Raw genomic sequence first — 144,179 nt, 5'->3', positions numbered from 1 at the left:
GTTCAACAGTAACAACATAATAATAATAAAAATTATAGTAATGATTGAATCAGTCGCCTTTTAACCTCCCGACCTGAGCATCTGACTCCGATGTCTCCACTTCCTGCTTGTGTCTGTACATGTGCGTATACATGTGCGTGTACGTGTGTGTGTGTGTGTGTGTGTGTGTGTGTGTGTGTGTGTGTGTGTGTGTGTGAGAGAGAGAGAGAGAGAGAGTGTGTCTGTATCTTGTCCTCATTCTGTCACTGTCTGTGCACACTCAAGTTCATGGACTGAATGTGTATGATGTACTGTCTGTTACTTGTCCATGCAGGGTAAAGGAGGTGGAGAAGTATAAGATAATTACAGTATATTTACTGTATTATCCAGTCTGTTTTTACAGAAAATCATACCAAACTGTCATTTTAACAACTATTGGTTTCATTGAGCCGAACTGTCGATTCCATGACTATTAAAATATGTTTTTGTTCCCTTTACGTTCATTGTCGTCTTGTTTATTTGCGGTGAAAAGTCAAAAATCTTGAATTAAAAAAGACAGCGGAGTTGGTACATGCATAGACACTGACTGCATTCTGAAAATTGGGCATCTTTCTCACGTCACCCCGCACATCATTGTTACCAGACTCTTCGAGGCTGAATTTCCCAAAGTGAAAGACCTCGTGTTCAAATTTACAAATCATTGGCTCATCATCCTATCATGTTTGGTTTGTTGCTTTAATTTTATTTTCGCTTGCTTTGTCACAATTCCTTTCAATCCAGTTAAACAATAGTTTATCTTGAAATCAAACCCGCTGATTCAACACATTTGTCTTTGTCTCTGTTGTATCTATTTTCCAATTGCTTACTTTTAACCTTCCTCCTGTGTTAGTTTTCTACATCGGTTTCGACCCGTGTCTTAAATCAGCTTTAAAATACACTAAAAATAAAAACTTAAATTCCAATTCTTTTTCTCATCTCTTGGTTACCTTGTTAGGCTTCCTTATCCATGAAAATATTGGATTTAAAATTTTTTGTTGTGGTTCTCTGGGCCTTTTTATTGTTAGTAGTAGACTTCTTGATTTCTATAAAAAACAGAAAAATTAACCTCAAGAGAATAATATAAATAAATTAAAGGATGTTGTGTTACCAGAATATTGGTAAGGGGTATAGAACATATCTCTGAAATGAATTTGCTGATTTATTTTTTTCATTTTAAAATTTTTAACTATAGTAACATCTATGGTGCTATGGGTCATTTTCGACCCATATATATTTTCTTCAAGAAAATGGAAAGAAACAAAAAAATGTCAGCAATAGGACTTTAAAATGAACACACTGAAACACAGGACAGGTCATAACACAAAATATCATTGGCCATCTTCTGGTCATTCGCTGGCAAGTGAAGGTGGCCGTCAGCTTGTCCAGGTTGTCCACTCCTCCTTTGTTTTTATTATAGTCAAGGATAATTGTGGGCTTTTTGTCACTTGCTGATGACACAGCTGCAGCTTTGTGAGGAGTAGACAGACGTATCACATTCTGTCTTCTTTTTGGACAATATGAGACAACAGTGGTGGTGTCTGTAAAAGCAAACTTGGAGGAAAGCGGAGCCCTGTCTTTCACCTGCACGATTTCAGCAGGCAACTCAGGTTTATTTTTCTTCACTGTGCCCACCATGGTAAGTTCTCTCTTGAGGAGTTCTTGTCCAAAGTCATAGGTTGTAAAAAAATTGTCACAAGTGATATTGTGACCCTGCAGTCCAGTGGTCATGTCAAGGACGTAACTGGACATGCTCATCTTTGTTTGTTTTGTTTTTTTGGAGCAATACTGGACAAATGAGCATCCCCAGAAGCTCACATGATTGAGGGAGGAGGTGGCTGTCATCGTGTTGGCTGACAATGCATTCATGATTTAAATTTTGGCTATAATTATTGCTTTGTAATCTTATTTTTATACCCGGGTCAAAACCGACCCTAACACTACAAAGAACATAATTTTAACTAGAGCATTTTATAATGCAGTGAAAAAAAATGTTTTTGTTGAATTTTGTTGAAATCAAGGTTCCTGACAAAGTCAAGAAGCCTTGATGCAATAAAAAAATTTGAAGTGATTATTTTATGCATTTAAAAACGAAAACGGGTCGCTGGCGACCCAAACACAAGAGGAGGGTTAAGGCAATTTTGTCAATACATTATCTATACCAATGGAGACCATCCCAGCTGTCGTGAAGTGGGGTTCACCCTAGACCGGTTGCCAGTTGATCCCATTCATGGCCAGTGCCTGCCCCCCTTTTTCTGTGTTTCCCAAATTGACATGCAGGGCGTTTTGTGTTGCCAATCAGAACACTTGAAGCCGATCAATTGTGGCCGATCAACGTGTGCTGACTTCTTTAAATAAGGTCACAACCATTCAAGTTTTCGGCCGACGTGCCAAGGGGGACCGCTGTGTCCTAATTGTGTGGTTTGTGAGTTCAACGACTGTGTCGGTGTTTGGGCTGATGACTGATTTGTTTGTTTTTCCACCAGTTTCAGGAAGTGTGGGTTTTGTTTATGTTTGTGGTTGTGAATGTTGTGGATCGTCCTCCTCGTGAGGACTTTTGATTTATTTCTTTTATTGTTTTGAGCTGCAGCCATTCCACCCCCCTTTTCCTTATAATTGTAACTCTGCACCTTCTTTTCCAGACTTCCGAAATAGTTTAATTAAATATCAATTACATCTGGTTTTATGCTGCTTTCCCTCCGAGTAGGGACGGAACAATCCCAGTGCAACATATAGAGACATACAACCATCGCCCTCTCATTCACGTCACAGAGAAAAATAACCATTCACTCTCACATTTGCATGTTTCGACAACTGAAGGTCTCCAATGAATTTATTGCTTGGAAACCTAATAGACATTGGGAGAACATGGAGACTCCACATAGAAAGGCCCCATGCAGGAATCGAATGTGAGGCAGAAGTGTGCATACAGTGCGTGTGCTGCACTATAAGGACATTTATTTATTTACATTTTACATTTTTTATTTGACCGACTTTCTTTTTATATTACTTTATTTATTTTTGTAAGAAATCAATTTGGGAAAAGGATTGAGAAACCCCAGCTGTGTTTTCTCTATGCAAATTCAAATTCTGCAAATTCAGACAGCCACTGTCAGCGGTGAGGGAACTCATTTTGAGTCTAATTATGATCAGTTAATCAATTATCTCCCCCTCCTCCACTGGGATACCACATTGACTTAACTCAAGTATAATGATTAACTTCTACTTCAGCAATTCGGCAACATTAGATTTATGTCTCTTTGTCGCCTCCTAGAGGACAAGCTCTGACTGACTTTTATTAGTATCATTCAAACAGACAGCTAGTCCACAAATACAATGTTATAAAACTATTTGAATTGGCCTCGTAAACACAACTATCAGTGCGTGTGTGCACGACCTGTAGCTACACATCAGTACTATTTCTCTCCACTGTGCATCCGGCCTCCCACTGGTTGCGTGAACACAGGTTCCTCTCTGGGGCCCTGACCTGACCCATGGGGATGCGGTACGCTGCTAAGCTACCGCTCAGTAGCAGCATCAGCGTGGCCGTAAACGTAGCTGCCAAGCTGCATGCTGGGAGGCCAACCTGTACGGAAAGCGAGAGGCAGTAATTTGAATTTGATATTAGATTGAGAGTGAATGAGAGCAAATTCATTCTGGCTGTTGTTGACGCATTATTAGTATGTCATAAATACTTCACAGTGCCCAAAACAAAATGAAACACTTTATTTTCGCTTTATCTTTTTGTCTTATACATCTAAATGCATATGCTTAACTTCTGACTAAAGCATATACACATCTTTCACTTTCATCTTATTCGTTTATTCATTATTTCATTTTTTCATTTTTATTTTTTTCTCAAGATTAATGTTTTCATCCTTTGGGGTTATATTCATGTCAGTGTAAATCGGCGGAAATAAATGAAGGAAAGAACACGATTTTTTTCAACTGGAGAAAAATCCACGTCTTTCTGTAGAAAACAAACCCTGTGTGTCATAGTTTCAATTTCAAAAACCGTGACAGATATGATATCATAACAGATGCAGTTCAGATCAATAAAACCGATAAAAAAAACTAACGCTAATTTTAACTTTCAATATTCAGAGTAAATGTTAACTATATAAATATGTGCCAAACACTGTTTGGATCTTTTCACTTTCTGATATGGAGGAAACAGCTATCATCAAACTGACTGGAGTTGTAATGTAAGTGAAATTACACATATTTTCTAAAACATCAGCTGTTCCCCCTCCATATCTAGACTTGGAGAAGTGCCGTACCGGTGGCTGGGTGAAGAAACCGTTTGCGTTTTTAAAACAAAAGAGACACCACAGCCACTTGGTACACCTGGATTTGTGAATGTGTGAGATGTGTGAATGTGAATGTGTGAGAGTGTGTGTGTGTGTGTGCCTGCGTGTACTCACAGTTCCCAGCAGGTTGCTCAGAGCGATGTCACTGTATGCAGATAGGAAAGCTGCAGATACAGGAGAGGAGATTAAGGCTAAATATATCCCCCAACACACTCATGCCGTCTCGCTCCATCACTACTGACGTACACAGTAGCAGGGATGGAGGTGAACCACTAGAAGGAGATTGGCTGTGGGGAACAGAGGATCAATCTCTGATTAAAAAAAAAGGGTCACTGCTCATGTTTAAAAGCTAGAGGATGAAGGGAGATACAGGAAAGACCACCAAGAAGTTTACGTCAAACCTGAGGTGGAATCTGAAATTGTGGCTCACGGATCGAAGTTCGTAAAATATATGAGAGGAGGATGAAAAAATTAATTAGGGTCGAGAAGCGACACACATTAGCTGCTGTCAATCAACAAGATCTAGTGGATCCGGTTTTAATATAAATGAGACGCACAACCTTGCTTGTGGTTCTAAACACCTGTAAGTAAAGTAATTGCTAACATGGTGAAAATGAAGTCAAAGAAAAAAATCTGAAAAAATACAGACTTTCACAAGATGATCTACCACTTGCATTGGAATTTTTTTAATTTTTTTATTTTATCTTAATGCGAGTTTAAATAAATGAGTCAAGACTGCTTTTCGTCCATCGGTGTTCATGTGACCCCGAGTCCACTTCTCCCGCACGCGCAAGAGAAGGCGTGATTCAGCAAGAGGGTGACTCGGCAAAGACAGGAGCTCAGGATTTACTGAGAGCTGCAGTGATGCAGCAAGTGACCACTGGCTCAGTGGAAAAGTAATATTCTACTTTAGCCTTCTCTCTATTTTAAAAAATATATTTACACACAGGGACAGTCCCTGTGTGTGTAGTCGACGTAACCGTTAACATCATATCAGATATTAAATTCATTGTCAATATTTTTGGCTCCATCAGCACCAGAACTACACGCTTGGTCATTTGCACGTGGCACAGTTTTCCAAAAAGTTTTCCAATAATCGGGAATATTGTTGTGCTTTTCTGTAACTATTATTCTTCAGACAAAACAGAAACTGTGTGTCTCACCGCTGGCGATTGCAAAGAGGTGTGTCTTCCAACTAAAGCTAAAGAAAAGGCCTCCCACAGCCATGCAGCCAAGAGCGCCATTAAACCCAGACAGTCCCGAGTACAGAGAGCCATGACGCACCGCCATAGAGAGACCTGCCAAAACACAAACACACACAAAGAACATATATAAAATGTGAATATAAAAAAACCTTGTGTAATAATGTATAAATACATCATCCCTTCCAGATGTAAATTGTAGTACCAGGTCAATCCACATAATGGTGCTACAAGCTCACTTTTGCATGATTTTCTCCTGAGCTAAATTTAATTACCGTGTAACCTGATAAGGTATCATTCGTCCCTCGCTACATGGAAGGAGCATAAATGAATATACAGTTTAAAATGAGGAGAGGCATGTTATTTAATAACCGGGCCGGACCGGCCTTTTAGCCGTCAGCAATACCATGTTCTTATCAGCCCCCTGTTTTTCCCTCTATTGTTTGTACTGCGCTTGAGTAATGATGGCCCTTGTGTGGTGTAATGCTGTTTGGTCAGTGGCCCCGCAATGATGTTGCGAGAAGCCGATTGTCACCAGTGAGCCGGAGTCCCGCTGAAACATAGACTCTTGAGTGTGATGAGGACACGTGAATAACAAGAAGAGGAGACATGAGAGTGAGAAGCCTCCGTTAATCTCCCCAGAGATGGGTGACTCATCCCTTTTCCCCTTGGCTTTTTACTCATTATCATAAATGCGTTGAGAGACGGTCCAGAATGTTTTCATAAGAACACTGCATTTTTTTGAGACCTAACTTAAAGAGACAACCTAATTTTCTTGGGACAAAGTTCATCAACCCATAACAACGCATCATAGCAACCCATAACAGTAGAAGGCCACAGATACACTGCTGCTATCATTGCATGCAGTCTGCAGCTGCAGACCCACTTTCCATCTGCCAAAGCATAGCACTTAAATCATTCATTTTTGAAGCCTTTAAAAAAAAAAAAAAAAAAAAAAAAATGCCAGCCATTCATTCAGTCATCCATTCATTATCTGTACCACTTTTCCTGCAGTCAGGTTTGTGGAGGGGCTGGAGCCTATCTTAGCTGTCTCAGCTTTGGCGAGTGGCAGCTGAATAAGTTTCCAGTAGATCACAAGGCAACACATGGAGACATACAACCATTCAACACACATCCGGGAAATTTACGGTCTCGTATGACCCGACTGCATGATTTTGGACGACGGACGGAAACCGGAGAACCCGGAGGACACCCTCATGGACACGGGGAGAACAATACAATATCCATCTTTGCAAAAAATAAACAAATAATTTAAAAAAAGTGCTTGTTATCTAAATTGAGTTCGGCAGATCGAATCTGGAATCAATTGATAAGACAGGCATGTAAAAACATTTGCGGCCAATATTTCTTGTTAGTGTGGGAAATAAAGGAATTTACGTCTTCCCATCTAATTGAGCTGACGAGTCGCATCAACACAAAGAAGTACAGAGGAGTTGTAGATATTTATTTGCTGAAGGGTCTCATTTCAACACATCAAGCACATGTATATCTTGTGTGGGCTTGTCTTATTCCTCATTTAGTCCAAGACGAAATGTCAATTTTGCTGCTAGATGACCAGGTTGCTGTTTTTCATCCTTACGAGATAACCATGACAATATGAAACTGGCACTACACACAGAAATAATCCCCATGTGTGTATGTGTGTGTGTGTGTGTGTGTGTGTGTGTTTGTGTCGATCCAAGCGAATCTCACAGAGGCCAAAAACATTGACCTTTTTTTTCTTGCTGGCCTTTCCAGCAGCTGCTCCCTTTTCTTTTCTGCCGACACGTGTCAGGGATTGAATAATAACAACGTCCCGGTCGGTGGTATCAGACGGAGCTCACCTGCAGAGGGCAGGTGGCTGATGCAGAGTCAGGCGACATACGGTTCTCACGGGCGGAGCACCTAAAATAAACCATTTCTTTTGTGTGATTCATAGAAAAAGAGAAGAAAGGAACCACAACCTATGGATTTCTGTGTGTAAACGGCTGCCAAATCACCCCCTTTAAAAGTGATCGATACATAATGCTCCTTTTTGATCCCACTTGGTGTGTAACATGCCTACACACATACATACGCACACACCCAGACTCAACCCAGATATTGAAATTTCTTAGATTTAAATTCCATGATGTCAAGTGACATCTGTTAGTTACTCAACTTGTTTCTCATCAAATATATAAAGAAAAGCTATTAAGTGGCTAAAAAGTGAGCACACACACACACACACACACACACACACACACACACACACACACACACACACACACAATGAACACAATAGATGCCTTTGTGATGAGGGATTTGAATTAAACAGCGTGGAAATTAAAGCTTATTTTAAGATGTGTATTTCATTTTGTGAAGAAAAAAGATAAAGAAATACACCCTGTAATCCCTGTGTGTTCGTGTGCCGCAGTCAAAAACCAGACAGCGTGCTCTGGGGGTCCAGAGTGCCACACCCCGCCCTCGGATGGAGTTAAGCCTGTTGTTACGGCGCTTGTTGTCTGAACGTTTTTTCTCGGCAGGGAAAAGGTTATAGTTCCAACCCTTTGTGAATGTCAGGGTTTGGGCTCGGGATGCTTATCAGTAAATTAATGTCAAAGACGGGTCCTTATGAGACAATGAGTGTGTGTGTCTCTGCCTCTGCACGTGTGTGTGTGTGTGTGTGTGGGTGTCTGTTACTATACCAGCCTTGCAGCCCCACCCAGTCTCCCCTTCCCTCCTTGTGAAAGGAACAAACTTTACAACACTTGCATATTCTTTATGAAGTATTCTGTTTTCATTTGTGATGGAATAAAGTCTGCGTCGGAACCTTCTGAAAGTGAGATAGAAAAGTCGTTGAATACCGCCTGACTCTGCAAAAGACCGACCTTTTCATCCTCCCAATCTAGGCTATATATTATTCACACACACTCACAGGGAGTGTTCTTTGGTGGGGCAAGAAATGAGCCTTCTTTAACCAAGAGCGTGCATCAACTGCATGGGTATGAGAAAGAAAAATAAAGATGGCTTAAATCCGACAGCAAAAAGCTATAAATGCATGATGGAACAATGGAGTAAAACAATAATCCTTGTGAAATTGTCATTGGCCGCCAAAGCCGCACCCTTCTGCACTTTTCTGTGCATATATCGGGATTTTCCGCAGAATGCATTAATGCCTCCCAGTCGATGACCCGTAGGCTGCGCTGTGATTGATTTCCTCAATACCAGACACTTTGAACTGCAGTTAAAGCGGTCTGGCCCCGGAGCTGAAGTGACCACACCCCGGGTCTGCCTCTCGCCCCCCCCTCGCCACCACCATGTCTGCTCACACTGCGTCCACCGCTCCTCCATCTGTCCGCCCTCCTGGTCTTCAATGCTCGGTCTCCCTCCCCGCTCATTTGCTTAATTCTACATTTTATTTCTCTCCATCCATCATCTTGCGTCTGTTCATTCTCCTCATGCGCCACGTGCTCCCTCATCCACGCCTCTGTCCTTCCCTGCTTCCTTAATCGCTTCCCACCCCTCTAACCCTCCCCTCGTTCCCTCCCTGCAATAAGGGTGCCATTAAAGACTAATGTGTCTGTGGTAGGAGGCTGCAGAGTATACTAAAATCTTTACTGTGTGTGTGTGTGTGTGTGTGTGTGTGTGTCTGTGAGCACACCAGGTATTCCGATTGCTGTGGGGACATGCATTTGTGTACACAGCGGTGGAAAAAGACAAGGCATCCTGTCTTCCCCTAATATAATATAAATTGCAAACTTAAAGATATGGAAATAATTTCGCTGTTTCCATAGAGACAAAAAAACTGTTAAAATGTTAAACAGACAATTTCAGAATTACTCGTAGCGTGGGACTCTCGGTTCGCATATTAACCGTTTTCCTCTACGCTCATGACCGGCTCATGAGCTGCAGGCCGCATGCAGAAATATTGATATCCATTTGAAAAATGAATGATATAATTCCAAGAGAGCGTTTTAATATTCGACACATAAAAATAAATATATGTCAGAAAACCAAACGTAAAAGCTGTAAGCGTTTTACTTTCCGAGCCACGCCCCGCTGTGCAGCGGGCGACATTCAACAGCCAATTTAGTTTGGAAATTAAAAATGAATGTATGCAACGGATAATGGTGTTGTGCCATTAAAACTTAATGAAATGTAAAAACCATCTTTGTCAAAGACTGTTCTGCTGCAGAATGAATACAATCGGAATTCATCATATGATCATTTTCTAATAAAGTTGACAACAGCAGCGTATTTTTTCGTTTTGGGCACTAGTTTCTTCGTCCGGCTGACCAAATCCTCATTCTCTCTCACAACGCCCTCGGGGAAGGGGGGTTACTAAATGGATGGTTCTGGATGTGGGCTCATTTGTCAACACAGGAGCTTCAGATTGTGTTTGATTGTGCTCGCCTGTGTGTGTATTATTCTCGTATTTTACTGCACCCTTTTATAAACAAAGATGTGCTGAACAGTCCTTGTACCGTATGTAAGATTTGAAGCAAATAGCTTGTTTTGGGTCTTAACTACATTGAAAAGCCTTCAAATCGGCAAAGGAGACCAGTGCACTCGACATGCATTCAATTGAGATTGCAAGAAGTGTAAATCCTTCACCCATTCATCCATTCATCCATTCATCGATTTATCCTTTATACTGCTTATCCTGCACTCAAGATCGCGGGGATGCTGGAGTTGTCAATGGGTGAGGTAGGGTTCAATCTGGACCAGTAGCAAGTTTATCACGGGACCACAAATAGAGACATACTATACATCTATTCAAACTGTCATTCACAATTCACGTGGAGAAAAACAACCGTTCACAGTGTCATTCACATCATATAGAACATATAACCATTCATCCTCTCACTCTCACCTCTCACTCACTCTTTCACTCACTCACTATCGCACATGTTTGAACTGTGGGAGGAAACAGGACAACCCCACCGAACCCATTCTCACTCCCGATGCGTCAACACCCTGACGAACGGGAGAGATTCCCTTAGCGTCACATACTGATGCATTACAACCCCTTCTCATCACTTTTCAATGAATATCAACATGAGCATCAATATCTAAACCTAACCTGAATCAAAGCAGAGTTTGCAGAGTTTTTATTTTGCATATCTTTCTGTGAAATGAGAAATCTGAACCCTGACAAGAGACACTTCTCCGGGTTTGTTCGTTCATCAAAAAATTACGAGAAAGGGGTTAGTAGCTGACGTAAGCTTGGGAGCGAGAACCTGTTGCCCCAGCCAGGCCGGGGCACCCAAAGGCCCTCGGTCGAAATCAAACCAGGTACCTTCTTGACGTGAAGCTGAAGCGCCAACAACTGCGCCATCCTCTATTTTTCACATACCATCGATAAAAGAGCAGTGCAACTGGAATCAAATTTTAGTTTAGCTGTGGGATACTGGAAGATGAAGATGGTAAATATGCTGTTGCTCTTCTCAAGGTCTCTTATGTAAGCGCCAGCTCTCTGACTCAATGCCTTTGTGTCAGAGTTATGAAAGCAGGCCGGCTGGCAGTTAAAATAAAAACAGCAGTAGGTGTTTCCACGCCTTCAAGCAGAAGATAGTGTAAGTAGCCCCACGCACGCGTTTCAGTTAATGGAAGAAAACAGATCCAATTATCGCAGTCCGGATCGGAATTCGGTCATAAGATGACAGGTAAAGTAAGTCTCCTTTTAAACATTCTGCATCTGCGTCATACTTCCCCATCATTTCAACGCAGCATTGATAATGTGCCGTGATCCTCACTGTCATATTTGTATGGATGCGCTTTCCCAACAAAAATAAAAATAGAAAAATATATTCAATAAATAATTAATCAATAAATGAATTAACGAACAACCCCCTGAAAATTATCAAAAGGAAAGACCATGACTCTACTGTATCTGTGAAAATGTTTTTTCCTTTATCATATCTCACTAGTTTGGATAGTCGGCTGGACTTGTGCTGTTTTAATTCATGGTAGAGGTGGAAAGAGGGAAATTAACTTTTTTAGGCTTTAAATAGGTAACACGATGTTGTATGACAAGGGCACACCTGAGTGGCTTGTCAGAAGACCTCTGGATCTGTCTTATCGTTTTTTTTCCAACTCATATACAGCAGGAGGAGGAGGCTCTGGCCTACATACAAGCCCCTGAGCTCCTGCTCCAGAAACCCCTTGTGTGAATAGTTTGCTCCCTTCCACCTTCCCCTCGTCTGAGTGACAGCCCCAAATATAGCTCGCGGTGCTGCCGCTCTTGTTGAACTTTGCATTTTGTGAGCTTGTGCTAAAAAGCAACGGGGCTAATCACGCTGGAGAACCACGCACGTCGACCCGACTCCGCCACCTGCTCGCTTACATACAGTCATCCGAGGCGTGACTCTATCCGGTTGGTGCCGAGGAGAGGCAGCTACCGCATGTGTCTTGATCATTAACGGCGTATGAAAATGATGATATTGACTATAATGAGCGTGAGGGCCGTGACGTCACTGCAGCGATGAGGACAATATTGGCACCGATCTGCAGGGCCGATGATGAATAGTGATCGTGGTAATTATGATGCTAATTCAGAAGAAATGATGATCAAGAGGCCGTTACATTGGCAGTTGGTTTATGTGATTAACTCGCATCAAGAAGCTCCCTGGTCCGATGAGGGAGTGACTAGTTTAATGTCTCGACATGAAGTGTGAATGAATGGATCTATTTCTATACATTACATGTGAATGAGGGAATGAATGGCTGAATATCTCTATTTGAAGTGTGAATGGTCGCATGTCTCTACATTACCTCTAAATGAGCAAGCAAATGGCTGTATTTCTCTATATGACGCAAATGAGGGAGTGAATAGTTGTATGTCTGCATGATGCGTGAAAGCAAATGAATGATAGTGTTTTGGTCATGGAAAACACCTGGTTGACGGTAAAATGTCCGTTTAATAAGCAATAGCTGTTGTTAGCCGCAGCCACGCCACACAAGCCTGCGATACAACGAACTGTTCCCGCTCAATTTCAGGTAAAAAAAAAAAAAACTGAATTCCTTGCACCCCAAAACCCACCCACAAAATTCCAAGCAACCCCCAAATCACACATAAAAAAAGCATCAACATGAACCCCAACATTTGTGACTCGCTACAACACTATGTCTCTATAGGACATGTGAATGAGTGGGTTAATGGTTGTATGTCTGTATATGGGGCCCTGTGATTGGATGTTACCCGGGATGAACTTCGCCTCTCGCCCAATGGCAGCTGGGATAGGCTGAATGAATGAATGAACAAATGAATGAATGAATAATGATGGTGACGATGATAGACTATCATGTTTGTTTCTTCTCATAATAATTAAATGAAAAAAAATCTGAATCTGTGTGTTGGAATCAAGGGTGGTAACACCGTCTAAGTTGTCACGGGGACACACCGGATCATTCTTTTTAGTTGAATTTTTAAAAAAAAGGAGATAAGTGACAATGACGGAGGAACTCGGGCAACTCCAACCCTTCCCAGGAAACACTAACATGTCCGAGAGATGAAATATGAGTGTGTGTGCAGCTGAGGACAGGATGCCACGCCGGATGGAAAACAATCCTCTGTTCATTTTGTAAATATGATCTCATGGTGACAACCATAAACGGCCAGACGGGGTTTGTCGGTCACCTCGTAACAGTCGGGCTGCTTCCTGTCAGATGGGATGAAGAAATACTTCATGGTTTCTGGTACATTAATGTTCTGCTTTGCACTGCAGTGATAGATTCTGAGTGCAGTGAATAGAAAGGACAGGAGAAGCTGGTGTCTCAGTTCAGGAGCATCTTTGTTTCCTTCCCTCCATCTTGAATCACCCACACACAAACACACACACATGCACACACACACACACACACCCACTCCGCTTCCTCCTCAAAGCTCTTTTTTTTTCCTATTTCAGTTCCATCCAACGTTTCTCTTTCCTCCTGTCAAGCAAGATCCATCTTTAAGTCTGACCTGGGAGCACTTATTCACAAGTTCTCACTGTGGGCCAACAGCTCATTTCACTACGTGTGTGTGTGTGTGTGTGTGTGTGTGTGTGTGTGTGTGTGTGTGTGTGTGTGTGTGTGTGTGTGTGTGTGTGCATGACCAGCTTGTCAAACAGCTGATATATTGAATAACACTGAATGCCAAATCACACCTGAGCGGGTTCATTTTGGCTTTTTATTCTATTACTCATTCCAATTCTAATGAAATCAACTTGAACATATTCTGATTATTGCATCCAATCACATGCAAGTACACTCACACAAATGCATGCACACGCACTCTTTCAACCTTTTGAAAACTAGGGATTCTAGGCATTCCCTTTCATGAATAACAATATTAGGGGAGCTCATGACAGAGAAAAGCCAAAGTCAGTTCCGGGAACTGTTTCCTGAGATTGACAAAACAAATCGGTCCCTTTTGTGGGGACGTAATGGTCTGGAACCAAGATCGCGACTCCAGATAAACTCACAGGGCGGGTCAATAATGGCTTTGTGATGAATTTGAACTGACAAGCTCTGCGACGTATAGGGATTTACCGGATACCTACAAGGAACTGGCGGCTTAATTCAATTAATTGTTTTTTTAATGGGATTCTTTGACAAAAAGCTTACTATACCGCCTGGTCTTAAGGGATTACCCCAACCTCGCAGTGTGTAATCCCCCCGCGATTATACATCCTTCCCACTTTCCGGCACCAAAGTTATTTCTGCAGGCTCCGCGAAATCTTTATCCCCTACCTTTTATTCTCAATCTTGTTTGAAAATCGGACTTTTTCTGAATCAATTCCCCAAATTTGCAGAAATGCCAAGGAGACGTGCCTGGGTCCCTGTCCCTTACAATGAGGATCGGTGGGGGCTTAAAATCGATGGCTGGCCTTTTCAAAATCGACAAAGTGTTGGCAACAACCTGGTTTCGGCTGAAGTTGGAACAAGTGACGCGCGCTGTAGAAAAGTTTTTTCTTAATTATGGAAGGTAGATGAGTAGAGGAAGGGGAGAAAAAGGAGAGAGGAAGGGAGACAATAGCTCTCACTGCCTTATTTGTTACTTTGCTCTTGCACATTTAGCCGTCGTCTCTCCAGCCGGCTGTTTCCTGTCAGCTCTGTTCCCTACACAATCTAATTACAGTCACATCTCTTTGATTACTCTCCTGTCACACTATTGTTTTCATTGCGGCGTTGTTTGTGTGTGTGTGTGTTTGTGCGTGCGTGTGTGTATGTACATGCGTTTGTACCAGCTAATTTTAAGTGCGCGTCCAAGGATTTGTGCAAGTGTATCTATGAGCAACCACCTACTCTTCCCTGTCTTGCACAGAATGACTCATAGCTTCTCACACAAACACACACACACACACACACACACACACACACACACACACACACACACACACACACACACACACACCGACTCAATTGCAAACTGCGTCGTGCATACAGCAGCAGACGGAAGCAGAGGGCAGCGTTCTTCGATTAATCCCAACGCGTCCCTCTCTCTCGGCGAGGCTGGTTGTAAAAAGGCAGATGCAGCCTGTTTGTTTATAAGCCTGTAGTTATCAAGACACTAGCTAATTGCTCTGTGTCCTTTGAAAAGGCCTGCAGGAAACTGCTTCAGCCTTTAAGATGTTCATATCTGATGCATGCCGCTGAAAATTATGAGAAAATAAACTTAATGTCTAACTTAAAATTTTCAGTGTGCATGAATTTAAGATGCCTTGCAGAATTTTATGTATCATGGTGTTTCAAAACAAGATAATGATACTGCAATATGCTATTGGCATCTGTGGGCAGACAGAGGTGTTGGACTGCAGCATTTTGTGTCACAATATCTCACAATGGTCCATTTGAACCGATGAGTCTGTTTAAAACATCCTCTTATCATTTCAACTATACTCTTCAGGGGGCCACTGCAACCCTTTAAGAGAGTCATTCCTTATCCTATCCATCCTTGTCACTTCCTGAGCCTCAACATCTTAATTTCTGCTATCTCCAGCTCTGCTTCCTGGCTTTGCTTCAATGCCACTGTCTCCAAACCACACAGAATCGCAGGTCTCAAAATTGCCTTGTGCACCTTTCCGTTCATTCTAGCTAAGACTCTTCATCCCAGACACTTTTCTTTACCCATTCCAGCCTAATTGAACCTTTTTTTTTGCCTCCCTTCCACACTCTCCATTGCTCTGGACTGTTGAACCTTAGTACTTAAAATCTTCCATCTTCTTCATCTCACCTCCCTTTAGCCTCACTGTTCCACCTGGGTTCCTCTCATTCACACAGATATATAGTCTCTCTCGCTGTGGCTAACCTTCATTCCTCTCCTTTCCAGAGCATACCTCCACCTCTTTAGACTTTCCTCCACCTGTTCCCCGCTCTCACTACAGACCACAATGTCATCTGCAAACATCATGGTCCATGGAGATTCCTGTCTAACCTCATCTACCATAAACAAGACGGGACCCAGAGCTGATCCCTGATGAAGTCCCACCTCCACCTTGAAATTCTTTGTCACACCTTCAGCACACTTCACCACTTTCTCACAGCTTCTCCTTCTTTAACCAACAGTAGCCCAATTTTCACTGGTATCCTGTAGGTTATTGGCACCAATGGCAGTCGTTGTTGACCTGGGCCTCTATTATGAGATTCGTAAGTTTCGATTTGCATAGTTTTCTTGACCCAACTCTCTGCAATTTTCCGGGTTTGGGACCAGCTAAAAGAGACACTGGCTTGAGCCCCCCTGAAGCTGCATTAGTCCAATTAAAACATGAAGATATTAAAAAAACGGGTGTATCATTTCATATATAACCCATGAGTTCTGCTTTTTACAGAGGATGAAGTAAAAGTACTCATGTTAAAGAAGGACTGTCGGAGGCCATAGTGAGACCTTGACTGCCAACTCTACCGTACAACTGATTTTATCTAGGGAAATGGTTTAAATGTTTTTCTATTGGTTTCAAATATCAGGCTCTATATTTAACCTAATGGAACCAAACTGATTTTTTTCCCCTCAATTTGCCTAAATAATGCATTTCCGGCTGCAGATACATTCCATTGCGGATGTTATAAAAATATCTGAGACATCGCCATCCAGAGCATTTGCCTCCATTTGAAAAGTTTCCTGTCCCCTCGCAGATGTCGGATGGCTGTAAACATCAGCCCTGACATTTGTTTTGCACGATTTGTTAAGGCGGCAAATTGTGACCCTAAAAACGCGTTTTCGAACAAAGGCAAAAATCTGAGACTCACCAGCCAGTGTTCCAATGGCCGAGCCTAAAAGAGCGTGTGTGGCCAGCAGAGGGGAGTAAAGTAAAACAGCTCCTAGGATGAGGAGGGAGGGTCCCAGTTCCCCACAGGCGAAGATCTGACCAACGCCGAGTGGAATACCATGTAAGACCTGGGCAGGAGAGAGGAGGTTACAGGAGGACTTTGACAGTTCTGATGTGTTACATCAAAATACCAAACCATTCCAAATTTAGAAAAAGGCTTATCAGCTTTTCCACATTTGAAATCCGCCTTATTTTCTTCACCGAAATAACGCCACGTTGGCGGGCTGTCCTCCATGTAAGATTGTTTCCATGACAATGGAAGGGATGCGCTCTTGCTCGCGGCCAATGTTGACAAGTCATAAATGGTCCTCGTTTAATTTGCCGAAGCACACATGCGATCTCGACTGTGCACACGTGGGCTGCGGGTGACCGTGCACGATAATGTGCTGAAAGTGAAGCCAGAATGCCATCCGCGGCAGAGCGCAAGGCAGGAGGCATCAAATATAAATAGGAGTGTTGTCATCGCCATCTCTGCAAACAACCAGTTGAAAGGAGGAGAGGAAATAAATAAAAGGAAATGACGGAAAAAAGAGAGTGGATCGCATTACGGCCCATAACACTGTGAAACGTGCATTTTACTGTGTTGTCCTTGAAATACCGGTTATCCATAGTTGTTTATTCTAAACTCAACTCCAGAGAGAGGAAAGGGGGGGGGGGGGGGTCAAAAAAGACCTAGGCGATTGAAAAAGTAATGGACAGCGAAATGGAGTCGGGGAGGAAGCGGGAGTCAGATGTGCACGGCAGCATGGAGGAATGGTTATTGGTTGAGAGGGGATAAAAAGGAAGATTTAGAGGCTTCAAATCTCTCAAGTAACAAACCAAAAGGGAATTCATGAAACGAGAGAGGCAGCATTTATAAGACGAGAGGCAGACAGATGGAAGGGAGAGGAAGTAAAAGTATGAGATGAATATTAAGAGGACCAAGAGCGAGACAGACACATGGGAAGAAACGGCACGAGAGGGAATGTAATCCGGGACAGGGAGTGAGCGATCAATCCTGACGGTTTTATTCACGACTCTCTACAGAACCAAGTGGACCATCGTGTGAAAATATACATGTAAGATGTCAACTCTGAACCCAGCCTCTGACTCTGAACCCGTCTCTGAAACACACGCATGTCACATGTTTAGCCTCGGACAGCAAATGGGTTTCTTTTGAAGCGGGTGAATCTGTTTTGTACGCCAGCCTTCAGACAACAACTTGTACTCTGCAAAAAGACACAATGAAAAAAAATGCAAAGTAAATATCATAAACATTACATGAATCACCTCCCAAATGGAGCCGTTAATGTCAGTGAACAGACTTAAATACATGTGACGAAGCAACAGTGTCTCATATGCAGCTCTGAAAAGACTGGAAATTCTTAACATTAACCTCATTTCATCACAATTAATAGCCATTCCGCAACTGATTAATTCTATGTACTGTTCCTTGTAAAAAACGGACAGAAAATGATAACAATATATACATTTGTGTATTGTTTGCGTACATTTGGAGTGTGAAATATCTCCCTGTGGTAGGATGTAAGGAAAAAAAACTCTAAGGACCCTTGGATTGACCCTTGAGGGATTCCACCATGTTATTGGGAAATGGTCTGATGGAAAGTAACGGGTCGAGAAAAGATATTCTTAACCTGAAAGGTCTTGGACAAGCTTATGACTCAGTAGGGGAGACAATGGGGTTAAAGGATTTCTCTGAGATTATTGTATTTTACCGTGTTAAAAGAGAAACTTTGATCCAAAAGATGAAAGAGTCTCTGCCGGGTCCTCAGACAGATGTTGCTCTAATGAAGTCTAACTCCCATCTGAAATGTACCGATAATTGATTTCTGCCAGAACTTTGGATTTGTTTAGCAATTACAAGTTTCAAGATCGGACCAGAAATGTGAAGACCAGCTTCATGGCTCCTGACCTGAAGGCTTTGGGGAAATGAGGCAGATGAGGTCTTTAAAATTAAATTATAAAAGCTTTATAAATGTTTACAACTTCCTTATTGTAAGCTTGCAAACAGCATCACATACCATCTGGTATCAACAGCGGTAAAAACAAGCCAAAACAGTCACTCGCCACAGTTAGCTTACAAGCCCTAACAATAAATCTAACTATTATTGACTAGTTACATCACAGTTTCAAGCTGCGCAGTAAACTGAGCAACTGTGTGCTTGTTATGATAATAAATGTAGTGTTAATATGTCCGCTGAATCAGAATTCATACATCAGAATGGACCACACACCAATATATAATGAAATACACATACGTGTGGATGGCTTTCTTTGATACAGATGGTAATACGTGTTTGGTTTTGCACAAGTAACAGGAAGAAAAGAAGGAATCTGCACTGGGATTCTGGTGTTCCAGTCCGAGGCAGCCCAAGGAGACTGCTTTCCATTTGAATTCACAGGTCAAAGCTAACTATATATTTTCTTTTCAAGGTAAGGCACCGGCTTGAATTCTGATCAGCTGGACTTTGAGCGGTCCGGGGTGCAGCCCACCCTCCACCCCTCTCTCCCTCCACCCCCGGCTTCCAAAAATCTAAATCTACCCATTTTCCATTGACCATGAAAAATTCTGTGTGTTCGATCAAATTCCAAAGAAACTGCAAATATCGTACCAGCTTCCCCAGTTTCTTCACTCGGTCATTAATATTTTCTAATTAAAACCACTTGGACTGATTATAATTCCCTTACTGGAGTTGCATCAGCAACTGTTGCTAAGTAACCAGTGAGTCATAGGCAGCTAATCTTATGCATATTGTGCTTCCGTCGGTTTCTTACTCGCTCCGGAGACCTTTTTGCAACACTGCAGCTTCATCTGGCACACACGTCCTTAACACAACTTGCTTCCATCGACCGATAAATTGATTGATTGTTTAGTGATTGGTTGTTCCCATAAATCTTGCTTTTTTTCTGTCACTTTTAATATTGCTCACAGTCATTCATAGAAGATTAATCCATTTATGATGACAGACATAATCAAAGAGTTGATCATAAATTCTTCCAAATCTCCATCTGAGATGCAGCTGAGTAGAAGTATAAAATCAATATAGTAAATTAACAGAAATGATTATTTTAATACATATAAAATGTAATAAAACAGAAAAATAGCTAGTTAGGAGCTAGTGTTTGCATAATCTAACACATTTCATAGTCTCAATAAAGCCATGATACTAATCATGAAAGTGTTTGAAAGCCATAAAAGTTCATACTGTGATACTTTGTTTTTAAATCTAGGTTTTACCCAAAGCCTAGATTAGGGGTGTGTATTAGATACGTAATTAGAATACAGTTTCATGAAGAGTAGTAATCAACAGCTAGTCATGAATCACATTTGAGAAAAGGTTTCAAAGGATTTGACTCTCGACTTCCTGACATTTTGATTATTACTGGCCGACAAGGGGGGGCGCCCTGAACAATGAACATGAAACATGTTTACCGACAGATTTACACCTGCTGTGGTAAAGGCTTGATCAAGATCTTAGAATAGCACTAGGTCATCTTTGTAGACCAAGGTGCCCTGTAATTTTAAAACTCTTTGCCTTTTTCCAAATTTGATTCTATTGCAAGGAGTCAGTGGACCAGGATGACACTAACCGAGATCCTGGAACGACTGAAATTTAGTAATTCAAATTATTTTACAGCTTGAAATTTCTATTGCGGTGCAGTACGTAAGTGATTCTCACATAAAATTTAAAATTCTACTGTCAATAGAATTAGAGGGGAGACAGGGAGGTCACCCTAGACTGGTGGCTAGTTTATCATAAGGCCACATATAGAGACATAAAACCAATCACTCTCTAATTCACACATTCGGATATCCAATGAACATATCGCTTATTTTGGCTAGTGAGAGGAAACGAGAGACCCAGAGGAAAACCAGACAGCCACGGGGAAAACATAGAGACTCCACACAAAAAAAGACCCTCTCCCGGACTCTAACCAGGGACCTTCTTCCTTTTAGCGGACTAATGTGAAAAAAAAAGCAGATTTGAAGAATAACCACTATCATTACTGACTGTCAGCAGGAGGCTCTGTGACGTCTCCTGACCTGCAGGCAAATTTAATAAATGATTGTTTAACCTACTGAGCTTCCGCACAGTAGCACCACAAAGCGTGATTGGCAGCTTAATACGTTAGCTGAGCTCCACTCTCAACTAACTGGTCCCTATATGATTGGTGCTATAGCAGTGGCTTTTTAAAAAGAAAAATCATCGATATAACTTTGGTGTGAGATACTTTAGATATGCTCTCGGAGTCAGATGTCTGATAAAACGTTTGGTCTACGGATAGTTTCGTCTCTGGCTTGTAAGTTGGTACTAAATATTCCAGGAACGCGTACCTTCGTTCAACTCCAAAAATTTGAGGAAGGTTAAACGAAAAAAATTAAGATATTGCCCAATGTATGAGAGAGTGAACAGTTGTTTTTCCTCAATACATGGCCATGCGATCGACTGGGTACCAGTCCAGGGTGAACACCGCCTCTCGCTCAATTGCAGTTTGGGAAGGCTCCAGCATCCCTGCAACCCTAAGTGCAGGATAAACGGTAGATAATGAATGGTCTCCACTTGTATAACCCTTTTATATCTCGCGTTTAAAAAGTGCTTTACACAAGATTGCATTCATCTATTCACACCGCTGCCAAGCAAGTTGCTAACTTGGTGTTCATTGTCTTGCCTCAGTAAACTTTGGCATGCAGGCCGTAAAAAACGGGAATCGAACTACTAACTATATTTGATGCCTGCTCTACCAACTGACCCTAAATTAACAGCAAGCTGAAAAATACTGGAATTCGGCAGTTACGTTATCGCCAAGTAATACAATCTTTTGATAGAGTAATGTAATAACATTTACGCAAACATTTTCCACTACCTGTGTTGTAATGAGATTCGTGCTATTGGGTTCCACCAATCCTGGTGGTGTAGCGATGTGATTTGGGAAGTATGGGTTGTCAGGGCCGGTACAAAGGAGGTAGAGGATAATAACTATGTTGAAGGGAAACACAGCGACCGGCAAGTCCCAGCGGTCCATCAGCGGTGAGAGGCCACTGAACAGGAAGACGCTGGAAAAGAAAAAAAAAAGAGGGATCAGGGACTGGAATGGCTCTGACTTGCTGTGGAGGGGAAATGCAAAGAAAGAGGACGGGCTTGTTGTAAAAAGAAACACTAACATAACTCAAGTTTTACATTCATTCATTCATTAGCTATACCACTTGGATATCCCTGGTGTGATTGGATGATAGGTGGGGTTCACCGATTTAACATGCGGAGACAACCAACCATTCACTCTCATTCACACGTCATATACACACATGCAACCACTCACCCTCTCATTCACATAGCCTGTAACTTACTCATGGTTTTGGACTGTTGGAGGAAACCTGAGAACATGGAGGAGACCCAAGTGGATATGGGGAGAACATGCTCCACATAGAAAGGCGCCCCAATTAAAATATGAAGGACACTTGTTTTAATTCTGAAAATCAGTTGAAGAACACCCTGATCCCGGCGTGAACAATCCTTAATTAAAAGTGTGAAATCCTCAGAATTGAAATGGCGGAGTGATGCTTCCCTTGTATTTCTAATTTATGTTCTTCTGACACTAGATTAAATTTTCTACAGCCATTTGAGTTGCTCATATGTATAAATCTTGGTGGGAAACCAATGACGACCGAGCTGAAAATCTGGTTTTGTGCCTGGATCCACTGTCATTTAAAAAAATAAACCAGATAAATGAACCGCCAAACACGACACTCTGACCTTGAACACTGCATTTAAAATACTTTGAAAGAAATTTGATCATCCTTAAACCTGCTGCACGTTGTCGATATGCACGTGTGTGTGTGTGTGTCTGCGTGCCGATTTGAGTGTCTCACCACGTGGCAGACCCGAAGCAAACAGGCAGCAGCAGCCACCAGTACCAGCCTCCGGCCGCGTTGAACACCCCCATCAGTAGAGACACCAGCATGCCGTTAAAGCCATGGAGACCTCCGAACACTTCGGCACTATCACACACACACACACATGCGCAGATGCACACACTGAGTTAATTTGCCCAGCAACACAAAAAATCAAATCAATAGCTATATCTATTCTGTTCTATTTAATTGCTTTATATATCTAAAAAGACAAAACATTAGCAGCCGATTAGCATCTGATCTGATGTGATTATTCAAAAATCCCAGACGTTCGACTTGAATTATCTATTTTATAGACTGCTTTTTTTTTCTTTTCTGGGTGAGAATAAATATCAGGGAATGTAATCCGGGTGTGGCCGTACGCGGAGCGATCAGTCACGGCGCTGAGCTCATGAATTTTAAGCAGAGCCTTCAATCAAGTTTATTCCCAGAGTGAGATAATTAAAGTCTTGTCTGTCAGCGCCACCCTTCCTGCAACAAATAGCTTCTGATTGAAGCTTTGATTATTTAAAAGGACTCATTTTGTCCACATCGAACCGCTAGAAATGCAGATAAGAAGATGCGCTTCCTCTCCAAGCAAACATCATGTTCTTCCACCTGTCTTGCCCTGTGATGACAGCTGTTAGCGTGGAAGCCAGCACGCCCACTGTTCCCAGCAGGCCCTGCCAGGGGGAAGCCCAGTATAGTGCGGCTAGGATGACAATGCCGCTCAGGGGGTTGTTGGCCAAAATCACCCTGCTCACCCCTCGGAGGCCCCACAGCGGCAGCTGCAGCATGAAGGACCTGTCTGGGGAGACAGACGGGAAAGAGTTTGTCCCATTTAAAAAAAATTTTGGGCATTAATTCCTGTTTGTCTGTCACAAATGTGGTCATTAAATTAAGACCGTTTACATTTCTTGGTCTCAGTTTCCAAATACAGATGGTGTATTGTGATTCCTGCATATTTTACTGGCAAGTTTTTCATTCTAATGTCTTGATAGCAGCATAGTTGTAATTTTCTGTATATTCTAGAAAGAAATATTTTTGTTGCCCATAATAGCAGACAACCCAGACCTGAATCATCAGATATGAAAGGTTGAAAGGTCACAACATCCTTTAGGGGAGTTTATAATTCCAGTTGGGAAAGACATCATTGAAATGTAGTTCTACCCTGCATGTACTTATCCAAGAGCACCATGTCCCCAGTGCACAACAGCAGACCCCTCCACACGCGCTGACTGAAGCTGGCGTCCTCCGCCTCAGCTTTGGTATCCATCCACATCCCCGCAGCAGCCGTGGCAAACCGCTATAACCGTGATGGATGCGTTGCTGTTAAAACCAAGAAACCCCAAAGCTCCCAAACGACCGTTTTGTTCTTATCGCCCCTCTATTCACTGTTGCTCCTCTTCCTCCCTGCTCATCCCTTGTCCTCGTTCCTCACTGGCGAGAGCTCGGAGGGGGGACTTGTAAATCTTTAGACTCGGTAACACATTTGCTCCACTGTGGACTTGCCATACTGGAGCGGAGCAAAGTCCAACCCCATGATGACCGCTGAAAAAGAGGAAGTCAGAAACCCCAGCATCCCCCCCTCTCCTACTCAGCCCTTTCCCAATCCCTGCCCTCCTCTGTCCCCTATTCGTGTGCAAGCAACGCCTGAACACCTCTTTACCTGTTGTTTGTTCATTTTAGCTACTCATCCACTCTTTTATTGCACCATGTATCAACAGTGTTTGTCTTTCCTCTGATGGTAAAACCATTAGAGCGGATTGGGCTATCTTAAGTGTATATAAACCCATTCCAGTTTGCTACTATTTCTTTGTTTGAAACAACAAATCCAAGACAAAAAGTGAATCTGCTGGAACTTTTGAGGCCAAGTAAGCTAAATGTGTTAAAGTGCCTTCCAGAGGGACACAATACAAATTAAAGTGTTTTTTTTCATCAAAGTATATATGAATTGGCCCAAGCAGACCTCGTTGTATTGCATTTCACTTTTTTAGATGCAAGCTGCAATAGCTCTGCTCTTTACTCCACTTGCCATAAATGCTGCATTTCTCTGTTGTTGTCCTTCCCGGTGACCTTGGCGACGGAGCCTCGAGGATCAGACAATCTCTCGCTGTTTATTCGGACAACCGCCGCGAGCGGAGGCAGCTGGACCCGAAGCTAAACCGAGGCCAGTTAGTCTGATATACCCTGACAGTCTGCTTTGTGGCCGAGTTGGCTTTGAGCAGTGGTGATGCATCAACTGAAGTTTGCTTAGGAGATGTTTGAATTGCAGATTTTGGGGGAAGGGTCACAGAGACCTTCAGATTTACATTCAGAATATGAAAACAGCTCTTTCAAGATAAACATCACAGAGAGGTTTGGTGTGAAAAGGCCGAGGAAAAGAGCGATTATCCTCAATCTGATCAGACCAAATCACAAAACTGTTGCATTAAAGAGGACTTGGTGTAGATCCTTCCTGACATCCTCATATGATTTTTTTTGTCGCTTTGATTCATTGATCACAAAAACACAAAATACTTATAATTTCAAGTGTCGCAATTTATTTGATTGCGTTTCTTTCTGAATGGCTGGGATATGTTGACCTTTAATGGCAAAAGGTGTCTGTATAAGGGCTGCTTGGATTCTTTATTTGGGAGACGGCTGATGCACGATTGTTATCAATGTTCAAAGTGCAGGCAATGACTGGATGCCAGATAGCATCTGTATCTTTTAGTAAATGAACACCGAACCCATTGAAAGTGTAGAAAGTTCCAGAAAAATGACCATTTGCTGTCTCTAATTTCAACAAGTCTACATTTGACTTCACCTTAAAACAGAGATGCACTTAAAGGCTATCAACCATCGTCCGATTGATTGAATGATATAATAGTGATTAGCTGTTAATGGGTCTAAATTATTATTTAACATGTATTTCCTATGACCTGTGCATATCCTGTTGCCACAGTCACTGTTTACCAGCTGGGTTAATGACGTTTTTAGGAAACATGATTTAACTACTCCAACACAATGGAGCCGAACAACTGTTCTGTATAATATCTTAATATCTGTATTTAGGGAAATGCATTGAATTGTTCTCATGCTGCGGTTCGGAATTCAATACTCGGCTTCCATTGTCATGATTTGCGGAGGGCGTGCCTGGCCCAAATGTAAAGACACTCTAAGGAGGTAATGCATTCGAGGGATTTTATTGACGAAGGAGATGAATGAGGGGTTTGCTGGGTTCGGGTTGTTTTTAGAGCTACAGGAGTCTCAAGAACTTGCGAGAAAAGATGTGGCTTCGAGTCTTAGGAACTAGGAACTTGCAAAGAGGGGCGTGGCATAGAATTCTGGAACGAGGAAGGTGGAGATGAAGATATGTGGGCTCGGGAACGAAAGGGATCACGGGAGGCTTATGAACTTGCGGCCCACGCTTACAAATTCTCTGCCCATCTTAGTATCAGCCGAACTGTTGCCCTTATAAACCGCTGCTTCGGGTGGCCGCCCATTTACAAGGACGTTAATGACTACGTCCTCGCCTGTCCTGTTTGCGCGTGCAACAATTCTCTCATCGCCCACTCACTGGACTCCTCCAACCCTTAACCATTCCAAAGAGACCCTGGTTGAATATTCCGATTGATTTAGTCATAGGACTTCCCCCTCTGAAGGTATGACCACCATTCTCACTGTTATAGACCATTTCTCCAAAGCATGTCACCTCGCTCCCCTCAGAATGCTCCCCTTAGCTTTTCAAGCAGGTCAACTGCCCGGTCTTCCGTCTCTACATCATCCTCCAGGAGATTCTGTCTGGCCGTGAACCTTAGTTCACCTCCCAGGTGTGGAAACAGTTCTACCTCACACTCAACGCCAAAGTCTCTCTCACCTCAGGTTTTCATCCCCAGGCCAACGGTCAGATGGAGTGGACGTCCATCAAACCTTCTGAATGGAGCCAATTCCTTCCCTGGGTGGAGTACGCTCACTATTCATCTCCGCCGCCACTGGTCTTCCTCCCTTCGAGGTCTCCCTGGGCTACCAGCCACCATTCTTCCCTGCGAATGAGAGAGAGAATGCCATCGGTTCAGTCCGCCATCACATCTGTCGCTACAAACACAGCTGGTCCCCTGCCCTGGCTTCGCTACAACGCACCTCCGAACAGAACCGCCGTTTTGCTGAACGGAAACAGATTCCTGCTTCCGTCCATTCGCCTGGGCAGAAGGTTTGACTCTCATCTCGCGACATCCCCTTGAAGTCCACCTCGAGGAAATTGGCATCTAGATTCATCAGCCTGTATGAAGTAAAGTCTGTAATCAGTCCCTCTGCGGTTCCCCTCTGCTTGCCTCCTAGCCTCTGCGTTCCCCCGACCTTCCATGTGTCCCAGAGCAAACCTGTTCTTGCCAGTACCTTTTATATTGAATATAGAATTTAGCTGCAGAAGTTTAATTCATTCGCAACAAAGCATTCCCTGGGTCGATTCCAATAGGGGGGTATATCTGTGTGGAGTTTGCATGTTCTCCCTGTGTCTGCATGGGCATCTCCAGTTTCCTCCAAGATTCCAATAACACATCGGAGGTTGACTCGAATGTGGATGAGAGGGTTACTGGTTGTATATGACAGCTGGGGGTGATGAATGAATTTATGCCACCTGATGAAATTAAACTTCTTGTTTTTGGTCTGTCTCATACCACTGAGAGGTCTGAACGAATACGCTGCCCTTCACCGCAAAACAGTGAGGAAGCAGTTGGTGTAAATTTTTTGTTCCATCATTAAGGTCTTGAATACACAGTGATGACTGTTAAAAATAAAATATTCAAAAGGAGCTTTATTTACAGTTACATACACATAAAGTAGTATTTAACTGGTTTATATTCTGTTAAATACGTGTAAAGGACTTTTCTTGGAGTGTAGCATCCCACAGCTCAATGTCTTATTAAATTTTAAAAATGACACAAGGCTCATGTTAATTGCGAGATTTATTCTATTAACCTCGAGTAGATTTTGATTGAAATGAAAAAGGTGCGAGTTTCAGTCTGCAAAACCCCCATTTCAAGGAAAAAAAACATCTAATTATCAAATTGGCCGAGAGAATCCAATCTCCGAGATAAACGAAGCATGAGGGCTTGGTGACATTGCAAACGGGATGAAGGATTTACAGCTCGACCGAGTTGAAGATTTGATTTTTTTTTTCATGCCGTTCTTACCCGTCCATCGACTCGGAGTGCAATATCCTGACCTTTCCTTGCCAGGAAAATACTGAGCTTGTGCAATGAGCGTGATGGGGGGGGTGATGAAATGCCAAAATGTGTGCTTTTGTTAAATGTTGAAACTCAATATTGTTCTATTCGCATGAGATTTTAACGCAGACTTGATCTTACTAATGTGATATTTCACCCCACTGACCATGCTTGAATTTTTCTGTTCTGAAGTTCTTTAGGGTAAAGGAGTGGAGAGTATAATAGGGGATGAACTTTGCCCTCAGGATAGTGAGCAGAGCTCCATCCTCCATCCATCCTGCAAATCATACATTGGCTTCCATCATCAAGTGTCTACTCAGTCATGAGGGCTTGTTTATTTTGTTTTTCTTTGTCCTCTAACAGCGTTCCTGTTGCTAAGTACCCTGCACTTGGCGTATACGACCTCAGCTTTGCTCCACTTGTTATTATAATATCCTTTTAAATCTGCAAACTGTCCCGCTCCCATAGTCCAAACTCATACAATAGGTTGGATGCTTCCAACCCCATTGAGTCTCCCCCTGAAGGATAGGCGGAATAAATGAATTGAATGTGTGTCTTATTCATTTGTGTGCTACTCATATCCCTTGTCACTGGTATATCACTAGATGAAAAGTTCTCGAAGACTATTCATTCATCCATTCTCAGTCATCAAGACACAACTATTCACCTGCAGTGTGCAGACATACAACTACTCATTTTTTCATTCATCTCATATGTAGGCATATGACTGTTCACTATCTCATTCATGTAAAAAAATGTCAAAAGTCAGTTTTGTTGTCAATTTCTCCACATGTACTCGACACACGGAGGGATCAAAAAGTTTCCCACTTTCCCATGGTGAAATGAGATTAACAGGAAAATAATAGAGTGCATATTAACAGTGAAGTGCACGATAAATAAAGTACATGCAGATACAATCTACCAGTACTGAGGTGAAAGAATGATTGTCACGGGACGCGGACGCAGGCAGGGAACCACACCTCAGAGCAGGAATCTGGGTTGAAGCGCTTTATTATGTGGAACGGCAGGTAGGGTGTCGCTGGTAAGCCCCTGGCCCCGAGACAGAGTTGCACAGGGCTGGGTCTCACCAGGACGGGTTGCAGGACGGGCGGCAGGCAGGACGGGCCCCAGGCAGGGTGAAAGCAGGACAGGCCCCCAGGCAGGCGGGTGAAGGCAAGAAGGGTCATGGCAGGATCTCAGGAAGGGTCACGGCAGGGTCAGGGTCCAATGTTACACCAGCCGGCTGGGTCCGGTTGTAACAAGGTGGGGGTCCGGTTGTAACAGGGTGGGGGGTCCGCAGTGGTCTGTGAGAGCCACAATCCCCCACGTGAGGCGGCGCGTGCCACTGCCCTTTATAGGGATCTTGATTAGCGGCATCTGCTGCAGCTGGCGCCAATTACAAATTGGACCCAGGTGTGATACCCTGACAATAATAGAGATTATACAGCATAAAAACCTAAAATGTATAAATATACTGTATGTAATTTGAATTTGAATATAAAGAGTAGCAGTGGAGTTATCTGTACAGTTTGGTGCAAAAAACAGTCATTAAGTGATACCATACAATAGCAGGTGAGAAATAAAGTAGATATAGAGACTTACAATTAAGCCTTTTCACTTGCACATTCACAAGTCAAATGAAGACATACAACCATTCACCCTCTCGTTTTCAAGTCTGGGCAATTTAGGGTTTCCAATGAACCTGCTGTGTGTTTTGGACTGCGGGAGGGAGCAAACCCACACAGACACAAGGAAAATCGGGAGAGTTCACACAGAAGGGACGCACTCAAGTGAAGCAGAGACTTTCTTGCTGTGAGGCTAAGCACTGCGCCGCCATGCTTCCCTGCTCAATAAGTGAAAACACCTCTGTCTGTACCTTATCCTTTCTCTCTCACTCTCTCTCCTTCTACGTCAAGGCAGAAGGCCGCCCCACATTGAGCTGCCGGCTCCGTAAAAAGCAAAAAAAAAAAAAGCAACTTGGTAACTGAACACTCCGGTCCCCGTTCTGCGTTTAGAAACTCCGGGGGCCACAAGTAGCCCCAGTTTTTCTAGACAAGGAGATCTGTAGCTTTGGATGCATGACATTGGGATGATTCCATCACGTTCATACCTGAGCTGGCAGCACTGGTCTACCTCCTCTCTGGTCATGAAAAAGTGCTCGTGAAGTGAGTCTTCTTGCAGAGGGGGAAAAAAATAAATAAAGAAATAAATAACCGGCAGAAAGGTCACCGCCATACATCATTTTGCTCTAAATTCAGTCCTTGCTTGTCTGTTTTCAGGACTGCCTTCGGTAAATCTCTGTTTGCCTGAACCTGGTGATATTAAATCGCCCGCTCGCGAGGGTGTCACCGCAGCTATAATTTTCAAAGTCCGCACGCGGCAGTAAATTGTGAAACAGCTTAATGGGAGAGAATGATGGGCTTCTTGCCCCATATCGCCTCAGTCAAAATAATGAGATAATCATAAAATCGTAAATTATAGATTCATCAAGAAAAAAAAAAAATATTACACTAACAACTGTGACATGCATGAAATTTTATGTACTTTTTCTTCACTCTTTCTTCAGAAAAGGAATGAGATCTTGTTTTTGAAGTGCCGAAATATTAAAGGTTTTGAGGTATTGAGGTACACACTGATGGAGAACTGCATAGGAGACGTTCAAAATATGACGGACGAACAATCATTTAGCAAATGTGTTGCTGCCTTGTCATTATGTTTTGCTGTCTCTCTCTCTCTCTCTCTCTCTCTCTCACACACACACACACACACACACACACACACACACACATACAAGCCTCACCATGTGTCATATAAAGCACACAATCCCAAACTGTGTGTACGCAAAAGCATGGAAACATGCAACCCTGTTATTTGTGTGTTTTCTTTTACCCATTTTATGTATGTGTGGAGGGGGGGGGGGGGGAGTGCAATCAACCCTAATCCAGTCCAATCAGATCATTAGTGGGAAAGAACACACAACATGAGTCACCGGCTGAAACACCAGCTGGGAGCTGCTTGTTCCTGCAAGGATTTTCTGGGCTCTGCTGGTATGGACCTGCTCAAAACCAATGATGTGATTCTTTTTGCTCTGCCATTTTGTGGAGTTGTATTTTTCTATACAGTATTTTTCTATAATAAAATAAAATAAAATTATTAACATAAAAGAAAGAAAAACAAATTTAATTTAATTTAATTTAATTTAATTTAATTTAATTTAATTTAATTTAATTTAATTTAATAAGAATTCACACTACTTTCAGGCGTTGGTTTACGCAACACCTCTTACCAAGCGTCAGGCAGAGGAGGGAACTGTTCAGTTTCACTAAGACCTCTCCGAAATTCAATTACGGCATGGTAGTGAAGGCAATCCATGTCATTAAATATAAGTAAGTAATATGCCGCAGGGATTACTTAATTGAAAAGGATGTCCAAACAAGGTTTTTATTTGCCTGCTTGCTCATAGCTGGTTTGACTGAAGCAGCTTTTACTGATATTATTAGAGGGGATTATCTTAGCGCCCAAAGAGGCAGATACATTTTTAAATATTTCAGCAGCCGGACAGACAGGAGGACTTGTGAATAATTAGATCAGTTGGCTAACCGTCCGCGTCAAAGCTCAACTCATCGATTTATAATGTTGATCATTGCTGCTGCCAGGGAGGACGCTGCATACTGATAAAGAGAAATTCAATAGGTTAGACATGGTGCTAGGTGGAGTGTAAATTTAGCTAAACAATGCTAACATTTCGAGCTGAGCAAACTGTACTCAAGTCTTTAGAAACCTAAAGAGCTGGGCTTTTGAACATAAATGGGTTAAAATGCGTTCATGAATCCGGAGACCAGATGTTTCTCAGTCTCTATAATTCTGTATGTCGTGTTAAAAATATCCCATCGTTTTCTTTGACCTACTGATGCTAAAAGCCCAGGATATTGAAATAGCACAAGTGCGTGTCAGCTGTTTAATGCCGGGCGAAAATTGTTGTTTTACGTTGACAGCTCAATGGTGATGTTTTGAGAATGCGTATCGTATCAGCGTTCTGTCGGCCGCAGGTGAAACATCGGGAAGGGCAAAAATAAATAAACATTCTGCTGCCGGGTTGAGGTGAACTAACGTTCATGAGTCTGGGTGCGAGGTTTCTCTACATTTATAAACCCAACAGATGTTCAGATAAAGCAGAGGGACCTTAAATCCTTTTATAATCCAAAAAGTCTCACTCCAAGTAGAGCTGATGTTCTCACTCATGACTTTTAGAGTTATCATCGTAATATAACACCAGAAATCCAACATTATGACATCCTGAGCGGTCCCTCTGAATCGCTTGACCTTTGACCATGTACGTCTTGTCATCACCTGCGTTTTCCTCTCCGAGCCTCTCCTTTACACCGTCCAAAGTGCTTGACCTTATGGAGCGGCACACACTGGAAGCATCACAAGCTCTTTGCAAGGATTTATTAAAAGAATGGCCACGCAGTAACATCGCTGTGACGATCGTAGACAGACAACATTGTTTGAGGCCAGTCGATACCTTTCCTCCCCCCCTCCAGCCGCTGAGCAATTTACTAGCCAGCAAGAGCGCATGGAGACAAGAGATCATTATGGAGGCTGAGCCCTAATGATCGAGCCTGCTCGTGAGCTCCTGTGTGTGTGTGTGTGTGCATGCGCATGTGTGTGTAGAATTCTGTCTTCTTTGTCCCAGTCTTCACTGACTCAGAGCTCTTCATCCTCGCCCCGCTTGTTATGCTTGATCTTGGTTGCCTTTTAATATCTTTTTTTTTTTTTTGTAAACCGTTTTCATTTTTCGTGTTTTTTTCAGTTTAATTTTCGATAATCCTTGGTGCGATTTGGGCTTTTCATGCCTGACATGCGGCGGACATTTGGTCGTAGATTAGCACGCGGCTTAAATCCCAATCTCAGCTGAACAAACTTTCCCTCATTCAGGCTGAGAGAGCAACGCAGGCATAGACCAGGCACTTTCAGGCAAATTTCTCTCTGCTGTGTGAAATAATAATATAAAAACTCTCTCTGAAATGCCTTGGATGGCAATTTTCTCTTGAATTAATTTTTGCTCCACATTTCATCTTCAACTTGCTGATAATCTGCATTAGCAACCATCTATAAGAATGTGCAACACCGTAAAATTAGATTGAGCCATCAGAAATAACATGTAACCAAGTATTTTTAGGGTTGTGTCCAAGTAATTCTTAATATCTTCGGTTTTGTAAAATACAAGTATGTAATAATATATTATCATAAAAGATATTTTAGCAAATATTATATGATTATAGATATCATTACACATATATTACAAATAAACATATAATTCAATGTAATACTAGTGCTTATTTTCCTATTTGATCTATTGTTTATAGATTTAGTTTAAAAAAATCTATTTATCTGAACTGTGTGCATATGTGTGTGTGCGTGTGTGTGAGTGTGTGTGTTTGTCCCACGCTTGGTTTGGTGAATAGAGTGCCAGAGTGCATAGCTGTCAAACCTGTTTGTCAAGTAACCAAGCTACTTTCTCTTCCACCTACATTGTGACTGACAAAAAATTATTTTTTTATTTACTTTTTTTCCTTTTTATTTTGTCACTTTTATGAGCAAAATTAACATAGCAACATAAATATCTGATCATCTGAACTGTGTGTGTATGTGTGTGGGTGTGTGACCAACACAGACTGGAGGTGCACCTTATTCTATTCTATTCTGGAGATATTGTAGTATAATTTTGTGAAGAACTGCGTTACACATACATTGTAAGAGCATGACTTGTAACAACTGCCATCACAATACATTTCAGGTGTCATTCCCCAAGGAACATTTCTTACGGTCCGTCTGCCATTTTTTGAGACGTAACCATGGAAACCACAGGTGTCAACATAACGAGAGGAAAAGGGAAGCGACAAACAAGCTAAATGTGAGATTCCACATAACAATTGTGAGAAGTTACTTCAGGCCAAGGCGACTAGGGATATTGGCGAGACGATAGCCAACAATTGCTGGAAATTGGACGTGAGAAAAGTTAATGACTGGGTGTAAATGGTGGTTGGTGTTATGAAAATAATTTCAAATCGCCACCCGCTTACTCAGCTGGGAATCCAAAGAAGCGTGTTATCAGGTTCTCAGCCTTGCAGTCAGCACATTCCCCCGTGCACACTCTGTTTGCCTCTCCTGCAAACAAGCCAGTCTGTCTAGGCAACTTCCTTGCAGTTCATTCTAAAGCAGCCTCCATTACACCCACGGCGGCGGCTCGTCTCTGGGACATCAGGACTTCTTTGAATCCGGATTGCTAGTATTAAATCTGTTGAACGGCATGTGGGGGGACGCCGGATTAGCATCCTCAAGCTGATGTACTGCGCATTCGGAAGAGATAAATTAGCAGCACCTTGAGCTTTCAGGAGACACAAGCTCAGAATGAGGGTTTTCTTTGTTTTGGTGGGATAAGGAAGAACATTAGACAGTAAAATCTGCATTAGGTTTTTCATCCACGCCTCGGTGGCTCAGGCTGAAAGCACCACATAATGTTCGTTTTAAACGTATGCAAATTAAACCGCGACAGACTCTCCCTGAAAGTAAACAGCCTCTTCAGCACTGGCAAGAAATTGGCCGCATCGGCCGCTAAATCCACCGCATCTGTGAACTACAAAGTACCTTTTTAGAGGAGAAGTCCGTTCTAATCCAATCCGACCTCCGTCACGTTCGAACCCACCCCCCACTGTCAGCGTTCGAGTACAACATGCATAATCTCGCGTGTAAACTGCATAGAGAGGAGCTTAAAGAGATAACATCTACCCTCTGCGACAGATTACATTACTTCTAAAATGCTGATCTGTAGAATGAGTCAGCAGAACTTTGTTTATCGGAAGTGCATTGGCATCTAAAGACGCAATCTGACATCCATTGGTGTTGTCAGGATTTGTTTTTATTTGCATATAAACATCCTGTCTTTGTCATAAATGGATATAGAAGCATGCTCAAGACACGTATTTTGTAGGGCTGGGGCTGTTATGTATTAATTTGGATACATTCAGGGGAAAAAATAACGCATTGAAATCCGATATGAACAAACAAGCTGCAGCTTTCTCCTGTCTGTTTACTGGCAAACAAGTCGGACAAACAGCCAGACAGGCGGAAAAAACAAAGCCGATGTTTGTGCACGATGTCGTGTCGAAGCCACCCCCGGTTTAATCGTTAAACGCTGTACGATTTCAACGCACGCTGATCTGGCTGAACAGACACTACATGGTCTCACGTGGGCTTCATCCATCATGTCATCTTCCAAGGAACATAATGGGTCTCATCTTTGAGTACTGCAATGGAACATATGTTTTTTAGGCCAGTTGATGTCTTGATTTGGTGTCACCATCACACAATATCTGGCTGGAGTTAAGTTACATAGCGCCAAATCACTTCATCTGATGACAAATTCCATGTAGAGCAGGTCTGGACCACCACTCTTTGAGATGATTTCTAGAAACCCAACATTATCAAATGAGCAAGAAATCAGCGACGGCATCAAGGAAACAGTACCTTTTACAGGAAACACCCAGAAGCCTTGGTCGGATTCCAACTCAATGTCGGGCGGCATTCCGGTAGAGGACAGACAGCTAAAAAGGGGAATGACTGGCGCTGACAGTTACGTGGTAATTGCAGATATTATACATAATAGCTTTAACATTCATAAAAATAAATGGTTACTATCATGTGCTGATGAAGAGACACAAACAGGTGCAGACAGGATAGGAAAAGGGGGAAGATTGAGAGAAATGCATCATGGGATATGCCTCACTAATCACGATAGCATAGCGCTAACTGCAAGCATTCACAGTTTTTAGCCTATTCTTAAAAAAGAAAGGGTGTCCTCCCCCTCCGATGCAGATCGGAAGATGGTGACAAGACTGACCGATGAGACGGTCGATGTCTGATGTCTTCAGCTTTTGCATGTCTTCTGGTGAAAGTTGCTGACGGAGAAAGAGAGCAGGGTCAAAGCTCAGGGGTGTGTGTATATGTATATATATATATATATATCCTGCCTGCTGCGGGGGGGGAAGGAAGTTGGGTAAGAAGAGCAGCTATTTTGCAGGGGCGACGCGGAGTGGACCATTCGCGACGAGCAAGTTGGGAGAGCGTGATCGAACAAAAGTGCTAAATAAATAAAAGCGAAGAGAGAGAGAGCGAGGTTGAATAGAAAGGTATGGAGAGAAAGCCGTGGAGACGAGGTAGAGGTGCGATGGGAGAGATCAAATAGAATTTTCTCTCCCTTCATCTGTCGCCCGAGGCTGTAAAACATCTGTTAACAACATATGAAATTCGCTCCACGTGCTTGCACAATCTCCCATGTTCAGATGCGGTCTTTTGATCTCCTCCATCCCCCGCCTTCCCCTGCTCAGGGCCATTAGCCACACCCTCCTCCTGTCTCTGGGAAGAAGCGGCGGAAATACAAGGCGGTAAAAATGATGAAGGTTCTGACAGAGGCTGGAGATTACACCCCCAGACACAGATTTGATGCTCGGTCTTATTTTCGATAAACATTTCCAGCGACTTGATATGAAAAAAAAATAGGAAAACATCTCATGCTGTGTAGGATTTATACATTTCTTAAAGGATGTGAGAAATACACCAACATCCACATCAAGCTCTGTCGTTGCACCGTCAAATCTGTATGGCGGTCGGTTGGCTAAGTTAGCTTTTCGGTTAGCGCTTCTGCCTCAAAGCAAGAAGGTCCCTGGTTCAATTTTGAGAATATGTTACGTTTCCATCTTCTTGTACGGGTTTGCTCCACAGTCAAAAAAACGGGGGTTCACTGGAGACCCTGATTTGTCGAGACATGTCAATGAGAGAGTGAATGGTTGTATGACTCTTGAATGAGGGAGTGAATTACAGTTTGTCCCTTTTTGATATGCAAATGAGAGGGTGCATTGTTATTGTCTCTATATGACATGTGAATGAGAGAGTAAATGGTCGTTTGTATCTATATGGTGTGTGACTCAATTTTTGGTCGGGGGGCCACGTATGGCCTAATTTGATGTCAACGGGGTTGGACCCATAAAATCATTACCAAGAAGTATTACAAAGTCCAAATGTTTCCTCTGTTTTAGTGTAAAGAGGGTAAACGGGTAAATTCTAAAGTCTTTATATGTAATGAACTGCTCCCCTAAAAAAATGCATAACGAATGAATGTAAAAAATTAATATTAAAAAAGAATTGATGAATTTCCCCCCTAAAATTATTGTTGAGTTAAAAGAGAAATTCTTGTCACTGTGGAAAAATTTGCCTCTAATATGTATTAGAAAATTGATTGGTAGCATGTATAAGAGGAGGCATAATTTTTACAAGGCTAATGGTGGTGATTCTGGTTATAAAAATCAATCTTTTTAATTTTGCCCATCTTTCTTCTTTTTTTGCTATTGTTTTTGCATTTTCTATAGAAATAAGAAAAAAAAGATCGTTTTAACAATGTCATTAAATGTTTTCACCAAAAAATCATTTCGTTTTCAAATTTTGAAGCAAAAGATACTTTGAAAACATTCCTTTTTCATTTTTTCCTTGCCCGTTTTTTTTTAAACCCACGGTATAAAACCCCCAGATGCATGTGAGATAAAACATGTGGGGTGCATTGACCCAAATATTAGATTTCAGGCAGGGGCCACAAAATATTGTTACAAGGGCCGCGAGTCTGAGGAAATAAATAAAACTACTTCACAGCGAAACTCGGTTTTAGGACAGGCCGTCACACGGCGGCAGCCCCAGACACCCTCAGGTAATATTTCTTCCTCCAGTGTTTTCTGAAGCTTTCCCTATGATCCGCCATACATTAGATTTCAAGGTTTTTCTGATCTGTTTCTGCTGTCTGGAAAATGCCACGCCGTGGTGCCAGTGAGCTCTTGTAGATTTCTTTTGCTTCGTCAACAGATCAGGATGGGACACTGTCTTTCATAGCTATTATCTCCTCCCTGCACTACCCTGCCAGGCAGATGGAGCAGAGCTGAAAAGCCCAACCAAGATACGTTTCAAACTTATCATCTTCATTTGTTATCCTCTCTATCTGTCCAACCCCGCTACCTTGGAAATACGGCACTCTGTTGCCATGACAGCAAGGCGCCAAATAAGGCAATCCGTTTTCAGGCCTGTGTATGTCTGCGCGTTTGCCGACATCACGCAACACGCTCGCTAGCTTTAAGGGTTTTGTCTCGTGAACCAGACAGGATTTTGCCGTTGCTCTTGGTTGCCAACACTACGTATGATGGACACCTGTGGCCTTCATGCTGCTGCCATGGCAACCCACCTGGATGTGACTTGATTGGCTGGGGTGTTGGCAGTTGCAGCTCATTAATAAATAAATGCCGTGTTCAACTGCGTACCTTTTCTAGTAAGAGAAAGATACGATCATTGATTTTGTCACCAGCTCATTTTGTTTAAGTTAAAGAAAAACATCAATTTTATAAATTTGGATATGTCCATTGTATTTCTTGACACAATTTTAGAACAAAAGATCAGACCGCATAGCAACAGAAGTGTTAGTTAAATATATGATATCATGAACTGCAATTGACTGGCGACCGGTCCAGGGTGCGTCCCGCCTCTCACCCAATGACAGCCGGGATAGGCTCCAACATCCCAACGACTCTGAGTGCAGGATAAGCATCAGAAGATGGATGGATGGATGGATGTTATCATGTGTGTACTATATTTTAGAGAAGTACAGAGAAGGTCAAAGGGAGCTGCATTGTGCCTTTGTAGACAAAGAAAAAATATACGACAGGGTGCCGAGAGAGGAACTACGATCGAAGTATGTGTCTTGCATTCATGCAAGACATGAATGCAAGATGTGAGACAGTGGTGAGGTGTGCTGTAGGTGTGATAGAGAAGTTCAAGTTGGAGGTGGGACTACATCAGGGATCAGCTCTGGGCCCCTTCTTGTTTACAGAGAGGATGTTTGCAAAATGACATTGTGACATGTTTTAAGAGCAGGTGGAGGAACATCTAGAGAGGTGGAGGTATGCCCTTAAAAAGGATACGAATGAAGGTCATCCGCAGTTAGGAAATGATATGTGCGTGTCAATTAGAGGAACCCAAGTACAATGTTGCGGTCACAGGAAGTGGAGAAAAGAAGATGGAGGATTTTAAATACTTAGGGTCAACAGTCCAGGGCAATGGAGAGTGTGAAATTTGATCAAGCAGGTTAGCATGGGTGGAGAAATGAGTAATGTGTGATAAAAGAGTTTGGTCATGTACAGAGGAGGTAAAGCAAATATGGTAGAAGGTAGAGGGGTGGTTGAAAATGCTTGGGTCGGAGAAGCCAGGCAGGAGGTCCAGAGAAGGACCAAAGAGAATATTTACAGATGCAGTGACAGAGGACATGAAGTTAGTTTGTGTGAGAGAAAAGGATGAAAAGAATATAGTTAGATGGAGGAGGCTGATTAGCTGGGGTGACCCCTGAAGGGGAGCAGCCGAAAGGTAAAAAAGAAGAAGAAGAAGTAGAGGAAGGAGAAGATGAGTGTACTGTATTTCTCAGATTAAGAGAAGATTCTTACCAAAGTCTCCCAAATTGACAGCTAGATAGGTTCCAGCAACACTTCGTGATCCCTGAGTGCAGGATAAGCGGTATTGTCAATGGATGAATAGCTGTTTTCACATCCCATAATGTTGGAAATGTTCATTTTCACATTGGCAACTTCTCATCTTGACCGTAAACAACAGCAGCACAAGTCTTAAGACAACTAGACTGCAGGGAACATGAGGCAGATTCATCTTTTAGGTTCAGCAAGTAAATAAAAAGTAAACAACAACTGATAGCTTTTCTATGCAGGACTCTACAATAAGTCCGTCCCCGAATCCAGCCCTTAATTCTATTCTCGCCATACGATGTGACGGCTGCTTCTGAAACTCCATGCGGACGGCCAACCGCCACGAAGACAGTTAATGTTCGAATTCAAAGTGAAGCCACAAAGTGAGTCGCCCCCAGATTAATGGGGCACCTCCGGTCAGGGGCCGTTACAAGACCTAATGAGATATGTCTGTGTAAAGATTACATTTCGAGTCGGAAAAATCTTAAACTGACGTGTTTTTTTCCAATCGAGGCGACGTTCCCATCAGAACGCGTTCCTTTTCTTCTGCTCCCAAAAGAGGCTTTAGCAGCGCCTCAGAATACATTTCCTCATTAACCGTTGCCGGGCGTTTCCCTCTAATGGCTTCAACTTCTAAATAATCTGTTCCTCCGTGCTCCCGCAGCCTGACGAATGGCCCGCCTTCAGTCCCCATTGAAATCAGGTAATTAGTGTGTGTGCGTGCATGTGTGTGTGTGTGTGTGTGTGTTGTGGTGGCTGCATCAGGAATGGGACAGATGGTAAATGTTGTTGTCACTTCAGAATCAATGATAAGAGATCCTTTTAACATGAACTATCCTTGAGTGTGTGTGCAGTGCACGGGCATTCAAGCGAAGGTGTCAGGAAATCTTGTTTAATTTTCTGCCGGAGTGAAGGTCATTTCCAAGCTGACTCATCGCACTCGGCTTCCAAAAAGCGTCTGGGACCGATTCCGTCTGGCGACCGGCAAGACACACGAGGATGTCGGCATGTGTGACATCTGGGGCCGGAGGAAATTCACTACAAGAAAAATAAATCAAATTCACTACGTTTCTAAAGGTCATGGGTGTTGCATGCAACTCCTGCAAACCCATAACGCACCTGCAGGAACTTATTAGGAATGTAGATATTGACATTTTGCCAGGAAATAATCCATCTCTGTGAGGCGCCTGAAGCAAACACAGTGGATCATAATAATGATAATTGTTATTGTTATTAGCAGGCCGTCGTGGTGCAGAGTTCCAGAGTCATTTATAATTCATCTGCGTTTTTCTTGTCCGCGGAGCGAAAATGGATAACATGAAAGCAACCCAGATGCAAGAAAAAGAAAAAAAAAACACACGCCTAACAACACAAAGGTAACCTTGTCCTGCAGCCTTTGTGCGTTGTGACACCCCCAAGATAGAAATCTTCTATTCACACATAATGAACACCAAAATGTTCATACCTTTCTTCTCATGTGTGTGTTGGAAATGATTAATCTAAGCGCAGCAGACAATTTCTAATGGTCTTATGTAAGAATTTTGCTTCCATTAAAAATGTATCAGCTCCTCAGAAGTTGGGTTGCCACACACGGGGTCTGTCCTCCCCCTCTATCCCTTCTTCTGTCTTTGTTCGCTCTTCATCCTCTCTCCGTGACTCAGTGTGGAGCTTCCAAGACTGTGATGATTAAAGGTTGCTAAAAGCGGCTATACCTCTATCAATCTGCTCATTATCAATATATATTTTCCAATACATATTTTTTTATATTATTTATGGCATCCATTGCATGATGTCACCGCTAATGAAAAAAGAAATCTATTTATTCACATTATCCTCCTTTTTATCCAGGTTTTTTAATTTCATATAATCGGAGCATGCCACGTGACGCAAATCGTTTTTATAATACTATATAATATACAGTAATGCTATGATCAATGCGGTGACATGGATATAGTCTGTGCCTGCTAACGCATTCAATAAGAACTTTCCACTAGGCCTGGAGCCTCAGTGCGAATGTAATATTTGCAATTTTTCTTTATTGTTAATCAACGGAGATGATTGCCACTCCTTTTTTTTGTCATAAAAATATTCAACAGTAGGAGCATAAAATAAAAAGGGTCCCTGCAGTTTTAAATTGGAGGAAAAGACTGCTCGTCCGTAGTGATGAGATGCATTAATAAAGGAAGATATTCCCAGATGTCTCCTAATGAGGACAAATTTCTCGTACGCAACCATATGCACCGACACACACAAACACACACACACACACACACACACACACACACACACAATGTCTTCCCATATAGCAGCCCCTCTGCAGCTGGGGTTTTTGCTCTCCTGTCTATTCGATGGACGCAAATTGACTCGGCCCGAGTGAGACAAATACTTAGCTCCGGACAGGATACGTACTTGTGTCCGGGAAAATTGATGCACGCATGAGCAAGGGTTTTTCGAATGTGTGTGTGTGTGTGTGTGTGTGCTTTGTTTCATGAAGGGCATTCTTTACTGACCCGTTTACAACGTTTTCTTCTGTGTGTGTGTATGCATTCGATAATGGAGGTGGACCAAGCATCGATATGGATAACAAAGACCTTCGAAACAAACCGATCAATTGATTTAGTTTGCTATTTTAACTTCAAATGCAGTTTCAAGTCCCTCACTGACTTTGCGGCAAAAATGCTTCCAGGCGATCACAAATTAAATTAGTTGTGTTTTGACGTGAATCAGATTTCCTTCCAACCGGTCGAGTTGGAGGTTCTGGAGGTCAAAACAGTGTCTAATCCCCCCCAATCCCTTTTTTTTTTAAAAAAAAGTCTAGTATTTTTATTTGAAAAAATTTGAAACCGCACAGGAGAGCACTCACTTCTAGTGTTAAACACAAATCTCCATTGGAATACAATTGATTCCGAGGACGCTGCAATGCCATAAGTTTGCTAGTATTCTGAGGAAACACTGAAGGGTTTTCTTAAGATGGCGAAAACAAGCACGCTTTGAACCTCGCTCTACTTCATCGGGACCAGACCCTCCACTCCACATGCACATGAAGGACAAGGGCCACTTCTACATAAATGGCACCTTCTAGCGAGAGGAGACAGATGAGAGAGAGGATAAAGAAGCTGTCGAGAGACCTTCTGCCCACACAGAACGTTGTGTTAACACACACACACACACAGACACACACACACACACACACACACACACACACACACACACACACCAGATCTGTCTGCACCCTGGAAACCACCTTGAAAAATCAACATTCCTTACCTCAGCCCGAGCGATCTAATGGATTTCTTTTGGTTATATGCGATTGACACATTAGCTGTACCATTACTTGCACAGATGTAAACCCAGGTGAGTCCCTGGGGACTCATACCTTGGTTCCCCTACATAAAGCATACACAAGCGTTTCCATAACGACCCCATTTAGGATGGTTTCTGCAAAACAACAAACTCATTAGATGATGAACCCTCTCAACTTGAGGACCAACACCAAACCCCAGCGGTGGTATGGTGCTCAGTGGGTTCATCTCCGTGAGCAACTCTCTTCTGCGCTACACACACCGAGCTGCTACAATCACAGGCAGCTGATTTTATCCCATCATCTCTTCATGTTCCACGCAATCGCTACTCCTTTCCCCCCCACATGTCCGCACCTCAGCAGTCTGCTCCTCTTTCCAGGGACAAGAGGCTTGCTATCATTTTACCACTTTTGGATAAGAACCCGCCATGACTTTCTCAGAAGCTAATTGCTTTTTCTCCAAGCGCTCAGTTTTCGATTTTTTTAAAACATAACCCGTTCTCGGAGAGTGACCACCGCGGGTCAACGCAGCTGAGAAATTCCGCCCCGTGACCGGACACATGATGTAACTCGGTGTAAATACGGGAGGAGGGAGTGAACGAGGAAGAGCCCGAACATGGCGAGGGAGGAATGACTCAGGTTTGTGTGAGTGTGTGTGTGTGTGTTGTATTTTATGGTGCGAGGAAGAAAAACGGAATGCTGATCCGGTCTTCTCCTCTCGCCAGAGCACTCGGCTTATATTAAATGCAGACACGGCAGAGATGACATCATCCCAGGGGCCACTAAGCCACTCAGTATTCATTACATCATCGGCATGGGCAGGGAGAGATGTGATGATGTCATTCCCGTAGGGCCGGAGGTGAAGACTCGGTGCTTTGGTCATTTGCGTCAATTAAAATGATAATCTAAAGACTAATAACAATCCTTCCGGTGGTAATTATACAAGAATAAACTGGACACATATAAAAACGACAGACTCATTTTTGTTTCCTCGTAACGTGTCGTATTTTATAGTAGAGTACATACATTTTCATTTTAGCTGTCTTTGTGCTCACAGTTAATGGGGCAAAACACCTACAGTAAACAATACAACACATTCTCTGGCGCGCGCGCGCGCGCGCGCGCGCGCACGCACACACACACACACACACACACACACACACACACACACACACACACACACACACACACACACTTGCAAGCACACTCACATTTACTCATACAGTCACCTCGATGCAAGGATTCTCCGGTCAAAACGAGCTCTCAAATCAGACACACACACACACACACACACACACACACACACACACAAACACACACACTTTCAATTTTCCCCCCCGATGCACTCTGTCTGTCGCAGTCTTTACTCAAACCACCTAATTTAGGTTTTCTTGTACTTAGGCAATGATATATGAAATACCACTCATAATTACAAAACATATCCAACAAATCAACCAGAAGAGTACAAAACAAAAATGTAAAGAAGAGCAATCTACATATTTATGAATAAAACATTCCTGTTATAAAATAAATTTCAATAATACACATTTTTACAGCGTGAACGGACGTGTTTCATTCTGAGTTTTGCACGATGGACTAGATAACTATCTATTTATCAGAGAAAGAGCTGGGGTGAGGAGGATGTGGAAGAAGAGGAAGAAGCAGAGTAACATTGGAGACATTCTGCACTGCACACGGTTGCCGTGACAATGAGCGGTTGCTATGTAAATGACGGTCCGTGGAAACCAGGTGATTTTCAGTGACAGTCTTTGGAATCGTTCAAAGCTACGGGGTTCCCTCCAACATGCCGCGCCAAACCCCGATAGCTTCAAGCTAAGTGAATGGTTGGTTTATTAAATGACATCACGCCAACTGACCTAATCCCTCCCCCTTCGTGATCCTGCCCACCTTCAGCAAAAAGTCCAATGGGTACCGGCTAGCCAGATGTGAAATCCCGCCCATCCTCGGTCCATCCCTCCCGTGTTTGAACCACCGGCATGGCGCTCCCCTCCCCCGTCCCCCCCATCTCCCAACCCCCCACAGGCAAGACGCTTCACTCCTCTGCCATTGCATGCCACTTTGCTATCTGGCGGCGCGGATGGTCACAGATCTCCCGCCAGTGCTCGCCGGCCGTGCCCGCCGCTGACGTGCCCATGATCAGTCGCCCGAGGACTTTGGTCGGACAGCGCGAGTTGCCCGTGTCCGAGTCCATCAGCAGCAGCTCCACGCTGGTGTCCCTCAGGCCCTCATCGGAGGGCAGGTCAAAGACAAAGAGCTTGTTGAAGACCGGGTTTGGAGAACACTTCTTCACGTGGGTCTTCTTCTTGCACACGCGTTTCTTCCCGTGGTACAGGTTCACTTTGACATACGGGTCTACAGGAGGGAAAGGAGGAAGTGAAAAAAAAAAAACAAAAAGAAGTAGCGTGCTAACTGCTTAAGCCTGCAGTGGTTGCAAGTTATTCCCAAGACCGATCGATACTGCGATCGATCGGGATGGACATGATGGATGTCGGCGATGAGGACAAAACATTCTGGCTGTGTAAACACTCTGTGTGTGTGTGTGTGTGTGTGTGTGTGTGTGTGTGTGTGTGTGTGTGCGTGCGTGTGTGCACGCACAAGGGTGTTTGTCTCTCTATCGCTTCCTGATCTGATTACTCCAGGGCGGTGGCAGTGCTATTATAACTCCCATCACACCATGGAAAGCACCCCCCCTAACCATCTCCCCCAACTCAGGCAGGATAAGTGACCCGACTGCCATCGGGGACATGCACGTGCGCGCAAAGCAACTGATGGAAACGGCGTACCTGTAGGGCCATTGTTGTCTGCTTTGGGCAGGTGGCGAGCCTTGAGGACGACCACGGTCAGAGTGTTGGTGGTGGACTGGTAGCACAGGGAGAGCAGCAGCTCGCCTCGGCCCGGAGTCTTCTGCAGGAAGGAAGCGTGGGAGAAGAGAGCGTGAAGATATGATGTAAAGTGACGGGAAGGGGTGGGAAGAAACAGAGGTGTGACTGACCTGCGGACATTCGGCAGACCGAGCAAGTCAGAGGGTGTTTATTTTCAACTTTTTTTAAAGGTAGGCCAGTTCCTTTGCCCCAGGCTTTATCTTGTTTATGTATTTTACCTTCCCTCCCCTCATAAATACCAACCTTGCCTGGTTTAATATTCTCTCCCTGCAACACAATAAGTTGCGACAATAAGGAAAGTATGTGGTACATTCTCCTGAGGGTGCTACCATTTCAGACAGTGTCATTGTACATGTCGGGCAATATGACTACTTCCTGTATCAATATTTATAATACAACACATCATATTAGTTTACAGTTGTTGGTTGTTTTTTCATTTTGCTGGGAAAACAGCTGGATGCTTATGTCTGATTTGAAAAACAGATTTGTCATAGTAAAATCACAGTATAGACTTTGGATGATCACTTACTCCTAAATATGGGGTGATAATAAGATCCTATTCAAAGAAATGAATGCTATTTCGAATAATTAAAGAAATGAATATCAACAAATGTAGTGAAAACCGCAACTAATTGATAACTTATTCATTGTCTATTTAAAGGGCATTGTCCTAATCCACTCAGCTTCTCCCCGTCTCCGAGTCCACACCCAATGTCTCACTCCCCTGCACATGGTTCTCATGGCAACAAGAAGTGGTAAATATATAGATGCAACACAGACCTCCCCTCTTCCCCCTGACCTAATGATCAGCCGGGTCTTTAATAATAAAAATAATTCATCCTTTATTAATCCCTGTGGGGAAATTTGTTCTCTGCAATTAACCCATCATGGATGAACCATGAGCAGTAGGCATGCCGTCCACCAGCGCCAGGGGAGCAGTTAGACGTTCAGTGTCTTGCTCAACAACACCTCGACACACTAGAAGGAGCCGGGAATTGAACCAGGAATGTTCAGTTACAAAGACTACTGCTGTACCTCCTGTGCCACGCTGCCCCTTATTATATGGGGAGCTGTGCTGTCAGTGTGATTTTATAACATTACACACACACACACACACATAGAATGTATGTATAAATGTATTCATGTGTTTATATGTAGACAGTACACAGTATATATACTCTTGGCTCATCCCTTTGTTTACTTTCAAAGAAGAAAAGGGATGAAGGACACGCAGCAAAATCCTGCACTGGTTCTTTGAACACGCCCTTACACACACACACACACACACAAACACACACACACGCAGAATAAGCAATGACCCGAATGCCGTGCAGACAAAGGGAGCCGCCCACCCTGTCGGTGAAAGGGCCACGCCTCACCAGAGAAAGGACCTCTAGCGCCGGGAGAATTCAGCAGTAATCTTAAAATAAACAGGAATATAGTTGAGGGAATATTTCTTACTGGTTGAAGAAATATTATCCTCTTGGTACTAAAAATAAAGTGGGAGCTCTACATGAAGGAGAAAAAGATACATCACAGAATGATGGTCTGGAGGGTGGTCTGTCTGATCAGAGGCTTTTTTAACATGCTGCGGCTCAGCATCCCCCCGCTCCCCCACCCCGCTAAGCTAACAGCCTGCAAAACCGTAATCGCGCTGCCAATCATCTCACATTGCGGTGTCAAACCCAAATGCGGCAGAAATCCACGCTCCCCACTCCAAGTAGGCATCACACACCACTCTGTCTTCGTCTTCAAATCGCGAGGTGTAACCCTGGCAACCGTGATATTTAGGCCCTAGATCACCTCCCACAATGTCACACAACTTGAGCCATGGGAACCCACGGATCCATAACAGCGGTGCGTTTCCTTTACTCACTCTTCGATGTATAAATGTACAAACAAGCCTTTTTCCATAATCGCATTTCAGAGTGAAGGCGAGCTTCAGCCCTTCTGTGATCACAGGACATATGACCAATCAGACAGCGGATGGGGACGTCACCTGACCCCACTCCCCAGATGTGGGGGTTCTGTGTGGCTGGATCTCAGGATAATACATCCCATGGTACGTTCAGACCCCTGCCATCCCCATCCTCCAATTTTTCAATGATTTTTAAATGAACCTAACCTTTAATCGTCCCACTCTGGGGAAATTTCAATTTCTGCATTTCCTGGCGTGCTACTTGCCTCAACCTGTCCTGCCCTCGCATTGGGATCCCTGGCTCAGCCCTGCGACAGCTGTTCACTCACCTCCCACCCCCACCTCACTGTCTTTTAATGTAGAAACAGGTTTTGGGGTGAAAAATGACCCCCCCCCCCTCCATCATTCTTTTCTAAATTCATGCATTATAATGATGGATTTATCTGAGCACAATGACATCTGAAGTGAGACACTATCTCACTTCCTCACATCTGGGAGCACATACTGATGCGTGAATAGACGCTAATGATGCAATAAATTTGGGATGAATCCAATGTGAGGAAAAAAATAATGTAAGATCGTCATTATGAGAAAATAACTAACTAAATAAAGAAGTATGTTGAAATGTAAACAGCTGTTCGGCACATGAGAACATATTAACACGGTATTTTAAAATTATTTTATATATTGGATTTGAAATGAGTAAGTTCATACCTTGGAGTTCTTCTTAATGATCTCCCGGCTCATCATCAGACGGCCCTCGGACAGGTCGATCCCGGACAGCGGGACGAACGTCTCCCCGATGCTCTCTTCTCGTGAGAACCTGTCGAAGCTGAGCACCGTGAAGTGAAGCGTCAGCTCAGAGACCCGGGCCAGCGAGATCCCATAGAAGCTGAAGGTCTCGTCGAAAGTCGGGTCCAGGGTTTTCCTCACCACCCTGGTCTTCACCCGATGCTTCTTCTCAGGCAGCAGGGTCAGCTTGATGTAGGGGTCGCAGGTCGGCGACTGCTCGTCGGTCGGGCTCAGGTCGTGGGCTTCCTGGATTTCAAAATCAATGAGTATACAAAACGCGTGTGTGTGTGTGTGTGTGTGTGTGTGTTAGATGGAGGCAATCAGAATGTGCGCACACACACACACACACACATCTAAGACATTAAATACCTTGATGTGGACAATGAATGCCTTCCTCTCTGGCTGGTATTCCAGGGCGAAGTGGAGGGTCCCCAGCCTGCTCTCCCTCTCCTCCAGCTGGGGTTTATCCACAGCTGGGGTGGGCGCCAGGCTGGAGAGGGTGCTGGACGGCGAGGGGTGGTCCCGGCGGTCGGAGGCCCCGGGCTGGGTGAACCCCGCGTGCGGTGAGGGCAGCTCCAGGTCCGGGGAGCTCCGCACCTTCTGGTGGTGGTGATGAAACGGCTTGGTGGTGAAGTTGCCGTTCAGATCCCGTTTTTCTAGATCCAGATGCAGCGAAGTTCTGGAACCGTTCGGACTCGACGCCAGTTTGCCCGGGCCGCTCGGACTGGTCGGCATGGCGGTGTGGCAGTTTCCGTTCACGTCGGTTTTACTGCTGTCGTTGGGCGATGCCGCGGCAGCGGCGAACTTCTTCTTGCCGCTGAGGCTCTCCGGGTAGATGTCGACTCCTTTGAGCATGTGCACAAACTTGTACGGCGGAGTCTTCTGAGATTTGGTGTCTTTCCGCTGGCAGCAGAGCCACGCGAAGGCCGACACGGTGAAAACAAGGCCGAAGACGCTCACGAAAGCGACCCCCGCCGGGACCACCACTGCGGAGCCAGACAGAGAAGAGGGAGGAGAGGGTTGAACTCGCGGTCTTAACACATTTCAGGTTTTCACAACAGCAACAGTTGTTTTCCTTGTTGTACTGAACCAGTTGACTGCAGTCCTGATGCACCATGTGCCAAACATGGCTCCGGCACATGGACAGGAAACAGATGGCGTGGATCGCTGAGCCACAAGGAAAAAAAAAAAAAACAAAACGTGCGCTGTCGTTTAGCGACTGGTGAACGTCTTTATTACGGCTATGGTGGAAATGGCTTAATGGCGGCAGGACATTAGGGCCTGGCCAGCAGCAGGAAAGGACTTAACATCACCGAAGCACTGATTTAAAGGGATTTGACCATGATTTATTACATTTATAATCCTCCCGCGGCAGTGGGGGCGGGCAGTTTGCTCAAACCCGGGGAAAAGTAAGGACTGATTGGGGATGATTTCATCCCTTTATCCCACTGAAAGGTTACCGTAGGCAACGGCAATGCACGGACACTTTCAACTCAAAGCTGGTCCTGATATTTTTTCCACGCCAATTTTAATGGCATCAACGACACGTCCTCATGCAAATGGGGTCAAGGGGTCTAAACACCCATATGAAGAGATGTGCGTGCGTGTGTGTGTGTGTGTGTGTGTGTGTGTGTGTGTGTGGTGGTAAGTGGGTGGGTGGAGGAACGGGCAGGTCACCAGAACCCGCTTTCGTCTTTCTTCCTCACCATTTCACTTCACACACACGCACACCAACAAACACACAAACATGCACACACAAACACACACACAAACAAATAACAGGTGATTTTATGTATTTTCTTGTGACGAAAGTTGTGTCCCTGACGAGGACCATATTCCTCTCTGTTGTACTCGAACATCAGCCGGTGTGAGAAATCTATTTTATTTTAAAATAAGGTTAAAGGTTACGGATGTTTAATTTTTGCCTTTTTTTCTTTCTTTACGGTAGGCAAATATTTGCAGTTGAATTCGAAAAATAAGCCAAAGAGAGTCTCCCCGAGTTTTTGGGTCTAAGGGATGGAAGCTTTGGAGGCGATGGCAGATGGAAGAGACGGTGGGGGAGGGCAGAAAGAGAGGAAGCCACCGATCCGAGACGTAAAAAAAGACAAAGATAACAAACAGACGGGCTCTGGCTTGGAAAGCAAAACCACGACTCTGGGTGATGGATGTAAAAAAAATGAAAAGCGGCGTTGTTTTGTGAAGGATAGGGGAGTCGGGGTGGGGTTAGGGAGGGATGGAGCAAATCCACTGCTCGTCTCTCTCTCTCTCTCTGGATCGCAGCTGTTGCTCCCTTTCTTCAAAATGGAGGAGGCTGGAACCTCAGCTCGCAACCGATTCCGGGAATGCGTAGCGGCGTGTAATAACACGCGTGTAATAACGCGTAATAACGCATTACATGTATGAATGCCATTTAAAAAAGAAAAATAACAAAGACGATAATATAAAGATCATCATTATCAAGGCGGCTGGAACCGATGTGGAAATAAAAAGAAATAAAAAAAAATAAAAATCAGTGTGTCGGTATTCCAGCAGCACTCACCAAGCTGAGATCCATCCACCAGCGTGGGAGCCATGGTCGCTGTCCGAGGTGCTGAAAGCTTCACCCACCGTGCTCCTTCTCTCTCTCTCTCTCCTTTTCTTTCTCTCTAACTCCCCTCGACTGGATGTGTGTCTCCCCGCGTCGGAGCTCGTCTCCCGGCGGTGGATGGGGATGTTCACAGTACCGGGGGCCACCGGGCTCCGCTCGTCTGGCACCAAAGGAGGACTGAAGGGATTTGGTGTGTTCTCACCCCGTTGCCGGTACTCCGTGTGCGTCTCAGGGGCGGCGAGACCCTCCCTCTCTCTCCCCCTCTTTCTCTCCCTCCCTCTCTCTCTCTCTCTCTCTTAGATTTCCCCCACCCCCGCCCGTCAACGCTGAGCTCATCGGTGCTGACGCAGTGGTGACGGAGGCTGCCTGCGACCACAGGGCCCCCGGTGGGAGATGCCAGCTTCCTTTACTGACATCTTCCCTGATTGAAGAGCCGCTGTCTTCATCTCCCCGTTTGGTTTTGTTTTAGTCGATCGCCTCCTTTGACGAGTCAATCGACTGTATCCGAGCACCCGTTGTTCATTGAGCGAATGTAGTCGACAGTAATTAAAGTAACGGGTTACTCAGATGTAATACATATGTAATAACCCCTGCCATCTACATCCAGTACTTTTATATTGAAATATCACTCGGTGACGTTTTACAATATGTTGCACATTTAAAACTAGGCTTCAGGAACAAATGTTTATTTGAATATTCGGTTTTAATACAGTGGAACCAGCTTTACTGTATGAAACAAGAACATAAGCCAATGCTATCCCCTGGTGTTCATACTATGTAATGCAGTTTTGGCACCGTAAATGACGGTTGTTGTCAAGCATGTTTGGCGACTAGACAATTTTAGAATACCATTCACAAGTTCACACGAACGCCCAATCTGATAAGGTTTTTGTTTCATTTTCTTTACTCTGAAAATTGCTTATGATATATCACTCATTAGAGATGCGAAGTATGAGTAATCCGAATAAGTATGGTGGATTCGCTGCATGTCGTGTGTGGTTTAATGGAACATAAATCAATTTAAAATGTGAAAAACACACAGCAAAGCCACAGTCCTTACACATATTACACACTACTGTATCTCCAATAACCGATACAATATCAACAATTTCAGGAAAATGTCATTTGTGTAACTATCATGGATCTGTTGCATGTTTGTTTGTGTGTGTCAATGTTTGTGTGTGTTGACCAACAAAATCAATTTTATTGGTTTATGCAATCATGCAATCATTCTTGCACCGAATAAAGGCAAAAAATCATTCGCTCTCTCATCGGTAATAATAAGAAGGAGATTATAGTGAACATGACGAAGAAGAGGAGACCTACTCAGCCGCTGCTCGGCCGAGATCTTGGATTAGAGACGGCTCAACAAAGGTTGTACTTTCTGAGGAGGCTGAGGACATTCAGCATGTCGTCTGAGATCCTCAACAACTTCTACAACTGTTTGTTTAACTCGTTTATCTAACTGTATACAGCCTGCACTTTGTGAGTCGGCGCGCTCAAAGCTGCACTCGACTTTTGTCAATCTGCATTTTCTCATCTTTCATATCCCGTGAACACGACTCTTTGCGTTTCACTTTGCACTCTTTCTTTTAACTTACATCAGCTCACATTTCTTTGCACTGTTCACCCGCATTGCAATAATATGAATATTTATTTATCTATTTTGCTTATCATCTAGCTTAGCTGTGGACGTCAAACAAAAAATTCCATCGCACACAAAAAGACATATGACAATAAACACTTTGAATCTTGAATATTGACACATAAAACCATTCACTCCCTCAATCACACGTCATAAAGAGATACAAAAGTATTCACTCTGTCATTCACACGCCTTGGCGATGTTTTTCCATTATTAGGAAACTCACGCAGACACAAACATGGAACATAGATACGGCATAGATACAGAATTCAGGAGGGAATACACATTCCAGGGTGAAAATCATGGAAAACTAAACAGATAAATCCAATTTCGTCGAAGGATTACCAGGCAACATTTTGACATATTCTTCGTTTTCGAGCAGGATTGTGTGGGGTTGCTGCTGGTGACGTCACAGATGCGGAAGAGTACATGAAGTTTTGTTTTCTGTGGGGTGAAAATATGGCCATGGCTTTCCCAACTGACAGCAAAGAAAAGGGTTTCAGAAAAGTCAAGCCAAGTCATATTTTATTTATGCGGCACCGAATCACAACACGATCGTGTCCTGACACTTTCCATGTAGAGCATATCTGGACCACCACTCTTTAAAATGATCGACAGAGCTTGCCCGCCAGGAGAGAGGAAATAACTCCCTTTTGAAACACAGGCAGAAACCTTGGATGGGGCCCACCTAAATGCCGGGCGGCCTTCTACCTCAACCGGTCAAAATAAGAGAGAGTGGACGAGGAGATTGAAAGCAAGTCCGTGGGGGTATGAGGGTTCACATCCCACACTACTTGTAATATTAATAATAATAGAAATAATCGCCTACTTCTTTACCTTGTGGTTTGTCCCTTCAGGGGTCGCCACAGCCATCAAACCCTATTCTCTGTATCCTCTTCTCTCACACCAACTACCTTCATATCCTCTCTCACTATGTCCATAAATCTTCTCTTTGGTCTTCCTCGAGACCTCCTGCCTGGCAGCTCCAATTCCAGCATCCGTCTACCAATGTATTCTCTATCCTCCTCTGTACATGACCCAACCTTCTCAGTCTGGCTTCTCTCACCTTCTCTCAAAAACGTCTAGCATGCCCCGTTTCTCTGATGGACTCCTTTCGGATCCTATCTATTCTGGTCAATTGTGCTATGACTATGGAAAAAAACAACAGGATTGAGTTTCATTTCTGCGAAAGCCAGGTGATTCTCTGAAATTGTGCAACCAACAGCTGATTGTGAAACCAAAGTGGAATGCAGGTGAGATTCTACCAAAGACATCCGTGCAGTATAAAAGGGCCTGGTAGGTTCTGTGACCTTTGCATTGATGCGCTTCCTCAATTGTCCCTGGAGGTGAGATCAGAAACCTTCCACTAACTCCAGCTAACAGCAAGTAATGATTTATTTGATCATTTCTTTTTACTTTTCACAGAAGCACAAGGCGTTATCAAGTTCTTTGGCAGAAAAATGGCAGCCGGCATCCTCCTCTTCACCTTGCTGTGTTTGGTTTCCCTCTCGAACACACTGGCAACCAGCGATATGCTGGTAAATCAAATTTTACGTTATCTATCTTTTCTTTGTATCTCAATTGAATTGTCAAGGAATGGTTTCATATCACTAAATCGGACCACAATGCAAAGACGATGCCCGCTGATGTAACTTCATATTGGTACATACAGGAACTACTGGAGGAGACCTGGGAGTTTTCAAATGAAATGACCACGAGTATGAAGGTGAGGCAGTTCTTGCCCAAATGTGTATGTTTGCGTGTGTGTGTGTGTGTGTGTGTGTGTGTGTGTCTATTATGAGTCTTGGGTTAAGCCAAATATCCAAATGACTCGTGTATTCATTCCTCCAGAAACTGGTTTCCACAACACTTTGCATGGAAATGAATTACATAGCCAATGCGCAAGCACACACACACACACACACACACACACACACACACACACACACACACAGGTTAAACTGTATGACTGTGAAAGAGAAAAGTGATTGACACTGCTGAAGATAAGCATCAAATGGGTAAAAAGACAAAATTATGAATATAGGAATATGGTAATATGGCTTCATTTCAGGAAGCCTTTTACTATGATGCGTCTCTCACTTTGACGATGATGAAACAGTGCGAGCTCATAGTGGATTCCATGGTTTTGTTGACTGAGACATTTGCATCAGACGTCCCAGTTCTGCTGAAATCAGTGAGGGACACCCAAACTTTATTCGACATGTCCAAGCATACAGTCAGAATGGAGCTGATTAAGACGATGAAGATGTTTCGTGACCATGAAAAGGAACTGCTGAACATAAAGCAGATCATAGAAAGCCTCAAGGAAACTCAAGCAGAGCTGTGACCGTGAGAAAATCTTTGGGTGTCTGTCAAGCGTCTCAGATGACAGTTAGGAATGTTATGAAGTGGATGCTTGAAATGGGGTCTTATTGTGAAAGTTAAATGAAATAAATAACTTTGACACACCTTTGGGCGTTTGAAGCATTTGTGACAACACACCCCCAATGCGCAGCGGTATCGGGATGAGGACGAGCCGCTGTCACAACCTGCTTTTTTCTTCACCTGGTCCCTTTTCTGTGTCTCAGGGAAGATTCGGTGACTCGAGCTACTTTAATTAGTCAAGTGTAATAACCACCGGATAGAGTTTATAACACCTTTGCGGCATGCAGGATAAACTTTGAAAGAGACGACCGTAAAAGAGAATGTTAAATTTTGTCATCAATATGGTAATTTTCTAATAATCTCTGAATTTAGTATAAAAGTCAAATCACACATACAAGCGCAAATCCACTACTTGCTCAGGTAATTCACAACTTACGTTCCTATTCTGTTTCATTCTGTTTTTCATTAAAATCATGGCCAAAAAAATGCCATTGAATATGGGAATATTGTTGTCATGTTATGATGGTAGAACTTCACACAAAACAAAAATACACACCCTACAGGTCCAAAACTCTGTCACCATCCTCGCTCAACACACATCCTGTTAGACCAGTTCTAGAAACCGTTTAGTGCATATGTGCGTGTGTGTGTGTGTGTGGGGGGGGGGGGGTGACAGGTGACTGTGACGGTTCAGCCAGACCGCATAACTGTCACACTCAAATCAAATGTTCAAATATTTGATAATCGCAAACTTCTTTCTCTTCCACATACTAACACGTTGTGACTGCCATTTTTTTTTTCTTTTTATTTTGTCACCTTTATGAGCAACTTATTTGCCAATAGCCATTGGGGATTTTCCCCCCCCTTAAACATGTTGATGCAACAGCTAATGAACATGTGCCACACACACCTGGCCAGTCATTTACAAGGCAACAAATCACAGTAGAGTCGTCTCATGACACTTTCCGTGTCGAGCAGGTCTCACACGCTTCAAAATTTCCAGAAACTCAACATTCCCCTGTGAGAGAGCACTTGGTAACAGTGAAGAAAACACCGCCTTTTATCGGGGCAGAAGCCTTGGAAAAGATCCCAGCTCAACATGGGACGTCCTTCTGTCTCGACCGATTTGTGTAGAAAGAGAGAGAGAGGGGACAGGACGCGGGGCAATGAGGATCGGTAGGGACAGGCACAAATGACCTTACTAACAGTGGCGCTGACAGTTACGTGGTTGTAGCTGACTTACATGCAGTAATAGCTTTCATATTCATAAAAGAAACAACAATGGTGGACACCGGGCGTGAAATTGCAGTAGATTATCCCATGTTACAACACGAGAGAGCCATGGGATTTGGGAGAAGATATGAGGCTCCTATCATGCATTGACGAAGAAACATGAGTGCAGACAGGATGGGGAGAGCGAGAGTGCATCATGGGATATCCCTCGGTAGAGAAAGCCTATGGCTGTGTAACTAGGGGCTAGCCTAGCACTAAGCTGTCTCCTCAGATTGAGGATTGGAAGATGCTTCGAGCTCTGAAACTGAATGATCCGGAACGCGTTCTGATCGCGGAGACTCCAGGGACCACAAGTAGTCCGTAGCCCTGAGAGCGTGGAGATCTGACTAGGTTGTTGGGTTCTCGGGGATATGAAGGCGCCTGGACATTTATGGCTGTGAAGGTGCGGAGAGGGGGGTTTAAATTCACAAATAATTCCGAATTTTGAGGGTTCTGGTATATTTACATGGGTTTGTGGAACCAGAGGGATCAGCACCAGACACTTCCAGCAGTGCTCAATTCTATCGACGTGCTCAGAGACGTTCAGTTGCAGCAGAGGAGGCAGCCAGGTTTTTCTTTGTTCATTTGTTTATAATAAATTCTACTTACTTCTAAAGTGCTCTTAGAGATGCTCGGTCCGCAAAATAATGAGTTTCGGTTAACAGGTGAAACCTCAACAACAAAAGCAACGGAATTCTGCAAAACAATGGATAATCCATCCTGACCCTCGTTATGGTGAAATCCTGTTTCATATTGATGATAAGGATAATTAGAAAAACAATAGAAACAAAGCAAAGGTGACACTATGGCATTGAAAAATTGGATGGCGAAAGCAAGGAGGCCGGGCAAAACTTAGCAGAGACAATATTTGGTGTGCAGCTCTGTTAAGTCCACATTAGATCTCTCCTCTGTGCGGCTGATATTCCCTCGCTCACCTTCAAGGAGTGGCCAGCGAGTCAAGTTGCCCGGCGAGGCATCTTCGCTTAAACCACAGATTTCCCCTCGGAAGCAAGGTGAGTGAACATCCCATCTGACTTCACGTAAATGTGTGATCCCGATCACGGCGCTCCCGTCGACCTCATCATTCGAGCTACCTTTATTTCAAGAGCGCTGAAGTGGACAACTCCAGCTGCTGCTTTAATTACGTTTGTTATGGCAGTCAGAAATGTACTGTACATCATACATATTGGTCATAAACTCACTAAAATCCCCGCCATCTCGGTTTCCTTGGGGAAGGTCTTCTTGTGTTTACTCTGGAAATGATGACTGTAAGCAGACACACACTGCTCTTCCTCGGATTGCTCGGACCCATGTACCTGATCACGTCGCAACTCTGCCAGCAGGGGCTGTCACCATGGAGAAGAAACAAAGGTAAACTGTCGGTGATCTATGGAAAACGGTTACTTGTTTAAAACATGCATCCGCTTTGGTCAGGATGTGATTTATTTGATTCGTTTTTTTTTCGTTTGAACTACGGCTCCGGTCCTTTTCAAGGCAGCGCTGGACTCATTTGTTGAATGTTGCGACTGAAGCCTTGCCCATGCTTGCTTTCAAAAAGATGAACTATATAAACTATAATAATAATGGATAGTGCAGTGAATGGCGCTTGAGGGGGTTGCTGGTTCAATTCTGATAGGTTGCGATTATTAGACTACGTGGGTTTCTCTAGTTTCCTCCCAAAGTTCCAGAAACGTGCAGGAGGTTCAGCCAAAAATTAATGATGTTTTAAAAACAAAATAAATGGTTGTATGACACTATATAATGATTAAATGTGAGACTGAATTATTCTTTGTCCCTGTACAAAATGTAAATAAGAGAGTGTATGGTTGTATGTCTCTGCATTATACGTGAATGACTGAGTGTATGGTCGTATGTGGTAATCGAGTGGCAACCTCTCGCCCAACAACAGCTGAGGTAGGCTCCAGAGTACCTGCTAAGGGACATGAATGAATGAACAATAAAAAAAATATATATATATACACACACACATATACTCACACATATGTGACCATTTCCGTCTGAAACACAGGTGCGTCTTCTTTATCTCTGCCGCAGAGAGGAGACTCCATCACATACAGGAAATGAGAAAGGCAAATTTAGAAGAAATGTGCAAGCTTTACAAAAAGGAAGCGTCGGAGGGAAAGCAGAGCCTGGAGAAGAAAAGTCAGAGAGAGCTGAAGAACCTTGTTGTGGACGAAAATCATGGTATCATCTACTGTTACATCCCCAAGGTGATGGACTGACACACACAGAACTCATCCTACACTGCTGATGGTCTGGAAGATCTATTCAAACGTTCAAATCCTTGCCGATATTTTACTCACTTCTGGTTTTGACAGCCTCTCTGTAAGCTGGCGTGTTCTGGTTCAGAGGTGTTTACCACCTCTCCTTTTCTTTGGTGAATTCGATCAATCGATCAACGGGGGTTGATTTTTCCCCTCAGTCACGACACTGTTCAATATTCCATTGGTCCAAGGACCTGTCAATCATAGGTTGTTGGTTGGTGAGACACAACCATTGAAAATCTTTCAGATTCAATCACCCTCTCCATGTTTTCTTTGCTGCTGTGTCCAGGTGGCGTGCACTAACTGGAAGAGGGTGATGGTTGTTCTGAACCAGAGCGAGCCCTACACCGACCCCATATCTGTACCCCCCGATTTGGTCCACACCCCCCACGCGCTCACTCTCCTGAGCAGCTTCCCCAAGAGTGAGATGAAGGTGGGGCAGGGCGCGTCACCAAGGCAACCGCATCAAAAAGCAAATATGGTTTAATTTTTGTGATACCTGCCTCCTCACCTCAGGTGAAGTTGAAGCACTACACCAAGTTCCTGTTTGTCCGCCACCCCTTCATTCGTCTCATCTCCGCCTATCGGGACAAGTTCCAGCGCAACAACAAATATTTTTACATGCACTTCGGACGGACTATTCTGCGTCTCTACGGCAACAAATCTGACCCGCCCATATCGTCCGATGAGGCATTTGCACTGGGCATACGGCCGTCCTTCTACAACTTTATCCAGTACCTGCTGGACCCGCAGACTGAGGAGAAAATGCCATTTGAGCCCCACTGGAGGCAAATGCACCGCATGTGCCACCCCTGCCTCATAGAGTAAGTTCAAATTGACAGGTTACAACTGACCCCGACAAGACTGATTAGTTTGATGCCATTTTTAGAAAATCATCATTTGAATCCTTGCGTTGTTCTCCTCAGGTACGACTTTATCGGCCTCCAAGAGACCCTTCAGGAGGATGCTGAGCATCTGCTGAGGAATTTGCATCTGGAAAACGAGATCAAGTTCCCCCCTTCCTATGAAAACATGACTTCTCGTTTTAGGATGGCAGAATGGTTTCAGACGGTGCCCCTTGAGGACAGGAGGAAACTCTACAGCCTGTACAAGAAGGATTTTGAGCTGTTCGGCTACGAGACGCCGAACGAGTTGCTCGACGGCTGAGATCGAGTCTCAAATGGACATGAGAACGCAACATTTACCTCTTCCTTGGGCGGAGTAGACGACTGCCTTGGGTCCCGACAGGCCGCGGGGTACTACATTCATCATTATAACCGTCCTTGACCCGAAATGTGACTCAATAAACGCACATACGCTCAAAGACGTGTTGTGGTTTGGGTCTCTGGTCATGCCTGATTGCAATCAATTTTTAAAAGAGGCCACCTCAGATTTGGGTGTTACTTTAGAAAACAAGAGATGAGAAAGGAAAATCATCTAAGAATTCCCAGTCGATATGGATGACTCCCTCTGCTGCAGGTTTCGGTACTCAAAGATGTCTGACTTTAACCTCTCCAGCCTCGTGATAATAAGCTGATGCATGACCTGAAATGAAAAGGCACTTTGTAAACAAAGTGGTGAAGAAATGAAAGTAGAATAAACAGCAGTCATGGTGTCGTTAACAGTTACACCCGAAAGCTAACACACGCAAGGAATACTAAATACTCCACCCCAAATGGGTGTTTGTCTCTATATGACATGTGAATATAAGTTAACGTTGTATGTCTCTCTACGGAGTGTGAATGGCCGTCTTTATGTAACGTTTTGTGAGCGAATGGCTAAATGTCCATATATGATGTGAATGAGAGTGAATGATTGAAAGCCTCTATATTAGATGTGAATGACTTGTGAAAGTTTGATTGACCTTGCTGTGATCCATTAGTTGAATATTTATAAACGTATAACGTATTACGTCTGGCTATTACTATGTCGTATTTCATTGGAAATGGGTCAATAATTGTATTACCATGGTAGGTAGGTAGTAAAGAATGACCAAAAGTACCAGAGCCTTATCAGAAAAGGCATGGTTTGTAACAGCGGCCCAAGAGGCGAGAGGTGAGCTGTGCAAGCTCTATGTAGGAGGACCCGAGGATATTCGGCTGAGAAAAAACAGATGAGATGCTTGACGGCCGAGTTGAAGCCAGCTTTTGAACCCGAGAAGATCTCCAGGAAGCACTCGGGCGAAGAGAGAATAAAAAAAAAAATATTTTAAAGAGATGCATTATCATATTTCATTTCTATTCAATTTTTCTGTTTTCCTTCAAATTACAACCAAACAAATGTCAGCATGTCAGGGGAATGATCACTTGATGTCATGTCATGACTTCAAATCACACACACACACACACACACACACACACACACACACACACACACACACACACACACACACACACACACACACACACACACACACACACACACACACACACACACACACACACACACACACACACACACACACACACACCAGGGGGATGACCAGTTGATGTCATGTCATAACTTCAAATCACACACACAAACACAAACACACACACACACACACACACACACACACACACACACACACACACACACACACACTAAAGTAAGAAAAGGGTTTCATTTTGTGCTTTATTATAAAACAACCGGACAGAAACAATACAATTTAACGATTTTTTTTCGTAATCCACACTCACAGAACAACGTGGCGGTGAGGATTTGGTCATTCGGAAATTATTTCCACGTCACTCTGAAAGACAATCTGCCGTCCGCCTCCATCACCGAGACAATGGCAGTCCACAATTGGTTGCATCCGCCGGTATCAAGGGTCCTAAACCCAATCGTCATCTCCCTCTTTGAAAAGCAGCGTAGGCTGAGTCCAAACCCCTTCCCGGTCACTGGAGCTCACCTTCTTCTGCCCGGGACCCGTACAGTCCGGCTGGGCAGTCCACGGCTCAGCAGTCCTTTGGTGCCCTTCTACCCGCATCACACGGCGGAGATTGCATTGAAGTCGCGTTCTCTCAGGACGATACGTACTGTGATGGTTTTTCGGGCGCTGAAAAAAAACAAAGTGCACGGGAGAGGAAAACCACGGGAGATCCGGGGGGGAAAAAAAAGGACAGTATGGCTTTTTTTCCATGTCCACACACGTGGACACTTCTTTGATTCTTCACATTCAGCGCCAGATGTCGCAGTCAAGGCCTTTTTTTACTATTTACACCTGTACATGACTATGTGACACATTTTGTTATTTTCAGCTCTCGACCTGAGCAACTCGTGCTATTTCGTCCCTTTCGCTAAAGGTGCGCGGCGGCGCTCTGCCCAGAGGCTCCCACCTTTGCATTCACTCCCACAGGTGCACGGAGAAGGAAGATGCAAACGACAGCAGTGAAGTCCGTACGGGTGTTTGCTTTTCATATTGAACTTTCTTCACAGGGCGCCAGGGGCGCGGGTGATTTAAACATGGGGAAGCTGGCGAGCTCCTCCCCTAGTATTTTCATGCCGTCCATTAACCCGTCTCCCAAGCCATCGCCCACCTCGTCCCCCTCCCCCGACTCCCTCTCGCCCGACTCCGGCCTCCCCCTCTCCCTCTTCGCGGTCCTTCCGTCCAGCATGTCTGCAGCTAATATCTCAGTGGCGAACTTCAACCCACTGCCGCTCGTGTTGCAATTGGCGTATAAGGTATTCCCGTGGCCGTTGCTCGGGTTTCCGTGGTTAAGCGTGCCACTGTAACTGTTGCCGTGGTGACTGCCGTTCCCCTGGTTGCTGAGCAGGCTGGTGGTGGTGGTGTTCGTGGTCGTCGTCCCGTTTCGTTTCTCAGTCAAGCGAAATCCGTCGGACAACAGGCTGGCGCTGCTCGGGGACTGGGGTGTAGCGGAGGAGCCCAGCAAGTCCCGCCCCTTTTCAGATGACAGCGAGTTATCCGGCAAGTGGTGACCCTGGCGCCTGATGCTCCGCCGACGTGTCAAAAAGTAAAGGAGAAATACGCCAAATAGCAAACCGCAGCAGAAGAAAAGGATGTAGATGGCGAGAATCTGGCGCCCCCCAGCCGTCGCGATCGCTCCGCCCACAACGGGATCATCTCGGGTCAGCTGGTAGGCTGCTTGTCGGCAGAGGGTGGGGTTTTTGATGGCCGGCCCCGCTTCCTGTAACCGGGGTGAGATTAGGGCTCAGCATTATTTTCAACAAAGATGCTTGTTTATATTTTGTATACAGTGGAACCTCAGCCCACGAATTACCAACAAATCAGCCTGCAAACAAGCCCTCGGTGTACAAACACACAAACAAAAAACTCACTCGCCACCAAGAGGCGTTGTAGGGTAGCGGCAGTCTTGAGTAGTTCTCAGCATTGTTTGAATCGCACATCATTTGACACTTTTTTTGTGCTTTTTGCGTTAAATTAGCCATCATTATGGCCCTAAGACAGGGAAAAGTTCTAATGCTTGCGGTGTTAAGAAGCTTAGGCGTATTACAGTCGATCTCAAGGGGGAAATAATAGCTGAACTTAAGAGCGGTGTTCGGGTTACTGATCTCGCCAAGCACTGCAACGTCGCAAAGTCAACCATCTGTACTATCCTAGAGGACAAAGATGCGCAAAATTGGGTGAAGGTATAACTATGTTAAACTTTTAATGAAAAAATTGGGGGCTGAAGAACAGATCAATGAGATTCATATTAATTTCATGGGAAAAATACATTGAGTTTGAGTCAAATGAACAAATTATATTCAAAAGCTGAGGTGCCATTGTGGATTTTTTTTTTTTTTTTCTTTAATTATCATTTATATACCTGGCACGTGCAGATGTATGTCCCCAGACTTTGCTCTGTGACAGTCACCTCCAGGTCCGAGTGGTGCTGCCGGGTGAGTCTGTGAGGCGGGTGCTCCCAGGTGCAGGGCCTGGGAGACAGCTGGACGCATGGCAACAAGAGGCGCAGTCCGATTGAAACGTGCAGCTCCCTGATGGACGGGGAGCAACGCCCTGGAGATGCAAAGGAGATGGTGGGGGGAGGGTTACACAGCTCGAAGCTAACAAAAAATGTAGCATTTAGCAATAAATATAGTGCAGCGATGCAGTGACAAAACAAATGCTTCCTAATGCAAACTGGACCAACATTTGCCATGATTCCACATGAAATCAAACACATCCACATTAATTTACCTTCCTCCATGTCACATTTTCTCAAGGCGGCATCCACTACATCACCTGGGCCCGGCCTGAAACACAAATGCAATTGTTTTCAGTATTGTCTTCTGCTCTTCAATGTTGTTTGACGCTCTACTTAAATAAGCTAGAATTGCCCAGGATGGTGGACGGTTCCAAAATTGCACAGAGACACACTCACTCTGCCGGTGTGGACGTGCACGCTTCGTCCTCCAGGCTCCATACGCAGCCGAGCCCTCGGACTCTGGCGCACTCCTTACAGCTGGAGTACAGAGCGCAGCCTTCGGCCCGGACTCGAGCCAGAGACGTGGGGCTACCCACCAGAGCCCAGCCCTGGAAACACGGTAAAACTCCCATTTAATGGAAAATACGGAAGACAATAATTCAGTTTGGGCATGGAACATTTTGCTTTTCGATATTTACTTGGTGCAGGAGTATATTGTTGACAGGCTCCTGCGACGGGAACAGCGGGATCTCGTGAAGCAAGGTGGCGTTCGGACCCACTACCGCCACCCGATGGAGGTCCCCGCGATCTGCAGCGCACAGCAAACGGCAAATCTCAAATTTAAATTCTTCCACATAAAAACGAAAGTTACCGGAATGTGAATTCTTGACATGCGCGTTTTAATACGGCACCTGTTCCCAGATGTAGCACCGCCCCCCTTCTCTCCTTCCCGCCGGCCATCTGCGTGACCGCCAGCTTGGTGTATCTAATCCCTTTGCGAACCAGCAAGGGCGCCGCGGTAACACTGTTCTCCATCAGAGGGTGGTCCCTGACGTACGTCAGCACCTTGTCGGGGAGTTTCAGGGACGACTCGAAGCCCTTGTCCCTGAGCTCAGTGTTCAAACACTGTGTCATGGAAGAGAGGTGAACCATGAAAATGGAGAAGAGCATTTAAAGAGGCATTTAAAGCGGTAAACACACCTGGCCGGGCCGCGGCGTGGGGACGGGTTCGGGGTTGATCCAGATGTCGCACGTCTTCTTCAGTTCCTTGAAGGGACCGTTCATCACCTTGTTGATATCGGACAGGCTGAACACACACACCGCGGACAGTTCTTCGCGCTCCCTACACAGAAAAAAAAAAAAAAAAAGAGTCGGGGCAAAAGGCGTTAGTGATCTGACATACGTTTTGCGGTTTGTTGTACCTTCAAGAAACAGGTAAAAACATTTCTCTTTCAGGACTTTTTACTGCGCTGACGCCCTAGATCAGGTTGGCAGCAAGTTAGGCTATGCAGTGTGCGTGTGTGTGTGTGTGTGTGCGTTTGTGTGTCTCTGTCCAAAAAAAAAAAACCCTCACTAACCCAAGCTTACTGTATTTCCTGTGCATCATGTATTTGCAAATGTATTTGCAGTCCCTATGTCCTCTATTGCAAGTTAGAGGATAAAAGCATCTGCCAAATGTAATGTAATAATAATAATTGTTGCCATGACGATGTGCACAGGCTCACCACTGGGAGGTGAATAACCCGTAGAAGTGCGTGCTGTTGGGTTCCCCGGGCGTGTGCTGCACAGTGAACACGTCAGTGAGGATGTTGTAGCGCTGACCGCTGGGTCTGTCCTCACACACCAGCTGCGCCTTGAGGAACGTGGTCCAGCGCTGCTGCAGAGTCTTCATCCCCCCGACATCAGACTGAGAGAGAAAAAAGTCCCTCAGGTAAAACTATAAATCGGTGAGCAAGGCAATCACTGTGGCGGAGATGCCGCACCCTGCAGACGCGCGCCACCCTGGGGACTTTGACCCTGGTGTAGAGGTCATACTCCTTCGCCACCTCGGTGAAAAAGAAGTAGATCTTGTCGTCTTCTCCGGTCGGATTGCTGCCGGCGGACTCGTCTATGAAGGCGGAACTCACGAACTCTGGGTCTGGTGTGGGGAAACGTGAACACGAGTTACACTTTTAAACATTAATTGTGCCGCGTTCCAGCGCATTTGCGTCACATGCAAGGATGCGCCACCTCACCGCTGAGCCAGTTGATGGATCGTTCGGTTCGGATTTTCGCCTGCTCCGGACCTGTCGCCCGGGAGATGTCGAAGAGCGTGCCCAGGAAGTTGCTGGTAGCGGCCGTGTACAAAATGCCCCCTACGCATGCACAGGTACATAAATGCAGAATACAAAGAGATTTAGACAATATTTAGACAATAGTCTAATCATCACAATAAAATAGAATAGAATGAATAAACAGGAATCCCACCTGCCATGACAGCCGTGTAATGCTGACTTGGCTCGAAGGGACATTTCCCCTTCCCCGTCTCCATCTTGACACCCCCTCCCTCGGCTTGCTCCAGCGTGAAGGAGGTAAGATCCTTTGTGAGAGAGATGGGGGTTGGTCAGAATCGCTGGAATATTACAAACGGGCAAAAATGGTAACTACGGAGATGATTTGTTTATTTTCTGCATCACATCCCTCTTTGTCTCTGTCAGCCAATAATAGCAATAACTGAAGGCTGCCTAACTTTGAATGTAACAGACTGAAATATATATAATTATGTATATAATCATAATTATGTATATCATGTAATACCCTACCCTATCATGCACAGTGTTTCCAATCCTTTTTTTGAGCCACAGTACATATTTTACATTGGAAAAATCACACGACACACCACCAAATAAACACGTTAAAAACGTTTTTAACAAAATGGAATGCACCTGTAGTCTCAATTTACTTACGCAGTGTGAAATATGGCCCTGTTTGATTGAGCGCAAAGCTGATATTCTTGCAGGAACTGAGGAAATCTAACTCAATCTAAATTTCATTGTATTGTCTTAAGCTCACCTTTTTTACTTTCTTCTGACCACTACTCATACTTGGGCCTTCATCTGGGTCTGAATGTTCTTCAGGACCAGAGGGTCCTGATTGAGTACTTAAAATATTGAAATAAAATATTTAAAATATTATTATTTAAAATATTTGAGGCTTCAAACCTCACTTATTACTCCGCTGTCCCAGCAGAAATAGGTAGATACACAGGTTCATTCACTACCTGTTGCCATCTAGTGGAAGAGCATTTAATTGTTCTGCCTGTCACTGCATGCTGACCGCATAGATAAATGTATGAAGACACATTAACTGTGTTGAATAAATACATTTTGGACCAACCAGGTGAAGGGGGTATTTTTTCCACGGTGCACCTGGTGGTTTCTCACGGCCCAATAATGTGCAGAGTGGTTAGGAAACACTGAATTAGTAGATGTTAGTGCAGCTTTTCCCTCCTAACACCTGAGAAGCCAAACACACCAGGAAGGCGCACTGGGGGTCGAAGGCGTAGGTGCCGCACACGTAGACGCGCCCGTCACCCAGAAACTCCAGCAAACGGATGTAGTTGTTGCAGTCCACCTGCAGGGGGGGGGAGACAACCAGAAATGAGAGCAAGACGAGCAAAGAGGTTCGATGAATGAAGGCCAAACCTGTGTTATTGCTGGTTAACTAGTCAGACTTTAAATGCTCGGGCACGGCTATCGGCTGCACGGCAATTCAAGTGGATCCTTCAAAACAAGGTCTTGTAACTGAGCGTGAATGTGCTCCGAAGAGATTTTTAAAAACCAATTGAGAATCAATAAGTAATCAGTGCAAAATAACTATTTATGTATTAATCGCCAAAGGATCTAATTTCAGAATCAATATCACGGCTAAGGGATCCACAGCGTGTGAGTTTGATTGGAAACCAGAGATTCCCAGTGGTGGGCACCCACACTCCACACATGCGCACACACACACACACTCCGCACACACACACCACACACGGGCACAACATGGCACCCCTGTTTTCATGTATAAATGAGACAGAAAAACGAGTTTCAGTTGCTCCATGAAATCATTTTCTCAGAGAGTAGAACTTTCTCTTTATGCCTTTTAAAAAAATGAAATCCCATCCATTTAATTCACAACTGTGATGGGGGGGGGGGAAACGTCCCGGTTACCACGGCAGCACTGCGCAGGCAATTCCATCAATTATCCGTGTCCTGAGAGTGTGTGTGTGTGTCTTTGTGCACACTCAGCACTGCACCCTCATGTTACCCTGGATGAGATACAGGCCTGAGTCACCTTTCACCCCCCGCCCTCTCTGAGACCTGATCCTCTCTGATTGCCAGATCATGTAAGGTTCACCACCGCCTCCACAACCCCACCCCAACACTAACCCTCCCCACAAACCCCTCGGTACTGGAGACGGACGGAGAGCCAGAGAGAGAGAGAGAGAAGGAGAGAGAGCGAGTGAGAGCTCAGGCTGGTAACAATAGGATCATTTGGGGATTAGTTATTCCACAGTCTAAATTATCCTCATTCATACTTATGAGCTTCAATAACAATATGGCACGGGGTGAATCCAATTTTATTCTTCTATTCTATTCTATTAAAAAAACATTTTTCCAAGCGATTTGAGGTGTTGAGCCACTGCTATACTTCGGCTAGTGGATGCGGCTCGGTTTTTGGGTGTCCCTTCAAATCATGTTCCTCCGATCTGCACGCCGAAGTGTCCTTGGGCAAGATGTCAACGCCCTCCGCGATCGGTGAAGAAAATTTAGCATAACAACAGGGAACACTGGATCATATAGCAGAAAAAAGATAGCCCTGGGAGCTGTACCTACATCATTATTATGTCAATAATAATACCAATCTAAATTGATTTCTGTTTTCTTGAGCATCAGGCTTCATTAAAGTAGTGTTTCCCATCAGTTCCTTTTTTCAATAAATCAAGGATGCTTTTTTTCTTTCATAAACCAGGGGAATTGGTGTTAGTTTCATCTCAAAAGGTCCAGTATTCTCATTAAATAAGTTTAAATAAAGTTCAAGATGACTTTCTTAAAATTTGTGTGAAATCCCCTTCAACTTTACTATATAAATAGCGATTAAAATATTGATTTAGATAAAAAGAGAAATCGGCAATGTTTCATTTTTATTTTAACGTCTAAATAATATATTGAATTCAAATCCTCCACTTGCCGGGGAGACTGACATGTTATTTTCCAGACCTGAACAAATATCGTGAAAAATATTGACGGCAAAAAGGGGGTTCAGGACATCTTTGAAATATTTCCTAAATTCTCTCCCCGTGGACCATGGGGGTTTATATTGTCAGATGATTGTGTTCCTGAGATGGTTTTGGCAGGTTGTAAACACCAGTGAAATTGAGTTGTTAATTCATTATAACATCACTGTGTTTTAACACCATCGTGCTCGCAGTTGGGCAACTTGCCTCCGTCTGTCCCGCCCCTTTCCTAATCAGCTTCTCTACATCCCATCTTCCTCGCTGCAGGAGTCCCACAGCGCTGCCCCACCGCCCCCCAACCCTGTCAATCATTCTGTTTCCTGTTTTCCTTCCTATTTCCTAATCAACGTCCTTCCTGCAAAAATAAATGAATTTAAAAATCTCTGGGCTCTAATCCATCCTCCACCTCTCTGTCAGTCTTTGGCGATCGTATAAAATGGGTCAGAACTAATTGCACCTCCCCTGCATTAAAATCACTGACCTTCTATTGGCTCCTTCCATTTGACCTAATTTCTCAAAGATACGTTTCTCAAGCACTTCCAACTGTTAGCGGGAGTGTTTTCTACATTTGACTATTTTTTTTTTTTTTCGTTTTGGGATGGAAAACTGTCAAAACAAAGGAGGGGGGAGCGAGGTGCATAACTTGACAAGCCATGTCTTTGAGTTAGTTTAACGGGTTTTCTGGACTCGGTGTCAAAGCAGCAGGAAGAATACAGCTTGGGAGGACAGTACGCTCTACTTCATCGCTTTCCATAGACATCCACGCCGTTTCTACACACACACATCAACACAAAGATGCACACACACACACACTTGGCGGAATTCCCAGAACTTCCCATCTGATTCCGAACAGCACGGGGGTTGTGACCCACACACACACACACACACACACACACACACACACACACACACACACACACACACACACAGACGCACACAGGCACAACGCAGCACCGCCACAGGAAGGCCCGTATTTCATGTGTTTTCGGGGCAACTAAAAATCAAATATGGCTATATGCCCTGGAGTTTTAGAAGCATCTCCTCACCAAACTTTAAGAGACTATTTCCAAATATAAATTATCTAAAAAAGTTTACATCTACATTTCCCAGCACACAGTATTTCTGAATTTGTCAGAATGTGGGCTGTGACGTCGACACCTGTCCCGCGCAGGCAGTGTAACTGCAGTTACAGTGCAACAAGTGTGTAACAATGTACGGCACTTTCATGCCTTTTTGTTTCAAAACCACTATACACTTTACTGTGTTCATCTATTCACACACGAACTGGCACTGGGGCTGTGCAAGGCCCTAACTAGGCCATCGGGAGCAACTGGAGGGTTCGGCGTCTGGCTCTACTTCATGGCTTTCCATAGACATCCATGCCGTTACTTGGCCAGCGCCCAAGGACACTGCAGACACGAGGAGCCGAGGAATCCAACCCCTAACGCAGGGGTATGAAATTCATTGGACCATTAAACGTGCAATATTTTTCTATTTTGTGTTCCTGCTGTAGAGACAATTCAGATTTTACAAAAACTGTAGTTCATGATTTTATTTAATTTTTTTTCATATCGCAATTGACTATATGAATTTATGAATTTATCCATTTATCAAGCGGGCTGGATTGAACCCCCGACGGGCAAATTCTGGCCCACTGCCTTTACATTTGACATCCTTGCACAAACTTTCAATAGGAGGGACACCTGCCACTAGAGCTACTGCGAATAAATGTGAAACACATACGAGTGTTGGCTTGAAAGCCATATAATAGAGGAAGGTGTATAGAAGTCACCCACACACACGCACACACACACACACACCCACACTGACCTCTGTCTTTCCCTTTGCCACACAGGACTTCCTCTTGTCTTCTGGCACATCCCAGACAATCTGTCATGGGAAAAGAATAAAGATAATTATAATTTTCATCTCAATAAAAAAAGCACCAGCACCATGACGTACCCGAATCCCATTTTATTTTCCCTAGCTGTTCTGTGTAAACATTTCACATGACCGATAAGGACATTTGAAATGAGTCACCGGGTTACAAAACCCTTACGTGTTTTTAATCCGTCGCCTAAGAGGACAGTAATACCTTGCGTGGCGGCTGGTTCAGCCTGCTGGTGTCCACCGCCAGGATGGCGTCCTTCCCGCCAAGGAAGAGGACGCCCGAGGTCCGATCCAGGAGGAAGGTGCTGAAGTTGGAGACGCCGCTCAGCATCTCCTGACCCAGAATAATGTCTGTGAAGAAAATAAGAGACTCTCAATGATGACCTTAAACATCCATCCATCGTATGCCGATCCGCTCAGGGTCGCGGGGGGGAGCTGGAGCCTGTACCAGCTGTTCCGAGCAATTTTCCCAACTTTTTCCAATTAACCTGCTGCATATTTTTGGACTTTGGGAGGAAGCCGGAGAACGCGCAGGAAACCCACGCAGACATGGGGAGATCATGCAAACTCCACACAGAAAGGTCCCCTTGTTGGAATCAAACCAGGCACCTTCGTGGACACACACACACACACACACACACACAAACACACATTCATTCATCCTCACAGTTCCACATTGGAAATGTAACAATCCGTGTAAGTCGTTAAGAGGGCTTCCAGATGAGAGATGGAGGGATGAGAGAAGAAGGGGCAGAAATGAGCGACCCCTGTTTTACCCCGACTGCAATCTCATGCAAACAGATTACATTCTTTAATCCCACGCCCCACAGAACTTCAGAGTAGACCCCCCCCCTCCGACACACACGCACACAAACACGCACACCCGACTCTTTGCAATCATGAATAAACACATAAAATCAAATCCCTCTGTTGCGTACTTTTGGATTTCTCCATTCTGAATACTGTTTCTTGCGAATACCCTGCCAGGAGAGATTCAATAACACTAAATTATGTATAATCATAATGTATAATTAACAATGTAGCGCATCCTTACATAATACATGATGTGTAATTTCCCCTCAATATTTGTGTACTTAATCCCAAAACTATCAGCACCCAAGTTATACTCTGTCTCCTGCATTGGTCCACTGTCATCCCCCAGAGAACAAAGGTGGGTTTATATATGTGTGTGTGTGTGTGTGTGTGTGCGCGCATGTTGATATCCCAGCTGCAAGGAGGAAAAAGCACAGCTGTTGGCCTAAAAGTCTCTGGAGTGGCAAAGAGGAAGTGAGCCTTTGTGTTTTTGTTTTGGCGATACATGTGCTTGTATACGAAGTTGGGTTTGGTATCTGAGATGCAACTCACCTTACCTTAAACAAACGCACACGCACACGCACACGCACACGCACGCACACACACACACACACAAACACACACCAGGGACCCGTACGAAGATGGGATCTGCTTGAGCCATATACTGACTCATCAGGACGAAGATTAAAAAAAGAGATTAAAGACTAAATCCAATGAATTTAATCCAACAAAGAACACACCGATGGCTATGCATCAACATCATCATGTTTACGCAGACAAACGGATAATGACACACGATTAATGTCACTTAGGACACGTGCACACCTTTCAGTTTGTGCAGAAACAATGAAAGTGTATTGTCTGGAATTTTAATTTCATGAAAATAATACCAGGATGTAGGAAACGTCATGCAGCTTCACTGGAAGGACTAATATACATATATATATATATATATATATATATGTAAAATATCAATAATTATAAATGTAAAAAATCTAATGGGTATTTTCTGAGTATTAATTTGTTATTACTTATTTTAAGTCACACTGTTGCTTGATTTTAGCTTAATGTCATACTCCCTTCAATTTTTTTTCAGCTGAATTATATATATATATAGATATATATCTATATATCTAAATATAGATATGTATATATATATTCCCATCCATTTCTTCAGGACATTTAGTTCATGTTTATGTCATTTATTTTTAAGGCTCATATCGTACTATTACTGTCTGTTCATGTAAGATATCAGAAAAGGCAGAATAAAAAAAAGAAGGAAAAAAGTATTCACCATCATCTTTACTGCTTAACAACCATTCACCCTCCCATCCACATGCCATATAGAGACATGCAACCAATTTAGCATCATTCACATGTTTCCAACGAGCCTAATGTGTGTTTTTGGACAGTGGGAGGAAACACAGAGAGGCCCCCATACAGGAATTGAACCAGGAACCTACTCATTGTGAGGCGGACGTGCAAACCACTGGGGGGGGCACCGCATGACATAATATCACAATTAAAATACATCCATGCATTGCAGACTCCATATTGAGCACAATAGTCAATGTAACCCATGAGCTTTGTGATGAAATTGTAATAAAAGGGAATCCCGACATCATTCTAAGGAAAAAAAAAACAACAAAAAACAGCAATTGTGATGTTCTTTGAGATGAAAACCGATCCCAGGCCAGCGATATCTGCCTGCAACCGAATCAGACGTCCCCCCCCCCCCCCAGTCGGCCTGTGTCTGCTTCCCGTAACATCTCGCATGAATGTCATTTCTCATTCACTAAGAAGCCATCTGTTCTGGTAAAAGCCCCCTGGCAGTTAAATAGCAATCACCGCAGTGATTTGCTCGCAGAAGGCCTCCGCTTCCTGAAAATCAGCCAATGCGGTCTGTTCAAGCAGATGTATGTGACAGACATGCACGGCTGTTTTGCAAACACAATTATTTTTGCGCCGATTTCTGTTGCTACTGGTGTCTAATGATTAAAAAGAAAAATGAAAAAGTTTCTCTCGTTTTATCCCTCGAGTGATCCAAGTAACGGTATTCTTCCTCAATCTGTCAAGGAAACAATAGTACATTCGAGACAGTTCTCTTTTAATAATTTTGCTTCTTTTGTCACTTCATGTCACCCCTCTTTTCACCCCCGGCCCTCGGCAGACCCACGTGCTTGGGCACGGCGCGGCAGACGTGAGTGTTAGTGACACGGACCGAAGGCAAAGTCTGCAGGGACGTCCTTGTAAATGGGCTCTCGCCCGGGGCCCGCAGGCGGGACGACGTGCCTGCGACCACCTACCGTGCGGCGACCATTCCTAGAGCTACGCCATCTGTCCCTGTACGGGCACAGACGTCACCTACACACACACACAAACCACCGTGACAGTATCTCAACTGTCATGGCGGCTCAATAGTATCTTCTTGGGTAAATCGGTGTTGACATATGTCAAGGGGGAAGTAAAGATGCTCGCTGGGTCGCCGTGACAATAATGCTCTGCGATATCACCAAGTGTGGTGGATCGCGATGTTTCTGCGGTAAGGAAAAGATGAATTCTTAGAATCCAGTTGTATACAATGACGTGACTAGATAATATATTACCAGAATGAGCTTGTGCGATCACTCACTGCTGTATCCATGGCACAGTATCTGTGTGTGTGTGTGTGTGTGTGTGTGTGTGTGTGTGTGTGTGTGCATGGTAAAGCAGCAATAAACCAATCAGAAGGTCAGCTGCCATGCCCTTGAAGAGGCCATACAGGTTTGTCCTAAATGTAACAAGGGAGAAAAAGGTAAGCTGGTAAAAATCGGCCGAGGCTATTACCTGGTCAGACTCGCAAGTGCATATTGTCCAATATGAAAAACACTAGAACGTCAGCTTCGGAACACACAAGCATCACAAACAAGTCGGTCCACGAACACAGTTTTTGATCAAATTTTGAATCGAGCTGGGAACAAGACTCACAGGCTTTTCCGTGTTGAGCAGTCGTGCATGGTACTCTGCAGTGTTTACATTGTTCATTGTTGTGTCTTCCTTTTATAATGCTTTTTTGTGCTTGTTTTCAGTCAGTTAGCCCTCATTATGGCTCCCAAAAAGGCTAAAAGAGAAGGCTTTATTTTTGTATGCTGATTTAGCAAATGAAACACCCAGTAAAATCTGTGGCATGAGGAGAAAGAACTACAGAAACATAGCAATAATTAAGGTTATCTTTAATTCCTCTCTGTATTTTTTGCCACATCTCCCAGTGTGTCCAAATGTTGTGGAGCAAAACACAGAACCGCTAACTGCTCCCCTGGCGCTGATGGGCGGCACTGCTCATGGTTCGTCCATGATGGGTTAATGGCAGAGACCGAATAAAGGATGATTAACAAAGTTTCAAAGGAGTGGTAAAACTTGTTTTTTGGGGCTGGATAACAAATCAATGGGATTTACATTGATTTCATTGGGAAACAGTGATTCAGTTCTCGAACATTTGGTTTGCAAACGGAGTCAAAGAACTAATTATTCGTTACTAATTATTCGTAAGGCGAGGTTCTACTATACCCGAAACACTGACCACATCTACATCGCAGGAAGTTTCTTTGCAGTGCGTGGTTTCTACAATGTTCCCAGGGAACCTGCTACTTCACAAAAAAGAGGAAATAAACAACACTTTTGTCAGGCCAATTGTGAGCTGCGTGCAGAAGCTGTGAACACGTGTCAGCATTTTCAATAGCAAGAATCTCAGATCACTCTTTCTCTGCTTTTAGCAATTTTCACTTTGGGATCTTTAGCAAACAGATGGGCCAGCACTGTGTGCGTGTGTGTGTGTGTGTTTACGAAGCAACTGCAACCTGATGCATCCAGCAATAACCCAAAAAAGATGAAGGCTATAAACAATAAATAATCCACTGCAAAATCTGATTTTGCATGAGCTACAATCCGAGTTGGAATTCTCTGTGGGTCTGCATCCGTGAGATTCTGGCATTACAACAGACATTTGACGTACTTTTAATACCAGAATATTGATTAGTGCAGCTTTACTGATGCGTGTTCGGGTGTTATAAAATTCTGAAAAATCATGCATTCCCCCCCCACTGACATCTCCCCCCTTTGCCTCCACAGATTAAAAATAAAGGCGGAGGAGAGGCTGGATTTGCCTGGAAAATGCATATTAAAATTGATCCGGACGATGCGACTGAGAGGATGCAGACTTGAAAAAAAAAAGGGGGGGGGGGATCACACCCCATAATCTTAAAATGGACTGGTGTGAGTGTGAGTATAAATGAATAAGGAGTCCTAAAATACTGAATCCTCTCCACTTCCATGAATCATTCATTCATTATACATTAAACATGACTGAGGGGCTGTTGGGGAAGAGACCAGCGGAGTGTGTGTGTGTGTGTGTGTGTGTGTGTGTGTGTGTTTACACACCAGCATTCCTTGGGGGTGGGGGGTATAAATCACAGTCGCATTGCGAGGGTCAAAAACCAAGTAACCATGAAAATAAACTGATTTTGGGGTGAAAATGTGTAAAATGTAAAAGAAGATTATGCTTAGAGGATTCATGTAAGTGAAGGGGATTGTCCTCAGAATAGATAGAAGCCTGGTTGTGTGTGTGTGTGTGTGTGTGTGTGTGTGTGTGTGTGTGTGTAAGGGGTCCATTAAGGGTTTAATAAACTGGCTTTGGCCCAGGGGAATCAACCCTGGTGTCTGTCTGCAGGGCATTGTGGGATGGAACCAACCAGGAAGTGCTAAATTATACACCTCTCTCCTGTATCTGTCAATCAAAAACCATCGGGATGGAGAGAAGAGATGCCGAGCTGCACTCGCATAGTCCTGCCCCCATGGTCTCTTAAACACACACACACACACACACACACACACGCACACACACACACAAGCACGCACTCTGACCACTGTGGTCAAACAGGACACAGCTGCATGATCCACCCCAACACACACACACACGCACACAGAAACACTAATTTATTGTGATTTTATGACATTCTTCAGCTGCTGCTTCCTTAGAGGTTTTTGTGGTCGGTTCAAAAAAATTTGCGAGTGAATCCATTCGTCGGTGACATGCGCCACACACATACAATTATACAGAGTTATGATTTGAAGGAGGTTCATGTAAATACGATTTTAAAGGTTGAGTATTTAGCATTTACTACAGGGTAATAACATTCCCCGCGATGGGGATGTGTTCATGGTCCCCGGTTTTGGCAACAGACTCAATATATGTAATGAAATCAAATAGACTGCACTCACAAACCATGAACAGTAGCTTTGTTTGAACAAACTCTTAAGCTTAGTGGCGCCTGCTTCCAGGCCTGTAAACACTCCGTGTGTGTATATAATGTTTGGTTATCCATTTCTTATTTTTTCTGTTTGGCTCATTGTCTTCCCCTTGATTGATGACAGAGGTCAGCCATTCAGACGTATCCTGTAGCAAGAGCTGCATCTTGAAGAAGGGGAGGATTCCGACAAAGAATGCTGATTGAAACAGCGTAAAACAGCGTCGTGGTTAGCGTTTCCACCTCACAGTGAAAAGCTGTCTGATTTCCGATGAGGGGGTGGGGCTGCGTGTATTGAGTTTCCGTGGTCTACCCTGTGTCTGCATGGGTTTCATCCGGTTTCCTCCCACAGTTTAAAAACATGCAGGAGGTTCATTAAAGACCCTACAGTGCCCATATGTGTGAATGAGCAAGTGAAGGTTTCTTTGTCTATATATTGTGTGAACAAGAGGGTGAATGGGTGTATGCGTTCACAGGTAATCCTGGCTGGAAGGACTGATAGGCCGAAATATGCTTAAATGTTTGTCTCATACTAGAACAGGGTTGGGCAAACTTTTTGGCTCAAGGGCCGCATTGACTTTTAATATTTGACAGATGGTCCGGGTCAGCACAAGATATGCATTTGATAACGCAAGATAACGAATTTGTTAATAGTACATATCAGATTCGTCTGACATTTGCTTTGAAAATAAAGCCAGCTTTGTTTTGAAGGCTCTGACGTTTGCTTGCATTTCATGCACAAACCGGTTTTTCCCTTGCAGCTTCACGTCCAGCTTATTCATGTGTGTCAGTATGTCCACAGTAAAGGCTAAATTACAAAGCAAATCTGTGTGATTCAGCTTGGGAAAATTCTCAAGTAGCTCCAAAACTGAAATAATCTCCTGTTTATCACCTGCTCCCACATTTATTGAAACAGCGTCCAATCCAATCATTCATATCAAGTATGAATTCTGTAACAATCTTTGGCGGGCCGGATTAAAAAGACCAACGGGCCGCATGTGGCCCGTGGGCTGTAGCTTGCCTACCCCTGTACTAGAATGTGTTGTTAAAAAAAAAAAGCACAAAGAATTGTAATTTAAAAAAGAAAAAAAAAATCACAATTTATAACATACTTTAATGCAGGGGGGCCGCCATTGTTTTGCAAGTGCAATGCATGCTGGGTTGATGATATATTGATGATATATTGATGATATATATGTATACTTTGTGATGTCACTTCCCAGGGAGTATTGCGACGTAAACAGCAACGGCTACTGGCCTACAAAAAAAAGTTTTTTTTTAACAATTTTATACAAACTAAGATATGCTGAGGGACTTATTATTGTTTTGATGTAGCTGGTACAAATCAAATAGGAGAATAACATCTTGGTTTCTGAGGATCCCTTTAAATGACCTGTAAACAGGGAAGTGAATGATTAAATATATGATGTGTAAAAAACAGTGAACGATACTATGCCTGTACAACCTGTGAATGAAAGAGTGAATGTCGTAGGTCTCTATATGAGGCCAATGTTATTGCATTATCCAGGGTGAACCCTGCCTCTTGCACAATGACAGCTGGGATAGATTCCAGCCTCAACCAAGACCCTGATTGCAAGATAAGTGGTGTCGATGAATGAATGATGAATATTATGTATCCATACTTCACAAGACAGAGCATCTCACAGCCTCTCTTAGCACTGGTGTGCATGTGTAGGACGAAGATCAAGAGAGGGAGCATGAAAGAGGGAAAGACAAGCCTCCTCTTGTCATGGTCATGGTCGATTTCAGCCATTTCTTTTTTTTTTAAGTCAATAAAAGGGTCTGACAAAGGCATCAGAGCCACGAGGTCTTCAAAGAGAACACACAGGTCGTCATACACACAGCTTTCAGCGGGCATACCGCTCAACAAACATCCAGATATAACCCTGAAGTGGCGAATCATCGACCCTCTTGATGTAAGAGCAGCATTTCATCTTAAAAACCAGGAGGTACACTAACACCAAAAACATGTTTAAAGCAAGTAAGATATCCCTGTGGCAAAATGAATAGAAATATACTCTTGAATTGAGCGTTCCTGCATGAATACTGATCCAATCCCTTGAACCAATTATATAAAATCCAAAGGAAACCTCAATTCTTTTAAAGGAGATATTTATAAAGTGCATCTGTAAATTCACTCGAGTCGAGTTTAATCATGAGATATTTTCCGGAGACTCTAATGGATCGTAAAAACCAACTGTTCCCCTTCAATTTAAATATTTAGATGAACCACAGTTTCCAAAGAAACGGCAAACCAACAATGGATGATTTGTACCGCAGTTATGTTGAAATCTAATTTTACTTCTCAAGCAGTCTTTACTGGGGGATTAGAACCAGCAACAAACAGGTTTTATAATCAGTCCAAAAAAAGAAAAAGGATTTTAGAGAATAGTTAGAAGTGATTATTATTATGGTTTGGAAAATTTGTGATTTATATCCAGCAATTTTCAATGGTAAACATACTAAACCCACAACAATGGTGGTAAGTGACTTCAGGCAGCCACTGTTTGTTTTTGATTTATTTTACATTAAATTATCAATTAAATATCAATAAATAAAATAAAATGATTTTAATAAAACAACAAATGACAAGTCTTGTGAGTTTCCCGTTGTAGCGCGGGTATTACATTGCAGCTACAAGGCCTCTGAGAAATGAAGACATCAAACCCGCCAAATGACCTCTGACACACAACCCGTGCTCACAGGGAGCCACACACACACGCACACACACACACACACACACACACACACACACGCACACACACACACACGCATGTGTACACATGAACACACACACACCCACACACACATTAGAATTTCTGAGGGACCAGGAGGATTAACCAACAATAAGAAAGAAAAATCCTGAGAGAAATAGGGGGGTTGTGGAAGAAGATGTGGGAAGGACGAAAGAAAATAAAGGTGAACTGCATTTTTTTTATATTTTTTTAGTCATGATGTAGTATCAGTTGTTACCTCCAATCAGTCCAATAGCCATGATTGACAATTGTTTCATTTATTAATGCGCTAATGAAATGTCATTACACAGATACTAACACCGCCTTTGTCAATAAGCTGTAGTGGGCGTCAAAAGGAGGAGAGTCCACTTGCATGCCGTGACCAACTGAGGGGGAAATAATCGTAAATAAAAAAAAATTAATATCACTTTTCATACACATCGCTAACATGGAAAGTGATCAGTGATATGATAGTTACATGAAAAAAGCCTTAAATCACAAAAAATTCACTTGTGTCTCGCCGATCCTGCGGCACAATGGCGGCTCTAAAATAAAAGCATCTGGAAATAAACAATACAAGGACGCAGAAACAAAGATGAAGGGGAGTTGGGATTCAGGAAGGGTCCGGGTTCCAAGGTCGCTGCCGCTGATTGCTTTATCGCTAATTGTAGCGAAACCCTTTGTCTTCCTTTGTGTCCTTCTATTCTTTTTTTTTTTTCCTTTTTGGGGGGTTTGAGGAGTCGGGGTGGTGGGGGGGGGGTTGCTGCTGTGCGACTTTCTATTAGGATTATTTCAAATGAATAGCAGCTTTTAATGATAATACTGGGACAACGGATTCCTTTGTGTGAATCCAAATTGCTATACCTTCAATTCTCTTGCCCCCTTTTCCCAGTTTCCAACCTCCCACGATATTTTTCACTTCCTCTATTCATCTACAACCCCTAGCCCACCATTCTCTCTCTCTCTCCCTCTCTCTCTCTCGACATGTCTCTCTCTCTCTCTAGGGTAGGAGGCTGCTGGCTCGTGGTGATAAGCAGTAGCACTACTAATCAGGCTTGCCCTAAATTCGCCCATGCCCTGCAGGATTATCATGTGCATGCGCAAGTGTATGTGTGTGAATGCAGTGCGTGTGTGTGTGCGCACGTGTGCGTGCTTTTGTGCTTATGCGCTGGTTCTAAGGGCTTTCTGTCTGCACCGGTGCTCACACAGGAGGTGCGTGTATGCATAGACTGTGTGTGCATGAATGTGTGTGTGTGTGTGTGAGCATGATGGCGCGAGTTTCTGTATGAATGAATCACTGACTCAATGCAATCCCGCCTTTTTTTTTTTCCCTTACAGTAAGTCTTACTGTACTAGCGGATCTAATGAAGTCATCTTGTTGCGTAACCAGATCGTCTCATCAGATCTAGTTATTCCAAAGAAAGGAGGGTCCAATCTTGAGGTATATTACAACATCATAAAACAAGTCATCTAATTGACACACACCCAAACACACACCTGCAGGGCTGTGTTTAAAGTTTACGGTCCCTTGTTTCAGACTAAACACTGAGGAAATCCACATATCCTCGTATCCAAATACGGAGGAATTGTTTTTTAAACATCCGATAGCCCGCAACACTTAGTCGTGTCTATTTTTATGCCAGCCAGCTTGATCTCAACAACAGGCCATTAAGTAAAAGTACGTCCTTTTCGATACGAGTCCTCCGGGAGGACCCGAGTCCAGAGCCCGGCTCTCCGAAGACCCCCCCCAGTGGAAGGTTACAACTTATCGCCGGGAGACGAATGCAACTATGAATGTCACCAATTGTAAGGGCCTACATTATTCCTTTTCAATTCAAAGATGGCGAGGGAGATGGTTGGGAGGATGTCTTCCCCCGCCGAATGAAAAGGACTCCTGACAGAGACAAAAGGGGAAGATTTAGAAACGGCATCAACAACCCTCAGCGTTGACGCTTCAGATAAAGAACCGAATGACGGGAGCGGTGCGAAGAAAAAGGGCCGGCTGGTGGTGGTGACAGCAAAGCACCGGCGGAAGGATACTGATGGCGCAGCTGAGGAGGGTGTGACGACTCGTAGCACCCCTGCGGCGCTTCAGTCCGTGTGACAGCGCTTTTTGACAAATGTGTTTTCCCAATTCTGAGCTCAGTGTTGACGACAGAAGGCCTCCTGAGCAGGAACGGGGGCGAATAGAAGCTAAACCGACAGAAACCGAGAGAGAGGGAGAAAGAGGGAGTGATAAACCAGCAAAGTGCGAACCCTTTTTTTTTTTTCCCACGTCACCATTGTGTGAAATCACAATCACTGCCTGTTCTGACTTTCATTTCCCAGTTTGAGTTTGGATATAAATGTATGACTCGACATTCTGTCTAGAGTCCAGGCCAGGCTGGGCTGCTAAATCATGTCCCATCGGCGACCTGGATGGACAGAGTGGTTTCTCCATCATCTTTGCTTTGTTATTCATCTTGTTATCCCTGGCCTGAGGAGAGATGGATGCCTCAGCTGAGAGCGTCTCAACACTCGACAGCGGCTTTTTGCAACAAAAGCTCATGAATACCTGATAAACACTGGACTTGAATTTCTTCATTTGAAATTCAAGTGACTACAGGGGCTCATTTAGAGCCATTCACCCTCTCATTCACAACCATTCACTATTTCGTTTACACGTCCTAGGTCTCTGTGAACCTCTGCCATTTTTTTGTTGGAATTAAACCACAGACCTCCCTGCTTTTAGGCGTAAGCACTATCTAATCTGCCACCGTGCCCAAATTGGCAAACAGCAGTAATGAATCAGAATATTGAGAGCGTTCTCTGGTACACGCTAATCTCCAATTGAGTCAACAACACACACAGACACGCTGAACATGCAGACACACACAGTGAGCGTCTCCTCGAGTTTAATCAAGTAATATATTTCCAATACTTTTTTTTCACCTGCAAAACATGACTGAGTGTCTTTACCACTTCACTCACACCCATGGAGACCCCACACATTCCTCATTAAAAAGGCACGAACCACACAGTTCTTGTTAAACTCAGCATGCGGCACGAACACACACACACACGCACACACACACACGCGCAATCTCACACACACGCGCACATGAGAGACAAAGAGCTCTACAAATCCAGCATGATGCAACAGCAAACGGTGAGTGTTCTCCAAGGCCGCCGCTGCACTTTAAACATTAATCGCAATTTCCTGCCAATTTCACAATGAAAACACACACAAAAGATGAGTCTTACATCCGGTACCATTAAGGATTGGCCAGTTTGCAAATCAACAGGTCACAGACACACACACACAAGATAGATTTTGCACTATATTTTCAAGATAAAAAGAAGAGAGTGGATGGACATGGAGGAGGAAAAAGAGGGGAATTGGGTTTTTTTTTTTTTTTTTTTAAAGCAAACCATTAGATTGTCTGTAAGGAGACTCATATTAGTAGGGGCTAGTAGGAGCGGAAGAGTGAGATGATCAATAATAGATTCATCAATTAGCAGCCTGCTGGCCGGATGGCTGGGAGATTAGGAGGGAAATGGAGAGGAGACACATGCACATGTTGTGCAGATGTTTTTTTGTGGTTCCTTGCCACGAGACAACAAAGTGGCACTTTCGAGGCAACTAAAATCTTGCCAGCCGCAACCCAACCTCTTTGTCTGGGGGGAACTGCATCACATGCAGTGGGCTTCTCACATCCGCAGCAGTGTGGTTGCAATGAAGAAGCAGGGTCAACCCACACTGGGAAACAGCAGTAATTTACTGAAACAGCATTTGCTATTTCCATCATGTCAGGTTTTTTCTGCCCAACAAGGTAGCGAGTGGGCTAAGTGGACTCTAAAATCAAAAGACCCATTAACCCCCATCAACCTGACTATCCCTGAAGGGATGCTACGTGTGTATTTGCATGCACGATGGTTTCTGCCCAAAAGCTAACCTAGTTTCACTGGTTGATCTTATTGGACATTTTCTCAAATGTTAATTTGAAATAATGGACACAAAATGTTAGCGATTGGCAGCTACCTGTTATCTCCCGTCAACTAAAGACAATCACGCAGATTTCATTGCTTATGTCAACTAGGTAATCCAACATGAAGGATAACGTTGGGCGGCACGGTGGCTAGCTCTTCTGCCTCTCAGGCAGGAAGACCCGAAATTGTCCAGATGTGTGAATGGCAGAGTCAGCATTTTCATATGTATATGAAAATGTGACTGATTGTGTGTCTCAATATACATATTGTGCATGAGAGCATGGATGGTTGTATGTCTCCATATTTTTTTTTTTAGTTTGAGGAAGAACTGCAAGAAAATGCGATGGAAACTAAACCATATCCTGCATTCTGTTGCATATAATAATAATCTATACTTCATTATTCCCCCGTGGAGAAATTCCTTCATATATTATTGTGCATTGGATGAACCATGAGCACCAACCGGGCAATTAGGGGTTGAGTGCCTTGCTCTACGACACTTCAGCCAGGAACCCGGAATGTTTATTTCCTAGAACGTAACTCTACTGCACCACAACGCCCCTGCAGTGATGATATTGGGCCTCGCTTTCACTCAGGGAAGAGAAAAACATAAAAGACATGAGAGAAAGTGAGCTGCTGTTATTAGCTGTTAGCTTTGGCGATCGGAAAAGCACAGCAGACAATGAGTAATTGCCTGGAAGTGAGCAGCGATGATCACAATGTGTGCGTGTGTGGAAAGACCCGACCTTTTCGGTCTGATGGGTGAAGTAACGCTTTACAGCTTCGTAACGGCATAAGCTGCCATAGGTGAACTCCCACTAAAGTTTCTATTCACTACAGAGTGCACTGGATATACTTTCTCTCTCAAAGTGTCGATAAACAGTAAATGCCCATATGCCTCCACCTGAGCGGATGCAGATGCCCGCAAGTGGCCCCGACTAGTCAGCCTCAGCCTCATTCAGAGTCGAGAACAATGGGCCCGCTGTTACCGAGGCATGGTCGATCGTATGACCACGTGACCAAGGTAACTACCTGCTCCTATGTTTTGCGGGGCATTTTCCCAGCTCTCGAACGAGACACCATCTTTGACCTGTGACTCCGTCTCTCCAGCCCCAGCTGATTTAAACCACAACACACACTCCGGTCAGTATCAGCATGTCTGTGTGTGATCATAACAACCCTGCAGCTTCAGAGAAACCGGTCTCGTCAAAAACAACCCGATGATCCTGGAAAACAAAACGGGCAGAGAGGACGACGTGCTTTCGCCGCCGCTCCTCTTCCTCCGTCTCTTCCCGCTCACACTCATCACTGACTCAACCAAGGTCGGCCGGAGCACTTTGTTTTGACACTCCTTCAAAATTGAATTTGTCCACTATCTGCCCCTCTGTTTCCTGGTTCTGTGTGTGTGTGTGTGTGTGTGTGTGTGTGTGTGTGTTAGGGGTTTCAGAGGATACTTAGCATACTGCTAAATCACATAAAAGCAACTCCACGGGAGAGAGGGAGGGAGGGATAGAGAGGATGATGAAGAGAAAAGGAAGAGGCGCCATGGAATCTGAATAAATAAAGGTACTTAAGGGAATGAAAGGGGAGGATGAGGAGAGCTAGTGACTAGATGAGTGAGGGAGTGGGGGAAGGGGGGAGGGTGGGATAGAGGGAGAGTCCAGGTAGGCGAGACCAAAGAGAAAAAGCCATCTGCACCACTGAGCAAACCAGGCAGTGCCAAAAAAAAAAAAAAAATCAGTACTAAAATAAAGGACAATCCCATCACAAGACAATCTAACCAGACTGGAGTCGATGGTACGATATAACCGGGCTTCACAGTTCCTGTTGTCTCATATCTCAATATCAGAAACCAGCACTACCCTGTTGTCGTGGTTATAAGATACCAAAGTACCTGCAGCGCACCAAATCTTAGATACCGAGGCATGTAAACATCCGCTGAAGATGTGGATTTCCTTTGGCGACAGAGCAGAAACACAAACAATATGGTGTCTAGGAACGTATCGCAACAGGGCCCGTCCAGAAAATGTATTCTAGCTTGAAGACACCGGTGGTCAAGCCAAATCCAGAGTATTTATTGTGTTTCACTTTCACTTTCCGGTGAATACTGTTCTGAATTCTTTTCTGAAGTAAAGTTACTGCTCATCTAATGTAAAGTGCGCTGTTATGCATTTATTTTTTCATTTATTTATTGAGACACCTGCGCTGGTGACGGAGCCTACCATGCTAGTTCGAGATCTTTTCTGCAATTGCATCAGAAGAAGGCTGAAACTGCACCGCAGATAAAAACATGTGGTAAAAATTGCTGGCCAGTATTTCCACAGCGCCCTCCTTTACATCTATGTGTCTGGGTTATGTGTAGCAACAAAGGGCGCTGGCTTACGTGCACTATTCATGTGAAGTGGGTTCTGATATCTCTATCTCTCAGGTCACAAAGACCAAATAGGGAGAGCAGATGGAACATCGTGCATCTCCGTTTAAGCCATCGGAAGCCGACTGGCTCCGACCGTTCTACAAAACCAGGCCACGAGGAACCTGCAGTTGGGATGTTTAAATTCAGCTTAAAACCGGGAGCTTTGGCTCTTCTGTGCGTTCAACACAAAGACAGGCTACCAGTTAGCATCGCACAATAAATGGAAGCTTATGGAATGACATGTGAATGACTGAGGGAATTGTTGTCGTCTCCATATGATGCGTGAATGATGCTTGAATGAATGGTTGGGTGCCTCTGAGAGTGAATTGTTATACGTTTCTATATGACATCTGAAAGAGAGGGTGAATGGTTGTACGTCTCTATATGTGTGAATAAGGGCGAATGGGTGTAGTTCTCGATATGGCGTGAATAACAGAGTGAATGGTTTGATGTCTATATGTGGGCTTGTCATAGTCTGGTCGCCCAATGAGTGCAGAAAGGCTCCATCCCCCGGGTGATGCTGAGAGTAGGATGAGCAGTATAGATAATAAATGAATAAATGTTTGCTTTCCAAATAGAGTCATGACACAAACAGACATTGGTATTTTAAGATACAAGAAAATATACTTGATGAAGCTGGACAAAAATGTCTGTTGGAGCCATTCACACTGGCTACAACTGAAAAATACATGTTATTACATGCTGTCTCGCAGCATACAAATTCTATGGAGAAACCGGCGCCGAATGTAAACATGGCATTTTTTAAAATGTCAAACTCACAAATAAATACCGAAAGACAGCCTGAATTTTTTTTTTCTTTTGGCCGCACGTGCTTTTTTCAAATCATATTTTTATTGGATTTCCACATACCCAAGATTATTAGATCAAAAACTCATCAGCCTTCCGGCATTCAGGAGACTTAGAAACTTCACCGGGGGCTGCTTTCGCGAGGAGAACGAATATTTCACGCAGATTTGTTGCGTCACGAATCCCAGAGCCCAAATCGCCGTCCACCTTGGAGTCTTTTGCTCAAGGAAATGACTTAAGAGCTGAGCCTCTAGCACACACACAAACACACACACACACACACCCTGTCTTTCCGCCATGCATAAAACATGTGTTAGGAGATCAGGGCGTGTGTATGTGTGTCATTATGTGTCACAAACAATATATCAATGCAGAGACTCCAGGGATAGATGCCCTCAAATGTATCTGGTGTCTTTAATTTTTTATTTCCTGCCTCAGTTGAAGCAGACGGGGGGGGGCGCTTCAGGGAAAAATGCCGGTTCACTCATCAAACAGTGTCTGATACTGAAAAATACATAAATAAACGCCTGACAAAACATCACACTTGGATGGTCCAGGAGTGCGGAGGTGAGATAGTACAGAGTGACCTTCCCCTTCACTCTTTACGCTGCCTTTTTTGTCACTCTTTCACAACATCGTCAGTGACCTGGTGGAGTAAAAGGGTCCGCGAGTGTGTATCGTCATTTTGTCACTCTGACATGACAAAGGGGTGCTTAGTTGTCGGATGGAGATTTCCGATGCATGCTGAACACTGTCAGCACTGTGCACACATCAGGTCTGGAGTTTGTGCATATCAGCACGATGCTTTATCAGATCCCAGGAAATGCTGAAAATGTGTAAATGTGAGCGTGTGCGGGTGTGAGCAAAGGTAAAATCCCCTGTACTCGCCAGAATGGTGTCTCTCCAAATGTGCGGCTGGAAAGTGCGCTTTCAGGTTGCGGAAGGTGGGGGGTAATGGGCGTCTGTTTTTTTTTAACCCGCGGTGGAGGGAAATTTCAGACGGGTGAGAGAACAGGTCGTCTTTCCATCTCACCTTTACATCAGATCATATTCTGAAACATGCCGATGGAAGCTTGCGGGCGTTCATGTCATGAGAGCAATCAAAAAAAGGGAGCTGCATAATTTCGGTACAAGGGCGACATTCACCGCGCCCCTGCATGCGCCTAACCTTGCTCACACACACGCACACTCAGTGAAAACAGAAATGTCAAACGTTTGGGTAAACACACAAAGAGGCTCGCACAAATGTTCATAGACTGCTAAACTCACTTTAAACACTAGACAGATCACCGAGCTTTACGTTTCCGAGAATGAACTTCTCAGCAGAGCATTAAGGAGTGAAAAGGTGAATCGGGAGTCAAACCAGAGTATTTATATGGAACACAAGTCAGAATGAGGGGGTGAGATGGTGTTCAGCCAGCCCCGGGCCCAGCGCCCTTCTGGACTGGGTTTTTCATGCACATCTGAGTTGTCTTTGTCGCCGATTCAAAAACACACAGCGATGCCGGGAGATATCGGCTCGCCTCCCGCAGGCAGAGGAAGACGGAAACGCTGCAGTGAATCGAATTACACGAAACTGTTTCTCCGTTTTGAGTCTGTTTCATGACCAAAGTGAAAGATTGACTTTCACTGTCTACCTTTCTGTCAGGCTGACTCTCCCTTGCAACGGGAAAGCGTCGGCCTCACGTGCCACTTTAGCCTGCGAGGGTGGAAATGGGAACCTCTTCACCAATGCGAGCTCAGACCCGATCGTTATTTTCGGCGGGTTCACTGAAGGGTCAGCCAGGGTTGAAATAGTCACAAGGAGCTCATATACTATATTTAAGAGATTAAATAATTTAAGTAACATTCAATTCACCAAGGGCAACACCAGCTCCGGAAGTGTGTTCTGACTCGACGGACCAACATGGAGGCCTCAGTCAGCAGTTACTCTTGCGTCACACTCAACTGAGCAGAATTAATGGAAATGAATGGGAGGCCCTGCTGGGCATCATGTATCCAGATTCCATTAAACTTCCATTAGTGGTAAAAAAAAAAAAAAAAAAGAAATAAGTAAGGTCAACACAAATCCTGCGCAATGTGTTTCGCAAGTAATAACATATTTTCATTTGCAGGGTTGTCAATTTGCATCTGGGATGATGTGTTATTCTTCCATTTTCTCCCGGCCCTGTCAATTTCCATCTCATACGCATACATTCGAACACACCTGCACGCAAACACGTCCTGTATACTCCCTGAGGGCGCAAGATAATGTCGCCCTGACATTTAGAAACAGACAGAAGTTGAGAGGAGGTTGGAAAAAGGGAGAGAGAGAGATGGCTGAAAGGAGCAAAGGCTTTCCACAAGTGCTGAAACACAGGGCGATGTGTAAATGGATGTTGGGTTGGCGCAGTTGAACAGCATCTCTACAGACTTCCATACCCATAAGCCATTTCCACCCTATAATTTAGCTCCCATATAAAAGGTACCGGTAATATCAGCACTGTCATATCTTTTTATAAATGTAATCTATATTTTTTTCTAATTTGTACAATTGAATATTAAACAGTATGACCCTTAGTAACTAATTTCTCAAATGCATACCTTGCTACAATGTAAAAATGTACGCATTTGGACAGGTCAAAATTACTTTCTGAATGGGGGAGATTTAAATCCACAACATGTCAAACGCCTCAATGCCTTCTGAGGGGCTTTGGTTTGTTTTTTTTGGAGAATAAGATCATTATTCAGGCGGTACAAATAAACTATAATTAACTTGTATCATCTCACTGACAGATGCATGATCTCACCCATGACAGGAAGACATAACTAAAAACCCAACTTTGCTGAGATTCAGTTAGCTGGTAGATACGGACACAGGATTTCTGGCACCAGGACATCCCATGCTTTGTTTAGAAGTTACGAAATATGAATTTATTAGTCATATGACATTGCAAGGACTTCTTCTTCTTCTCATTATTATTAGTAGTAGCCGTAGCAGTAGTACAATCATAATTATGAATATTGATACGATCTAATTTACTTGAAATCCAGCATTTAGGCTTCTTTGCACTCACCTTCCCACTCCGCCTCATTTATCAATCATGCAAAATTAGATGCCCATTGACGGCCAGTGCGGATACAACCACCACAGTTCATTTTCTCTCGGTTTGATTAATGTTAAAACTGCAGCACATTCAGATTAAGATAAGCCTGAACACACTTGGACACACACAAACTCACACTCACATTGACATGCATGTACGTGGTAAATACGGGAGCAGACTATGTTCTGTCATTAATCATGTCAACAGGGTAGCTTCCATTTAAATATCTTTATTTATCTCACAGACACTCACAATCTGGCAAATGGATTACATGTATGTGCTGCTTTCGCCATCCTCTGTCTTCCTCGCTAACACACAGACAGCCCCCTCAAACACACCAACGCACAAATGTAAATCGGGTTTATGGCAGCGCGCATGTGTTTGATTTGCATGGGTCCAAAGGTCATTTCCCACGATGCCCCTGCAACCCCATGGCTCCGCTGCAACGCCATGCTCACTCCAGTCGACAAGGGGAAATAAAAGAGGTGGGGTTTTCCTTCCTGGCCGTGTCTGCAATACAATGGAGACCCACACAACATGCACAGTCTATCCTGGTTGGTGCAGGAAATGATCTTGTGGGTTTCCAGCAAAGACTGTTTCTAAAAAGAAATGAATGTTTTGTTGTTTTTTTTTTTTTTAATGAACTCCAGGGAAATCCAACGAGCTGGAGTTAGTAAAATGCGAGGCTCCAGTGTTTCTCTTGTTTGACCGCTGTGTGTCACGTGAAAACAAATAACATAAGCGCTGAGGCAAGGACAGTTCTTCACCGTTTGTCGACAAATTCTAGTTGCGTCAGAGGAGGTTGTCAACAATACACGGGAAAGAACGGCACCCAAATTCTTTTTGATATTGGTGAAAATCGAAGTGATAGTTTTGGTTATCAAAGTAATTTTGCCATTTAAAGTATTTAAATAGAAATGAATTTGTCACGGCATCACTTATCGGACCTTTGAACCTATAATGTAATTAACAAATTTTCATGTTCTAAGTGGTCACGTTCAATTACAAAGCATAATTTCCATGTCATTTTGTTTTGTATTTTACATTTATTATATAATTTTTTATATTTTTATATGTTTTATATTATTTATAAGTTCTTCTGTCTTTTTAATTAGCATCTAGACCAGTTCACTGAATGAGTTACTGCTCTTTTTCTATTAGGAACATTCACATGAATAGATTTATGAGTATAATGGCAAAACTCCACATAGATGAATTGTAATAAACTAAAATAAAAAAAATCTTAATTCATGACAGATAACTGATTTAAGATTTGAAAACCATGTAGCCAAATGTTTGAGCCCAAAAAAACAAACTACAGTTGTCCTGCCAGCTATTTGATTTATTCTAATGTATAATACAGTTGTAAACATGTTTGCAAACACGCTTCTCCCTGTTCACTGAAAACCACATTTGAAATTTTGTTTTCAGACTTTCTCACGTTACGCAGGAGGAAGAAACAAGTTTGGCTGCTCCTTTGTTCACACTGTGTTATTCTATCCTGATCTGAAAAATGTACGTAATTAAACAAACACACACACACACACACGACTCAACAGTGTAAGGCTCTACTAGTTTGAATTTCCGTTTTCAGCCGACAGCACCCAACCCCGTCCGAAAAATCATTTCCCACTTTGCGAGAACACGCTGGCCAACGTTTACAAGATTAATGAGAACCTCTTAAGACTTCTTCCGCTGACATAAAGGAAGGGAAGAGCTGCTTCTGATTATGCAACAGTCCTGTGCTGGCATTCACTTCACTTGCGCTTATAAAGCTTTCAAAATACCTCAAGGCTCGATGTAAACACTGAAGGGCACAGTACACGTATCCCCCGGTGATATCTGCCAACTGGCTCTTTCCAGCCAATTGCATACACTTGCAGGACCGGCTCCACCACAGTACCGCACTGATGTGTGTGTGTGTGTGTGTGTGTGTGTGTTTATATGTCTGCGATATAAGTAGGACTAAAACTAGGTCACCTCGCAGGGTCAGCCATCAGCCACAACACACCGTCCCCCTCCGAAAGCCAAGATGCGATAAGGAGGATAAGGGGGTGGAGCAGACAGTTCATGGTTGTATCGTGTAAGGAAGCTAACTCCATTAGCCTGAGTCCTTTCCTGGAATACAGCTTTTACAGCAAACAGCATCCTCCATGTGTTTCCTTCGAAGTGTCAAACAGAAATTCTGATGCAGAACTTGACCTCTTTTTTTCAACTGCCTCCCTCACCCTTTAAAGTCTAGTTATGCTGGGCTTACACCTAAGGATTTTGACAGTCACAGACTTAAAACTGAAAGTCGGAAGAAAAATCTGTAAGTCTCTCAGTCTTTACGGTGACATAACGAGTCAACAACCAATAGATGAGCTCCTACAAAACTGGAAACAGGAAACCCGGTAGACAAGCAATCACCAGAGCGGTATTGGCAACAATGGAAACAGTGAAGGTTTTTCCGATTAATATTAACCATCCATAAAGACAGATGGTGGAGTTATGGGTGGAACGGGCCAGCTTGTACGGCGTCAACTCTCAAATGTATCACAACCGAGTGGAAAAGGAAAAGCGATGGACTGAAATAGCTGAGGCTCTGCAAATATCTGGTGAAAACATGCATCGTGGGGACAAATTGCTGAAAAGATCTAGTTGTAGTCTTGTAATTAGTGATCCTGTAAGACCTAGTTTCAGACTAGGCTGAGACGTAAAACTCTAAAAACTAGTCCTAAGGTGTGAGTAGGTGTGACATTATGGTTTTCCATGAGTGATTAGATGTATGGGTGGCATGACTAGAACTGTGAGTCGTGAACAAATCATTTACCAACTCGTTAGTCATGAATCCTTGTCTCTTTTAACTTTTCTGCTAACTCGTTCCAGCTCCTGCTTGTTACCTAAATGCAAATTAAAGACTAGATATCATGTGACTATTGTTCAACTGCTACTCTAAATTTCATTCATTTATTCATTATCTATTCATTTATTCATTATCACACTATAAAGTGAATGAATATACAGTACTGTTCAGAAAATTGGAATATTGTGATAAAGTTCTTTATCTTCTGTAATGCAATAAAAAAAACAAAAATGACTTTTTCATGATGTTCCAATATTTTGAGATAGGATTTTTGAGTTTTCTTAAGATGTAAGCCATAATCAGCAACATCAAAATAATAAAAGGCTTGCAATATTTCACTTGATTTGTAATGAATCCAGAATACATGACATTTTTGTTTTTGTAATTGCATTACAGAAGATAAAGAACTTTATCACAATATTCTAATTTTCTGAGACAGTCTTTTATTGTATTCAGGGTCGTAAGGGTGCTTGAGTCTAACCCGTTGGGATTCACCCTGGACCGGTCGCCAGTCGATCGCAGGGCCACATATGGAGACATCCAACCATCCAGTTTTTCATTCACATGTTCGTGTCATTTAGTGTCTCAGTGAAGCGACTGCATGTGTTTGGACTGTTGATGGAAACAGGAGAACCCGGAGGAAACCCACACAAATACTGGGAGAACATGGAGACGCCATACAGAAAGACTTCTTGCAGAGCTGCAGAAGCGCTATCCACTACATCACCATGGCGCTTGCTATTCTAACTTCTTTTGTAAGTTATCTCACATTTATCACTGTATCGGCCTGGTTGGAAGAGCAACAGCTCTGGTTTCTTGTTTCAACTCATGTCTCCCTTCCCCTTACTGTTATGGTCTGGGAATGAAGAGACAAAATATTTCGGCCTCCCCACTCGTGGACTCCATTGGAACGACTCACTCAGTAACGAATCACTCATTAGTCCACAGTGCCCCTCCCCACTCGCAATACGAACAACTCACTTAAAAACTCCATGGACGAATCACTCAGTAGCTGAGAGTAGCTCTCCCGTTAGCAAAACAAATGACTCACTCAGTAACTCTTTAAACGAATCACTCATTAGCTCAGAGTAGCTCTCCCGCCAGCAAAACGAACGACTCACTCAGCATCTCAACAAACGTCTCGCTCCTCAGCTCAGACTAGCTGCCATACATGGGTTGGAATATCATGCAATAGGATAAAATAAATAACATAAAAATGTGTGTCTGTGTGTCATCATAAGTTCACGGTTCTGCTAAGAACTTTGAGGCGCTTTCCCCTGTGTCGCCTGTGAAATCGGCTGTTTTGAATACCTCAACACTTTTGATCCAAAACATAAATAAAAAGTGGCTGGTACTTTTGCCTGATTGGGGAAAAGAGAAATAAAAATAAAGGCCGAGCTTTTTATCACGCAGTGGAAAAGCAGCTCATGGTGGCCCCGGACCGCCCGGCTCCTCTGACTGCTGTGATGTGTGTATTGCTTCGCCAGCACGTAGAAGCATGAGTCAGCAGCATGGCACAGAAACACAACACAGGTGATTTATGTTCAATTCGGCGGGCTGCGGCTCGGAACGAAGGGACCGGCTGAAGCTAAGCGGGGTAAAACCCGCAGCGGCAGCCGGGACTTTATTAAGTATTGAAAGGACGAGTCTTATTGCATCTCCCTTTTCGCCCGAGGAGACACTCGGCTGGAACGAGAGCCCTTACATAATCAAAAGAGCAGATCAGACATTAAGTGTGTGAGCTGAGTGTGTGTCGGGGAGTTGGGAGGAGGGGGACCAGACACACACACACACACACTCCCAAAAACCTCTGTGAATATCTAAGAAAGCTGGGCGGGGCAGACATTATTGAGATTCCACTCCGCCGTGGGCTCCATCCAACAGGAACGGTCACTCTTGTATAATAAGCCCCTGTCACACACACAGATTATTGCCCAATGACTTTAACACACAGTCACATGCATGCACACACACACACAACCTCTCTGGTATGGTTCAAACCAACTGTCTACATGACTAAACCCAACAGGAGACAGGACGGGTCACACAAGAGGAGACAAGCTTCTCTTTCCACTCACTCCTCCACAGCACATGACTGCCCATCTCCACTTCCTGCCCCTTTTTCCTTGTCTCCATCTTCCATGTTCCCACCTGAAAATGTCCTCTTTCCAACCCCCCACCCCTCCTTCATGTTACTGGCATGATGGAGGCTCCTACAATTTCTATTTCCTGTGAAGGCTCACCTCATTTCACGGACTGACTCTGACGCTACACTGTAATTTATGCACTTCACTTCACTAGCGCAGCGGTGCAGTGGTTAGCGCTTCAGCCTCGCAGCAAGAAGGTCCCCGGTTCTATTCCAATAGAGGGACCACTCTTTGTGGACTCTCCTCGTGTTTGCATTGGTAACCTTCTGGTTTTCTCCAACGGTCAAAAAACATGCAGAAGGCTCAAAGAGAACCCTACATTGCCATTAAAGTATACCCTTGTTTTTCGCGGGGGTTACGTTCCAAAAAGAACCCGTGATAGGCAAAATTCGTGAAGTAGAAACCTTTACTTTTTTTTTACAATTATTATACAATTAAATACTCTATTATACGTTCCTGCTGTCGTCCTTATGTTTTTTTCTTCCTTCTTTGTGGAACGAACAGAAGATTCATTAATTCTGTAATGCCGACCAACAGCCACATAGCTTTTACCTTCCCTTAGCATGCCCAGAAGTTTGACTTTATTTGCGATAGATAGCATCTTCTACTGCCTTTTGGGCCCTGCCACAGGTGCTTTTGTCGGTCCAGAGCGTTTTGTCAACATTATGGGGTTTAGAGAAACTCAAAATTGCAAAAGAATTTGCACGTGCGTAATGTAAATTTGGCAAGCTGTTTTACGTACGTGTACATATTAAACTGCAACGTTATTGACGCACAGGTAGAGAAGAAGCCAGTGACTTTTTAGCCAATCAGAATGCAGAACACAATGCACGATGCAAATCCGTGAAGTAGCGAAACCGTGAAAAGTAAACCGCGTTATTACGAAAATCATTGTAGATGTGAATGACATCCTCAATGTGGTGGTATGTCTATATGTGGCCCTGTGACAGCTGGGATAGGCTCCAGAATCCCCTGCGATCATGTGCAGGATATGCGGCAAACGATGGATTTTTTTTATGACACATCACAATGCTTGACTGTGGAAAAAAATAATGATCATCAGAAGATGGTAATATATGCATTGGCATACATAAATTTGAATGTCTAATGAAGGATTATTATTTTCTTTATTTTATTTGAGATCAAAAGCTTCTAATCCATTTCTTGTATGTGTTTATCACTCACTTATGCCCCCTTTTTTTTGTTAATTATTTTTGCCATATTTAGAGAATCTTACCTAATATTTAAATGCGTATAAGTATTTTTGAGGTGAATTCAGGATAACTATCAGGTTGATCTCTCAAAATTTCTATGATTTTGAATAAATGTTAATCTGCTGTACATGTACAAGTACATTACATCTTAGTTACTTCTTAATTACTTCTTACTTACCTCCCTGATTGCTTCTTTGATCAGAACACTTTAGAAATCTCTCATAATATGTTAATCTTTATCTGCATGTGAATACTCGCTAAAATAACCTATTGGACAAACAAAAAAAACAAGGGGAAAAACAAAAGCACATATAGTTTCCCTTTGCCGTTAAATAAGAGGCTAAGATCTATTTAATCTCTTGAACCCCCTGCAACCTTACTAAAAAGCCTCAATCCCCTTTTTCACAGCTGAGTCCCAAAATAATCGGACCCTTGTGCACCACCCAAATACTTTGTGTGTGTGTGTTTGTGCGTGTCTGACGTGTGACAGACAAAGAAGTAGAAATGCACACATGACCGCGTTTGCAAAAGATTGAAAACAAAACGAATGAATACCAACAGAGTAGTACCACCCTGTCTGGCAGACGCAGACATACACACATGCACACATACATGTGCACGAAGGTACACCTGTAAGCGCTCAACAACTAAGGGGAGGAGCTTAAAAGCAGGAAGACGAAGAGGATGAACAATATAACATAAACTGAATTAAAAATAATGGAAGAGAGCATTGTCTCAGATAGAAAGGCATTATTTAGTGTGTGTGTGTGTGTGTGTGTGTGTGCGCGCACGCCCGCAGGAATTCATTTGTGTTTGCACATTCATAGCTAAGCGTGTTTATGTGGGGGTGAGTTTGGTGAATTAGCTCCATGCTAAGCAAGATTAATGATTCTTTGCTTAATCCCAGCAAACACTAAGATCTTTGTATGTGCATGTGTGTGCGAGTGCACGTGAGGCCACATGTCTACACGTCTGTTTAAGTTACTGTGTCTGCATAGCAGCTATTAGCCGCTCCTGAACCTACTGGTGAGCCTGTGCATTTCCCTGCTATAGAAAAGTAGTGGAATTTGAAAATAAAGTCAAACCAGATTATAATCTGGATTCTCTCACACTCTGACCTTCGTTTTTTTGTTTGGTTGAATTTTTTCCTACCTTGATTGCACAATATTTGACAACTTTATCAGCGCTCGATTGGTGCAACACGGTCACACAATGGCCAGATTGGCTTGTTGACAAATCGTCAGCCAACACATCCTGATGTGTGTGCGCGCACGCATGCACACACACCCCCACACACACACACACACACACACTACGCGCATCCAACACATGAGAAGACGTCTAGCGTAAAGGTCAATGTTAAACACGTAGTGTGGGCTTGTTCTACACGAGGGCTCTCCATATTCTACACTGGAAGACTCATCATGGAGCAGACGAGGGAGGGGGGGTTCCTTGTGAATGAACACACACACACACACACACACACACACACACACACACACACACACACACACACACACACACACACACACAGACGAACAATAAAAGGACACAAAGACTAATTATCCGTCTCTCTCAAACCACATATCCCAGTGTCAATCTTTAGCTCCTTACGTTTCCAGTTGATTTAATAGAATGAGATGGTTAATGGTAACGTGCACAGTTATGAGGACGTGCAAGGTATTGTCAGCACTTCAAAGACAAAGAGGATGCTGTGTTTTACTGTCTGTTTTGGCACTTTCATGTAGAAAAATAAAAAGAGACGTGTGTAATTAACCTCTCACCGTGTGAAATAGGGCCTCCAATCAAACAAACGACTGTGAGAATATTGGAATGGCTCACCATCGAATCGCGCAATACAAGATCTATGCAAATGTTTATGATCCCCAGATAGATCAGATGATTACCTTTCACTGGAACGTGTATGACAGCTTTTTCTTTGTGTGTGTGGTGTGTGAGGGCGTCTCTTGTTTGAACGTCAGCAGAGATAACATGCAAGCGTTTGTTGACGTGTAGGGCGCAATGCAAGGCAGGGCTGTAACTACAACAGAGTACAGTGCGAATGTAAATTTTTGTCTAAAGTCTAAAGTCTTGTTTGCAGAAGCTGGCACCTGAGAGCTACTATGGCTTTATAAATGTGTCGTTATCGGTGTTAATTCCCCAGAGCCATATTATGTGTGTCAACAATCGACCTGGCAAGAAGCTCTGTTGTGTATTTCTTTATACATGTAATTAGGGCACCTGATCATTAACATCTACAGACGCACGCAAACATAACACACGAACACACACACACACCAGGATGTGGTCATAGCGGCTTAAGACAAACATATGTGCACATACAAGCACAAGTGATACTTAACTCCATATTAAAGTAAATAAACTTTATAATGTTATTAACGCACGCACGCACGCACATACACAATACCTGCATAAAAAGTCCTTCAAAGTAATTCACATTACGTTACATACAAGCTTATTAGTAGCTGTCACACTCTTAAATCCCTCCCTAAGTGCACACACACACATGCATACACACACGCACAGACTTTGTCCGGACCCATATGTTTAGAGGGGGATCACATCACCCCATACTGAACTGCATTAATTCGTTTTCAATTCGATGTTAATGCAAAAGCCAGGCTTTGCAGCACAACACACACACACACACACACACACACACACACACACACACACACACACACACACACACACACACACACACACACACACACACACACACACACACACACACACACACACACACACACACACACCCATTAACAGATTACAATCCATTCAATACCCTCTTAGTTTGATAGCTAAGGACCTTTAATTGCTAAATGTAACCTCCAGCATCCAAGTCCAGCTTTGAGCAGAAAAGGTGGATAAACCCACCAAGTTCATTTAGATGGAAAAGTCCGATGCACTGTCCTGTTCTGATAAACGGTATTATTGTCTCTATCGGCGCCTTTGCTATTCGTTTGGACGATGAAATTGCGCCGCTCTGGAAAAATATTTCTAAAGCTATAAGCTCACATGGTCCATCTGTTTATATCTGCATGCTCAGGTACACACCTGTCATTGTATACGGCATATAGTCTGCGTCCAGGTTCCCGCCCCCAGGCTCACGTGTCAGACTGCCTGGTATTAATCTAATCCGGACTCCTGGATCTAATTTCCATCCAGCCCCCATTTGAGCGATGGACGGAGGGTTATATAATAGCACTCAACCTGATGAGACTGCCCAACATGACGGACGCCGTGATGTCACCCCAATCACGATTGTTGATGAAAACCCCATTCCCAATTGTCCTTGTGTGTGTGTGTGTGTGTGTGTGTGTGTGTGTGTGTGTGTGTGTGTGTGTGTGTGTGTGTGTGTGTGTGTGTGTGTGTGCGATGCAGCCAGACGCCCATGGAGCTTTTACCATCCGCCGGAAAAGCATCTCATGTGGTCTTACTTTGTCCATACAAAAGTTTGACTTTTTCCTCTGTGGAAGGTTTCACTGGTTAGATTCAGGAGAAATTAAGAGCGTTAACAAACACTTTGTTCTTAAAAAGTTTAATCTGGTGCCTTTACACCATGACATTTATTCTTTCTGTTCTTTCAAGATCACCCATCTTTAGTTTCCTACAAATGCCTGACCAAGGAGTCAAACTTATTAAAAACTCAAAGCTTGATTTTATCAGCATTTTATTGATTACTTTGGCAATAATAATTATCATCGTAGTAATAATAACAACAGTACTAATAATAATAATAATAATGTTAATGATATCGTTAACAGAAATATCATAATAACAGTGAAAATATAAGTGTCAATGATAATTATGCACGTCAATAATCATTATGATTGCTATCAATATATAAACAATAATGATAAAGATAATAATGATTATTATAATAGTTATTGTTATTATCATCATCAACAGCAACAGTGATATAATAACAAAAGTGATGATAATAGTAATAATAATAATGTTTATTATTATTATTTTTATTAAAATAAACGTTATTATCATTACAATTGTCATCATAATTATTGTTATCATATCACATCATATAGTGCTTTTGTTATTATTATATATTATTTTTATTGGTGGTGTAACTTGATTTCTCTTCCTGAAATCACTGACAAACAAAGGCTCTTGCTCTGATCCACGATCTCTATCAGGGAACCTCATGTTGTAATTAAAGCATGCTTTTCTGGCCCCCTTTCTCACACATGCACGCGCGCGCACACACGCACACATGCACACATGCACACACGCACACACGCACACACGCACACACGCACACACGCACACACGCACACACGCACACACGCACACACGCACACACGCACACACACACACACACACACACACACACACACACACACACACACACACATTGAGCGGCCTGTCTTTCATTGTATTGTTAAGCCAAAAGATGAAAGTATGGTGTCTGTCTAGCTCTAAAGACTCTATATTCCCCCTGGATACATACACTCAGACACGCAGACTTGCGCAAAACACACATACCAGCTCAGCAGACACCTCAATTATGATAATGTGGATCAGCATTAATGTATCCCTACAGCACAGCTTGCTCCCAGCTATCGCGTGTGTGTGTGTGAGTGTGTCCCCCAGACGGCGGAAGAGGTGGGGCGGCTACTGTTTCTCATATCTACCGGGTTAGACCCTCAATAAAGCAAAACCTTGAGACCTTGAGGATCTTTGACCTTCCAGAGAGAAATTCGCACGCAGCCGCGCGCCACAGAAACCACGGCTCCTAACTGCAAGACGGAGCGGGAACGATGGAAAGTGTCAAGCCTGGCGCCTCGGTGGAGGAGAAATAAACACAAAGAGGACGGAATGAGAGAACGAGACAGAAATAAACAGCAAAAAAAAGGAGGAGGGAGTTGCGCACGTGGAGGCCACAGAGAGTTTAAATGCAGAGTCAATGCACGCACACTCAAAAACAAACATTCCGAACAAAGAAAAATGTCCTAATAATGCAATAAAACACTGCTCATACACACATCATTGTCTTTCCAATGACCATCGGCAGTTGTCAGAAAAGTTTCAAAGCCAATTAGTTTCCCCAATAAAGATTTTTTTATACAATTTGCATTGAAAAAAACATAACAAAGTCATTAAAACGCTAATGCGCTGTCACTCATTCAAAAATCTTATAGTAAATTCATAAAATGTGGACAGAATGGGCCCCGCTTAGCCAGCGTGAGTTCACATGAAGTGTGTAACGTCCTATCGGGAGTGAACGCCCACAGATACAAAGTGATCTGAGAAAACTCGTACGGATCAGTTCTCAAAGTCCACTCTTCGCGGAGTGCGAATCCCCACGATCTCTACTTTTCCGGCACACTTTCATCACGGCCATGTTGTTTCTGCTTTTTCCTCTCTCCCCCCTCGCCCTGTAATTACCACCTCAGACTCCAATTAAAAGGAACCACAATAAAGAGAGCAAGAGGAGGGAGACAGGGGGGCGGTGAGAGCCGAAGAGGGGACGTGGAAGGGAGACACAGAGGGGGAAATTTAATGAGAGGTTTATACATACACGTGTATGCATGTGCGCACACACACACACACACACATGCGCACACATTACATTCATAAAGAAATATACTCCCGTTTGCACATGCAGGTGACACAAAGCTAAAGCTGGTGCTCGGGTCAGAGATTAGCAGAGATTTTGGAAAGAAAGCGGAGTGTAATTAATGTTTCGTGTGTGTGTGTGTGTGTGTGTATGTGTGTGTGTGAGAGTGTTCAGTGAGGAGACTGCTGACAGGTTTTCCCTTTGTGTTAGCTCCTGCCTATTTCCTGCCATTACAGTTCCCAGTGTTGTCTTCCTTACTGGCACGCTCATGCAAACACACAAACACTCACACACATGGGTCGAATTTAACATCAGTAAAGTGTTCAAATATGTATAAAAATAAATAAAATAACAGTTGAGAAAGTATTATTTAAGCTGACCATTAGAAAAACACACTCGCACAAGCACAGCCAATCATAGAGCAGCTCTTATTGCAGAGGAAAACACAAACAATCAATACACAGAGTCCAAACAGCAGGGTAGACCTTACTGTCAAGTTGTCTTTTTGTGTGTGTGTGTGTGTGTGTGAGGAACTAAGAAGGCCCCATGCTTGTGTGCCAACCAATACTGGCTGCCAAAAGACGCACACACAGATACACAGAGACACACTCACAAACATACACACGCACTCAGAGAAAAACTGAAAGAGAAGGAGTACAGAAGCGAGGTGGGTTGATTTACTAGGCTGCCAAAGAGAGAACGCAGCTCTTTAGTCCGAGAGAAATAGATATTTAGGTTCATCAAAGTGTGTGCACGGACTCACTCACTCACTCACTCACTCACTGTGCGCGCCCTGCACATCTGCATGCACATGTGCACGTGCCATGCCAGATGGTGGTCCCTATGTTGATTTTATTACCAGGTGAGTTACCTTGATCATAGCAGGGGAGTTTACCCTGCTCAGCCTGACACACAAAACACCCCGTGGCGCATTTGAACAGTTGACACACCCACACAGACACACACACACACACACGCACACACACACACTGGTATGGCCATTGAACTGTATATTGACTGAAGGATATCTAACAGTGCATCCCTTGTTCATCCTCAAACTGGTTGAACCAAAGAATTCCAACCAGTTCAGCTCGATGGTCTGGTTTCAGTGGAGGAAAATTAAGGAAACGCCGTCTTATTATTAGCACCTTTCAAGTGGTTACTCTGCTATTCCCCAGGTATTACAATTAGCTATTCCCCAGGTATTACTATTTTTAAAAATTACACTTTTAGAGAGTGACGCAATGACTGGAAGGACTTGAAAAGATGCTAGTAGTACATTATGTCTGACTTGGCTTCAATTTGCATGATAAAATCTACACAAATACACTTACAAAATGACTTATCAGAAATATTTAGTAAATATGAACACATTTAGCTCATTTGTGTGAAGACGACTGCTTCATTTTCCCCTGCCAATGCATTACTGCGTGGGCTTCTAATGATTCCTCATGTTGCACAGGAGCATTGTGGCTGACCTCACACTGACAGCTTCAAGTGACCAAATTCCAGTCATTTTTTTTCTCCCACATGGTATCAATTGAGATTGCAAAACAACGAAACATTTAGCCCTCCCACCTCACAGCTAGAAGGTCCCGGGTTCGATTTCAACGGGGGGGGGGGGGTTTGCGGAGTCTCCATGTCCCTCCGCTGTGTCTGCGCAAGTTTGCTTCAGATTCTCCGATGTCCAGCCACAGACCAAAAACATGCAGGATATTCATTTGGATTGAGAGAGTGAAAGTGTCTCTCCAGTTCATGTAAAGGAGAGAGTAGATGTTGTCTGTTGCCCTGTGAGTGAACCCTAGCTCTCATCTAATGACCACTGGTATAGCGGTATAGAAAATAAATAAATGAATGGTAGCGTTTAGATATTGGTCTCAAACAGGGAGCACCCTTCGGCTTCCCTTAAATATGAAAATGCAGCCGATGTGAGTCTGATAACTCCCGACCCCTGGGCCGTGGAAGCGGACAAATACTCCATGTCAGTGCTCAACCCATTGACCGCAATGTCTTTGTGCACACCTCTTAAGAGGGAAGGTGAAAGTGTGCACATCTAAGGATCCTTACTGAGCAACGGCATAGGACTGCATTGTTGTTCGGTTGTCATCGGTTCATCTGCTTCCTTTTTCCGGGCTCGGCTTCCCAAAGTCTGGTATGCACAAGCGAGCCTGTTCAACTCCTCAGCGAAACCGGGTTCAGAAAATAAAACTGGAATAGGCAAAAGCGGGAGTGTACGTCGAGGCCTGCAGCCCACGACTCCAAACAGATTTGATAACCGCCTGTCAGTGATGAATCCGAGCACGTTTTGCGGCGAAACTGCTCCTTTCTGAGAACATTCTAACTCAGTAGTCTAGACACGGAGACTTCCCCGAGCCTCCAGCTGTCACTGGTGAAGGAAACTGCCAACAAACACAAATCCGGAATGAGCTGACCGCCAGCTACTATGGGGAGACGTCCACCGACGCACTCCTCCTGGAGCTCTGACATTTTGGGTTTCGGATCCTGCGCACACTAATACAGCAAGATCAAATGGTCAGATGGAGTGTTTGTTTGTGTGTGTGTGTCTCACAGGGAAGGGCCCGAGGAAGTATAGCGCATGAGTGTGTGTGTGTGTGTGTGTGTGTGTGGATATCCTTCCTTCCTCTCACTCTGCTTCATCGCCTTACTGCTGACACAGGTCCTGTGCAAAGAGTGACACGGTCTCCTCAGCACAGCTGCAGAATGTAAACAAATCCACCCACACAGTTTTGAAACAAACTCGATTTTTCATTGGTTCTATATCGTCGAAAAACGGCAGTCAAGATTCAGAGATGCACATACACACACGCACACAAACACACACCAAGGTGAGATCACGCAGACAAACCACAGACCGACACGCTGATCGATTGATGACTTTGATACGCCGCGGACGACTGATCACTCAGGATAAACAGCCCTACTGCAATCAGAGGGCTGTCTCGTGTGTGCGTGTGAGTGTGTGTGTGGCGGCGAGTGTTAAGGCAAGGGCTGGCGGGTTAAGTGGATGGAGTCGGAGCTTCAGTGTGAACAAGGGGACCCTGCATGACCTTTGACCTCCCGTCTGGTCTCCCGCACAAATGAGACCAATCCATTACTCTCCCCTCCTCACTTTGATTTCATCAGTGGAAAATGGGTATCTCTAGTGCTCATACGTGCACCCTTTTTTTCTTTTTTTTTTGGACTCTCCCACTCCCAGCCTTGAAAACACTTGATTATAACCAACCTAGTTCAGTGACTGGCTCCTCCCCACCGTCCTCCTTCACTTCACCTTGAGAGAAACGCGACAATCGATGCTGATTAATATGATTGATGGCGTTCCCAAGACAACAGTCAGCGGTTCCTCAGTCTCGGGCCACTCCACTAATCCACTCCATATTTAATCAGGTGAGGTAAACTTTAAAAATCCCCCGGTGCCTCCAGGATCGCACTGGTTTGATTAAAATTATAAAAAAAAAAAAAAAAAAAAAGACACCGCTTTAACCTGGAATTAAAGTGGCAGAAAAAGACCCCGGCGCTTGAGTGTATCCACATGTGCGTCTAAATGTTCCCTATGAATAATAATTGGTTGCAACTTCCGTTCCACCGGATCAGGCTCTGAGATGCAGGAGTCTGCAACGATACTTCATGAGACAGCGCATTTGTAGTGATACTGATGAATAAGTGTGGGGTAACAAGACTGGAGGGAGGGAACGAACGGAGGAGGTAGAGAATACTTCACCTAAAATGTCAGCTTATCATACCATTGACCTTTGGGACTTTTTCCCACCATTGTTGACAGTTTATTTCGCTGTTGGGCGTTTTGCTAATAATTCTGAAAACGACATGAGATGTACGTTCCAGAGAGTGTGTGTGTGTGTGTGTGTGTGTGTGGCCTTTGACATCTGACTGACCTTTACTCTGACAGGCTCTAGTTAGAGCAGCGTCGTGTGGGCCGGCCATTCACAAATAATGTGGGAGAGTCTGCACACAACTATGCAGGACTAATGTCACATCAGCTTAACATATTAGAGGAAGTATTATGAGTGACGTATGACAGGCTGATGAATTTTATTGCCAAATAGCCCCTTTCGCAGTTCCTATATCCTTTTCAGGAACTAGTCCCTTGCATTGTGACAGCATGGGAACCAGAGACCTCACTTTCTAGAACTGTTCCAGTTCCTTCTACCAGGCAGGTTGTTCTTACAGTTCCATAGGAACGCATGTGATGTAAATGATTGGTAGAACTAATGAGCCAATACAATTACCAGATACTACCGAGTGCCATTCATAAAAAAATCAAGATCAGCTGTTTTCTTGCTACGAAATGGACAAAACCAGTGAGAAATGGACCGATGAATAGGTCTGAGCTCCTCTGGCCTTGAGAGCTTGCAGCAGAACATAAACAATTTGGCCAGAATATACAGAGTAAACTAACGGCTGGGTAAGCAGCGCAGGGAGAGAATAAAAACTGCCACGTTGAACATGTACGCGGTCATGACATCGCTCTCCATGTTGTCCATGTCTTCATCTGTGTCATCTTCTGTAACTTGTTTTTAAGTGTGGCACTTTCATGTCCAAGAAATCTGGAAAGAGTTCCCCCTGGGTGGGGGGAGGGATTTTTATCCAAAATTCTATCCAAAAACAGCTAACGTCACAGAGGTATTAGCAGTTAGCCTATGACAGGTGGATGAGCTTTGTTGATGAATTATGAGGGAGTGAGAGAAGATTTTCTGCAGGTCGCTGATAAACACCACCTCATCATTCCCTCTTCTTCATCCTGAACTCTATTTGTTTGCCTTTAAAAAAAAAAAAAAAAAAAAAAAAAAAAATCAATCCCGCTAAGTCTCAACAAGAGTTAATCATACTAAATAGAATTGTTTCCGCTTGCCAAAAAAAAAAAAAAACTGCCAACACCCATCTGTGGCTTTTTATTTTTGTTCGAAGCTTTGGCTTAGTTTGAGCTTTAGCTTAAGATAACATATGAGGGGAGAGATAAGAAGGGAAAACGGGGGCAACGGAGAGCGTGATGCTCGTTTTCGAGTCAAAAGAGGAACCGTACCAGCTATGGAGGAAACTCTCAAACCAACAGAAGTATTTCTAGAGCGAGAGATAAAGACGAGAGGGCCGTAGCTTAATGCACTCCAACTACAGACGACTAAGAACTCGCAGCTTATCAGACAAAAGTGAAACAGGCGCTAAAAGCATTTCTGATGCCTCCATTCCCGTGGCACCGTGCTTGGCCGACCCCTATAAACACCACTTAGAGTGAAGGAATGGGGGGATGATTGGAAAAGAGAAATAGCTGAGGGATTTTGGAGCTTCTCCCTCTCGTCTTTGCCGTGCAATCCGAATCCCTTCCCGGCAGGAGAAAACAATGCAGCCACAACCCAAACACGCGGTCTAGAGGAGTTTGCATGTGTTTTCTTAAACGCAGCTGACCCCCTCCCAGCCTGACTCCTCCTCCGACGATGCCTCCGCACGGCTTGACCGACCGTCCACCTGCCATAAGCGAGTCCTTATGTCGCAAAAAAACTGATGCAAGTCAAGGATAATTTGGTTTAGATGTCAAACTGCACGGGGGTGTTAAAAACGCAGCGACTGAACCCAGACAGCTTGTTGTTCAGTCAAGTGACGCACACAAAAAAAAAAAAAAGATTAACTTTCAGGGAAAAGACAATGATCTCAGCCATTTTTCACAGGGTAACGTCATATCTTATTAGCCTTGAGCCTGAAGAATGGATGAAATTCAATTCAAAACAAAGATAAGGACCAAGTTGTTGCAACGATTACAAGGTAGATTTAGATTCGGTAAAGCCAGTATGCAACAAAAATACAACCTGGCAATTCCACGGGTTTGCCGATCCAGCGGCTGCTTGCGCGTCACTATCGGAGTATAGTGCTGCTCTGCGGACGACAGTGCGGTGGCAGATAGAATCTGAGGTCGCATTTCACGCTGCATGATTGACTTGTCCCTGGGATGTATCTCTTTCTCTGACGGGCGACTTTGAGCAGTGGTTCATTTGCTGATCAAATCAGCCATCAAGCTAACCATGTTAGCTACTTTTGTCTCCTCAATGGATGTTAAAGTGTTGTCAATATGATGCTTCAAAGGTGCAAAATCTGTTAGTGTTGAATCTCACTAAATAACACGTTAATGAGAGAGTGAATGGTTGTTTGTCTCTATATGACATGAATGAGAGGGGGGATACCTGCATATTTCTATGAGGCCTCTCGCCCAATGACAGCTGAGTTAGGCTCCGGCCCCACTGCAACCCTGAGTCAGGGATAAGCGGTGTAGATAATGAATGAATGGCCATAATAAGAAATATATGTATTTGCTGTCCTGAAACCACAAGAATCTTCAGTTTTTTTTTGTCATTTCGGCACCAGAGCCCTTGGCGAAGTTAGAAGACCTGAGGTTTTGGGTGAAATTTGCAGATGGGGCTCAATGCGGTCTCTAACAGCAAGGCTTGCTATATTTTGGACGCATCCACCACCCAACGCTACTCCGTCCCTTCCCTTTGCGTTTGCCAGAAATGTTTACACGAAGCATACTTTGGTTCCCAGCATACCCATGATATTTATTCATGGTTCGCACTAATTGTCTAATTTGTCTCTCTCTGCCGAATAATTTTCCGAGTCAAGTGAAACACACACGGAGAACAAAAGCGGGTGGATGCATTCTTCGGTATTGTAAACATTTTGAAATCACAGCGACGTAAATGCTGCGTTCGCCATTGTTTTCCTCCTTCACGGCCCGGACCGCTGCAGATTCAGCAGTACGGTGGGTGGGAGCCTCTGGTCCCGCCCACTACTAAACGGCATGTAAAACCAAGGTGCTCTCTGTGTTTCTCAGTCAGCCTTGATTAGTCTCTTTCACTAGGAACCACCATCCACTCCCACACAGACACATAGTTTGCCGCTAGCCAAGTGCAAATGTTGGCAGAAAAACAGAAGACGACAATAGAACAATAAATACTCCATCACTGGGAGCTACTAGAGCGCTAAATGTTTGAATAGAGATTTGGTTAAGACCCCGTTGACTATAAACACAACAAAAATATAGTGGTGGTGGGAGGCCGGGCGAGACGATGCGGTATCGAAGCAGGTGGTACAGGAGCAGAACACTGGGTGGCCTTAAGAGACCATATGGCTGCGTGGCGTCTGATGATCTAAACCCGGAGAATTAAGACCTGGTGAGTCCTCGCAGTCAACGGAACCTGATCCATGCGGTTGTTTCTCCGTCAGGGGTGGGGGCTTGGCGAGGAGGGGGAACGGGTCTCTTTATGTGCCGGCACCCTTAATGACTCTCATGTGAGGAGCATTAAGACGGCCGCCGGGCCGGTGACGATAACTAAATCCGGCAGAGGGGGCCGTTCGGAGACGTTCGCAACACACAGGGAAAAGATGAGTTTTCGCTAGTAATTTTCTCCAGTAATTAGTTGAGTTTGGGGTATTTTTGCTCAGCGCCCCGAACGATTTGTGTGATTTCTTTTTATTAAAAACATAAGTAACAGGTCCTACTGCTATCTCTTCTGCTTCCATATCTTCAAAGCTCCTCGGGAAAATGGCCTCTGCGGATCTTGTTTTCGTTTTTAGGTCCGATGATTTGGACCGACTACAGGAGCTTGTTTGTGATTTATTTCTCTAAATTAAAATCCGACTCTCTGGTGGCAAATTCATTAAGCATGCAATTTCGAACAAACAGTTTTAGGACATTTCCCCTACCCAAACAGTTAACCAGAGAGTAGGAACAATCCAACATCCAGCTAATTAGCTCCGCCACAATTTCATCTCAACAGCCTTTTCTTTTAATAAAATAAAGAACCCACACACTCTTATCAGCTAACTGAGAGAATTTTAAGTTAAATGGACAGGAGCCATTTTTGGACAGAAAAGTTCCAAGAACACAGCTCGAAGAACTGTCAAACTTGATTCCAGGAACTACCCTCCCCCCCTAGGGGAACCTTTTAATTCTCGTAACTTTTTGATTATCTATTTCTCGTCAGCTCTGCCTTTTTTGTCAAAAGATAACAAGATGACCTGTGACTATACTAGCTCTCCGCAGTCCGCCAGAAGAACCTTGTGACAAGTAGTACAAATTCCACCAATGACCACGAGTTCCTAGGACCCATAAAATGACCCTGCCTTATTGAAGGAGCTGAACTGGCTCTCGGAACTGAGGTCCATGGTCGCTGGTTGCTACGCTGTCCCAATGCAGGAAGGAACAGACAACTTCTAGTAAAGGTTCTAGGAACTGGAAAAAGTCCCTACACATAGAAAGGTGGTTATGAACTCGGAATCTGTTTCGATCAAAAGTCCTTTAGCCTCTTTAAAAGGCAGGTCACCGTGCACAGCCGTACAAGGTGCAGGATTTTCTTCTCTTTATTTCGTAAACGCATTGCACCTGCTACCGAGGTCACGCCTTCAGCAACGGGTGTATATCACCGCTTTGTATCAACACAATCTCAAACCGGCAGCGGGAGCGAGGCATCGGACGTCTCTGATGAAACGCAGGCGCGGGATAAGCGTCACCAAGTACGTGGTATCTTTCAGAAACGCAGAGGAATTTCTGTTACACAAATAACGGATCGGGAAAAAAAAAAAAAAAAAAAAAGCTCATGAATTAAAACCTCGAACAAGTCGAACATTCACTTCTGGAATTATATGAGCAGCCATGACATCAGCGAGGTCATTAAGATTCATCCTCTGCAGACCATTAATGTCAAGCAGCAGGATGAAGAGGCTTTTAGAAAAACTGCCTCTCAGAGCAGCATGGATTAGCTTCAGTGCTCAGCCGTGCAGGTTCTCACGTGGATAACACACACGCACACACACACACATACACACACAGATAACAACACACAGAGCAGCAGGAGAGCAACAGTCTTATATAACTCTTATTCTCTTTAGCAATCATAATCAGGGCTGGAGCATGGACACACACACACACACATACACACCTTGTTGAGGTTGGCGACCATATTGTTGTGAAAGATGCTGCACTTGTCATGCATTTTTCAAGCAAGCAAGAGTTGTGTGTCGCAACCACTGGCAGTGGGACATCATGGCTTAACAGTAATCTGGACATTTGTAAAATGTGGGTAAGATAAGTGTCAGTTAGCTGTTAGCTCCTGCTTTCGGAGACATCGTGTTGGCTCCTCTTTCTGTCCCAATCACATAGCTGTTTGCTGGCAGCCAGCCTTGTAACAACAGTTGGGAGGCCGACTGCCTCCCAACGGCGTGCCATAGGCCGCAGTTGCATAATGGCACACGGAGACGGCGGGCTTGCTCTAAGGACGCCGCATTCATTCGGTAACGTGCAGGAATCAGGGCAAAAGGCAATTTCTGCAGGGTAAGAATGCGAATTAGAAAGGGTTAAGGCACAATGAGCTCAGCTGCAAAGTGCAGCAACATGGCAAAGCGCATAACAAAGTCAGGAGACCAGCAGAGTCATGTGTGTGTGTGTGTGTGATGTGTGTTGTGTGTTTTGTGTTGGGGGGGGCATGGTCAGCGGACACGCAGTGACGCAACCTCAAAATCTTTTCCTCATCACTGCCTCCGTGTGTAAATACGATCACATGCTACAAAGAGTCATAAAGGACCAGGAGAGACAGGGAAGACTGAAGAAGAAAAAAAAAAAAAAGAATAACACACACGAACACACACACACACACACACAATTCCATCTATAAAGGCTCACATAGAAGCTCTGTATGCCAATTGGCCATAAGATTCTCATTATTATTTCGCTGTTAAGGATGTCTGATGTCATTTAACTCCCCCCCCCTGCTCAAAGCGGCTGGACGTTTTCCCCGAAAACAAAAAGCCCGGGTTGAAATTTGCCCCTCTGACCCCTCTGATCCCGCCACGGGCAGGGGGGGAAGAGAGTGCCATGGAGTTGGCCTCCTCATCCTCACTTCTGTATATGCACATCTGTCTCCCCCTGTTGCTCCCCCTTGACAGGTGACTCTACGTCAGCTGGCATAAACAGTTTTGAGTTATTATTCAAGGTGATGCGTTTGAGGTACAGGGCCACCGCTGGAAAAGGGAGTTTCGTGATTATCCCTGCATGCAGGGGTCACCTCCTGACTCCTGACCCCTCTTCGCCTCCCCAGGGGAGGCCAAATGAAGAGACAACTCCCTGCGGCGGGTGCATGTCGGGTCCCTTTAAAAAAAAAAAAAAAAGGAGTCAACGTGCTCGTACGAGCCCGCGGCGCGGTGCTCCGGTCCAAGTCGCGCACTTGTTGTGGGTCCGGCACCTGAATGCCTCGCCAGCGTAGCCATTTATCACGCCGCAATAAAAAGCGGGAGGCAGCGCTCTGGCTCTGCGCCCCCGTGTGCGTAAAAACGCACGCCAAACACACACACAAACATGCACGCACACGCACACACCCGCGTATAATGAGAAACATCGCTCTAAGGAACTTTAAGTGGGTTTATATTGTGTTAAACTTGCAAACTCCATCTGAGCTGCAGGTCAGGTGTTGTTATCATCATCATCCTCCTGTTTATCATGGCGGTCGCACAATATGGGATCTCCTCTTTTCTTTGCAAAATACAAAACAGATTTAAAAATGAAGATAAAAAAATTAAAAAAAAACATAAAAAGGGGGAAGAAGTTATTGCTCTTACCTCTCAGCCCGCTCACGCTCACTGCCCGGGAGCCTCCGGTGAGCAGGAGACACACCGGGATGAGGAAGATCATCGCCCCGGCTGGAGTCTTCATCGTCCCGGTTCCAAAGTCGAGGCGGATCGCGGGATTTGAACGATCCCCGTGGAGGTTAGAAGGAGGGGGTCTGCACCCCCTTCGAAGTTCAAAACGCAGAAAGTCCCCCGTCGGAGATGACGCCGGTTATTTTTTTTTTACCCGCGTACAGACGCGGTGCTCCAGTAAGGGGGTTGGGGCTACGAGGCTGCACAAAGCGCGCCGGAGTGCGTGGATTCGCTGGGCGCAAGCACGGCGCGGGTTATCATCCGGTGCAGGCCGAGCACGAGAGCGTGCGTGATATCAGCGACGTCCACCGGAACGGTTCGGTTCCAAAAGTGGATGCAAAGTAATCCAAAGTGGCGTCTTTCTCCGGGCGGAGATCATCCGCAGCCCCACGGCGCTCGATTTCCCGGTTGCTGCTGCGGGAAACGGACCTTCTTTTTCCTCTTCCTCCTCCTCTTTCTCTCCTTCTCCTCCTCGGATATGCTTGCAAATAAATTATTGCAAACCTCCGGGTTCCGAATTCCGCGGACTAAGACGACGAAGACGACGGGGAGGAGACCCACGGTGCGCGCAGCGGCTTGGGACGCGGAGATAGCGCGTCTGAAGGCTGAGGACAAGCCAGCCTACCACCCCTCCCCCCCCCGCTCCTCCCACGCCCCGCCCCACCCCCCACGCACAACAGGTATGGGTGACGTCACGGCCAACAGGTGTAAGCGCGATTTTTTTTATCGAAAATGACACGACTTGTTAATGGGAATTGATGGGAAAATTGAGTGTAACACCTGTCAATCAATTATTTCCCAGAAGATTTTGCTGGGTTATTTTTTTCTCAGCTTTAAAAACATCTTTTTTTTTAAATGATTACTCAAAGCACTTGGCTACAGTAAAACATGATATGAGGACTTGAACTATAAGGGCGATATCGATTTTTAAATGTATATATAAATGTTTCAATGGAAGGGGATTCCGATGCATGAGAAATAACAAATAACGATAATAAATAATGTCTTTGGAGGTTCTCAGTGATCCAGATCATGGTGAATTCTTGTCGAAATCTTGTCGCGGCATCTGGACTTCTTCACATGACGACGTTTCCCCCCTCATCCGAGACGCTTCTTTAGTTGTGAAATGAGGAAGCCAAGAGAAGATTTCAACAAGGATAATGAATAATGATCATGTGGATCTTGAGGTACCTATCTTCAGCTGCAGGTGTCTCATTCATTCAAGCATGTAACATTCACCCTGTCATTCCCACATCATAGAGATACACAGCCATTCACTGTTATTCACATCATATTGGAACACATTATCATCTCAGTGCGTCAATAGCATGACGAATGTAGAATTTTGCGCCGGCGTCACATACCAACGCACACCTTTCTCATCATCAACATCAGTATCTATATCAAAAGCTAAACAAAATAATAGCAGTTTGAATTTTACACATCTTTCTCTTCAAAATGAGAAATTGCGTTCCTCCACCGACGCTGCAGCAGAGAATAGACGCTCCAGGTGCTTTGAAAAATGCCAAAAAAAGGTGTGTCCAATGCGTCGGTACGTGACGCAGGCTTGGGAGTGAAAAAGTGTAGCATATAGAGACCTATGATTCACTCCCTCATGCACTTGTAAGAGACACACAACCATTCACTCTTTCATTTGTCTCCGATGAAGCTCCTGCGTGTTTTCAGACTGTGGTAGGAAACCGGAGAACCTGGGGGAAATCCACACAGATACGGGAGGAGAACATGAAGACTCCACACAGAGAGGTCCCCTATCCGAATCGAACCATGGACCTCATGCGGATGCGGATGTTCCAATAATGAGCACTTTAAAATGTTGTTGCATCACTTTGCATTACCTGTTGTGGGACTTTCATGTTTCATCTTTTTTTATAATTCTATTCTTGAAGCCTTAAGTTCTTTAATCCACCTGTCAATCATTAGGGGCTTTGTGTGTGTGTGTGTATGTGTGTGTGTGTGTGTGGGAGGGGGTCTTTAAAGTAAAGATGATTAAACAGTAGTTGTGAGGTCAGCGGCGATAATCCACTGAGAAGTTGTTTTCCGTGGCGCGGCATTCATTCGTGCAGACCTTCAAAATAAAATTCTGCGACTGAGAAAAGTTTGAAAAGTCTGCGTTTGCTGGATTCATTTATTTTTCCCTTTCGGCTGATGTAGCAGAAAGACACCCGCGCCCCCCTGACAATATTAACTCCCTCTCTTTTTTCTCTCTCTCTCTCTCTCTCTCCCGGGAGGAGGCTGACGACGCAGGGGGGGGGGAGATTTCACGGGGCAATGAGGGAGGGTGCAAACATTCACCCCCTGAGTCTGGGACAAAAGGGAGGGGTCGCAGAAGAGCCTGGATTAAAGGATTTGCTCAACGACGACGAAGCCGGCAGAGGAGGACAGGGGTCAGGGGTGAGGCGGGCCCGATAGTGAAAAGCCAAATAGAGCCAAGAAGTGAACGGCGCCGTCTCTAATTGAGCCTGATTACTCTCAAACTGTGCGTGACTTTTTTTCTCCGCCGATGACTTTTGAATGAGCCGATGTCGATCGCCGCCACAATGGACGTCTTCATCTCTGATCCTCGCCCCGCTGGGCGCAGGTATCTCAGCGTGGGGGTCTACTGAATTTGAAATGCTCATTTGCATAAATGAGGCGCGTAGATTGGCATAAATTACCTAAAAGCGGCGAGCAGCGAGTATGGCAGCCTTAAAGGGATTGCCACGGCTGCTGATCTGTCCCCGCACATTAATATTCACACCCTGACGTAAAGGAGATGCAGTCCGTGACCTCGCACTCCTTTGGCTAATGTGTGCGTTTGTATGTATGATTGTGTGTGTGTGTGTGTGTGTGCGCCTCTCTATGCCGGGCCTGTCAGTGCGTACAGTTCATATGCGTGGGGTCACACATATTCTGAACATCTCAATTCGGGCCTCAGGTGTAACATGTGTGTTTGGATGTGTATGTGTGTGTTGGGAGGGTGATGATGCGTTTGGGACCACCAGTCAGGAAACCGCCACCTGCAGCAAACGTGATTAAGGGGCATGGAATCAGCAAATGAGCAGCCCCCTTGCTCAGCCATAGGCCTAGAACACACACACATGCAGGCACAAGTATGCATGTAGCATTGACCTTGGACATCACCTCCAACAGAGGGGCAGCGGATTGAAATGAAGGATTATCAGTTGAATTCTGCATCAGCGAAAAATACATGGAATCTGCAGCAAGTGCATGGGTACGCTCCTCTCGTCATGCGCACACAGACGGCCTTTCATGAGCGGAAAACAGTGTGGTCCCTTATGTGACTATTATTGCATAAAGGTCTCTTATTGCCGACTTGTCTGATAGCGACAGGGGGAAAAAAAAAGGGGAAAAGAAAAGGCTGCTTTGTGACGAAATTAACTCCGGAGCTTTGTTTTGTGGGAGCTGCCATACAGCACAGATTTTATACATCAAAATGTGTGTTGAAGCCTTCAGGAAAAAAAAAAATCACCCATGCGCGTAAAGAGGTGCATTTCTCTTTTTGGTATAAATACAATAAAGGGTCATTTCAAATTTGGCCAAAGGCGTGATATCACATTTATGTAACGAGATCAGACGCTTTCGTCCTGATCGAGCTAGCTTAATCAATGACATGGCTCTTGTTTTCAGGATTTGGTATCTCGGCCTCTGTGAGTGTGTTTGGGGGCTTGAGGGGGGTGAATGGAAGGGTCAGGAGAGACAGTGGATTTATGTGCCTATGGCGCGCACAGGGTCATACGCATATATTTAGACGACAACTTTCATTTCCCAAAACGGTGTACTCTTTTGCCCTTATCACCCCACACACACACACACACACACGTTATGCATTCCACTCTGTTTGCGGCCGCATTTTCCCTTCGCTCGTTTTTCCCCACTTATCTGAAAAATTGGAATGCATAAAAACAACTATTTAGAAATCCTGTTTTGTACCCTGGGCATTTAATGCTCAGGGTCCGGCTAAAAAGAGATTACAAACGGGGGGGTTGTGGGTTCAGCCCCCCACCCCAGCCGGAGAAGTGGGTAACTGATTTACCCCCAGCGCTCACCTCTGCCGAGGAGGAAATGGAACAAACAGCTCAAACCCTTTACCTCTAATCCCCAAATAATTGATTCTGCTGTTTCATTGATGGCTGAGGTTTGCAAGGATTTGGACAGGAGGTCAGAAACGCTCCATAAACCCAGGTGACCAAGGAGAAGTGGACAAGTTATAACGTCTGACTGAGTTCCGTTCCACACCAATAGCCAGTAAGTGTGTTGTTGTTGTCGTTCGGGCCACAACCAACATGTCCCTGAGTGTAAACATCTGTTTCCCAAATATACTAGATTGGTTCAAGCCAAACATTGATGAATTAGTAAACATTCATTTATTCATTTGTTGCCCTTCCCGTTTATCCTGCACACTGGGGGACTGGAGTCTATCCATGCATTCATTGGGCAAGCCAGTCAATCACAGGGCATCATAGAGACATATAGCTATTCACATGTGTTACATCCTGGCTTAGAGTGGGGATTTAGATAGATGTAATTGCTATTTGATAAAACTGTTTATGATGGAAGTCTGGAAAAGAAGGTGCAGAGTTACAACTATAAGTGGGGCAGGTTGGCTGCTGGTCAAATTTACGAAAGCAATAAAACACAAAGAGAGAGAACAACCCACTACATAGGAGTCTGAAGGTAGAGCAACAAAGAGGAACAAAATCCTCAATACCCGAAACCGGTGGAAAACATAAATACATCAGAGTCAGCAACTCCAACACCCCACAATATTTAGCTTCCACGCCCACACAGTAGTTGGGCTCACAAACCACACAGTATTAGCCTTAGCCACCCACATAGTAGGACGCAGCGCTCCCCCCTGGCGTGCTGCACATCAGCCGCCACCTTGAATGGTTGTGTTCACCTTTTTATACAAGTCAGCAAACAGTGATTTGCCGCAGTTGATTGGCCTCAGATGTTCTGATTGATACCACAGAACATCCTGCATGACAATTTGAGAAACACAAAAAGGGTGTCGCAGACGCCTTGGTTGGTAGTTGCATGTTGCTTGTGGTGATGTAGCTCTGTGGTAGAGCCGGGCTCAATCCCCAGCATCTCCATATGTCTGTCCTTCAGCTGAGATTAGCAGGATCTGTCAGATAATTATCAAAACAATTCAAATTGAATTCAGATCTGTGATTCAGCTCCTGGGAAGCCCCTCTTGCAGCATGAAGCAGGGAAATGTGATGGATGTTTGGCTGCAAAAGCAGGTAAATAGCCAACACAACTGCTGAATTGAACTAACAATGAATTAGATTTTGCCAAGAAGCAGCAATTATTCATTCATTCATTCATCCAATTCCTCAGAGGGGGTCCAGGCTAGTGTCTCCCTGAACCGGTCCCAAGCCCAGTTGAATGCAGACAGTTCCGTCAGGAAGAGCATCTAGCGTAAAACTTGTGCCAAAACCAAATATGCTCATCAAGCGGCGGTAACTACAGAGGGATAAAGTTGATGAGCCATACAGTGAAGTTATGGGAAAGAGTAATGGAAACTAGACTGAGAGCAGAAGTCAGCATTTGTGAGCAGCAGTATGGGTTCATGCCTAGAAAGAGTACTACAGATGCAGTATATGCTTTGGGAATGCTAATAGAGAAGCACAGAGAAGGTCAGAGGGAGCTGCATTGCGCTTTTGTAGACCTAGGAAAAGCATATGACAGGGTGCTGAGAGAGGAACTCTGGTATTGTAGGAGGAAGACTGGCAGAGAAGTATGATAGACTGATGCAGGACATGTATGCTCGCTGTGAGACATTGGTGAGATGTACTGTAGGTGTAACAGAGAAGCTCAAGGTGGAGGTGGGACTTTATCAGGGATCGGCTCTGAGCCCCTTCCTGTTTGCAGTGGTGATGGACAGGCTGACAGATGAGGTCAGACAGGAATCTCCATGGACCATGATATTTGCATACGACATTTTGATCTGTAGTGAGCGCATGGAACAGGTTGCGGATAATCTTGAGAGGTGGAGGTATGCTCTGAAAAGGAGAGGAATGAAGGTTAGTCGCAGCAAGACAGAATATATTTGTATGAATGAGAGAAACGCAGTTAAAACGCTGAGACTACAAGGAGGGGAGATTAAGAAGTTGAAGGATTTCAAGTACTTAGGGTCAGAAAGATGTAAGAAACGGGTTCAAGCAGGTTGGAATGGGTGGAGAAAAGTGTCAGGGGTACTATGCAATAGAAAATATGAAAGGAATGAAAGGAAAGATATACAAAACAGTTGTTAGACCAGCAATGCTGTATGGTTTGGAGAGAAAGACAGGAAGCAGAGCTGGAGGTTGCAGAGATGAAGACGCTAAGGTTCTCTTTGGAAGTGACCAGGATGAAGAGGATCAGGAATGAGTCCATCGGACAGACAGCAGATGTTAAATATTTTGGAGAGAAGGTCAGAGACGCCAGACTGAGATGGTTCAGACATGTGCTGAAGAGGGATAGTGAATACATTGATAGACAGATGCTGGCATTGAAGCTGCCAGGCGGGAGGTCTAGAGGAAGACCAAAGAGAAGATATATGGATGTAATGAGAGAGGATATGAAGGTAGTTGGTGTGAGAAAGGAGGATACAGGGAATAGGGTTAGATGGAGAAGGTTGATTTGCTGTGGTGACCCCTGAAGGGAAAGGCAAAAAGGAAAGGAAGAAGAGCATTCATTCATTCATCCATTATCTATACCATCCGTCCATCCGTCGACAGCCCCTTATCCTGTACTGAGGTTCGCTGGGGTTGGAGCCTATCTCAACTATCACTGGGCAAGAAGTGAGTTGCCAGTCCATTTAGCTACACATTTAGGGACGTACAACCATTCATTCACTCAGTCACACATCATATAAAGATGTACAAGTATTCTCCCTCTTATTCACACATCAAGGTAATTTTGGGTCTCCATCAAACCTCCTGCTTGTTTTTGGACTGTAGGAGGAAAACCAGAGAAGGCAAAGGAAATTCAAGCAAACACAGGGGGAACATGGAGGGTCCACGCAGAAGGGAACTGGAACTGTACCCCGGACCTTACAACTACTTTGTAATCATACCGCCCAGGTTAGAAGCATGCAGGACAAATAAAGAAATATGTCATGCAAAACATGCAACCAGGGACCTGTTGTGAGGCGGAAGCACAATGTGTAATGTGCAATTATCGAGATGAGCTTAAAGAGTGAAGTTCCTGAAGAAAGTAAGAATGAGAGGCAATTGATTCAGCCCTTAGATAAGATAAACAGGTGTTTCGAAAAGAAACAAAGGACAATATAGGGGTTTTTGCATTTGTCCATTGTCTTAACTGCTTATTCTGCACCAAGGGGTGCTGTGAGCTGTTAATGGGGAGTCCTTGCATTAACTCACAGATTCAAATGATGTTTAGAATTGTTTTTTTAAGGGGATGTAGCTCAGTGGTAGAGCGCATGCTTCGCATGTATGAGGCCCCGGGTTCAATCCCCGGCATCTCCATATCTTAACCTTGGATGCAGCCACTTTCTATCTCCTAACAGTAATGCTGTATAGTAAAACTGGTTTCACTCCTTTTCATTACAATATATCATCCTGTTCATTTGAGAGAAACCACCCCTGATATTATAATCAGCAGGTAACTGCTCTCAAACTCAGAGATTAAAACATACCAGTTTAACAAGCTGAGCATTGTTAAATCATCTGAAAAGGCGATTTTGGAGTAAGCAACCTAAATTCTGTGTTTGCGGCGGGAGGGCTATCAGTGCCGTCCACCACCCGAGCTGTGAGCGGATTTTGCAAATAGAAACATTCCATTGACCTTCTCGTCACATGGACACACACATACACACACATATCCCAATTAAACAGCCCAGTGTAATTACAGGGAAAATACCAGAAATAAATGTTAGTGCAGCCATTCCACTGAGACTCCTGAAATAGTCACTGTCCAATTACTGGAAGTGTCCAGATTAGGGCAAAATCCATTTGTTGTATTCTTCCTGACTGAGAACAGGTAGTTCTGTGTAACCTTGACGGACAGCCTAATGACAGTGAGCTCATATGCTCATTAATGGAGGGAATGCACTTATAGAGGTGATGACATTGAGTAGAATAGAATAGAATAGAATAGAATAGAATAGAATAGAATAGAATAGAATAGAATGTGCCTTTTAATCATCTCATGATGGGGAAATTTCAATTTGCACAGCAGAGAGTGGAAATTGCAGTAGAGGTAGTTAATTTACAAATATTATGATTAAAAACTGTAGAATAAAAAGTATCACTGTGGTGCAAAAATAAAAATGGAAATGAAAACAATAAACTGGCAATAAAATCGCCATTGTCAAATCCAGACGGGCTGAGTGACAGCAAACTAACACCGCCCATCCCCCCATCATGAAGAGAAAGCATTGCATAAATAGCCGCCATCCGTCCCTCAGCGATGAAGACAGGTAAAATTGAATTACCATAAGTTTTTCCAACCTAATTCCCCGTGTGTGATGTGACGAGATTTATTCTGCAGCAGACGGGACTATTAATGACTGAATCGCTGACGATGGCGACCACACTGGCTTCAATCAGATTAAGCAGATGACGCCAAAACCAGCTCTCTGCTGAACCGGACTCGCTTTCTTCGATCAACATGAGGACAGGCCTACATTTTCCCCCTGGAGCGTTGGTGTCCAAAAATTTGCTTGGACGTGGAGAAAACTTCACTTTCACATGTAGAAACTAGTCTATCTATCTATCTATCTATCTATCTATCTATCTATCTATCTATCTATCTATCTATCTATCTAGCGAAAGAAATCCGATCAAGATCCAACATGGCGGCAGAGTGGTCAGTCACCTCACCTCCATGACTGGTCGTTTGATTCCGGAAGTGTCCTCAAGAAGACGCCGAAGAAGCTAGTTGCTCCCGATGCTTAGCATCAGTGCCACTATGGGTGTGTGAGCCATTTCCTTAATGGTATGCATTCTTTACATCTGACCTACATACCCACCACACTGAGCTGTGACTGACATTTGACTACACGATGAATTCAATGTTCTCGTGTTTTCGACCCAAAGCAAATTTCCCCTTAATCCCATTTAACTCCCGGCGGGGCCGCTGAGAGGCGGGGAGCGGGACGGGGCCCGGGGCAAGCATGGCGTTGTACTCCTCTGCCCCGCGGTGATCTCATTGAAGAAACAAGCGCTGGGTACAAAGTGGGGCGCCTCCGCTCAGTGCGACATTAATACACGAGTACTGAGGAGAAAAGGGGGGAGGAAAAAAAAATTTCCCGGTGATCCGCGGCGTGCAAATCTGAAAAACAGGATTGTGAATGTGGGGGTGCCAAGGAGGGGGTGGGGGCTTGCACAGTGTCTAACTTGGGGTTTCCTGCCTGTTTACATGCCAGGGAATGGATTCCACAAGTGCCTGATCACAACGTTCATGTTATCCAACCCAAAGAAATGTTGTCGGTGAGGAAAGTGTTTGTTTGTTGTCTCTTTACACTGCAGCATTTCACCGGCATTACCGGGCGGGCGGAAAAAACAATATCTGATCGGGAGCGTTTCAAGTTGACATTTTGACTGTATAAAGCAATCCCCGCCTTGAGAGGCTTTCCAGCTCCGTGGAACGGCATCAATAGTTTGTGAGGAAGTTGACAGAAAGTGTGCTTTCCCAAATACAAGGGCTGCTCAAGGACACCAAAATATCATGAAAAAATACACCTCGAGAAACTGTAGACCCACAAGTATGCAGCAAAAAATCCAATATACAATTCCCTGGAAGGTAACTCACAAGCTAACAATATCTATAATAAATAATAATAATAATCATTATCATCATCATCTTCATCATCATATATATCCATAAAGCATCTTCAATTAAAGTGCTGTACAGGTGAGAAGGGTTAATAGTAAGAGAGAGCAGTATGTTTTGGGGGCTGGAGAACACATGAAACGGTTTTACATTGATTTCAATGGGAAAAACTGATTCGGTTCACAGTCAAAAAACAAATTAAATTTCTAAGCCGAGGTTCTACAGCACCTATTTGCGTACATAGTGTGACCATAAAGGAGCCTAACTCCGCTGACACTAACATCACCATGTATAAATCCTGTATGTCTTCTCGTTATCATCTTCTTGTTGTGGCAAGTGAATATGAATTTCTTGGAGTGGAGAGTTTCCAAATATAACTGGCAAGGTTTTGGGCGGGTCCATGTTATGGTGGCTTGTGATGTAAATGTAAGAGTTGGTGAGTTGCAGAAATGAGGTCTAAGGGGAGTTTTATGCAAATGGAGGTGTCATTCGTCGGAACAAAAGAACAACTTTTCCGGGATTACCTGGATTAGGATGTGAAAAAGTAAAACTAAACAAATGATCCAACAGGTTTCATCTGTTGGATCACATGAACTGAGGCTCATGTGAAAGTTACTAAGGGCTGGTTCTGGTGGTTCCCAGTTGTTTGGAGGATGCAGATGGGCCTGGTCTATGTGTACAAATCCGTCTTGGTATTGATCCAAATATGACATTATATGTGTGGTCTACTTTCCTGAACCGGTGGCTTGGCAGTGTTCCCCAACACGAAGCAAGAGCCTTGCTCTCAACCTTCTCCATGTATAAGTTTGCCAAGGTGGGGAATACGGGCAAGCGCATGGCGCATCCATGTTTTTTGCCAATAGAAATCACTGTTGAACTGAAGATAGGTAGTTTGTAGACAAAGGCCCAGTGGGGTGCAGATGTGATTCGTGGTGCGTTTTGTTCTGTTTATTAATGTGTTGTCCCTAACAAGGCGTTCCCTCACTGCTGTGAGTGCATCCGATGTGGGGATACGTGTGGACAGTGAGGTTACATTGTACAACACCATAGGTTCATCCTGGTCCAGCCTGATCTGCTTGACCTTACTGGCAAAGTCCTGTGAATTCTGGAAAACCTTTGGTGGTGTTTCCAACCAAAGGTGACAAAATCTTTGCCGTGTGTTTACCGATGTTGTATTTGACGGAGTTGATGCGGCGGAGGATGGGTTTGAGACAAGTTCCCTCCTTATGAATCTTTGGGAGTCTGTAAATACAGGGCATGGTTTCTCCTGGGTACAGTTAATAATAAAGTGGTTTGTCTATGGCCACATCCTTTGCTAGATGCTGTAAACAGTTGACCACTTTCGTCTTGTATGTGTTGGACGTGTTGGTCGGGTCCCGTTTCAGAGTTTCATACGCTGTTGTGTCCCCAAGGAGATTGTCCATCTTGGCTTGGTAATCCTTTTTCTCTGGAGTGAGGAGCATTCTTTGCAGTTGTCAGGTTGAACGGGGGTGTTTTGGCACTGGAGAGTGCTGCTGAGACCTTGAGTCAGATTTGCTAAGCTTCTGTATTGGAGATGTGGCATGACCTGGATGACTGAGAACCTCCACAGACAATCCTGCATGCCTGTTTCTTTCTGAAAATTGGAGTGTTGTGGGTGAAGGACTGAAGCACCGCAGCTATCCTGACAGGAACCGTCCATCGAGGCTGTGCTCCTCCCAAATATCCAAAAATGAGAGTCGCTGATCAGCTGTATATTTTTGTTTGGCATGACTGGTCCGTGGTTTGTAGGGTGGCTTTACCATAACAGCACGTTTCTCTCCAGCGGCGATCAGCTTTCCTTCTATTCAGAGAAAATGCTTCGATGTGATGTTTGCACTTTCCTGACAAGTAAACTGTGGTCACGCGACCAATCAGGCAAGGACACGGGAAGCGCCGTGTTGGAGCGGCACAGGATGTTTGGACAGACAGCGGTTGGGTGGACGAAGTGTGCGGTTTTGACGAGTAGACTTCGTTTCTCCGTCCGTGTCAGTTTTCGGTACAACCCCAGACTGGGGTTTTGTTCTGGGTATAATTTCTATTCTTTATGTGGATTCTTTCAGCCACGGTTTGCTAAAAATACAGTGTGGGCACTGAGGAAGGGGTCGCGGCCAAGGTTTGTGGTGGGGTGGGGGCTTGGCAACACAGAGTGGGACCACCCAGGAGGAGAGGTCTCCTTTTCCAGGTCCAACCATGGAGCCATCATCACATGCTTCCCAAGTGTTACTGTGATACAAAGAAAACAGTCCTATAAATCCTATAGTATCCTATAGTGCCTTTCCTACTCTGCGCATTTCATATGAGCTACTATTTAGCAGAAAATGTCATTACTGATACATCGGCTCTTTAAAAGTAATTGAATTTGCAAGTACTCTTTTCTGCAGAATGAGCCGGATCAGCCGCTGGTAGAATACACACCTCAATGGTTTGGAGAATCTTAATTCTTAAACACATATTTCCCATCACTGAAGGTAAAATAATGGAATTGAAAAAGTAGTGAAACTCTTAGATTAAGCAGACAGGGGTTCCCCATGGGAGCAAGGATGTATCAGATCAGTCTGAGGTGCTTTTTTTGTTTGCATCTGCCATGGCTGACTATGCAGACTTACATGACATACTTTTAAAAATTATTTGATTTATTAGCCCAGAGCGCCAAAAACTGTGATTCTCATCATGAATATTTTAAAGGGCATTATGATGACAAATAGAGGCTCATTTGCACTCTACGTCATAAAGGGGGTGAAGTTGAGAGGGACAGTTCCTGCAAGTATGAAGATCCTTCGTTCAGGAACATAGTGACGACATCTTATCATGGTGAGGTACTTTGGGGCCACTATGTTCGATTGATTGAGAATTCTGAGCCTTTCAATGTTATGAGGTCCAGGAAAGCTATAAGGAAGATTGGATTTTTTATATAGTGCCAAATCACAACACAGTTGTCTGATGACTGTAGTCTTTAAAATTTATAGGGCCACAACTTCCCCACATGAGCAAGCACTTGGCAAGAGAGGCGAGGAGGCTGCCTTTTTCCAGGCAGAAAGCTCGGACGACTTCCAGCTCCACCTAGGCCCATTTCAGTCAACCAAGTGGGCTAGGAGGACAGAAAGACAGAGGGGCTACTAACACCAATGTAAATGGTTACATATTGGTAGCTGAAATAATAAAACATATGCTAAATAAAAGAACTCTAAGGACCAACATGATACCAAGAGAAGATTTAAGTCGATGCAGACCAGTGTATACTAGCATGATGGCAATGTTACAGATGTGGTGGAACTATAACGTACCAAACACTGACTCCAAACGTAGCTCACAAGGCTAGAATGTAACCCGCAGATGTCCCAGGCTATGTCGAAGACATTAGCAAAACAAGCTGAAACCAAATATTGACATTGTTAAGAAGGTTTGCTTTCAATCTTGTTCCTTTGGGTTTTGTGGCTGCATTGGCCTAACCAGTAAACACGACCAAGCTGGAAAGTGATATGAGCTGCGAAACCTGCAAAGTTCATGAACTGCCAGGGTGTATTGTGGGGAATCGTTATCTCCTTTCCTTTTATGCGCAATATACTTATCAGGGTTTGTAAGACAGTAAAAACACTCTTTTCCACATCATGGAGAGAATTATATACTGCTCTTATACTGGTCGCTGTCATTTCCTTCCATTAAGTCGGAACCTAGTCGCATAAAACTGGGCACCGGACCAGATCTAGCGAACACTGTTCCATATTTTGTGGTAAATGTTTCATGCAGGGAGGCACATGTAGTCGTCTGGTCTGATCTCTTACTTGATTCAGTCTTTAATAAAACACCAGAGGGGACAACAAGCATAATGTTTGTTTTACAACCCTGTCATAAAATAATCATGTCCGGAGTCATTTCAGTACAGTTTTCAAAATGAGGTAGGGCCAACAGGAGGAGACGGCGCTCAGTGGTAGGGCAAGTCGATCCCTAGCATCTACACTTCAAGATGACCTAACTTCAACTTTGAGAGTTTTTGAAAGCAAAAATGAGCAAATTAAAAAATAAGATGAAGATGAATCACAGGTTACAATGATTTACAAAGTGGCACCCTTTGCAGGCTTTAATAGCTGAGCAAATGCACTGGGACCTATGGACTGTGTTACAAGATAAACGTAAAGATTGCAAAGTGATTTTTCTATTTTTTTCAAAGTGGGGATGTAGCTCAGTGGTAGAGCGCATGCTTCGCATGTATGAGGTCCTGGGTTCAATCCCCAGCATCTCCATTTCTTATCTCCTGCCGAACAAAGGAGGCCATCCAATGAGTTTCCCGATCTGTTGATCACCCACTGAATTAAATCTGTGTCCTTGGAGATTGAGGTCGCTCCTTTCCTAACAATTAAATCTGACCTCTGACCCACTAAGCTTCTCCTGATAGCTTGTTGTGATCTTCAGCCAGCTGTCGTTAATAAAAAAAGGACGGAGCGCAGTCATCATCGGTTAAAAGGAGGCCAAATATGAGCAGTGATGTTCGTGTTGGGTGGATTTCACGGCAGGCGTTTAAAGCAGACACGGGCTTGTAATCACTGATTCCGGCACTGGGAGATCAATTGCCGGGAGCAAAGACATTTAAACCGTTTACAATAAAGATTAGCACCCTTTCCGACTACGATCGGCGCCGCCGTTGTCTGCTTTGTATCCGTGCCATGCCGCGCGGCCCTGAGCACATGGGAAGTATTCCCATTTCAAACATTCTCACGCCGCCGAAAATGTTCAAGGCCTCAGTGTCAAAGCATTTACTGTTGAAGGGAGTGGAAAGTTTCGGCACGTCGGCCGCGAAGTAGTGCAGAATTCAGAGCGGTGATCATACATCTCTCTATGTCCTGCAGATGCACCCCTATTTCTTAAAAAAACAGCACTGATAAAAAGAAAAAAAAAAAGTGTCCTCAGCCTCACGTGTGCTCAAAGTCATGTGAAGTGAAAAGACTCCCGTATGTCAAGCAGCGCTCGCTGGGAGGGAAGCAGCGGGGAATCCATGCAATCGCCGCCGACTCATTACAGCTCGGCGCAGTCGCTGTTGAAGGGATCGGAGATTACAATCAAATTATCTGATTCGGTGGTCGGCGCTATGAATCAGCGTTCAGGTGATTGGCCTCGCAGACAAGGTACGCCAAGTCCGCTGTTGATCGTGGATTCGATTACGTGAATAACCGGGTATGCATTTGCGGCTTGTTAATGATTTCAGCAGTCTGACAAAGAACATCTGCCTCTTATTGGAACGCAGGCGCTCATTAAAAATAGCTCGCAATTGAGGCTCGGGTATATTGGATTTGCAGAGTCTCAAACGATCGTCCCGACTCGTTTAGCGGAATGCTAAATCCTCGGATGTTATATAAAAGGTCTTGTTTCAGTATTTCTTGATAGAATAGATTTCACTGTTAATTTCAATCTAACGCATCTGACTGTGATTTTGTAATTTCGCTCGTGTAGTTCCATCTCATAAACCGCAAAGAATCAGGGTGAACGAACGCCTACGACAAGACGATTCATAATTAGTACTCCTGTTTAAACGCACAGCTCCCAAAATGTATTCATTTTTGTGTACATTTTGAAGCGTTGCACACATTTGGCCCGAAATTTAGCTAATTTTTTTTTTTTAGAATCCACTGACGACGTTGTTGCAGCGAAACGTCCTGGTTATTATCTAATGAGTAAACACTATGACAGTCCCAAAATAAACTGTCGAGTCGTATGGGAATTACGACTGTGTCCCAAATCCCTTATTCAGGCCTTGGAATAGGAGACAGATGTGGGGGCGATACATTCAGGTACCAGCTGTGAATTATGTACCAGCAAATAATTATGCTGCATTCACATACATAACGTGTTTTCCATCCGCGACTTTAACATGTTTCCCCATCATCAGATGCTGTGTGCTGCTTGGAGAGAGACGGATGTACAAGCAAGGCATTATGGGATACTTTTATATAGGGTATAATGGTGCTCACCATGCAATCAGAGGGAAGCAGACATATTATTTACTTTTTCAATGTAGTGAGTGGTTTCAGACTCAGTGAATTGTTATAAAGCAGCGTAATCACAAATAAGAACAAATTTGTGTCATTATGTCAAAACACATTTTGATTATTTGCCACAATAATAATAATAATAAACACACACAAGGCGGTTAGAGACAGAATGAATGTTCCTGACGATTGATTTGCCGTTTTGCTCTGACTGACAGCCTGCGCTGATGAAACACCCGGCAAAGAACCAAATTGGGTCAAATTCCCCCTCAAGTTTTAAAATAAAGCCTAATAATGACAACGATAACAATTATCAAACAAATTGCATCTTACACGGATGAGTTCATGGGTTCAATCACCGACTTTTTGCACTCTTTTTCCTTAATGAAGTGAAACTTTTATAACCAGGATATGAGATGATCACCAGATGCAAGATACTTTTTTCACCTTCATGAAAAAATTAGGTCCTTTATGTAATGTCTCGCTTTTTTTCCCTATTTTTGTTTTTTTGCCCACAGCCTATTATTTTATTCTGCAAATCAGAAGACAAGGAAATGTCAGAAGTAATAATAAGGTTATTACGAACCAAGAAGAATGTCAGGATTTAATGAGGAGCAGATAGGTTCATCAGCAAGAGAAAGGGAAGGGTCAGTTTGTGAGCAGAACAAAAAATTGCATGGATGATGAATTAGGAATCCCTTGGAAGAACAATAATTATTGACATAAGGCCTCAATTACTACAAGCATTCATTCGTTCATTCATTCATTTCACTTTATAAGGGTCACCTAATGAGCATCACAGGTTGATAGGAAGGGTTCACCGGTGCCTCTTAACCAGTTGATCACTGGGCCAAATTTAGCAACATACATTGATTTATTGAGACGTACAGGACTGTCTCAGAAAATTAGAATATATTTAAAAAAAAAACTTTTTCATGATATTCTAATATTTTGAGATAGGATTTTTGAGTTCTTAAGATGTAAGCCATGATCAGCAATACTAAAATAATAAAAGACTTGCAATATTTCAGTTGATTTGTAATGAATCCAGAGTGTATGACATTTTTGTTTTTGTAATTGCATTACAGAAGATAAAGAACTTTATCACAATATTCTAATTTTTCTGAGACAGTCCTGCACAGCAATTCACTGTCATTCACACAGCAGGGAAACACAAGTATTCATTCTGTCACTTGCACATCTGGGCAATTTAGGATCTCCAATTAACCTACTGCGTGTTTTTGATGTCATTCACATGTCATATGGTCGCCTTCTTAAAATGATCACCCAAGTCATTTTTTCAAGTTTTTCAGAAAAAACAACTGAGCCATATGTTGAATAAGGAGTTGATTTGGCACAAGAAACAACATTTTTATCAATTATTTTTGTAGGTGATAATATGGAGACACACAACCATTCATTCTCTCATTCCCACATCTGGGCAATTGACCTTCTACACGTGTTTGGACTGTTGGAGGTCACTTGTAGTTGTAGTTGTCCTACCAAACATATGTTTACTGTGTACTGTTACTCCCTACTGAATGTGTTTAAAAAATGTTTTAAAAACCATCTTGAGTCTCAACACTGTGTGCTTATATGGTTTAAACAGATACTTTACATCTCATAAATCAGACCTGGGCATTTTATGGCCCGTGGGCCCCATCCGGCCCGTTTTGCTTTTTTATCCAGCCCGCCAAACTACTTTCTTTGAATATGTTAATCAATCAATATTTTACATTACATTACATTACATTGCATTTGGCAGATGCTTTTATCCAAAGCGACCTACAATAGAGGATATAATTTATTTAAATTATTTTAAATTAATATTTGGCCTATTTTAATTTTATTATTTTCAATCAATATTGAAATTAGAAACTCCTTTTTTTCCCCTTTTGTTTAATTTTGTATGGATGATTACTTACAAAAAATGTTGGTACATTATATGAGCATTCATATCTTTTAAGTTGAAATAAAATGCCAAAAAAAAATTAAACTGCAATTTTGTGCAATTGACACGATACCTTGTTGGCCCACACATAAAAATTAAATAAGAAATGTGGCACCTCAGCCAAAATAATTGCCCACCCCTGTGATAAATAGAGGTTCCATTCACAGACGGCTCTTCTTCTCAGGGGACGTCAAGGTGGTAAATGATTGAGCAGCTTGTGTGAAGGATTCTTGAGGAAAAGAAATGATGATCAGTAGTTACACTGCTATTACATGTAACATAGTTTTGGCTCAGCCCGATGGTGCTGCATTGTAGATTCTATATATTCAGTAAAGCTCAGTTGTGTGTGAGCGACTGTCACGATTGTCTGTGAATGCACAGAGTTCAGGGTTTCACGGAAGCTGCTATCGCTAATAGGATCGCCTCGAATGCTCGCGATGACAAGTGGAGCCTCGGCGCGCGGACGGCTTTCTCCCATTTCTGTTGTTAAACTCGATGAAAAGGTAGGGCCAAGGGAAGGTGTGGGGGGGGGGGGGGGGGGGGGGTTTGAACCGAACAGCGGCGGTGACTGCTGTGACACCCTCCCCCCCCCAAATTTCAACAAATATCACTGTTTTCAGAAGGAGTGTGGAGGCATGAAGGCAAAATCTCGAATAAATGTCAAAATGTCAAGATGGATTATATCAGTTCAGGCTGACACGCAACACACACAAACACACATACTCTGTATCTTCACCCCTTCTAAGCTGTTTCCTTAAACTCGGGACTCCGTTTTGACACACACAGCCCACAGCAGGGGCAAGTGATGGCTGCCGAGGCGAAGGGTGACCTGCGAATCCTCACACGAAAAATATTGCGTTCTTCACTAAACCATTATTCTGGATGTTGCTCACAACAAAACTCAAGCTGGCAGAATTACCCACAATCTATTTTGGTCATCATCTTCTTCAAAATACAGGATGAATTTTTCTTTCACTTTTGCACATTGATGACATGACAAGATAAAAAAAAAAAACTACATTTCCCAAGATTATGCGATTCCAGCATCCTGTTCCTGATTCATAGCGGAGGGGGGGGACTTTTTGTTTTTAATCATCCAGATATCGGTTACATCGGTAACAAGGCAGCTGATTTGCTTCTGGGTTTACGTTTTCACTCTCCCACTCATCTTTTCATCCTCCGTGTCCTTATACATCCCCCCCACACACACACACTCACACTCACACACACACACACACCCAACCCCCGTCTCCTTTGAGCTCCTTCACCTCCCTTAAGACATACAGGGAGGCAGGCTTCGGGGGGGGAGGGGTGATGCTGAACAGGGGTGTGAGGAACAGCTTTCCCGGGGCGTCAACACCCACACTTGCGCGCGTTAATTTATGCATGTACATATGCACACACGCGCACACACACACATACACACGTGTACACACTCACACCAAATGTAAAAACCAGATTTACTAGCCACCCCCCCTTGGCACACACCAGTTCACACCACAACAGCCAGTAATTCCAAAAACACACACACACACCCTGCAGCCCCTCAGTGGTTTAATGTGTGTAATTATATTTGCATAAGTCTGTCCTCTTTCAGCCAACACACACACACACCTGACAAGTTTTAAGCGGCGGGATAATTGAATATTTCAACACTCACGCGTTCTCCCACCGGTGCCCTGGAGGGCCCATCACCGTAATCGTCCAGGAATCAGCTCTCCATACGTCAACAAACATGGCTGAACCACCGGCGGCTCAGCTGGCAATTATGGACTTCAAAGGTTAATGGACTCGCGGGGAGCATTACGGGGTGAATGTTTTTAGAACCTGATTATGAGAGATAACAACTTATATTCAGAAGAGAAAACTATATCCCATCTCCCGCTGAGCATCGACCCGGCAGCAAAGTTGTGGGTTTATCATCTGCGCGCCCGGCCCCGCCTCTTTCAATGGCATAACCTATTGGAGGAAAAGAAACAGAAGTAACCAAGGAGGGCTTATGGGTGAAGTTTCCCTCCACCTGACTTAGCACAGGGATCACGGTGAACAGGTGAATTTCCCAAAAATCTTGACGTGTCACCTTAACAGTTTCTTTAAACCAGTGTTTCTGCCTCACAGCAACAGGTCGCTGGTTCAGTTCCAACAGGGGGCGTTTCAGTGTGGAGTCTCCATGTGTGTGTGTGGCTCTTCTCCAGTTGTCTCTGGTTTCCTCTCAGTCCAAAAACATGGGAGAGGTTGACTGGACACCGTCTGATGCGAATGAGAGAATGAAATGTTTGCCTCTACAGTGTCTGATGTGTGAATGAGAGGATGAATGGTTGTATGGCTCTTTATATGACGCCGCGATCAAATGGCGACGGGGTTCAGTGTGAACCCCACCTCTCGCCCAATGACAGCTGGGAGTGATATTGATAATGAATGAATGAATGCCTCCAACACCATCAAGTCCCTCACTACAAGATAAGCGGAACCAATACTGGTTCAACATATGAACAAGTTAAAGCAGGGGTGTCAAACTCAAATAAACAGTGGGACAAAATTTAAAACTGGAACAAAATCGTGAGCCAACATTGGTATTTATTGAAAAAAAATCTTCCTAAAGATTCAACAATGAACCTCTTCATAAGGACTCAAACCAGTTTTGCTTAAAAACTAAATATGGAACAAGCATAGCTTAATACTATACAATTTATAACTCAATATTGCACACATGCAAAATCCTGTTTTCTGCCTAAGTAGCAGGGTGCCAGTATTAGCATAAGGTCGCTGTAACTACTGTTCACAGAGGAGAGGGCATTTATGGGTCCTGTTGTGATTTCGTGGCAAAACACCAGCAGAAAATTCTGGGATTTTCAGAATTACCGATACATGGACTGTGGACTATACCTGCGGGCCAGCTCTAATAGTCATTTGGTAGGGCTTTGCGGGCCAAATATAATTACAGTGCGGGCCAAATGTGGCCCGCGGGCCAGAGTTTGACGCCTATGAGTCAATGAATGGTTGTATGGCTCTTTGTGATTTCTGAATGACTGAGTGAATGCTTGTTTGTTTTAATAATTCAACCTGCGATCCACTGGTGACTGGTCTCAGGTAAACCTTGCCTCTCGCCCAATGGCAGCCAGGATGGCCTCCAGCCCATAACCCTTATTGCAGGATAAGCAGCACAGACAATGAATGGATGAATTAATGTTCACATGAGGAAAAAATAGCAGAAATACATCCCTTGCATTTGTCCTTCCATTTCACTAATTTCTCTTGACATTAAGCTGTTCATTGGATATTGCTGCCCGTCTGTGCGTGGCTACGTTTAACACTGCAGCTCTGTCAGTCGCCTGCGGGCAGCTACACGCTAGAAGCTCAAAACTGTCATTTTTAAAGTTTTTCATCTTGAAAAGATTTTTTTTTTCCACACCAATTGACTTTCAAATCACCGCATTTTCTCTCAGAGAGAGAAATGAAATGCTTTTTAAAAAGAAAAAAATAAATAAATAAAAAGCACATTTGTCTGCGGCTCAGAGTGACTTGAAATTATGTTTAATACTGAGACGCCACGACAGCTGTAGCGTTCCATGATGCATCATTGCAATTTTAGGCTTTTCCTCTTTTATTCATAGCAACCTTTTTCCTTTCATTGCTGTTAACCATATCTCCCTTCCCCCCTGTTCTCTCTCTCCATCTATATAAACTCACCTACGCTCTCTATCCCACCCCCCTCGCTTGTCGTCCACCTCCTCATTTTTCCATACACGCCAAACCCCTCGCCTAAAAATGAAATCTGATTTTCCATCTTCTCTCCCTCTCCCAACTCTCTCTCTCTCTCTCTCTCTCTCTCTCGCTCCCTCGCTCTCTCCGCGGATGAGGGTCTGTGGATCTTTTGTTCATCCACCCGCTCATGTGGCCTGCTCTTGTTGCCACAGCAACCGGGTGTATACATACTGTTGCTCCGGGAGAAAGAAATCGAGATAGAAAGGAGAGTGGGACACAGAAAGAGAAGGAGAGAGCGAGGGATACGCTGGGGGTTAGACTCCAGGGAGGATGATGGGCAACAGCGAGAGATGAGGAGGACGGTTTAGATCCCTTAATCTGTATCGTCTGAGCCTGTGATTTATATAAACAGCATGAAAGATGTCCCTTTAAAAATTGTACTTTCTAGATTAGTCTTACTGCTATTAATACATAAGTTACACATAACTTACTTATACATTTGTCTTACCTACTGAATAACATGTTCTTTTGAGCAACAAAACAACCATTTTTGTCTAATTCAACAAGCTCAAATGTATATTAGTGACAGTAATAAACAATGGAAAAAATAAATTTCATGGCTGATGATATTTCCTGGACTGCAGGATAATTTGGGTTGCATAAAATAAACCTCGGAAAATGAAATTGTCACAGTATAAATGACTGATAACAGGAAACGCTTAGGGTTTTGGGGGGGAAAAGCTATTCATTCATTCATTCATATCCATCCATCTTCTTCCTGTTAACCTGCACTCAGGGTCACAGGGGTGCTGGAGCCTCTACCAGGGTGAGAGGAGGTTCACCCTGGACCGGTGTCCAGTCCGCCAAAGGGCCACATATAGAGTCATACAACTATTCAATCTTTTAGTCATACATCATATACAGACACACTATACGTACAATTCACTCGCCCATTCACGTCACATAGACACATACAACTATTCACTCTTTCATTAATACATCATATAGAGTCATACAACCTCGCCCTTTCTCAATCACACACCAGATAAAGACAAACAAAAATTCACTCTTTGGTCCCAAATCATAGCGAGGTATAACTATTCACTGTCATTCACTTACTGTCTCATAGAGGCAAGCAACCATTCACGCTCTCACTCACATGTTATATAAAATCACACAAGCTTACATTCTCTCATTCACTTGTCTGGACAATTTTGAGTGTCTTGAGTTAAAAAAAAAACAGAGTACCTGGAGGAAACCCACATGAACAGGGGAAGAACATGATGCCCAGCTGGAATACAACCAAGGACCTTAATGCTGTGAGGCAGAACCCCCAACCACTGCATCAACACGCCACTCCAGAAAACGTCATCATTCTATCAAAACAAAAACTAAAATGTTTTTAGTCGTCAAGCCTTGTCAGGCATCACGTAGATTGAAATCATCTTTACCTTTCCGTTTTCAGCAATATTATATGGTTATATAACGCTCAAAGGAACTTGGATAAAGAAGACGGATGGGATGGAAACATTTACTTGATTCAAAGTTCAAACAAAGAAGAAACATTTTGACAGGAAAAAAAATTAGAACATGTAGAGAGAGACAATGAATACCAGGATCCTCCTCCCAGCACCAGCATCCTCCACCCAGTTGTCAGTGTTTGCTGTATCTGAGGCCCTGTAGGAATCCAAAGCCTGCAGACAAGCGACCATCTGCCATCTTGGCTCTCGTCCAGTGCTGCGCTGCGGAGCCAAGATGGCGACCGGGCATGCACGTTCAAAACAACTCAAAATTCAGAGCTCATAGACATACAAGGCAGTTTTTGTTTTTTTGTTTTACTTTTTTTTAAGAATGAAGACATAAAATCAGGAGGGCGTCAAGGGTACTGAGATGTCAGACCACTTTGGCACAAAAGTTTTGTTGACAAATCAACTCTTTTCTCATCCAGCTTAGAACCGACACATCACCTCCATTTCACCTCTTTCAAGTTCTTTTTCAGAAGATCGAGGCCAATCGTACGGAATAATAGCGGTCTGTTTTATCTGCTCTGGCACAGATTCGAGACGGACGGGGTGATGGTTGAAAATGAAGATTGAAGGACTGTTCATTTGCTGTAATGCTATAACATGAAAATGAAAAGGACCCCAAACAAGAGCCCTGACTGCTTTGTACCACCATGAAGAGGGTCGGCGTTAGAAGCGACACGAATTCGGTGCATATGTCAATTTGGATAATTATTGTCCTGTAACTGCATAGCCAAAGAAAGGGGAGGTCATATTTTTTTTCATAAATTCATATGTTATCTGAACCGTTTATCCTACAGTCAGGGTCCCAGGGGATGCAAGAGCCTATCCCAGCTGTCATTGGACGACAGGCAGGGTTGACACTGCATCTTTCCCCAATCAATTACAAGGCCACTTATAGGTGCATACAACCATTCACTCATTCATTCACAGGTCATATGCTGTAGAGACAAGCAACCAATCACTCTCATTCACATATCTGGGCAGTCAGCGCTAACCACTGCACCACTGTGCCGCCCCTTCATATTGATTTTACATTGTAATATTGATTCTTTCTGCTATGTTGCTCCTATAACCACTAACCCTGGGCATATCCCAAAGTTATTCAACCAATTTGCATGAGATTGCTTTGACAAAATTGCTCTGGATATATTCATATTAAAAGGAAGGCACAAAATAACACAAAACCCATTTTTACAATTCAAATGCACGTACGTCTGAATAAAATGAATATTGTATTACTGGGCTACATCGGGACACAGGAGCGTCTAGGAGTCTGGAGTGGAGATATGTGTGTGTGTTTTCTGATTTCTGTTGCAGGCAGGTGATGCGACACGCCTAAACTTGAGATGGACGGCCACGCGGGGGGGTGTGAAGTGACGTTGGCGGCGCTGCGTGATCATCTGGTGGCCTGCTTGTACAACGGCTGATTGGCTGAGCTGTGATATAGGAGCAATGAGGAGTGACGCGCAGAAAGATGAGGGAGTTATCAGTGTCATGGTGAGTAACTATGGCAAGTGTGCCTGCGCGTGCACGCACTTGTACACACACTTTTGATATCAAGATAATGATGACGCTGATCTCAAGTGCCCATCCTGAAACACAGGCACATACACACACACACACACCCACACACACACACACACACACACACACACACACATACACACACACACACACATGCATCCACACAATTATTATCAAGATCATGACAGCAATCTCAAGTTAATGCTGAGCCATCCAGACAAAACACATGCACGCACACACACACACACACACACACACACACACACACACACACACACACACACACTCTTGGCATCGAGATAATCTCTCCTCCCTCTCATGCATACACATACCCACATGCTCAGGAGGCCTCAGATAGCACCAGAATAGGAAACGAATCTCTGCATACATTAATCTCAGAAACCCGCCAGATTTCATATATATGTGTATATATATATATATATATATATATATATATGTGTGTGTGTGTGTGTGTGTGTATTCATATATATCATATATATGTATATATGTGTGTGTGTATAAATATATGTTTAATATATATATTTCTATATGCATATATTTATTTGTGTGTATATACATATATCTAAACACACACACGCACACACATATATATATATATATATATTTAACAAGATTTAACTTTATTTAAGTCAAGTCTTTTGTATATCTATAAACCCATAATCAGAAAACACAGCATGATGATCATCTCAGTAAAAACATACAACATGGTAAACATAAGGGGGGCCTAGAGGGGGTCCTTCCCAAATGTGTTTGTGTTTACAAATGACTGCCATTGATTTTTGTGTTTCCATAATTCAGACGTTCTCCAGACATGAAAGTCCCTCCCTGTGTCCTCCTGATTATTAAACGTGCTGATTTACAGCAGGATATGCAGATTTGATAAGGCCCCCGGAATGCAGCGTGTATTCGCGCGATGTTCTGGAGTCGTCGCTCCGGCAAACATAAATCTGCATAATGAAGGCAGCGGAAAAAGTGATGACAAATAATGTCTCGCATCCCTGCCAGAACTTCTCGGTGTGACAACGAAGCAGCGCCAGAGCTCCTCTGCCGTGAACTTTGGCTGACATCTGGGATTGATCTCCGCCCCTCTGAGCCGTTTCCGACTTATTCTTTGAGATATTTTCGCCAGCCGGACCATCTTGGGGATGGATAGGAGGAGTAGGTGCAGCCGGCGCCTCTCCACACACCACCTGTCATATTCTCTTCTTCTTCTTCCTCTTCCTATCCTTTCAACTTTTCCCTTCTGGAGTCGCCGCAGCAAATCAACTTTTTCCATCTAACCTTGTTCTCTGCATCCTCCTTTCTCACTATGTCCATAAATCTTCTCTTTGGTCTTCCTCTAAACTTCCTGCCTGGCAGCTCCAATTTGAGCATCCGTCTACCAATATATTCACTATCCCTCCTCTGTACATGACTGAACCATCTCAGTCTGGCTTCTCTGACCTTCTCTCCAAAACATCTAACATATGCTGTTCCTCTGATAGACTCATTCCTGATCCTATCCGTCCTTGTCACTCCCAAAGAGAACCTCAGCATCTTCATCTCTGCGACCTCCAGCTCTGCTTCCTGTCTTTCTCTCAATGCCGCTGTCTCCAAACCATACAGCATCGCTGGTCTCACCACTGTCTTGTACACCTTTCCTTTCATTCTGGCTGATACTATTCTCCACCTATTGCAAGCTGCTGGAAGCCGTTTCTTTACTTCTTTTCTACACTCTCTGTTGCTCTGGACCGTTGACTCTAAGTCCTAAGTCCTCCAACTACTCGATATCCACTCCCTGTAGCTTCACCGTTGCCAAGGGGTTCCTCGCATTCACACACATATATTCTGTCTTGCTCTCACTAACCTCCGTTCCTCTCCTTTCCAGAGCATACCTCCACCTCTCTAGATTTTCCTCAACCTGTTCTCTGCTCTCACTACAGATCACAATGTCATCTGCGAACTTCATGATCCATGGAGATTTCCCATTCCCAAGGACACTTCCCCTTCTCACTGTGTATATAACAAACTCAAATCATCCATATTTCCCGAGCCCAACCTGTGTTTTTTGTTGCTAAGTTAATGTTTCTTTCCTATAACTTATAATTCTTATCTTGAATTTCATGCTATAAGCCACTGTCATACCATGTCAAATTCCTATGTACATTGTAAATTTTGCTATTAAAGAGATTCTGATTCTGATACATTGTGAATAAGAGATTGAATGCTCGCATATCTATATATAATGAATAATAAATTAATGTCCCATGTTTTACATTACTAGAGTAAGTACTGTAGTCATAAGAATACAAAGTCAGGACCCAGTCAGGCTCATGTGTTCATCTGAAAGGTGTTACCATGGAGATGAGGCTCCTGACGTCTGGTCTGGAGAATTGCGATGCTTCCCGGTTAATGAGGACGCTCGTAGACGCTTAACATACTTAGCTTGATCAAAGTACGTGTTTGTTGATCACCAGTACGAGTACACAGTACTGCGCGTACATCCATCCCCGCCCTGGATGCTTTATAAGACTGTCCATGTTGGAGAAACATACTGCAGTTGCTAAAAGCAATAGATATTCTATTCTAAAGAAAGGACGAGGCTTGAGAGGCAGGTGCTTCATGTCTAATGGCTGCCTTGTTGCTATGGCGGTCAGTACTGAGTGTTTTCCATCTTCTTTTAATGATCCAAAATCGATATTCCGCATCAACGCCGTGTCTCTGCAAGCAATTTTGCACAAGTGATCTGTATTTATGTTTGAGATTGTTTTGTGATCTTTTCTGCAAAGGGCAGGGATTGCAGAAGAATTAGAAGCAAGGAGGAGGAGGAGGAGAAGGATCAAAGTATTTCTCAAATAAAAGCGGGAAAGAAAACCCCCTCAAACGAACTGTAATAACCTAGTTCTAAACTACAAAGATTTAAAAAAAAAGAGCATTAATGGGGGAAAACATTTTCTTCGTCTCTGGAGATCCAGATTTGTCCAAAACAAATTCTCAATTCCCCCCCAGAGCGACACAACGCAATAGATTTCACCCGAACAAGATGTTGTTAATCCTGCTGGTGGTGGAGCTCTTACTGGTGATATAATCTCATATCATTCCCAGGTCAGAGAGATTACACCAGTCCCCCTGTCCGGCGTGTGTATAATTACAGATTACATGGGATTACACAATGCGGATGCGTGTGTAGGACCCGGACGTCGTTCTCCTGACACGTGGTGAAAAGGCATATTTCCTGTTTCTCGTGACCGACGCCGAGACTGATTACAAACTAAGATTTAATCCTCGTGTTTCATTTAGCCTTGATGTCGGGAAAAATCAAGAAGATGCCAAATTAGGTCAGGTTTAGTTCTGCTCAAGACTGACGGCTCGTTTGCGCGTGCGTGTTTACGGATTACAATTGAGAATGTGCACGTATTTATGTGTATGTTCACGTCTCAGCTGGTGTTATATGGGTAAACGCTGAGGGGGCAGTATCACTCAGAAGGGGCTGTCACATATAATAAAGATGCTGTTCATAACACTGTGTGTGTGTGTGTGTGCGTGTGTGTGTGTGTGTGTGTGTGCATGTGGTAGTGAGGGGTTCACAATCGGCAGGATTAGCGCCTGTGGATTTAGACCGAGGTTAAATTTAACACTGAGCTGAGACTCCTATGTGAAAAGACCTACATGTGTGCATCCGTGTGTGTGTGTGTGTGTGTGTGTGTGTGTGTGTGTGTGTGTGAGTGTGTGTGTGAGTGTGTGTATGATGTCCTTTTATAATGTCACTATAATGACCCTTATCTTCTGTCAAAGCCACAACAAAGGGAGCTCAGAGAGACTATAGGTTTCCTGTCCCTCGATAACAAAGAGGAGTTTTGTTTCGAAGACGAGTTTTTTTTCCTTCCTTATTTGGTCATTCAGAGGCCGTCACTCTCTTCCTCACAGGTTGCGCAGAGATACGAACAGTTCGACTGCCAAGACCAAACACATCCTTGACCAAGAGCAAACGGAAGAGACGGAAAAAGCCGTGTTTTGTGTCCGTGATGCAACCTCACAGGCCGGGGAGGGAATCTAACAGCAGGCTGGAGCATCAAAGAGGCCGTTCTCTGAATGGCGGTGCATTTGGTCCAAGACTCGTGCACGAAGGAAACATGCACCGACCTCCTTCTTCTCCTCAGTTTGACCTTTAAATACACTGTCAGTTTATTTTTTCCTCCTATTTTTTTGAGACTAACAAAAGCTGAAGTGGCCTGCAGCACTCCTGTTCCCCAGCTCAAGATCAATTCTTACTGACATTTAGATGGGGGGCGGAGGGTGAATCGCATCTTCACCGGGTCGTGCACACGTACACATACACGTTATTTATTTGTTTTTTTTTTAGTTTCTCCGCAAACAACTGGACCAGACACCTGAATTCCCCAAAACGCAACAGCAAACATACAGCGCATCCCTGAGCGGATATTTCCAATATTTTAAAGCGAGTGGCAGCTTCGCCTCACAGCAAAAAGGTCTCTGGTTCGATCCCAGGGGCATTTCTGTGCAGGGGTTGGTTCTCCACATGTGCTTTGGGTTTCCTCCAGGTTCTCAAGTTTCCTCCCAAAGTCCAAAAACATGCAGGAGGGAATTTGTCAACGAGGGAGTGTCTACATAATTTGCAAATGACAGAGTGAATGTCTTTTCTCAATATATCGTCACCATCTTAAAATGATAAAAATACAAGTCCTTTTTTTTAACTAAAATATATTTTTTTGCCTAAATCAACTCATTATTCCACAATTTGCACAGTATTTTCTGAAAAATGTCAGCAATATGACGTGTAAATGATAGGATGAACAGTTGTATGTCTTCAAATGACCTATGAACGAGCGAGTAAATAGTTGTATTTCTCTTTGTGATGTGCGAATGACAGAGTGAAGGTTGCTTTTTGTTTTTTGTTTTTTGTGGCCCTGCGATTGACTGGCGAGCGGTCCAAGGTGAAACCTGCCACTCGCCCAATGACAGCTGGATAGGCATTTGTTCCCCCCATGACCCTAAGTGCAAGCAATATCGATAAAAAATGAATGAATATTTTGAAGCTCCCTAAAGGGCAAATAAGTCACACGGGGCCACCGATGTTTTCACCTCAAACATTTTTAATCCTTTTTTTTAGCCTTTGAATTGTGTTTTAATAAATTGTTTAAAAAGCCCTGTTACCGAGGTGTAAAGCCTTTAGATCACACTGGGTGTGAGCGCCGTCCCTGTAGCCTTCTCTGAAAATCAATACACATCAAGCTAATGCAGGGCAACGAGCTGGAAGCAGCTAATGACTTTGTGTGTATCTGTGCATGAATCTGTCCGTGTTTGTAGTGCTTATGTGCATGAAGTGTCAGACAATGGAGCCATTAAAAATAATTATTGATATTAAAAGAATAACGATGATAATAAAGCTGCAATAGCTATTATGTCAGGGTCAGGAGGCAGGACAGATTTTTTTAGCATACCTAAAAAAAAACGGCCTATTGGAAAATTGAACAGGCCGCCTTGATTTGTCAATGAAATGCACTCAGGAGGAAATGTCGTCAATATCAACAACTGACTGCTCCACACTCACACTAACACACACACACACACAAATACATCAATCAGCAAACTGAGGCTATACTGTGACACATTGAGGTTAAAGGGAAGCTGATGAGTATTCCTGAAAACCGTTTTGATCCAATCACACAAACAGAGATGCACACACACACACACACACACACGCACAAACACTCACAGAAACATGTTTTGACAAACTGAGGCTATTTTGTGACACGTCGCGGTTAAAGTGAACCTGATAAAGAGTATTCTTGAAAAGCAGTTTAATCCAATCACACGCACAAGGACACACACGATGCCCCTCCTCCATCTTTTCCACACAGTGACCACCTGTGGCCTTATTTCTGAGGTCTAACCGCATCCCGTGACGTTGCCTCAGTCACCGGTCACGGGGATGGTCGGCGGCTGGCTGGTCAGCTTTGGAGCCCTGGGGCTTGTCAGCCGTGACGCTGATTTTTGCTCCAAGTGTCGCAGCAGTGAAGAGGATGGCGAGGGTGAAGGTGACCTCCGGATTTGACTGTTTGCATGCCATCAGTGCATCTCCACCGCTTTGGATTCATAACAAGAAGTAAGAGGTAAAATGGATCTACGCTTTCCAAATGTCCGCGTGTGCGTGGGGGAGAATGCGGTGCTGCGAGGGGGCCGCTAATGTCAGCTTTCATGTTCTTTGATCACGGCGAGAAACTATTTTAAACACTTAAAACTTCAAACACTGTCTGATTCAAAAGTTAGAACAAAGCTCAGTCTTTCTCAGAAGCAGCCCTCCTTTTTTCCCCCCGAGCGTTGAGTTTTCATTGGTCGCACGCTTAAAGGTTAGGATGTGCTCCTGGTTTGAGGAAACCCAGGAGCCTTCACAGCAGATTCACGTCTTTTTTTATCAAGTTTGGTCCCATCTCCTGTAAAATTTCCTTCAATAGTGGACATATCAGCCGTTTTGTGTGAGTATTAAATTGGAAATAGAGTTTCTAGAAGAAGAAAAAGAGCAAGAAGAAGAAAGGTCTGTATTTGGTCCTATTCAGTTACACAAACAGCACAACTAGTCTACTGCATTGAACCCATGATGGATGAACCATGAAGGGCAGGCAGCTCTCCAAACCTGAGAGAGGGAAATGCTTTCCATGTGAAAATTCGGACCCATGAAACAGTTTAATCACATGACTGAACCTCTCTTTCTGCTGTCGGCGTCTCATCCGAAGCATCTTAAGCACAGAAAAGTGTCACCAACATAGATTTGATATTGAGTGCGGACCCTCCAACAACAGGTGTTTAAGATGAAAACAACAAGGAAATTTCTGCTTAAGTATTCGATGGATCTTTGTTGGTGCCGAACATTCATTCATTCATTCAGTATTTATCCCGCTTAGCCTGCACGTGGTCACGAGGATGGTTGAACCTCTCCTAGTTGTCAATGTGCAAAATGCCAGGTTCACCCTGGACTGGTCCCCGGTCGATGGAATGCTGCTGAATACTCCTCCCTTTCATGTTTTATTTATTCAAAATGCTCAAAATTTCAAGTGAGTGATGTTGACAAGTTCTTTATAAGCATGTGAGCGACACAATACAACTAAGACTTTAATATAATGACGTGAAGGAACAATTAGATGTTGCGGACTTCAGACAACAACTTTTCTTATGCAAAAGAAAGGACAATCTCTAATACATGCCTTCGTACATGGTTGAGACCTCCTGAGCGAAAGTTAATATAATGCAGTGCAGGTTTCATTGTCCCGTTGCAAATCAGCAAAGTAAACGAATCGGTATGTTATCTAGATGTTAAAAAGGGGGCTGTGCAGCTGTGAGCACTTCCCCCTCACAGCAAGAAGGTTCCTGGTCCGATTCTGGCAGGGATGCTTTTCTGTATGTTGTT

General features: G+C 43.8%; 4 protein-coding genes, 1 long non-coding RNA gene and 2 other non-coding genes across 8 annotated transcripts; 4 read left to right on the top strand and 3 right to left on the bottom strand.

The window, feature by feature from the left end:
- Window positions 1-2,097: 2,097 nt before the first annotated feature.
- LOC147223718 (urea transporter 2) lies at window positions 2,098-24,188 on the bottom strand. Its single transcript, XM_086165978.1, has 8 exons — window positions 23,879-24,188; window positions 23,327-23,516; window positions 22,688-22,816; window positions 21,685-21,874; window positions 16,739-16,886; window positions 5,489-5,623; window positions 4,440-4,489; window positions 2,098-3,601 (listed from the first exon to the last, which is right to left on the bottom strand). Exons 1-8 carry the CDS (start codon window positions 23,988-23,990, stop codon window positions 3,419-3,421), a joined length of 1,137 nt encoding a protein of 378 aa, XP_086022104.1. The 5' UTR covers window positions 23,991-24,188; the 3' UTR covers window positions 2,098-3,418.
- Window positions 24,189-43,766: 19,578 nt separating this feature from the next.
- On the bottom strand, window positions 43,767-51,245 carry syt4 (synaptotagmin IV). Its single transcript, XM_086166292.1, has 5 exons — window positions 50,939-51,245; window positions 48,769-49,385; window positions 48,322-48,645; window positions 45,591-45,711; window positions 43,767-45,159 (listed from the first exon to the last, which is right to left on the bottom strand). Exons 1-5 carry the CDS (start codon window positions 50,970-50,972, stop codon window positions 44,840-44,842), a joined length of 1,416 nt encoding a protein of 471 aa, XP_086022418.1. The 5' UTR covers window positions 50,973-51,245; the 3' UTR covers window positions 43,767-44,839.
- Window positions 51,246-53,954: 2,709 nt separating this feature from the next.
- On the top strand, window positions 53,955-55,053 carry LOC147223716 (uncharacterized). The gene is made up of 4 exons (XR_015107630.1): window positions 53,955-53,977; window positions 54,057-54,169; window positions 54,304-54,357; window positions 54,703-55,053. It is a non-coding gene; the product is annotated as an uncharacterized LOC147223716 (long non-coding RNA).
- Window positions 55,054-57,208: 2,155 nt separating this feature from the next.
- Window positions 57,209-59,897, top strand: LOC147223715 (carbohydrate sulfotransferase 12-like). 2 transcript variants are annotated; one of them, XM_086165764.1, is made up of 6 exons: window positions 57,209-57,301; window positions 57,525-57,659; window positions 58,344-58,519; window positions 58,863-59,006; window positions 59,090-59,397; window positions 59,500-59,897. In XM_086165764.1, exons 2-6 carry the CDS (start codon window positions 57,548-57,550, stop codon window positions 59,738-59,740), a joined length of 981 nt encoding a protein of 326 aa, XP_086021890.1. In that variant the 5' UTR covers window positions 57,209-57,301; window positions 57,525-57,547; the 3' UTR covers window positions 59,741-59,897. The 2 variants fall into 2 exon arrangements, with proteins under 2 accessions (XP_086021890.1, XP_086021891.1); XM_086165765.1 differs by having other exon boundaries at window positions 57,213-57,659.
- A 1,016-nt stretch (window positions 59,898-60,913) lies between these two features.
- sema4f (sema domain, immunoglobulin domain (Ig), transmembrane domain (TM) and short cytoplasmic domain, (semaphorin) 4F) lies at window positions 60,914-112,873 on the bottom strand. Its single transcript, XM_086165238.1, has 15 exons — window positions 112,161-112,873; window positions 70,800-70,945; window positions 70,535-70,594; window positions 66,955-67,053; window positions 65,908-66,019; window positions 65,676-65,795; window positions 65,424-65,578; window positions 65,166-65,347; window positions 64,642-64,783; window positions 64,353-64,566; window positions 64,140-64,249; window positions 63,898-64,049; window positions 63,714-63,769; window positions 63,343-63,533; window positions 60,914-62,700 (listed from the first exon to the last, which is right to left on the bottom strand). Exons 1-15 carry the CDS (start codon window positions 112,252-112,254, stop codon window positions 61,969-61,971), a joined length of 2,565 nt encoding a protein of 854 aa, XP_086021364.1. The 5' UTR covers window positions 112,255-112,873; the 3' UTR covers window positions 60,914-61,968.
- Window positions 112,874-119,665: 6,792 nt separating this feature from the next.
- On the top strand, window positions 119,666-119,737 carry trnaa-cgc (transfer RNA alanine (anticodon CGC)). Its single transcript has one exon. It is a non-coding gene; the product is annotated as a tRNA-Ala (tRNA).
- Window positions 119,738-126,235: 6,498 nt separating this feature from the next.
- trnaa-cgc (transfer RNA alanine (anticodon CGC)) lies at window positions 126,236-126,307 on the top strand. Its single transcript has one exon. It is a non-coding gene; the product is annotated as a tRNA-Ala (tRNA).
- Window positions 126,308-144,179: the final 17,872 nt, after the last annotated feature.

The sequence above is a fragment of the Fistularia commersonii genome, chromosome 19, assembly GCF_037954325.1.
Source record: "Fistularia commersonii isolate RoL2024-O1a breed Wild chromosome 19, RoL_Fcom_v1.0, whole genome shotgun sequence".
NCBI lineage: Eukaryota > Metazoa > Chordata > Actinopteri > Syngnathiformes > Fistulariidae > Fistularia > Fistularia commersonii.
This window is presented reverse-complemented; position numbering and strand designations above follow the sequence as displayed.

What these genes read in the sequence shown, in the direction of transcription:
- LOC147223718 (XM_086165978.1), bottom strand. Translation starts at nt 23,990, where the DNA reads ATGTGGATGGATACCAAAGCTGAGGCGGAGGACGCCAGCTTCAGTCAG. An exon ending in GTCATCACAGGGCAAGACAG is followed by an intron (nt 22,817 to 23,326) that starts GTGGAAGAACAT and finishes TGTGTGTGATAG; the next exon opens with TGCCGAAGTGTTCGGAGGTC. An exon ending in CGAATCTCATTACAACACAG is followed by an intron (nt 16,887 to 21,684) that starts GTAGTGGAAAAT and finishes TCTCCTGCCCAG; the next exon opens with GTCTTACATGGTATTCCACT.
- syt4 (XM_086166292.1), bottom strand. Translation starts at nt 50,972, where the DNA reads ATGGCTCCCACGCTGGTGGATGGATCTCAGCTTG. An exon ending in CATTCATTGTCCACATCAAG is followed by an intron (nt 48,646 to 48,768) that starts GTATTTAATGTC and finishes TTTGAAATCCAG; the next exon opens with GAAGCCCACGACCTGAGCCC. An exon ending in AGACAACAATGGCCCTACAG is followed by an intron (nt 45,160 to 45,590) that starts GTACGCCGTTTC and finishes TCCCTCCTGTAG; the next exon opens with ACCCGTATGTCAAAGTGAAC.
- LOC147223715 (XM_086165764.1), top strand. Translation starts at nt 57,548, where the DNA reads ATGATGACTGTAAGCAGACACACACTGCTCTTCCTCGGATTGCTCGGA. An exon ending in ACCATGGAGAAGAAACAAAG is followed by an intron (nt 57,660 to 58,343) that starts GTAAACTGTCGG and finishes TCTCTGCCGCAG; the next exon opens with AGAGGAGACTCCATCACATA. An exon ending in TGCCACCCCTGCCTCATAGA is followed by an intron (nt 59,398 to 59,499) that starts GTAAGTTCAAAT and finishes TGTTCTCCTCAG; the next exon opens with GTACGACTTTATCGGCCTCC.
- sema4f (XM_086165238.1), bottom strand. Translation starts at nt 112,254, where the DNA reads ATGAAGACTCCAGCCGGGGCGATGATCTTCCTCATCCCGGTGTGTCTC. An exon ending in ACCCCCAGTGCGCCTTCCTG is followed by an intron (nt 66,020 to 66,954) that starts GTGTGTTTGGCT and finishes TCTCTCACAAAG; the next exon opens with GATCTTACCTCCTTCACGCT. An exon ending in GGGTGGCGCGCGTCTGCAGG is followed by an intron (nt 65,348 to 65,423) that starts GTGCGGCATCTC and finishes TTTCTCTCTCAG; the next exon opens with TCTGATGTCGGGGGGATGAA.